At 37.6% G+C, this 103,258-nt stretch overlaps 1 protein-coding gene across 1 annotated transcript; it reads left to right on the forward strand.

Annotated features, from left to right (window-relative positions):
- The first annotated feature begins 8,682 nt into the window (after nt 1-8,682).
- Nucleotides 8,683-98,224, forward strand: LOC107186706 (collagen alpha chain CG42342). The gene is made up of 24 exons (XM_015574640.1): nt 8,683-9,007; nt 31,912-31,991; nt 33,826-33,861; nt 35,547-35,582; nt 44,607-44,678; nt 49,436-49,489; nt 53,331-53,510; nt 53,879-53,984; nt 57,807-57,895; nt 64,756-64,873; nt 66,020-66,108; nt 71,194-71,283; nt 71,382-71,426; nt 73,149-73,175; nt 73,289-73,324; nt 73,431-73,535; nt 75,472-75,516; nt 77,394-77,456; nt 87,246-87,272; nt 87,461-87,514; nt 88,155-88,181; nt 96,384-96,419; nt 97,508-97,642; nt 97,988-98,224. Exons 1-24 carry the CDS (start codon nt 8,683-8,685, stop codon nt 98,111-98,113), a joined length of 2,001 nt encoding a protein of 666 aa, XP_015430126.1. The 3' UTR covers nt 98,114-98,224.
- The last annotated feature ends 5,034 nt before the right edge of the window (nt 98,225-103,258 follow it).

Below are 103,258 nucleotides of genomic sequence, written 5' to 3' on the forward strand. Positions count from 1 at the left end.
CGCAGATCCCGTAAATACGTTGACGCACGCGCTCTAAAGCAATTTGGTCACGGAACTCAGGGGCGAAACCAGTAAATCGGCGCTGGGCGCCCGCGAACGTCGACAGGCTTATTTAAACTCTACATTCTTAAAACCTCGTCTTTTCACTACCTTTCAGACACTGATTTGAATATTACAACATATCGTATCATTTTATGGTACTCGTTTTTCACGTAAACAGATATAATACCTGGAAAACAACGTAATTAGTAGCCGTTATTTCCCATATTACTAAGGAAGAGACCCTCTATATAGGCAATCTTTGTACACATTATTGATTTTGAGAAATACAAAAAATCGAGGGGTGTTGTATCATTTTGTTGCGGAGTGTAGATGGATTTTATCTATACTATATGTATATGTATGTGTGTGGCCTTAGAAAACTACTCTCGCCGATTGCCGACGATTTGCGGTATTTACGTCGATTATCATCTTCCTGCGATTACAGTACAAAGACCTTGTCGCTACAATATCCGGACTCTCGTTGCACTCTTCAGGGAGGCTGGAACATTACGTTGTTCGTGATAACTTCATTTAATCTAATCAAACTGCTAGTATATAAAACGCGGTTGATTTTAACTTGTCAATACGCCGCAGCTTACTTGCCACTGAACACATACAAGGTGTGGCTATTTGAAAGCAAAGCTGGAGCGATGAATGCGATTTATTACAAATTGATATTTATCTGCCCCAGTGGTATGGTCATCTGTATTTTTGTGCGTTACACAGAAATTTGTCATTGGTCAAAACAATGTCACCAAATTATGGAAACTGGATAATCTTGTCAGATGGTCTGCTGCTTTCTATTTTATCATACTTTTTTTATTTTTTACGAATTGGAGGCACGTCACAGAATATTATCACCGTAATCGATCACTGTAAAGATCACAAATACGATTTACACGTTGCTCTATTTTTAAAATAAACATGCCTCCGATAAAACGACGCAGCAGCGTGTATATTAAACATTGTTTACACGTCTATGCACCCTAACTTTTATAAGAATGTGTCTATAGGTTGGAATCAAGTTAGTAAATGTATGCTCTTTGTCGAATCAATAACGATCACGAGACCCCTCAGTGCCTCTTTATCCAACCGATCGCACAGAAAAGGAAGTATCCACTTGTCTTGTCACCCCAACAATACCCTACACTTCACTATACAAATTGTTCGCACGAAAATAAACAATCGAACTGTTCGTTTTAGCATATAATATTCGTTGCCATACGATTTTTCGTTTTTATTTCGTTACGTTTACCGGTAACTATACATAAACTACCAGATTTACGAGTCCGTGAAAGTTGTGCTAACAAATACGTTATTCCGTTTACCTTGGACGAGTACTAATAAAATGCAATGAATTCGATTATGCGTGTTCGTCCATGACGATTTACTAATCAGTTTCGAAACTGTCATAAAAGTAAATGAAGCGTTCCGTGCTTAATTTCTTTACATCCCTGACCGGCCCTTTTTTTACCATCTGTGTACACTCGAAAAACGTCAAAAACTCCATTACAATGCAAATTAATACATGGTGTCGTATTAGTATGTTAGTGTCAACGTATTTAGAATGGAATCGAAGGCGGTTTGCATACTGTCATTTTACCATCGAAGGATTCATGATTCTAAACAGCCCTGATCCCACGCGTAGTGATGGGTAACCGTGCTGTTCAAACGTGTTTGAGTAGTAGGAGAAAATCACGAAGCTCGTTCGAGGTACTCGAACGAGCTCGGGTGACAGATTTATAATCTCAGGCGAGACCCGAGGCTCTGGCACTCGAAGCTCGAAGCTCGAAGCCTCGACGCGTAGAGATATCTGGCCGCCGTCAACCAACCTTCGGGCCCTCAGGTTACAATGTAACACACGGAATGAATCACCCATGAATCAAAATTTAAACTTTTACTCCTTTCAGTGTACTTTTTTAAAAATGTTATAAATAAATGTAGGAGGTTCTCTTGATGAAAATAATTCCAAACCCGACATAAATCGAACTATATTTAATAACATAGAATTCGTATCGCGACATAACGTATGAATAAAACGTATGAATAAAATATAACATAATATGAAGCAATGCAGTGCATTAATACATTGATCATTAAGATATAAACATAATACAATTATTTTAATTGAAACATATTCCAAAGATAATATAAGAAGCAAAGAGAAGAAATTAATTATGACAAAATATAGTATAGAAACAAATGTAGAGTAAAAAGCATAAAATAATATAATGGTATGTAACATTAAGACATAAACTGAATGCAATCATTTTAACTAATAAATACATTTGACCATGCTGACTTTGTTAGCCTGTTCGGAGGGTACGGTTTTATGGTCTTGTTGTTCGGCGCGTCGCGTCGGCGAGACCGGCTGCCGGCCAACATACGGAAACAGTTATAATATTCCGACTAGGTGGCTGATTAAGTGAGTGAAGAAATAGCAACGGTGAAGGAAAACGTTAACCCTCATCCGTCCCTCATTTTCCCAATTTAATATGCCCCTCGATGTCAAATTGACCCAGTGGTAAAAATTAATATAATGAAGTTCTAAATAGTTAAATGTGCAAATTCTTTTTTATTTTAAAGAATAACGTTATTTCTTAGGAGAAAACTGTGTCAAATTGACACAAGGTACGGATTAGGGTTACGGCAAGTGATATTTGTAGTACAACTGTACATGGATAAGTATTAACCCTTTGGCTCCGATGCACTTATCACAAAATATGCGCGACTGTCCACTTTTTGAGGGCATATACATATGTATATGCGTTCTTTGGAGCAAAACGTTTGATGACATTTTAATGATGACGTGACAGTTCATTAGTAACAATTTCGAGATTAAAAATTATACGCTTGAAAAAGAAAAGTTTATTGGTCGTAATATGAAATACTTCATTACCTAATAAATTGTTCATAATATTTCACGGGTGGAACATGTCAAGGAAACAGTGACTATGCTGTTATATAATGCTGCAAATATTCTTACAATTAAGACAGTGGCGCACCGTATTCTGTTTCGCTCACACATTGAACCTAACCGTCACAAATACTATTCCCCAAAATGTCGCCGCATATTCAAACATTATAAAAGAAGTTGTTAGGCAAAAGATAAATTACTGAAGATACACAAAGTGATCATCAAAAAACACAAATTAATTTAAAAAGCAGACATTCGTTGGATTCGTACTATGTTTCGCAGGTCACTACAGCAAAAAAAAGTTGTACTGCATACAGCATTGCAATTTTTTATGATATCTTTTAAACCTTTAACACCTGAGTGTTGGGATGATGACCGCATAATGTTTACCTGGAAATAATTAAAAACATGTGGCCAACTTTGGCTTGCCCGCGCCAAGGTTGCGATATTGTTCTTCGCCTCGGTGGTACTGCGCGAGCGGGACCGACTGCCGGCCAAATGTTGGAACCTTCGTCTATTGTATAATGGTGTCGAAAAGATTAAAAAGGTACACAATTGAAGTCAAACGGACAAGACATACGGGAAATTGAATGGCTAAATTGGAGTTTTGTTCGAAAGTAATAACCGCTGCTATGAAGTACTACGAATATTTGCAAGTTAGAATACTGCAAGAATATTAAGAATCTGTAAGCAACTGATGCGATATAAATATAATAAACAATTATTTTTACTTCATTGAAAAGGCAAAACTGATAAATTATCCCACCTTTCCCTTAATACGAATTCTATGATATTAAATATAGTCCGATTTATGTCGGGTTTGGACTTATTTTCATCAACAGTATCTCCTAGATTTATTCATACCATTTTTAAGAAAGTACACTGAAAGGAGTAAAAGTTTAAATTTTGATTCATGAGTGATTCATTCCGTGTGTTACATTGCAACCCGAGAGCCCAAGGGTCGGTTGCCGGCTGCCAGATAACATCTCTACGCGCCGAGGCTTCGAGCTTCGAGCTTCGAGTGCCAAAGCCTCGGGTCTCCCCTGAGATCACAAATCTGTCACCCGAGCTCGTTCGAGTAGCTCGAACAAGCTCGAACAGCAAAGCTCGGTTACCCATCACCAGTCCGCGACGGCAGAGGACCGGGTTGGGTCCTTAAATTGTCGGCCGTTGTGGGTTTGTTCATGAGAAACAGTCGAGGGAAAGTTAGAGATGGCAAACAGCCTGATGTTGCGTTGCCTTAAGAATATGGACATTGTTCCTGGAGGATCTTGCCACGGAGTTGGGAAAGCAGGGGTGCCTTCTGGTAAGAGAACTGCCCCAGAATCTCTGAGGAATACGGTTCGTATTAAAAATCGAAGCATCGGTAGAGAGTTTCTGAGAAGTACATATTTCTCAGGTAGAAGCAGCGGTCTGAATACAAAGGAATGCGGCAGATAAAGAAACGAAGACTAGGCTTAGTATGTGTCGGCGACTGTGATGACGAAAGCGAATTTCGTTGAGAGGGCCGGTAGGTATACCTACATTGTGATGGATGAATATTTTCTACCAAGCAGAATACAAACTGCGCATTGACCTGCAAGCACTCATAGAACCATTCGTCGGGGTGGTTTCGGATTTGTCCTCGAAATGAAAGTCTGCTTTAGTGTTTGAACGTGTCGGTGTCGGTCCTGCCTCCACTACCTCCGTCATTTCCTCTTACAGTTCCTCCACACATCCCTCCTTAGTACTCCGTTTCGTTATCGTTGTGTCGTTGTATTCTACTTCTACACGTTCTTATCGTGTATCTTCATTCACGTTCGCAGTGTCCACAAGGCAGATTCTCTTAGAGCGAACGTAAACGGGCTGCAGGCTGTTGTCCGGACTGCGCCTGCTTCCTGGCGGAAACGCGACATAATGCGCCGCATACCGTACCCCAGCGATGACCAACGTGCCGTGAAGAGGACATCGGCCGCAATGACTTCTTAATCACGAAGCACACTGGAAGTTCACCCTTCGAAGCGCGGTTTACCGTTCCCAGAGGTTCTCATCGTGGTCCATTATCAGTTTGATGTAGATCCCAAACGTGATATACACTCTTCACTGGAGTTCATTGTAAAGTGTCAGTCTATCAATATGTGTATTGCATTTATAGGAAGTTATTGATATAACGAGCGGTCAGTGAATAAATGGAAAAAGAAACAAGGCCTTTAAAAGAATGTTACTTTTGTTTTAACCCTTGTGTAGGCAACCGGGTATCCGGGTACCCATTTCTAAATTTCCTTTTACAATTTGTTATGTTTTTGTCTAAAACAGCACTTGATATATTATTGGAAAGGAAAATTAACAGTTTTGGAAAACTATGAAAGTAAAATTATCTATGTTTATCTAATCTGTCAGAATAGAAGTATTGCGATTGCTCAATAACTGTGAATATTTTGGTTGCCTATACTAGGGTTAATTGATCTGCTGTCAACATTTTAATCATTGTCAGACTTAGTTGAAGGTTACTGGGTTGAAAAAAAATTAAACAATTCCTGCCAAAATGTTTCGCTCAAGAACAGGACGCTCCAATGAAAAAGAGGAGCGCAAACCCAAGCCGAAGTGGACTGAGTAGCTGAGGCAAAGCCAAGAGGGAGGCGATTTTATAAAAATCAAATATTTGTATCGTTCTTACTGTAAATAATGTTGTACATCGTTATTGCAAATAAAACTATAATAAAATTAATACATCAAATGTTATGTTTCTTAAGGGGGAATTACATATACATAAAATGTTGAAAAGAAGCTGGTTTCTGTGAATTTATTACAAAAAAAAACTATTAAACGAATCATTATGAAAGTTTCAGTATTTCATATTTATCATTCAAAGTTACGAAAATTTTTTTTATTAGAAATGTCAGCTGTAAATGTCGTTACTAAAGGAAGTTACTGCAGCCTCGCCGGCGCGGGTGTAAATTGGTGAGTATTCAAGCTCCTTCAAATTTGCCTCAAATGAAAAATTCTAGGTTCTTGTATATGCCACCGTGGAACCAAAACGGATAGATTCCTACTATTATTCCAGAATTGGCCGCTTGGTGGAGCACACATACTCGGGGACAACGAATTCCCGGGCGTGAGCACTCTCATTTCCCCTCTGGCGGAAATAATGTTACTTGCCTAGGAAGGTTGTGCCACGAATTTTTAGAGCTGAAGTTGCATGCTAAGTTTGATCAAATATTTTCGACTTACTTTCAAACATTTAATTTTTTGCGACAAACATGAAAATGTATTAACTTATTTCTATCGCAAAATAGTACGGCAAATTGAATACATTTATGCCTTGAATTATGACCAAAGAATTCAATTTCCATGAATGTAACTAGTTCAATGTTAAATGTGCGAAATTTTCGCATGACGGTACCTTCGTGTTTGTGCTAGCAGGTTTAGCACGTTTTCTTTTAGTAAATTTGATTAGTATGTGCTATGGAATTGCATTAGTTAGTGAGATCTCTCATAGATTTATACGGTACCAGACATCATCGTTTCCTTCATTCTATTTTTTCTGGTTGTCCATCTGTGATTTATGGGTTGATAAGTTACGCGATTGGGAGGCTGCTGTAGCATTCGATTTAGTACACGTGTAGACAGCGAATACGCGGAACGTACGTTCCAGGATGTAGTCTATAATCGCTTCCTGTGCTAGAGATTGGGCGGCAGCAAGGGGTCGATTGTACGTATCCGTCACGTATATATGCACATGGGGGATGTATTTTAAGGGACACAATCGATTTGTCGATCGACATTTCCAAATATAACACGTTTTCAATCGCATTTAGAAACGAAACCATTTCGGAGCAAAACAGGTAAGAACTACGGACAAAGTTTATTTATAAATTATTGTTTTTCTTCTTGAAAATATATTTATACCATCGGTAAATTAAAAATTATTTCAAGTAAATAATTTCATTATTGTAATTTAAATTTACATAACTCGATGAGAGAAACGTAGGCATGTTGAAATCTCTTTTACATTTACTCAAGACGTAAATTCCAAAAGTGAAAGATCATGAACATGTAGTTAATGATAAAGATTCATACGATTGGGAGCTTCACTAATATCGGGTATAAGTGCATAAGTCTTTATTCGTGGCTTTGTTCTTTTTCTTTTGCCACGCTCATATATCCAATATTAGTTAATATTGCTTTAGATATCGCTTCTTATAAATAATGTGAAAAATTAATCTGTCCGGAAAGTTTTGCACATCACTCTATATATATTGAATTCAGATGATATGATTATGGTAAGATGTAAGTGTCACTGTCGATAATACTTGAGAAGTTACGAATTTACATTTAACTGTACACGCGAAGTAAATCGTATGTGGTTAACTAATTCTGTGCGTACTTACATTGAAAGAATGGAAACATGAATAGGTTGAACTGCAAAAATATTCGGGGTGTTCGGCTTGTTCCCCCATGAGCGTGTGACTCGGGTGTGAATAACGGTAAGAAGGAAAACTAAAACAAAAAAAGATAGATTCTTTACCGAAATCCGGTCGAGTGATGAAAGGACACGATGGTGAGGTAAATGGAATGGCAAGGGAAGCAGGGGCGAATCAGTGCGAATGGAAGTGGACGTTAGGTCGACCGATCGTCCTCCACGCGTCCGGCAGGCGGTGGGTGAGTCGCAGACACGAAGACAGCCGAAGCTTGACGAATATCACCGAGGCGACGTACCCTCCGCTCACAGCGGAGCGTTGCCCCACCACATCCAGTCGTACTGCGAATGCCACGCCGGGTGTTTCGTATTTGCGGTATTTCGGGAGTTTTCGGTCACCCAGTAAATTGAACGTCGTTGTCACGACAGTGCATCGGTTTTATCAAGAAAGCCAGGCTAAAAGGACCCCGTGTACTGAGATAAAGTTTCTGGCAATTGTGGTACGTTGTCGTTTCGGCGGTAGTTCTCACAGACAGCTGTCGCTCGTTTTCCCTGTTCTGTCTATCGTACCGTGCTCCGCGAAAGGAAAAGCTCCGAAAGGCAAGCATTTTGCTGGTTTGCCAATCTCGTGTTTAGGAGAGTGTTGAAAGTGCAGAAATCAGAGAAATCGCGATGCAACAGCGCCGGGCGATGCTCGATTTCCAGTGGCAGCGGCAACAGGAAGAACAAGACGTTCGTAGAACAAGATAGACGAAAATAGAAGGGGTGTAAAGGAACGATCCGTCGTCGGTTGCACAGTTGAATGAACAGGCACCGATTTCTTTCGAAGACGACCGGGTACTGACATTGTCGACGATCGTTTGAAAGGAGCGCGCGGTTTAACAAACACCCGTTAAACTGGTGATACTGTTGTTTACCAACGTCAGTGCGGACTCGGTATGTCCAGTATTTAAAGGAGCTGATGATAAAAAAGAAGCAAGAGTAATTTAGGCGGAAGTACACGAGGATGGGAGTATAGGAGCATACACGATCATAGCAGCATAGAATATAGAAAAACTCGTACTCACGAGGTGAAAAAGTGAAACAACGAACGGTCGGTTGGAAAGAGAGGTAAGCAGTAACGGCAAGTGGGCGCCCGAGATGCATTCCAGATGGACGATGACGCCACACAGTCTGTAAGGACTCGCGTGCTTTCTACACTGTATCACGGTTACTCGTCATTGTCGTATCAGGACGTGTCGACGATCGTCGGGTGGGTTATGACGCGCTCTTAACGCGTTCCGTGCACACGAGTAGAAACGAGCGTGTGTTCATCGTGTACAACATGGAGTCCGACACGGCGACCGACTGGTCGTCGGCGAAAAAGGGCTCCTCCGAGACGTCGATGCTGAAGAAATTTCATAATTGGGCATTGTGCGCCCTCTGTATTACCAGTTTGGTCGTGTCCGGCCTATTGATGTATAGGGAACTAGGATTGGAATCGAGGATCGCCAGTTTGGAAGCTCGTTTACAACGTCAAGAAATACCGGACGTCCTCATTCAGAGGCTGAAGAGGGAGATTCGAAATCAACTCGCGTTGCATCGGAAATCTCCAGAATCGAACGCCTTTCGGACCAAAAGAGATGTTCCCGAGTGTAACTGTCCACCAGGTAAGTCGTCTACGAACAGCTTTTTTTTTTAAAGCTCAATACCGATACACTGTCACCCATCCATTTTCCGGTTGATGTCTCTAGTACCATCGACTATTTCTGTCAACTGGACTGCTCGATTATTCGCTGTTGTTTTTATTTGCTCGATCTCTTCATTCCGAACATCTGTTCTCAGTGTTCGACGTGAGTAAAGCACACACATGGTACGTGAAAATATCATGGTGTCTTACCATAGCTCATTGATTTGTAATCGACTGCATGTGGACGTATGTACATGCAAAAGAAGGGAAAAATACCTCTATAGTATGCGTTTGAAGAGAGATCTTTGTCTTAGGTTGAAGTTGCTTCGGTCTCGGATAAAGAACTGATGACTTCTAGAATTTGATCTTACGAAATGCTCGAGAGAGTGTCTTTGTTTTCAACAACACCCTTTGTACCGTATATGGAGAGGATATTCTGGATGAAATCACGTTACAATTTAAACTTGCCAGATGGATAGATGTACCGCACGAAAGAACTGCGTTCCATAGACTGGTACTGAATCTGCCCCACCTATTGTATCAGCTTCTTTAAGAAAGGCCACGTGAGACATTTCATAGTCAACAATTCGGCCAATATTGTCACTGTCATCACGTTCTCATTGCAGTGCAAGTACAGAATGTTGATACAAGATGTGATTTGCATAATCTGGAATCCATTTTCAATTATGAAAATACATTTGTCGCAGTCTTTGTAGGATAAAACAAAACATTGTATCGTTTCACATTTTATTACCTGTATCGAGAAACATCTCCCATTAAACAAAATCGAAGCATTAAACTTTCATATCACCGGTTGAAACGTATGCGTGGTTGATGTTCCTGCATTTTCGCATATCAGTATTCTTCCGAGAACATCAAATCGCAGAGCTTTACAACGATGCGCCTCACGTTCGACAATCAGTTAATGAGCGTTATCAAGGATCAAGATATGCGCTCTGCATTCTCAATGAAAGGACTAGCAGCTTCTACTAATCGGCAAATCGTCACAATTTTTTAACATAAATGTTTCACATTAATATAGTTCAAAGTTTGGAGTACTTTTAGAATCCCATGAACTATGTTGTTTCTATTCGTTTAAATGCTTACAAGAAATTGTCTTTTACGAAGCAAAGCAATCATTAACTTTGCAATTCAAGTGCGATAGCCATACGCTTAGTACCTTTAGAAACACGGTATTTAGGAATGTCAGTTCATGGTACATTAATATTTTCATTTTCTTATAACACATTATTGAGTTGAACGGAAAGTTTTTTGCGTTTTATAGGGAGTGTTCTTCATAACATTCAATTACATAATTCATTAGTAGTGTTCATTTTATTTTCATCATATTGTCTAGTAGGTAGGTATTCTATCTCATACTTCCTTTATAATTGGGTTTCAAGCTCCTTGGCTCTTTTCTGATTAAAAAATCAACCAAAAGCGACAGGTAATATAATATGAATATTCATCGCGTATCCCTTTATGAATTTCGGAAATTATTATTGACCACAACTGCGGTCACATAAACAATAAAAAATATTTACGAAATATCTGGAGGAGATGTCAGAAAGGTTTGAAGCTGTCTAATATCGTTTCAGGAATTTTTATCATGGGAATTTAAGGATCTCTTATTCACGTGAATTTAAATACACGGGTACACGTGTATCAAAATATACCTGTGTATACACGTATATTAACATATTCATATTTGATGTCGTGTGATTATTAATATATAACAAAATACCTGAATATTTGAGTACATTTACGCAAGTCATTTCCGAAACAAATACATACCGGAAATATTGTTACGGCAAAATTGTCAACCAAAAAGTCAAATCCTGTGACGAGTGCCGCGATTTTGATCGCTAGCAAACCAAATTCACGATCAACAGATTTTGATTTGACCTGACGGAACGGCGTACTGTGAATTGAATGCTTTCATTGAATTACGTGTGAGCGATATTGATAGGTGCCTAATTTCACGTGATTTGACCGTATCGTGCTAGTGTGAATCTTAGACGTATCATACCTAAACCATGCATTTGACCGATAGGTCATCAAATATTAGAAAATGATAGCATGCTTTAGGTCACCATTCTGCCTTTGTCTGATATTCATTCAAAAGACAGGTTGGTAACCGTACAGCAGCTAACTCTTTCTAATTTTTGACACGGCCTGACTATGGGAGATATTCAGTAATAACACAAACAAGTGATACAATTAACACAAAATAAGGCTTCCGGTGAATAGTAACCCGAGTGGATTTTCAACTACGCGGGGTGTTGGGGTCCCAATTACTGCGTTGTTTAAGGGTCTACTGTATCCGTGTAAATAATGCATCTTACGATTCAATATCATATAAAAAGATTTTTCAATTTAATTATTAACATGAACACACGATTTGAAAACGTATTATCGTACAAATCGTGAAATACCTTGACGAAAGATTGAAATTTACTAACAATGCGAGTATTACAATACAATATAATAAAACGAATAGGAAAAGAAGTTAGGAATTATGTGTGGCATTTTGAGAACAGGAGCTAAAATACAGAATCATTTCTAGGTAAGATAAAATATGCTGAATTGAATACGTATTGTTGTATGCGACACAATTATCAATGAGGGCAGAGAGTAACATAATATCAACGATTGATATCAACTATAGAGTAGTGCTGGGCAACTGCGTTCCAAGAGCAGAATTACCCCATCCAACTTATCCCCACTATAGTCCTACGCTAGTTCACTCGAGCTGCGGCGGTAACACTATTGGTGGCGACACTCGAGCGAGTCACCGGAGAATCATAGTGAGGGTAACCTGGGAGGGGATATTGTGCCCTCGGAACAGCAGTTGTCCAGCTATTCTTTCGGAGATGGACAGGTTATCTAACATTTTTGTGAGAATCTAGTTCTGTTGTTAGTGAATGAAGGTGGTATGTGATATTCCTTTACATAGTACCTTATTTCACTTTGTATGTCGCAGAATAAAACATATGAAGGATGTATATTACATAGGCAAATACAGGAAGATTAACTTTTAAACTTAGTTTACTACAAGTTTCATATATGTAGCATAACATCTTCATCTTCTGAAAGCCTTCAATTGAAGACCTCCGCTGAAAGCGTCACAGACAATGGCGTGATGGACGAAAGAACAAAAAAATATCGTAGGTTTACGTTGGTTTTCCCTTCTCCTTGCCCCATCCGATCCTTATCTCTAATATTTTTTTCTTACCAACGGCTTCTCTCTTATCGCTTCGTCCATGATGGTCGTTTCTGACAGCAACAAAGGGAGCGCCATGACTCCTGACTTGCGGCATCCCGAAATTGAGATCTGAGAGCCGACGCACGAGCATCATAAATCTTTCCCTGGCTTGTACCCGGCATATCTATTCCCTCCCTCTTACACCCTCTCTTTTCCTATAATAACGTCCTTCCAGACAGTGTCTTCGACGCTATGTGGCGTTACGCTACGAGCTCCGCAGACAAACTTTTCGCGAGCCTTTGACAAACACTTACTGATTCCTGCTCCCCAACATCGAACCTTCCCAACATGTAGAATAAAAATAGGAACAGTAGAGACTGATACGTCGATAGAGAAAACTGCGTTTAAAGACTGACTGGTATCCACGTGTTGCGTATCCTCTTCTCGTATCATTCAGTGATACAACACGGCGCAACTGAATGCCGTCTCATTGCTTTGGATGGAACGGCAAAAAACCGACAAACCATCAATCGAGCCCGTTGCGTATCTTTGTATTAAAGGAAGATGGTAAAAATAGGGCAAATTTATGGTTCTTTCAACAGCAAATTATTTATGAGACATTATTTCATATGTTCCAAGGAATTGGGAATACATTAAATGTCATAACTTTTAAACGAATGCAGGAATTTTAATGATTTATTCACTATTTTGTAGATAAAAGTCTATATTTTAATCATATTTGAAAGGGCAATGCAAAGAACATAGATTAACTACCTTATATAGCGATGACGTTGACGGTACGGCGCAGCGTACAACCGTTATCATTCGTCTTAAAGAACTTTAAATGAAAAATGAAAAAATATAAAATAATATAGCGAACGAAAGCTGATATAGTACAAAAAAATACCAATTTAGTTGAAATGCAAAAAACCCTGTAATTAAAAATAAACGGAGTGAAGAACAATAGGGTGTTACTGTACGCAAATGGGAAATAAGGATTCGTACGAAAGAAAAGAGGGCACGTGTATAACATGGAAAATAAGAAGGAAGATATAGACAGCACAAAAGAAAGAGTTGCGGAAAGAGGAATAGGAAATAACGAATCGAAAAAACGTGATAGCAGAAAGGAAAAATGGGTAATAGGGTACACGTATGCGAGATAGTGAAGAAACAAGAAGGGTCAAGACCACTTTGCCGAAGCGATGGTAGTGGGAAACACTTGGCTCTGAAATGGTTGAATTTGCATGAATCGCGACCGATCGTTACGTTTCAGTGCGTACCCGCCTGCCCTCTGTTCACTGAAATGTCGTTTAATTAGTCGGAACGGCTTATTCGTGTGCATTTGCGACAACCAATCTGCGATGCCTGTCTTCATTTGTTGGATGCACAATTACCAAGGAAAGCAGTTCGTTTCTGTCAGAACGACGGTAATGCAACCGGATGGTCCATAATAAAAACCACAAATTGTCCCCGGAGTAAAGATGACATAATGCTTTATTCTGTTTCTCCTCTCAATTACGAAGTTAAAGCAGTACATTCGACCGATATATCATAGTTTGAGAAAAGAAGATTATTCCTTTCGTTATTGCGATAATATGAATCCCGCTCGCAGTACCGTCACGGATCCATTTCTTGATCAGCACCCAATTCCTGATCAGTTTAGTGTATAAATATCATATAATAAGTTTATTATAATTAACGTTTGTTTCCCAAAAGATTACTAAATAATTTGTAACAGTTTTGAAATTGATACGCACAATTTGATAGCTCAGAGTGAGATACGGATATATCATTTAGCTGATCAGAAATTGCTCTTAAGTGATCAGGAATTGGGTCCGTAACGGTATAGAACACACGCTGACCTACACACTATGACAGTGAATAATCTGCGATGTCCTTGCTGTGAATATAGTTTAAATTTTTGACTAAGCATATATAGACTAAGAATTTATATTACGGTATTCTCAATGCACTCTTTTCGGAAGGAAATATATGTTAATAAATGTCATAGAGCACACAAGAGGTATTTTATAGTTGCAGAGTGATAAAGTACATATGTACATAAGTAGGTACTCTGTATCTGGGCGGTTCTATTACCTAAATTCTTCGCATATCTTCATTTAAAATGCGGTTCGCATTTGAAATTACAGTCAGACACTGGGCATTGGCCACCCTTTGGGACCGGAATGCTTCAGGCGTTGGCCACGAACAGAAGAAATTTCCTACCAATTAGATTCAAGCACCATGAGCGTCTGTAGTTCATAGAGCTGCGAGGATGCCTTGAAGAGCGCCGTAAACTGTTTAAATCGTACTTCTACATTACATAGATTCACGGAACTATCTTAAAGTTATACAAACCGTGCAGTACATGTATGGCGATTTACATGTATATACAGGGTGAGGCAATAACTATGTCCACTTTGAATATTACCGTTATTTGTAATAATATGAAAAAAATGTTATATACAAAACTTACACGGTATAGAGGGGGGCATATTGTGACACAAACATTTTCTGCAGGGGTGAAGCCATAGAAGAGATTTCAAGGTCATCTCTATTTTTTTTAATGGAATGCTATGTTTTTTTTTATCGCGATGTAATAGCCGGTGTTGAAACGACCTCAGCCAGCTGTCATTGAAGGCCATGCAAGGTCAAATGTAGTAGTAAAATAAGCTTTCTTACATTACAGGAGATGTTCGAAGTGGTGACCGTTTGCGTCAATGCAAAGTTGCAATCTTCGTATCGCTGCATCATAATTGCAGTACGTGCTAGAATAAGTTCAGAAACGATAAGACATGCACGTGATGCAGCGATACGAAGATTGCAACTTTGCATTGACGCAAACAGTCTGCAACTGTAGTGTAAGAAAGTTTATTTTACTACCACATTTGACCTTGCATGACCTTCAATGATAGCTCGCTGAAGTCGTCTTAACATCGACTATCACATCGCGATAAAAAAAAACATAGCATTCCATTAAAACAAATAGAGATGACCTTGAAATCTCTTCTATGGCTTCACCCACGCAGAAAATGTTTGTGTCACAATATGCCCCCCCTCTATATCGTGTAAGTTTTGTATATAACATTTTTTTCATATTATTACAAATAACGATAATATTCAAAGTGGACATAGTTATTGCCCCACCCTGTATACCAGTGTTTGTGAGATTATGTGTGTTCATTTTATCCATTAGTTGTTACATTAAAAAAGGAGGTAATTAAAAATATTCTAATCTGTGTCGTAAACAAATTAGCCTACAAATATTTTGAAGAATTTATAATTCAAGTTTCTCGAAAACAATAAGAAAACGGCACCTTTTTTCCGCCGTGAGGGAATTCCCTGGTAACCCTGCTTACGACGGCCCTGACAAGAAGCTGGCCAACGCCTGAAACTGGCTAGTGGCCAACGCTGGGTTTTTGACAACGCCTGAACGGACAATGCCCGGCGTCGGACTGTACATTTGATATCGGCAGTCTTCGAGTTGGTCGACTGTTTCAAATATAGTAGGTACATTACGAACGGATTAGAAGATATGATTTGTTTGACAAGGACCCTCCCTGTCCAATCGATAAAAGTATGGATAGTGTTAATGAAAGTGCCATCGGTTGTGTTTGGTATAACTACGTCGCACGTATTTGAAAACGTTGCCCGAGGGGTTGGATAGCTGTCACAGTTCAAGCCAGGGAATATGTATCGGGTGACATGACCGACAATCATCGGAGTTATCGAATATGCACAGCACGTAAAATTCGAGCGTAGCAATGCAAGGGGTGCAGGAGAGGGTCTCGGAGTTATTTCCCGTCCGATTGGATTCGAATGCATCGGGATTCGTGTGCAGGGGTGCAGTGTACATATCTACATCGTGCTGGGTAATGTACCAAGCACGTGTATCCCGTGTACCTATATTGTCGAATGATTCACGTTCCGGCGTACAAGTACTCGCGATTCTCCGATAACGAATTTGAGACCAGTGCAAACTAATCCAAATGCATGATCAACGGTAGGGTGGTCCAAGTTGGTTGAGTAGCTCTCGTTGCGTAATCGAATGGGTAATAGGACGCTGTGTGATCGATGATTTTCTAATGAGAATTGCAAATGGATGATGTATTTTTAGTACCATAGATCGATAGAGTATCAAATTCTCAAATATAATTTTTAATACGTACCTATTTACTATCTGGAAGCAGTTTTTTTCATTTTAGTTTGTTTTTATGTTGCTTGGTTTCATTCACTCAGAAAAAAACACCAACCACCGGACCTAATCATCGCAGAACATACAGAAATTCATGCTGGCTTACTTACGTAAATAGTACTTACCGGACCAATTCCACTGTTGGGAATTGAAAAGGAAATTCTACATATAGCGCAACATGCACTATAATTGTCTTCATTATCGGACTCCCATTCTGTCTTGTATTTCTATAGCCTTTTAATTTTCCTTAGTTTTTTCTAAACTGCTTTATTGATGTAGTCCGCAATCATTTTAAAATTAACGTCCATCGATCAACCACGAATGATTATATCAGACATGCAAAGGAAAAGCTGAGTAACAACTGTGGTGTTTGGGCGAACAATCGACACCCGAAATATCAGGTGGAAATACCTTGGAATCTCTTTTTGTAATGCATTTGTATGGAAAAGTCGATATTATGTGGACTTTAACAGCCAGCTCGTCGAAACGATGGAATATTGGAAAATATATGAGCGCAGTGAGTGTTACTGAACTGTGAAGTTCATATTTACGAGATTTATGCATCGATTTCGTCGCCGGGGATGATTTACATCCCATGAATTTAATATATCGTAAAGAATAGGAGAAACATATGTTATCGTGATATACAAGGGTGTTAATAAAAATGTGATACCCTTTCACGGGGTGGATTCTACACATAAAACTAAATTGACTAAATTGCGTTCGAGGCCTCGTTTGCGACATTAACACCAAACTTACCACGATCGATCAAATGACCGATTTTGCCGTACTAATTCCTATGTCTCTGAAGGGTTCGGTAGGTTTAGTGTTAACTATTGAAAGTAGGGGTAAAATCCGCATGAAATACGTCTGGCACGATAAGTTATACTACTTCAACTGTCGATTCCCAGCTGATACACGGAATCAATCGATGACCTACTTAAATTTCATGAATGAAATGAAATGAATGAAACCAACTCGTGCAACGATCGAGGAGCACGGCTCTGAAGGAGAATAACCCGTCACGTTAGGCCAGTCTGGTCAGGGCTGTTTAATTGGCGGCTCATTCCACGACGTGCCTTTCTCGCTGAACTGATTCTAACGCTCTGCACTCTACAACAGACGCAAGCGAACTGGCGGCTAGTAAGCAGCATATACACCGACGAGCAAACTCGGCTTCCACTAGGGGAAAGAGCACCGCTTTTTCCCATAGTGGAAAATGTATGCCCTTATTCATTAGTTGCGTTTAATGTTTCTAATGTATATGAAAAAATAGAAGAAAATATTCATACAATTTTTTTTTATTAAACATCCTCCAAGTGTCCTTTATCCTGTTCTTCCAAATGGACAGAATGACATGTGTCGTGCACAGTGAGTCAGTGATCAAAATTTGTATTTTTCCCTAACTTTCTCTATACAGATTTTACTATTTGTAAATGTCTAAAACCACAATAGGTTCAAAGTTATAATCGACGCAATGCACGGTGTAACTGTAGTCGTACGACTTAAAACGACTGTGTATGGTGTTGTGGCTAAGCTGCTGTTGGTGGGGGAATCGGCCGAGTGGGAGTAGGGCTCGTACGGCTCCTGAACGTAGAAGAAGTTCATCAGTCCTACGTTAGGCTAGTGTAACTGCGTTACAGTGATGCCAGAATCGTGGGAAAATCGCGCGAGCGCTTACCTTCTTCATGTCTCCCTCCTCTCCTCCTGTGGGTACTCCACACAAGCATATTCTACCGTGTCCGTGGGCTCTACCCCACTATGCCCTACTCGGCGTTTCCCGACGCAAGCATCTTCTACCTCTGTCCGTGTACGCTGTGCTTCGGGTGTTATCGGCAAAAGTCCTACGTCACATGTTTACGGCCGAGTGGACCAAGCCAGGTTAAAAATCCCAAGCAACCTAAACGCCGAGAGCAGCATGATTTGTTCTGCTGAGTTCAATTTCTGCCGTATTTAGACTCATTTTCATCAGAGAAATCCCACTAATCCATTAAACGTATTTTTGTTGCCGACGAATACAAAGGCGAGCTGTCGAGGCTTAGCTCGAAATTTACGAGGAGTTGGAATTTCTCTTTCCATCCCAGTGTTTGGATGAAACAGGACTACGCACTTTACAATTCCGAAATCCGTGGCGAGTCAGTTTGTTCGGCCTGCCCGAATAGGGAAGAGATCAACACCTATTATTTTTAACGTTCGAATTTTTCCCCCACACCCTGTAATAGTTCCAATTAAAAAAAAATCTGTGTGAAGTTTGAGCTCGATTAGATGAGGGGAAAAGGAACTCCTGGACTTTTAAAATTTAAATTATTACTTAAACGTACACGAAGTCGGATTTTATTCGATTATCTTCTAAGTTATTGATTATATTAAAATCCATGTCAGACAGAAGTGTTTCATTCTGAAACCACTAGGTCAGAAAAGGTTTCAGAAGGAACTGAATATAGAATCACAAGAAGTACGAGCAATATCATATCGTTACTTCTTTAGTACCAGTTTTTAGTCATATAGCGTATAGTACAGAAATTCTCAAGTGTCATCTGTTTGAGGACAAAATTCCAGTTCGTCCGATGGCACCGTTAGCGTGACTAATTGGGCATGTGTAATCAATTACGGCCAGCAGCGGCGCCTTATTCGTTTCGAAACTATTTCGGCTAGATCGGTCACTGCTTTTTTACCGTTCTGAAAGACTGTGAAGAAATACACCAGTGAAAAGCAAAGGGAATGATTGTGTATCTAAAACGAAGAATGTCAAAAGTGACAGAGAAGAATTCCAAAAAATTGTGTAGGCCTTAGAGTAGAGGGATGTGGTCAAGCCATTAAAAAGTGAGCTGCATTCTTCGTTATCTTTCAATTAGTGGCGGTATTTGAGACTGTTCTGAAAAGGTCGGACTAGTGAATCGAATATTTCCGATCCTTATGAAGACAAAGTAACCGCATCGTTTTGCCGTTTCCTGTCGCCGTTCGAGTTGATCCGTTCAATTAACGATGAAGTCGGAATAAACGACCAAACCATAAGGGTTTGCTTTCGATTATACGCGAGAATAAATTGCGGGAAAGGGGAGCGACGTAGCGATGTGTGAACTCGAAGAGGTCGAAAGGCATCGAATGCGTTTCCGAGTGGTTGTCGACTAATATCTACACAAGTACATCAGCAGACTGCAGTCTTCGCATACGCTTATTCACTACGGTCGAACCTTTAAGCCGCGTACTCACCACGAGTGAATGGTCGCTGGTGTTCAACTGAAATGCTGGTCCTACGTCCACACTGGAACGAATTTATTTCTGTTCACAATTGATTCAAAGACTGACTGCGAGCAGATCGTGAAATAACGAATAGGATCCATTCCAGATGCTTTTTGACTGAGTTTTCGATGTCTTCTTCTGAACGATGCCAGAAGTGATTGCATTTTCATTTTTACTTCAAGTGAAGTAGACAGTCTTGGCCACGCATCTTATTTTTTACCTTCATTTTTCAAATACGAATCGCCAGAATCCCACAATTCCAAGTAGGCGCTATAGGCTTCTATGAGTTTAATTAATTTTTTATTGCACCCTTCCGTTTTTATTACACACGGAATACAACGTTTCCGGACAAGAGTAATAACTATAGAATACCTGCCAGGCAGTCGAATGCAACGAATCGAACACGAGCACATCTGATCTCGCTTGGTGAGTACGCGGCTTTATATACGTCCATTTGTGCTTTAAACGGTATCCAATTACTGTGAACCTCCAAAAAAGGACTCTGCGGGTACACGCGTAACAGCAAGCTGAAAAACGTCTACCGCATCGGACAGGGTTATTTTTAACCTTCGTCTACCCGCGGATTACCATGACGATGGAACGTATTAAAGTCTATCGAAGGAAAATAAGCAAATGGAAAGTGTTGTTATAAGCCGACAGATTATAAGCCGTATGACATTGTTCATTGAAGCGTAGAGGCGTATATGCATCCCACCCTTTAACATATTTTCCGCATGCTCTGTGTGTCAGATATTTGACGCTGGTGTTGTCACTTATCAAAAACCGTGAAATAACACTTAGATCTACAATACTTGGAAATCATTTTTGGTCATAACCTCAGGCGATTGCGCACATATTTTTCAATATTTACTGCATTATAAAATCTGCGAAACTTTTGATTAATAAAACCCCAAGTCTCGATTGATAGGCTCATTCCATCTTCGAAGCAATGTATTTTCTTTATTATTACGTTGACAATTCTTATGTATTCTGATCTCTCGAAGTAAGCCAACAGCGAATTTCATTGATTTTTGTTTACATTTATACATATTAATAATACCAACCAAATAGTGCATCGATTGTTAATAAACACTTAAAAACTCCATAAAAACGAACTGTTTTCTTGATTTTTGGAATACCGAGTACGTCACGAGCAAGGTGAAAAATTTTATAAACGCAATAAGTGGTAGAAAATAGAGAAAGAAAATCGTTTAAATGCTCTCCCCGAACAGAATAAAGAATCTGCAATGGGAGCAAAAAGGGAGGATTGGAAAGGAGGAAAAACAGAAAAGGCAGAGCAAGTACATCTACAAAGCATCGATTCCCCACAACAGCGGCGTCGACGCCCCGTTATTTCGTTCGTCTTTAACGAGCTCTCATTATCGCTAGATTATCGTACAAGAGGATTTGACGTCGTAATGGGCAGCAATGAATCCATTGACAACGTTGATGAACTAATGGTGCTCGTCATTCACCAACAATCGTCGTCGACATCGAAGTGCCGCATTGTTGCTTGTCTCGGGTCTTGATTTCACTTCCCATCGAGGGAGAGAGAGAGAGACCCCCCCCCAAACTATCTATGCTTTTATCCTCGGATGAGGTACTTTCGTTTCACTTTTTATTTCTATTGTAGACGTTTTTACTCCGTATCTTGCATATACTTATCCCTTTTTTTTCTTTTTATTCTCTTACATACACTCGTTTTCTCTTTTGTGCTTTTATAATTTGTTCCGTCTTATAAAATCCTTGCTGTTATTCGGCCTGTTCAGGGCCTTTCCTGGGTTGTTGGCCGCCCGGGTTCAAAAACAGTATCGCCGTCATTATTTACTTAATATTATTTAATTAAGAATGTGATATGCAGTGTTTATTTTTATATCTATATATGTATATGTGTACATAGCTTTTAACACTTATCATTCAAAAGCAATATTTTTTAGTTTTCATTTTCATAAAATGAAACAAAGATTCTTAAAAAATAAAGGTTTTATTTAATTTGAATATTTTATTCCACATACGAGCACAATAGGAAAACGCATCATGTTTGTAATAATGATGTTATGCCTGATAAATAGCGACTATTAATTACCTACACAAAATTTAACCCAATAAATATGGCTAAATATCACATGCTATCTTGGACTGTCCGTAAAGATAATTCATTCTTATATACGATTAGTGTTACAAAGATTACATATAAAACTAATTTCATAGAATTCTGTTTTTCTAAAATTTTCATAATCACAAAAAAAGGTTTGATTATTATTCTTACCACCAAAATTTCACATATAAGAAACGATCTGCTGCCGCCCAGGTGTGGGGGCACTTTTTGTACCCCTGCCAGGAACGGCACCAGGCCTGTTGGTACATTAAATTCGAAAAATCCGATTATTTTATAGCCGAAAACAAACGTATTGTTCTAGCGAAATGGTGAGTGAAGAGATATTAATACATACACCGGTTACAATGAACCGTTAAAGGCAGGTCCAGACACGTGCAACAGCGAGCACGAACACGCGCAGCCAAAATCCCGTGTAATTCGGGCCTTCCTTGCGCGTCAACCCATGAAAAATCGACCCTTTCAAGAGTGTTCTGCAATGCTCGTTGCTCGTGTGTGTCCTGACAGACCACGGTCGCGAACAACGCGCGTTAGAGAAGACTCTTGAGAGGGTCGATTTTAACCCTCCGAGCACGGAAGCATGGTCACCGGTCCCTATGTCATTTCTGACCCCACACCGATATTCTACTAATGCACATCGAGACCCTCATCGATATTGACCACCGTTACGGACCTAGTTCCTGATCAGAATCCAATGCCTGATCAGTTTAGTATACAGACACCATATGATAAGTTCACTATGTTAAAAATTTTTTTTTTCCAAAACTTTTTTTTCCAAAAAAATAATTATCAATTGTTTTGAAATTCGTATGTAAAATTTGATACCTCAAAGTAAGATACAGATACATGATTTAGGTGATCAGGAATTACTCCCTTACTAATACGTACTTTTTTAAATCGGCCCGTTTTCATATTTAGGGGTGAAATCTGACCTCAAAGTTTCGATCCGGAAGTACTGTGTATCTCGAAAACAAGAGGAGATACACGAAAACTTTCAATGGACGAGTTTCATGGTTTTATGTACAATAATATGGTGCTAACAAATTGCCAAGAATACAATTTATTTAGAACAACAAAAGTTTTGATAACTTATTAAAATCTGTATAATGACAAAAAGTGACGAGTATTTCATTCAAAATCCATTGGTATATAGTATATATTTTTTTTTAAATTGCCTCCTATTATTTATATCCCGTGTGCATGCCTGTTGTTTCAGCAGCCGACTGCTTTAGTTTTCGGAAAATACATTAATGGTCAATTTATAAAGATCAATTTTGATTTGTCACAAAACGTCTTTTTTGTTTGTATAATTTATTTTACTTTTTAGAATATTCGAAATGCTGCCAATAAAGCGTAAACTGACCTTTTTACCCGTGTGAGGATATTTAAGTTATCTACACTCAAAAATAGCAGTTATATAAAGCTACTCTAAAGCTACTCTCTGCAATGATTCTTCTGTTATTTCTTGCAGTCTCATCCCAATGCTTTGTTGGATGACTAACCTATTTACTCTGCTTCGTTTTATGAATAACTACGACCGCGCTGCTCTTGTCCAAACAAGTTTGTCACCCTTATTTTCTCCGAAGTCAGAACTCCTACCTACGCATCCTGTATGAAGTTCCACAAGCATCCCCTCCCTACCACAGAGCAATAGTATATATACATACATAAGGCCGTATGCAATTTCACAAACACCAACAAACACTTTAATTCATGTGACTTCAATGACCCTTATTGTTATTCCTCCGTTACGAATAAAAATCTCTCTTGTTAAACTTTTATTTTAAAAGTTTTGTTCACATTCCATCACCCGGTATCCAACAGCTTGACGTGTTCGCAGAATTGACTTTGTAACTACAGTTTTTGTGAGTGAAAATGATTATTAATCCGATGAACGCGAATTTGTTATTAGTAACATTTCAAACAATGTACTTGATGGAAACTCCTGTAACAAGGGAGGAAATACAATTGAAAGAATCTATACAAAAAATGTTGCTTGATAGCGTAATTGAATTTAACGAAGTCGAAGTTTCGGAAGAGTTATCATTGGACTTTCTGGATCAGTTTATGGAGTATGAAGTCGATGAAGATGATGAAAATGGAAATTGGTCTAAAGTCTAAAGAAACATATGCAGGAATTTGTTCACAGCGTGACGAAGATGTTGACATTGAGTATAAGCGGAGTGCAGTAGCATTTTGGAAAGACGGAGAAAAAAAAGAAAGCTTAATACAGTTCAACATAATTTTAAACTTACTTCTTCTAAACGACTATTACGACGATGGGCTCATCAAGTTGAAGCAGGAGGAATCAGACGAGAAAGATATGCACAAATTTCCGAGTATGTAATACAAAATTTGAGAAAAGCCCTTGATATAAGGAGCAGGGTAATGATAACACGGTATTTAAAGCTTCTAAAAAATGGTCAGATAATTTTTAAAAAGCTAATCGTATTGTTTCACGAAAAATAACCAAATTTGTTACAGGAAAAACAATGGAAGATGATGAAATGTTGAAAGTCAAAGCTACAAACTTTATTAATAAACTGAAGCCGTTGATTGCTGAATACGGACCTGAAAATATATATAATTTAGACCAGAGTGCATTTCAATTAGAAATACATTCTGGACGAACTTTAGGAGTAGAATGTCAAAAAAAGCAGAATGTATTGTACAATCTGTTCTTCAACGTCACATAGTTATATAATACAACCAACAGTAACTGCTAACGGAAGGTTGTTGTCGCCCCTGTTTCTGGCCTTGCAAGAAACAAATGGACAATTTGGACCAATAGTAGAAAAACATTATTAAAGTCGACGAACGTATACGTGGCTGCTTTCAAATCTGGAAAACTTATTTCTGGTAATGTATACTTTGAAATTATCTTAATTATAGAGTTTTTTGTTAATAATTAAAATTCACCTATGTGCTATTACGGATTTTATTTTAATAATGCAGCTAATTTCAAAACCTGGTTGGAAGAGGTCTTTTTTCCTAAAACCAAAACAACAAGTGTTACTAGATTCTTGGAGTGGACACTGCGAAGAAAATGCACATAATGCAAAACCAGTGGGCAACGAAATTATAATTAAGAGGATACCAACTGGTACAACTGGACGAATCCAGCCTCTAGGTGTTTATGGATTTAGAATGTGGAAGAATTACGTTAGGCGTTTTCCCGACCATGTTGCATGAATACGACGTTAATCTTCATTTAAGAAACAATATAATTAAATTACAATCACTTGTACATAATCAATTGTCTTCACCGAGATACAAAAATCTGAAACAGTATTCTTGATATAAAAGTGGATATACAGAAAAAAGGTTGGAGATTATTGAACTCCCGTAGATTTTGCTTTTGATCAGAATACAGAAATAAAATGTGCACTCTGTGATGAAACACCGACAGTTTGATGCTCTTTGTGTAAACAAGCATTTTGTTTGAAACATTTTTTTCATGAACATCACTTCTGTGACAAATATGAACCGTAAAACCTTCGGTAATATATTGCCCGAAAATCAAATCAATCGAAAGCTGCAACAGCAGGTGTACGCACGGAATATAAATAATAAAAAACTGCAAGACTGTAGAAGGCAATTTAACAAAAAAAATATACCAATGGATTTGGAATGAAATGTTCGTCACTTTTTGTCATCATGTAAATTTCAATAAGTTGTGCAATAAAGTTATTAAAAATTGTGGTATTATAAACAAGTTGTATTATTGAAAATTTGTCCGCACCATATTATTATACATAATAAACCATGAAACTCGCCCATAGAAAGTTTTTGTGTACCTATATATCTGGTTTTTGAAATAGTACTTCTGGGTCGAAACTTTGAGGGGTGGTTTCACCCCCTAAATATGAAAACGGAAGCAACCTGAGGCAGACACCGGGATACTCTCCTTGTTAGCTGAATATCTTGTGGAATTTTTGAAAGTTCATACCTGAATACCGCAGGATTCTGCTATTTATAAGTATAAGGGATTACAATTTACGGTTTTAAAAATTTGAACAGCTTTGGCTAGTTATTATATAAAGTGAACATCTAACGTAACAAAAATTTAAAATCAAGATAATGATCATGTTGCTAAAGACAAACAAGTGATGAATGCTACAGATTTGAAAAAGACGCAAGACTACTTTGCCGGTTACGAATGTGTTAACTATTCTTGCTTTAAAAATATCAAATTTCATGGTAACTTTCTAGCATTATTGATATGTCTTTCAAATCTACACATTCTTTGAGTTTACTATCTGTTACATCAAGTGTTAAGAAATCGTGAACCTTTCATTTACATTTTACCTCTAAGAGTGCTTTCGTATACCTGGAAATGTGAAAGTATTCAAAACCAGTATCTGTCCCCATCAGTGTAGAGAGATTCGTGGAAGGCATTTGTGTAATTTGTCTTAAAAATGCATTTAATTCTTTAGAATAGTCAATTAACTAACGACGTTTATCTATATATTTTCATATAACCTAACGCTTTCAGTTAATACATATATTAACACTATTTTATTGATTCTACCAGAAGGTTCAAATTCGCGTTGTTTTTTTACACAATACTGTGTCTTTATCAGTTACATGGTTATAGTAATCACGTTTTAAAACTATTCGAAGGAACAAATCTTTCCCTTATTTGAGACCAACAATGGGATAAAGATTGAACATTTCTACTAACCTATATTTCACTCAATATCATTGCGTATCAGTTTATCCCAAACACAATTAAAGGGGAGTTTCTGGCAGCTGTGAAATTATTGCGATTTGATCCGAAGCTAAAATGTGTACCTATAAGGTTTTTGAATTAATATAATATGTATGTATGTAACATTGACGTACTGTCTGGATGACGATTAGATTGTAGTTAAGATGTAAATAATTAACACGTAAATAAGTGAATAAAAGTTTGGATCACAATAATTAATCATTTTGCGTTTTTAATTACATCCAATAAAGTACTTAATTTAAAAATAAATTAATCATCTGTAAGAGATGTCAGGATAGTTATGATATGAATAACCTTTTAAAACGAGTAAAATATATACCGTAGACGCACGTTAAAGTAGCGGTGCGGGGCTTTCGACGCAGGTTTTACCTGGAAACGCTACTTTAACGTGAGCGTCAAGTGTTGACGTCAAAGCCCAACGACTATCCATCGGCATACAATGTAAGCAGGTAAGGAATCACGCATAAATGAAAATTTAAGCTTTTACATTTTTCAACATACTCTAATGAAAGTGTCACGAATGAATTGAAGAGATTCTCCCGATGAAAATGAGTCCAAATTCAAAAGTGTAACCGAACTATTTGTTGAACCTCCACTGCATTTTTCATGTGCCCAATCTTGACATATCAAACATAAAAACCAGTCTTCTGTCGACGGTTCGCAATATTTCTCGCTACAAAAAATACAAAAATATTATTTCCCGCTATTTTTTTTTGCATTATATTCAAAAGATTTTTTTCTTTTACTCCTTTTCTTTTTCTACCGATTTTGCGTTTGTTCTTTTCTATTACGACAAATGTTTCGTTATTTTATCATTTCATTCATAGCCTTTATTCTTTTCCTCCTAATGCAAGCTTTTCAGGCGTGCTTGTGAAAATAATTAAATGTTCCTTTCTTTTGTTTCGTTGATATTTAGGCGTAGGTACATTAACTATTTGTTTTAGTGGAACTGATTCATTTTGATCCTGAATTGTTTCGTTGAATTCGATGTCCGTACTTACCCGCATACACAATGTCCGCAAATACCCCGAATGAATTTGAAATCTTACAATTAAATAATAGTAAGTAAATATAGACATTCCCTTATTAAAAACTATTAGGTTATCATCCTTACGGTATACATTGAGATTAAATAAATTTACATATTAGTTGCTACTATTTAAATATACGTGACACCGTGAAAACTGTAGCACAAAAATTATAAGAAAGAAGTCGAAATATTTGATGATACTTACCTCTGTAAACATGCGTGACTTTCCGTTGAGACTGCTTGCTCGACACTGAGAATAATAACATTATCACTGCGTCCGAAATTACCCGGTGTCCGTATTTCCCCCATTATCCCCTACTCCATGTTTTTTGTATATGGAATACCCAGATTATATATTGTGTCATTTTTACAATTTGTTTCTTCAGAATACCATTTCAAGTATTTCGTATGTAATTTAATTGATTAAAAAAAAATGAGAACCATTCCATCGTTCTACTGATGGGCAGAATTGTAATAAGGGGGATATGTGGCAACAGCATAAGAAAACTCTCGATACATCGTTAGATGTCGCATCGTCAAGCCGTCCCAATTATCGATTATGTATTTTCGATAGCGCCCGTTTGTTTACATCTGCGCTTCGATCGATTTGGAGTTGGCCCCGAAGGAGTCTGCGCCCTTAAAGCGATCCCAAGTTTCAAACTCTTATGGAGCCTTTACTGTACATAATACCTAAGCGACGGACAAAATGCTTCACTATTGTTTTACAAATACCTACAGGTGAGGATACACTGTTGCAATCCAGTCAAAATATAAGTGGCATTAGTATGTATGTTTTTTCAGAAGATATACAAAAACTTGAATAATGAATAAAACAATAGTGAGGAATTTTATCAACCAGGACGCGTATTACCTAAGTTTATCATACTAACCGCTTTTAACTCTGGTGAATCAACTCTGATTACCAGTGAATGTCATGTAATACAAATTCAAATGTCAAATCATACAATCTGTGTAAACGGAAGGTCAGCCGAAATAGGCTCCCGGTGAACGTGTTAAATAAATTGTAGTAAGTAAGAAGTAAATAGAATTTGTCGGAATATGTGTTGTACAACAGAACGTTTGCAGGTGTTACATAAAAATAGAAGTGTTACCGAATGTTATACAACAAAATTCATTCACGTATAAAACGTAATTAAGTTATGGTACATTTTTCAAATTGTTTACCATAATGTAATATACCCCGTATAATTGTATAAAAAATTCGTAAAACAACACAAAGAAAGACTTTTTGTAAAAGGAATACTATGGCCTGAATTAATAACTTCAGTCTATTTATAGGACCCCGAAAATTGGAAATGTTTGCTATTCCTGTATCGACATTTCGATTCGTTCGAGTGCATAAAGCAGTATCGGGTATCTATCGTGATAGAACGGAAGCTGGCTGGGTCTTGTATACATCGCAGAAAGTCTGTATATTCCGTATCTCCTTGAAAGGTAGACATCGTGGTTGTTTCGAGTCTCGAACAGAAAAGAGGGGGGCGATAAGATTCCATTGGTGGCACATAAGAATTGGAACTGCCATTCCCTGTTCTTCTTTGCAACCCCGCCTCTTTATTTCTTCCTTCCTTTCTTCCTGTCTGGCAACGCATTTAGTTCCGTTGTAATATCTTCTGACGCTCGGCAGAGAGCGAGGCGCTATCGAAAGGACTGTAGGTGAATACGAAAACGTACATTTCGTTTGTTTGATCGCATTCGCTCGGCGGATGTCTCTGATGTGATGCTCAGGAATGGCAATATTCCGCATAGTTACGTCGACCTCTGTGAGTCTCTGGAATTCACTTAAATTAAATCTGTGCACGATACGGTGAACGGTGTATGTCGGGTGAAAAGGGCGAAATTAAAACACAGTCCAGAGAGTACCACAATAAAAAATACGACGACTAATTTTACGATCAGGGAAAACGAGCAGTAAACCACTATCAATTTCAACGAGTAAATCCAACAATTGAATCTCATCTCTGCCGGACTCGTTCGTTGGACGAAATCGATAGCAAGTAATGAAACTTTATAGTTCGAAATCTCTAACCTAAAATTCGTAAATCCAGCAATGCACAGCAACCGTGCGTTTTCGATACCGGTATATCCGGGTCCTTGTATACCCCATTTTATTTTTATAACTTTAGCCTTGTAAACAATTATGTACAGTCGACCCTTGAACAACGCGGTAATTGGGACGCCAACACCCAGCGTAGTTAAAAATCCGCGTAACATTTTTGATTCTCTAAAAATTTAACTGTAATAAGTTACTACTAACCGGAAGCCTTGTTTTGTATTACTTCCCCTTACTACCTTTAAGCGACTACAGATATAATGAGACTACGGATGCCATTATTATCGAGGTGTCATGGATTTTAGGTGCCTGAGGGTCCCAGAGTGAAGTTAGCTCTCTATCACCACAGATGAAATTCTCATCCGTGCTATCACATACATTCATATGTATCCTACATGTATGCTGCGGTGCGAATGTGTTTCATACTCTTATGGTAAGATAGAACAAATGGTGCTCGTTCTCAAGGCACAGATTCATGAACCCTCGACAACAGTAGCATTCGTAGTCTTATTATATCTCTAGTTACAGCTACCTTTCTTCTTTTCTACCTTACCTACCTGTCTTTTCACGACTACTTTCACTCATTCTAGATGTCACTCTGTATCATTCACTTTTCTCTCACCAACTCTTCCTTTGCCTAACCTCAAAATTCTGCTGTGTCTTTCTTTCCTCTAATATATTTTTTTAAACCTTTTTTTCCTTTCACCACTCTTTACTCTTTCTCGTACTTTGCTAACCCTTCCCTCCACTCTTTGCTCCCTATTCCTTCTAAGTTCTGCCTCAATCACTCGTTCTTACAATTTCTCGGCTTCTACACTCCTACCGGAAACGGAAAACCCGGTTTAAATTAACAGAAAAGTCTTAGATTTTGGCAATAGTTGATGGTTTTACCATGTTTTGCATCCTCGAACCTGTGCGAGATACCAAGACAAAGTGGGTTTTAAGAGCACTCGATCAATTATTTGCTGTGTTCGGTGCTCCATCGAGAATAATTAGCGATAGAAGTACTACTTTTATCTCTCATCGATTTGAAGCTTTTTGCAAGGAGTATGGCATTAAACATATATTAAATGCAGTGGAAACATCAAGGGCAAATGGACAGCGTGAACGAGTGAATCGTGTGGTGATAGGTTCACTAGCTGCAATATGTGCGGATGATTCTGAAAATGGGTGAGATCTCGTAGCCGTACAACACGACGAAACCCAGCGCAATTGCTTTTGGAGTATATACCTAGAAGCACTGCTGATGCTGTTTTGCTGGAGGTTATCCAAGAAGCTCTGGACGGGGTAGACTTGGCAAGGTAACGTAAGAAGGCTAAGAAGGCAACGGATGCTGAACAAGAAATCGAAAAGGCTCGCTTCGATGCTCGAAGGTTCAAGACGCCAGTCTATCAGACAGGAGACGTAGTCATGGCGGGTACAACTCTAGCAGCAACGGGACAAAGCCGGAAGCTGTTAGCCAAGGCAAAGGGACCATTTAAGTTGACTGCCGTACTACCAAATGACCGCTGCGAAGCAGAGAACCTTCGGGAAATGAAAAAGGCTCGAGGACAAGAAAGCATCGTAACGATGGACTTTATTCAATGGTGGATCACTTTTGATGCTATGGAATAGTACTATATATTATAGGTGAGTTGGTACTGTATTGGTTGATTGTTTGTTTCAGGCAGAATAACTAGTACAGGAGGTATGATTGTCATGAAACCATGTCTGAAACCCGGAAGCTAAGGGGCCCATTACAGCTGATGGATTGGTTATGGGAATTCAGGCCTCTATTATGAACGAATCAGAGGATGACAGGATGGGTCTGGACCTGTGATTTGAGAGATGCCAGCCAGACAATCAAAGGCTGATGATGGAGAACAGCCAGGAAGATCGATGACCGAGGATGTTGAGCATTTCTCTCTGTTCAGTCGCGTAGTCGCATATGGTCAGGCATAACCCTGATCAGAGTTACGTGGATGGAGATCTGACGGCAAGGCTGGGACCTCTGGGACGACTATTGTCATTCTTGAATTCTGCTGTAGTCCAGAGTGCTCTGGTACAGTTTTTGGTCAGGACTGTATGTCATTCTTGAATTCTGTATTTTTCTATATTGCTATTTCTTAATTCACGTCATGTACTGCCATGATTTTATATTATTTTTTAATTATTGTATTAGCTTATAAATTGTATGTATATAATAAATTGTGTTCATAATTATTGAAATTGATCTTCATCCAAATCAACCTTCCCTTGTCGTTTAGTTTTTTGTCCCAATACGTGTCAATTTATTGTTCGTTTTTGTTACAGGTCTTCCCGGGGAACGAGGTCCTGCTGGAAAAAGGGGAAAAAGGGGAAAGAAGGGCGACCGTGGCGAAGTAGGTCCTCAGGTGAGTACCGAAGTTTCTCCACCATTAAGCACTGTAATCCTCACTCCTGTAGCTCACCCAGTAAGCTTGCACGTACAGTTTTCGTATTTTAGAGTGCAATTGTAAGCATGTTGTATTTACTGACGGTGTATAAACTCATCTTCTCAAATTCGTAACCGACGGTAGGCACGCTATGTACGCGGCTGTTTCCGATCGAATGCGAATCCACAATGGAACAACAAAGGGATGCGAAATTCGTCGCATTTATATCGGATTTTCAGACGATACCAATAATCTCAGTCGTATATATATCGATCGATAAATGCAGATATATATAAACGAAAGGTTTAGTTTTTTTTTTCGGGCGTGTAAAAATGCTTTAAAAATTTTGGAACTATACTTTCGATAAAAGCAAATAGAATATCTTTTAATGATACTCTAATTACACATTTTCACACATATAAATTGTTATTTCATGTTAGAATGGAAATCCGAAAATCATTAAACGAGTTAACAAGAAAATATTTTCCGTCGTACTGATCTAAAACTTAAGAATGGGCGTAACGTTAGGAACCTACCGTTGGGAGCTCATAAGTTGCCGACGAATCAAATTTATTGGCGATGAACAGAACGAACAGAACACACGAGACCAGGTGAGATAGAGCGATAACAGAGTAATCACGTGGTAATGACGTAGTGATGACGCAGCGTCTTGGAGTGTTAATAATTCCATTGGCCGACGAGATAAGTACCCCCTTGTCACTGTGCCGTTCAGTTTGTAGGGATTCAACAACTTATCAGCTCTTAACTATACATGAGTGAATGGCACGTCATGTACATGTATACATATGTACATTTAGACGTACAATAGACTCACGTTAAAGTAGCGGTAGGAACGTCCTAGTTCACACGCATTACTCACATACGTGCGCACACCCCACTATCGGTCGCCTTCTGTAACCAAAGTTTTGATCCAATGGGTGGATCCACCGAACTGCCACGAGATCCTGCGTGACCATTGGCTCACGTTGAAGTAGCGTTTCCAGGAAAAACCCGCCTCGAGAGCCCCGCACCGCTACTTTAACGTGAGTCTACTATAATACAATTGTACGGTGGAGTTGATGCAGTCTCACGCGCGTATAAAATTTGGAATCACTTGTTTCACTTTTAATACAATAAAAAAAATGGAATTCTGCTTAATGCTCTTCTCTATGAAAATGAAGCTACGAATTGTACTATGAAATTGTGAATTTTCCGTAAACGTTTATGACCCAATAATACTGACAAGTAAGTGGAAAATAAAAATATGATGAATTATTTATGATGAATTTATTTTACACGAAGGATTCACAAACTATTAACATTATTACATGTTGCAATGTTTACGAACCTCATTTTATTCCACGTGTATATAAAAAGTGAAACAGCAACATTAATAAATACTTCTAATTAACGAGATACTTATAAGTTTATAATTTAAAATATTTGGAAAATGGTTAGAATTCGAGTGTTCTGCACATATAATAAAATTCCAAACAGTGTAAGTAAATTCTGCTGTCTAACAATGAGTTCTATCCATAAAAAAAAATAAATTCACTGTTTTCAATTGTGCCGTTTCGTTGTGGATGCAATTGATTTTGATGGAAATTGACACCGACAACCGTACATACATGTGCGTGTCTAGTTAACCGTCACGACAGTATCTAATTGGTTGCAACAATTATTAGTGTGATGCATTCGGGATAATGTTGCGAACGCAATTTGCTCGCGGAATAATTGCTTTTGCATGTATCCAAGTGTACCTAACCCGTCTCCATGTAAATGAGTATTTAATTTTGTATACTCCTTCTTACAGGGCGTGGCCGGGGCGCCGGGCAAGAACGGTTTTCCGGTATATTATTTTTTATTTTCGTTCCAGTCTTTTGTCTCTCTGACTGTCGACTATTCTCTGTTTCTCTTTTACAGGGTGTCCCAAAATAGCTTTGACTCCCGGAAATGAAGGGTTCCTCGGATGATTTGAAACAACTTTTTCCTCAGCAGAAATGTTATCCGAGGCTTTGTTAACAAGATATTAACGAAAAATACCGACCGATCAGAGCGCGAGTTTGCTGGCCGAGCTTCCGCGGTAGCATTGGCTACGCACTGCGATTGGTCGGGGTTTTTCGTTAATATCTCGTTAACATTTTTGCGGAGAAAAAAGTTGTTTCAAATAATCCGAGGAACCCCTCATTTCCGGGAGTCGAAGCTATTTTAGGACACCCTGTATACCGCTTTCTCAATGAACTACCCACTTAATGTCTCTCACATTCGTACATAGCATCTACTAAATCGTATTTTTTGTTAGCGCATATCACGTAGACTCTCTTTCTTGTTCTCTTTCTTTTCTGTGAATTTTACAGCTCCCCCGAACTGTGCTTTTCTCGCGGATTTTTATGTAGTATCTACTTTTTGTACTTGTTCTACATAGTATCATACATAGATGCACACATACACATGCACAAGCACTACAAGGAGATATACATATTCACATGTGCTTATCATGGAACTGAATTTCAATTTTTGTTGTTAAATATGTTTATAAAACTAGAACTGCAATCGTTGATTTCAATGTAATTCGATTGTAGGGATCGTTGTACCAAGTTATACATATGTTGTTTTGTACATGAATGCAGCGGTCAAATGCACAACGAATCACACAAAAATGTAACGTGCTCAATCATACAGAGTAATAATATTTTGCTATTGCTATTGTATCGATAATTCAGGGTCTGTGATATATTCGTGGAAAGAAATCATAAAAACGTAGTAACACATGATTTGTATGTGCAAACGGCGTACATAACGGCACTACGTTCACTTTCCGATAGAAAAAACAAGAATGGTCACAAACGAGTTTTAAAATTCCACACCGCGAAAGACCTATACCTTTCTTAGAGTCTTGCTGGCTCCTACACCTCACAAAAGGAACAACGCCAAGTCACGAGTGCATTGCTCTTACCAATACACGGGTAAATGCATCAAAGCTACCTACAGATACTATAGCAGATTTGCGACTATACATACAAGGTGAATCGTTTGCTGCTAAGGTCCAGAGGCAAGACGTCTGCTTTGTCGTTTAATTGTTGTGACCATAAACGTGTCAACGGTAGCTGTTCTGCTCAGTAGCCTATGTGTGTTACAGAGACAGAGCGAAAATCGACACTCCCTCTGTCTCCGTTACATACATAGACTGCTCAGCAGGAGTGCATAGCTAGCGATTCTTAAATGATAAAACAGGCGGCTTGCCTCTCGACCCTAGCAGCGAGCGATTCACCCTGTATGTATAGTCGCATCTGCAATTCGCCTCGTTTGTAATTGTGATTAATAAACGAAACACACTTCGAAGCACATTGAAGTAAACATATACTATGACACTTCATGACACACCTATCCATTACGTATGTTCACGCGCGCATACATATTACTTCAAAGGGAATGATTTTTCCAAAGGCTGCTTGTAGCCTTTTCAAGTTTTCGCTTTCTTTCGTCAACCATGCCGAGAATTGACCATCCAAACTTACCAATGTCTTCTTTCAGGGACCCATCGGGATGGATGGACCAAAAGGTGCACCGGTAAGTTAATATGTAGTTTATTTCGTGAGAACTTCCGATAATATCGTTGGTTTAACTGTGTACCTACAACAGAATACATATAGAACAATGGAATTGGATTTCTTACAAGAAATAACTTCCTTAACTCCTGTGTAACTTAAATTCGAAAGAACTGCAGCATACATGTGGAATACATATGAATGTATGTGATAGCACAGATGAGAATCTCGTCTGTGGTGACAGAGACCTACTTCACTCTGAGGTTCTCAGGCACCCAAAATCCATAACTCCTCGATAACAATGGCATCCGTAGTGTTATTATATCTGTAGTCACTGGCCAGAGGGAAATCACTACAGTGGCGCTTCGTCCCAAAAAACGCCTTAGCGGGCAGCCACTATAGTGGCGCTTAGTAGCCAAAGGGTTAAATAGAGGTTAAAGTGAGCGAATTGACTGATTGTGAGAGTCAGCGAATCGAAACGACGCGTGATCCTTGATTTCTCCGGTATTTCAAGCCATGTTATGTGTCGAATCGGTGAAAATTCACACATTACAGTTTTCATATTTTTTATTTTGCTGATGAGACTAAAGCGATTTGTATAAACAGCGTGATTACTGGCATGTGATTAGGAATAACGCGTTTATGTTGTTATAATTCATATAATTCATATATCCTGTTGTAATAAAATGGAAATTGCATATCAGATTTTTGAGATTTTTGTGATTAGTGTGTATCCAGTGATGTTATAAGTTTCATTTTAACAATATATTTTTTATTCATAATGCAAATAATTTGGGAACACTATTTCAACATTTTGTTTGTTAAAACTGCACGATTCAATAACATTTTCCTTTTTTCTTTGTAAAAAATTTTACAGAAACCCCGAGTGTTATAAGACCTAGTGTTATTATTTAAAACAATTACTGGGAGTAAAAGACTTGAATCGCGTTTCAGAAATTATTCAAATTAAGCTGAATCTAATTCATTTAGAAATATTAGAAAATTGTCACAGAGCAGTGACTTACAGGAGATTGATTTAAATCAAATCTAGACAGTAATAGTAAATGGTAATAGACGGAGTAACGTTTAATGTTTGCATCTAATATCTGGGGTTATCGTTTTATGTTTAAGTTAGAAACATCATTTTTCTTCGCTGTGCACTCTACATAGTTCTTTCGGAGTCGATCGATTGATTCAAATGCACAGCCCGAAGCAGCCCTTTCAAGAATCCATAAAATATTAGGTTAATGTTATTAGACGTTTCCGTTGTGCGTATTATAGAACTACGTTTCAATGTTTCAGTCTATAATACCAATAACGACTGATATTAAACTTTTGCGTTAAAAGTATCATTAATTAATAGACCAAATTTGTATGGATGAAATAACCATTTCGACAAGAATGTGTGTTTTCGAACAAGTTCTTTTTTCAATATGTTACATCAATTGAAATAGAGTTGTAAGTACAGTTGGTAGAGCCCATATAACGTGGTCATAAATTAAAGCGTTAAGCGGAGACACCCGTTGATGTAACCGCGCCCAGGTCTGTACGTGGCTGATAGAAATATGTTCCTTAACTCTTAGACTGTAGAAGCCATTTGTGAATTGATATTTAACCCGTGAAGCGTCACTTCCGTAGTATTAAGTTCGATAAAAATATGACCGTATTTCTTCTGTAGGTACAGGGTGTCAAGAAATTATGGATTCTACACATGCGGTTTGGTGGAGATTGAGGTAAGAACGTTGCCGTAAAATTGATCTTGAATTTAAAAGTCAATTTTTTTTATCATTTCATTATACAGGGTGTCTCAAAGGTGACTGTTTGCGCGTACGCGTGGCCAACCGCTCAGCTGATTGGAGTTCGTTTAACTGCTAATATCTTGGAAAAAGTGCTTTGGATTTATAAGACAGTAAAGGACTTTTCGATTTGTATTTGCATGAGGAATATGCATGTTGCGGATTGTGCCATCATTTTGGGACATACTGTATATTGAATCTCGTAGTCAGATATAACTCAAATATCATGGTATTGTCGAAGCAGTCGGAATTTTTCAATTTTAACATTATCGTTTATTCGAATAAAACTTCGAATAACTTTCGGCAGCGTGCTTATTCAAACCGTCGAACTCGAGCGTCAACGACCTAAGGTCGACACTGGGCATTTAAAGTGAAACAATTATGCGGACGACGCAGCGATGAAATTACTGTTTTTAAAAATTTGTTGTTTACATTTCATTTTTTCACTTCTTTAAATGCCCAGTGTCAAATAAACGCGCTGTCGAAAGTTATTCGAAGTTTTATTCGGAGCCTTCGAACAAAAGATAAAGTTGAAAATGAAAAATACCTGCTGTTTCATCAATAGCACGATATCGGCGTTATATCTGATTGCGAGATGTAAATTAATATTATAAATAAAGTCAATTTAAAAACGAATAAATCTTTAACATCATTTTTCAAGAGAACGGTTGAGTGCCGATCCACGGTTACTTTCAGACTTTTTGCATTCGCAATGAGTAGAATATAATGCAATCATAAAAAAATTTGACTTTAAAATTCAAGTCAAGATCAATTTTGCGGCACCGTTCTTATAGAATCCGGTTACGGTAGCCGCGACATGTAATTCCCGAGGACAGTCTGGCCTGCACAGGCCAGCTGCAGTGTGTGTTTACGAAAAATCATACGAAAAATCATTCCATGAGACTGAACCGGGTTGGGCTGTTCAGGCCAAACTGAGCGTGTTCAGCAACGTTCAGCCGACAGACCGCCGCGCCGCAGCAAAGAAAAAAAATGTTCCCGATTGATCGCTCCACACGTTAAGTTGGGAACGTGTGTAACTCTTTAAAAAAAATATTATTCAAATAGGCGAAACGTTCTAATGTAAAGGAAAGGAAAAATGAACTCAGTACGATAAATGTTTTCGAGATAAAAATTCATAAGTACCTACACCCCCGTTTCACGAAAGTATGCAAAAATTACAAATTTTGACGGCTTGTATTTTTTAAACGAATGCAATGAAGTGCAGACGTACCACAAATATTGGAAAAGCCAATCGACTGAACTGTACGGTAATACTGTGGCGACTGGCAAAAGCCGACACAGAGCCGTGCCGTACGGTAAATTCCGCCTCAATGGGGACGCGGCTTAAAGTAATAAGTATACAGAAATAATAAAGTCCTAAAATGAACATAATATTATAATATTGCAACACCACCTTTGAGTCATTTAAGCGTACCCTAATAGGGTAGAACTCATGATAGGTTCGTCTTAATTAAAAAAATCAAATTTATTCTTAAAATATATGCGGATCTTTATCGTCGTACCTCTCATTAATGCAAAAAATATTTGGCGATATTTGCCACGCGTTTAAACAGAATCTTGCAAAAGAATAGAATTTTTCATGCATAAGTTTGTTTATAAAAGAACGAGTGGAATAAGATGTCGCAAGAATTTTTGAAAGAGGTCGTTAACACTGTGTTCAACACGATTTCTGATTTGCAATATTCATTGGGAGATCCTCTTAGAGTTTTTCGTCCAGATTACGAATCCAGGAGCAGAATTTCTGCATCTTCCTCAGTCTCTTGAAAAACATGAGTTTTTGTCAAAACGCTAGAAAGTTCAATTTAGTCTTGAAAGATACGGGAGAGTTCGTTGAATATATCAATGCGTATATGTATTAAATTGTGTGATGTTTAATGGTTGTAATGGTCGTGTGCAAATTTCATAAAGAGCAGAGATGTGCGTCCTTTCTAGGCAATAGACTAACAGAATAGAACCCTTTCTAGGAATGGACCACGGACCCAACGGAAATATTGATCACGCTATTGTATTCGTACATAAAGTACACCAAACCTTAGGTCTGTGAAGTTAGCACCCCCAAATGCAAAATTTTATGAAAACCAAACAGTATTCGTTTGTCCACATTTGTCCAATCAAAATTTTCGTTTGTCCACCTTTAAAAAAAAGTTATAAACAAATTAAGAATATGATATCAATACTGCCACGAACATTTTTCCTTCATCTCTAACTGAGATATGATTGTCCACGTTTGTCCATCCCAAATTTTTGTTTGTCCACCCAGCAGAATCGAATTATTAAAAAAAAACAAAAACAATGAGATATGATCGCTCTGAATATTTCTTATTGCATTCTCTCTAAACTAAGCAATGGAATCGTTTGTCCACGATTGTCCACCAAAAATTTTTGTTTGTCGCCGTTAATATTAAATCTTATTTTTTTGTGCGTTTCTTTTGTTAATAACAATTCGATTCTGCTGGGTGGACAAACGAAAATTTTGGGTGGACAAACATGGGCAAATCTCGGGCAATCATATCCAACTGGAGAATTAAGGAAAAATGTTCATGGGGGTGCTGGTGACAAATTTCTTTATTTGTTTATAACTTTTTTTTGAAGGGTGGACAAACGAAAATTTTGGTTGGACAAATATGTACAAACGAATACTGCTTGTTCTTTATAAAATTTTGCATTTGGGGGTGCTAACTTCACAGAGCTCCAAACCTTCGGCTCCAACGGAAAGTTCTCACGCTATTGCACGCGCAGATGAAATAGGCTTGACTTTGAGCTAATTTCGGACATTAGGGACCTAGCATATGACATTATACGTTGCACGATTGCATTCGCCCATAAAACAGCCTAAACCTTCGGCTTCAGTAGAAAGTTCTGACGCTGTTGCACCCTAGATGAGGCAGACCCGACCTTGAGCTAATCATTTGGAAACTGCTGACCCACCATATGCGTCATATGATATTATGCACGCGTAAATGAGGTAAACTTAACCTTGAGCGAATGTTCTGCAAGGTTCTCGTGTTATTGCATGCGTAGATGAGACGCACGAAACCCTGAGCGAATGTGGAAATTGCTGATACAGCATATGATATTACATGTCACACTTTTCGTTATACTGTCTTGCATCCTCGTGCTCTTCGACGTGTAGATGAGCCAGACGTAACCTTGAACGGAATTCGAAATTGCTGACGCCACATACGATATTGCACCATTGGACGCGTAGATGAGGCATTCCTAACTTTGCGGTTTTTCTGGTTCTGTCGTGAAATTTAAGCCAATAGTTCGCAATCAAACTATTATGTTCAAAATATGTATTGTGCTGTAGGTCGCGTAATCCAACAACCATATACCGCCGCGTTGCGCGTGTGGCCAGACCATGGTGTATCTTGAAAAAATGCATGTCTCAGCAAAGACACAGTACATGTTTCTTAGAATGGATTGTAAGACGGTGGCGGGTGAGACAGATCATACGTTCCGAATTCTCGTTCTTATCTCAAGGTTACTAGAATGATGGTGTGTTGCGAGCGTCAAAACTAAGTCAGCAGTTTCATCATCTTGTAGTAGGTACTCGTGACGGGTCCGTTGCGGGTTTCCGAAAAAATTCATCTCTCAGCAAAGACAGAGCTTATATTATTAACGCATTTTGCCAGTTTTGTCATGTTCTGATCATTAAAAATCATTATGTTTAGTTTAACACGATCACATTTTTATTTCCCACTTGCTCTGTTTCAGATCGTTGAAATACCATGTCCAGAATGATTCCGACATTACAGAATCCCTGCCATACATCTATACATCGACACATCGCTATGTTGTACATTTGTATACCGATACATCTACAGTACATCGATACATTAGCATGCTATCTACTTGTATTGCATCTAACGGCTATACATCAATATGTTTATACGTCTATATGTATGTACGTCTATTAGTTGAACTACAGAAGGTGACGAAGAATGTGATAATGTAAAGATATTTATGTCTTCGAGATCGCAGGCATCACTCTCATATACATATGTAGTATGTGATACGGATCCCATTGAAATCATTGACAAAGATTCCACCGACACTGTGTTCATCGACAACAATTTACCGACGTTGGTATTAGCCGGTAACAACAACAATGATCGACACAAATTTTAACGAACCGTTTACAGTATTGCATCAGTCTGCGTTTTGCTTTCACATGTAATACTTTTACATCTACGATATCTGATTAGTTAGTTGATCTAAAGATGCGATCAGTCAATAAAAATGTCTTCAGCACATGTAGAAGACCGTGCAGTTGCAAAAGTTATACAATCAAACCCGAAGAAACCCAAGAGCCGCATTGATGGATATATTTTTACGAAATCTAGGAACAGAAATAATCTTTATTATTGGGTGACGAAAGAAACGGAACGAGATGTAATAAGTTACGAATGTAAAGCTGCAGACGCAGTTGGGGATGAATATGGCGATGTCAGCAGTTCTGCACATGCTCGTATGCTACCGGGATACGTATGGAGTGAGGAGAAATACGAGCATTATAAAACACCGTTCAGAACCAGAAGCTGACAATAGTCTTCTGCAACTTGTAATACAACCGAAGCATCAATATGATGGAGTACATATTATTATTATTAAGTCCATTAAATAATGGCCATCGTGTATTCAACGACGAAAGACGAAATCGGCCACGACCGTCACGAGGAATATTGATTGGTTGATAGGACCCTGCCGCAGCAGACTGGGTCCTGTACAGGAGACGGCGATACGATGGCAGCAGCCACCCTGTGGCGTACAACCCAGTCACACATAAGGTGCACTGCGGAAGTTGCGCCAAACGGAACAACCCGGAGGATTATGTTTCCGCAGTCGTGCATTACCTGGTCCTGGAAGATCGGACATTTCACATATCATTATGTGTGGAGTGTAGATCATTATGGTGCTAGATGTGCGGGACAATGTTAATTGTGCCGGGTGCCTCCACGCCATCTAGTGGTTCTCGCGTAGATACCTCCCCGCATTCCCCCTCATACGCGTTCAATCAATGGACATTTCGTGAGACGACGTAAGTAAACAACTTGACATATAATTTAATCTTCATTTCTTGCACTTCATAGTCACTACTTTTGCTATGTCTTCTAGGACTGAATCTTCTTAATTAACCTTCGGAGTACGGGCCAAGGTGTGCGGCACTTTACTCTTCCTGGTGTCACATGGGATGCGATGTTGAAGTATACTAACATAGAATTCGAACTGTCGACCGACGTTGAAATGTTACTATTCGTTGATGTATTTTTAATTACTACTACTGTGCTATTAATATTGTTTATACATTTCAGAATGTAATAATTAGTTTGTTAATTATTTGTAATAAATTTGTCTTTTTTTGCTTAGACAAACAAAAATTATGTACTTTAACTTTCATTTAATAAAAATTCCCCATAACAATCGCACCCCTCCCTGGATTCGTAGACCACCGCGTGGTTGATTTAAGTTGATGTTAAAAATAATAAAAAAATAAGACGTATTACATCGACAAATCGGTAAACGATTATTTTCAATCGAGTATAGCGTTTAGCTTACTCTCATATCGTATCGCAGTATTCGCTCATTAAACTGCCGTACAGCTTTGGCGCATTTCAAAGTAATCGATTTATTTATCGCGTCTTGAAACTCAATTATTCGATTGTGAACGATAACATTCACTTCGTTTCTTTATTTTCCTGTCACGTTTCTTCAAAATCTCATTGACATAGGCTATGGTTATAATGTCTCCTTTTCTCTAGGATTTGCAACACGTCTTATCATTATTCCTTCCGCGGCGAAAGCTAATTCGGTATCCCAGCACAAGCGTTATCATGTCTATAATTACGAAACAACGATGATGACGATGATGACGCGGCTAATTCACTCATCAGTATCTCACAGTATACCAAATTTATTAATCGACATTTCGTGAATCACTAATTCCAGAACTGCGAAAATGCGTAATTTATAATAAAAAAAAGTTCGTGAAGTTGATCATATGCTGTGTCAGCAATTTCCAAATTCGCTCAGGGTTCTGTCTGTCCCGTCTACGCGTAGAATAGCGCCAGAATTTTTACTGGAGCCAAAGGTTTGGTCTGCTTTATGTGCGAATGCAACTGTACAGCGTATAATGTCATATGTTGGATCATCAATGCCCAAAATATGTCCGAAATTAACTCACGGTCAGGCCTGTCTGATGTGCGCGTGAGAACTTTCTGTTGGAGCTGAAGCTTTGGTCTGCCTTATGTACGAATGCAATAGCGTAATCAAGATTTCCGTTGGATCCGTGGTCCAGAATCGGTCTTATATAACTACTTTCGTGCTAGATACAGAACTTTTCGAAAAAGCAAAAATAGTGCCTAGAAATGACGCACATCTGCTCTTTTTGAAACTTGCACGGCCATTCCAACCATTAACACTAGAACTACCGACGATAAACACATATTTGCTTCGATCGGTGGATAAACGTGAAAACCTTCTAGAAATTTAGAAATTTAGAAATTGACTAATTTCTTCACTTTCATATCCTAATAAAAGGTGGAAAAGATCTCAGAAAATGTATTGTTATAACATTTTAATCGTCGTTGTAAGAGTGTATTGACAAGTCATTTTGACTTGCTTGGTAGTTCTAGTGTTAAACATCATACAATTTAATAACTATACGCACTGATATATTCAGGAGGACTCTTCTGTATCTTTCAAGATTAAATTGAACTTTCTAGCGTTTTATAGTTTTCACGCCATACGCTCTAGTTTTTGAAAAACTGAGGAAAATGCAGAAATTCTGCTTCCGGATTCGTAATTTGGACGAAAAACTCTAAAAGGATCTCCCAATGGATATTGCAAAATTCTTGCGACATCTTATTCAAATTAAAGTCTCTAGCGCATCATCTATGGAGATTAATGTTGGATCACTCATTGTCTTTTATAAACAAATTTATGCGTGAAAAATTCCGTTCTTTTGCAACATTCTGTTTATACACGTGCCAAATATCGCCGACATTATTTTTGCGTTAGTAAGAGGTAAAATCCATTATAATAGCGATTTACTTGTGTAACCGAAGCTACGACGCATGGGAGAATAGTTTAAAGTCCATTTTCACGATTCTAATGTTTTACATGTAAATCGTTCCCAACACTATCAAAACACATAGTGCTTTTAATTCCGGTTTAACCACAGGGAACCGTTATTTTGCTATTAAATACAACGGTCTTTCGTTTTGCAGGGCCTACCCGGAGATAAAGGGCAGAAAGGTGAACTCGGAAGTCCAGGTTTCGACGTCTTTTCTGCAGTAAAGGTATTTAACTACGCTATCTAGCGAGAGCAATACGCGTGAGAGCGTATTTTCCCGCTACAGATCAGAGCACGTAACGTAAAAACGCATCGTTTTACCATTTTATGTTATGTAGAGTACTCGCTGCATAATATGTACTAGTTTCAAGGATACACGCTTACAGACGATTATAAAGTCGAAAACGACCGCAAAGAAAGATACGAAGATTGATCAGAAACTAAGATTCCCTGTTTTGTTAAGATTTTCATTTATAACTTGTGCGCAAATTAAATTATCATTGTGGAACTTTACACTGACGACTACTTTTCTATACGGGGTGTTAATGTGAATCTCGAACACTTTTAAAGGGTGGATTCTGTATGCCAAAGACAAAAATCAAGACTGAAGAAATTACGATTGCGGTTTTATTTTCGAGTTATTAATTTTTGAAAATGCAAGTGGAATAGTCGTAAAATACGTCTGACGCAATGGGTTATTCTACTTGAGAGGCATGCTGTTCAACTGTTTTCATGAGCTGGTTCCATTCACTGTATTTTATTTCATTCATTAGCTTCACTAGGTCAGGCTTGGGAATTAAGTGCTCTTTTCGGCCGATTTTTAGAAGCAACACACCCTCTTCCTCCTGTCGCTCCTCTCGGCCTCTGCGACGCCCACAATGCTCGATGCCCCTCAGGCTCGTACCATATGAACCGCGCGTGGCACATTGGGGGGAGTCTCGTCTCAATTGGTTTCCACACCACCCATGAAGTACTATTATCGATGAATTGTTTTTTCAGCAGTACCTCCTATAAGCCTATCCCACTGTTTCGCATGATAATTTTTTCTGCCGCATAATTTGTGATGATTCGCGGTAAAAAATAAATTTGAAAAAAGCTTTTAAATTTTACATGGTATGAACGCGTCTGAGGCGCATCGAGAGCATTGTGGGCGTGTCGGGGACCAAGCCGCGCGGCGGGAAGAAGTGGGCGTTGCTTCTGAAAGTCGGCCGAAAAGAGCAGTTAATTCCCAAGCCTACACTAGGTCATCGATCGACCCCGTGCGTCAGCTTGTAATCGGCTGTTTGAGTAGTATAAACTAGAGATCACAGTTTTCAACATGTATTAAAGATACACGTGTGCACGGATATATTAATTACTCGTGTATCTATGTAATACATTTTACACACGAAATGCCCATAATTCTGATCATCCTTCGTATAATGCAGTAAAAGTCATGAAAGAATCGATGAAGCGATGCATTTTCACGAATAAAGAATATACAGTTTATTCACGGTCCACGTTATTAATTATTTTACCAAAGAGACATATTTCAACCGAAAAATATCATTCGTGTTTTCACTGACACTTCAGAATAGACTATTACGATTGTTTTTTACATTAGTATTTTAAACGACATATTGTAATATACATGTACATTTCTACTATTTAGAACACGTTGCATATTATATAGCATTTTTTGGGAATTACTGTTACTGCGAACGCTAATATAGTAAAATATCTTGTTAATATTTTAAAAAAAGGCCCATTCACATAGTAATTTCAATATGCCTAATAGAAACCGAAAATATCCATGATAATCTGTGCGTGCATTCACTATCATTCTATGGTACAAACAATAGGTCGTATCGTTAAAAAAAATCAAGGTGACTTTGAAATTTCTGAAATGCCTCCACCCACAAAAAAAGCACGTACCTTATGAGGTGTGACCTGTGATACCATTTAAGTTCCAAGCCTCCACATTTTCATATAGTGTACCATTATGTCATTATTCGGGATGATCAAGTTAGCTGAGACACCCTGTATATACTCAGCTCGGTCTACCTGTGTAAGTCCGTCTACGACGCTACCGACATTATGTGTGGGCATGTGCGTATGCGTTGTGGTTTCAACGAGTAATGAAAGTAGGTGTGCCCTGTCTCTACGATTGTGTTAGGGAAGATGGGCACATGGGTACTTAACTAATCAGACCCGCATTCCTTTCGTTGGGCTTCTTTCTAACTTTGCATAAAGTACTATAACTTACAAATCAAGGCATTCGAAATGAATCGAAGATAATCCCTCTAACAATTAATCAACGTGTTCTAATACAAATTATTGTAGACAGTAAACTCATGTTTCTCGAAATTTTTCGTGCGAAATAATGTTTCAGTTGTGTGTGAACATATGCCAAGTATTTTCTGTAAATATTTACACGAAGATTTTTGCTGTTTCTCGTTAGCTCGCGAAACAATCGAGAACAATGGCTTCGTTCTTGACCGCAAATAGTGTTTGATATTATTTAACAATGCAAATGAAGGACAAGCATCTTGTCTATGTTACGTTAATTGTGGTTGACCGTTACCCCATAAATATGCATACGTGCGTTCAGGAAACCGAAGTCGCGTTCTCGACCTACATAGAGTACCGAACATGTCTCGTATATATTTACACGGATTATTTGCTACGTGTTAATTAAGAAAATCTATGAGATTAGCTCAGAGTTTTTGTTAATGCATGATGACTTCATTTATGACGTATGTAGGAATACAAATTATTATTGACTTATTGAATTCGTAATAATAAAAGTAACTCACCGACTTTTTTCATGGAAAAATGACACCCTTGTTATTGTTATTGAAACATAATGTGACTAAAAGTACAGCTTATAGATGTCACTAACAGATCGTACATATCGAGATTGTTGAGACTAGTAATGGGTAATCAAACTGTTTGAATATGTTCGAACACCTGACGATATGTTCAAATACTTCCAACAATGTTCGGTCGAATCAAACTTTTCAAACAGTTCAACTGTTGCCGAGCTGTCCGAGCTCCGTTATCGATACCTTCCTTGACCTTCAGGTAGGAAAAGGCCTCCGACGACCGAGCCTCGGACCATAATGTAAACAAAACAGAACGAATCACGCATGACTATAAAATTTAAACTTTTCCTCTTTTCAATGCATTTTCATACGAACGTAATCAACCAATTTTTACTGTCATGTTTGGACCATTCTCAGCAAGGGAATTCCCTCAATCTATTCATAACATTTTCATGAAAGTGCATTTAAAAAAGTAGAAGTCAAAACTGTTTAGTCATGCGTGATTCATTCTGTGTGTTTACATTGTGGCTCGAGAGTCGGTTGACGGCTGCCTTTGTGTCTGCACGACAAGGAGGGTAACGATAACAGAGTTCGAATGGCTTGGTCGACACTAACGGCTCGGCCGACTGAGTGCTTGAAACGACCGAACTCTATTTCGACACGTTTCTTCGATGTTAACGTTTCAAACGTTTTGTTCGAAGTATTGGAACATAATCTTTGTTGAAAAGGTCCAAACACGTTTGGTCTGTTTGTTCACGGATCCATCACTGGTTGAGACCATTCGCGAACGAGGTTACAAAACTTCATTAAGATCACATTCCTACAGAATAATATTTACGATTTTGTAAATTAAGGGCAGAGTGATGGCGTCAGAATCTTACGAAATTAAGCGGTGCAGTAACTTAATCAATGAATACGTTTACCAGCGTCAAGCGTCAGTAGTTAACAATGTTGATCCCTCGTAAGATGGATGAACGCCTTTGTACGGATTCTTGATAGGCACACGGCACAAGGTTTAATTTATTTTTGTCTCGACGAAATGTCGATTTTCGATGATGCAGACTAACAATATAAATCATCTTTTCGCCTACGGGTCAATGCACAGGGATTAGGGTTAAAGAGGTCGGTGACGACGCTCCGCGGCGGGACGCTCGGCTATGCGGAAATCGTCGCTCTGAAGGTAACCGGCCTCTTCGGAAGGCAACACGGCTCGTGTTGCGATTCAGAAATCTCTTCTCGTCGGCGTTGCTCCTGCTTCTTCTACCCCTTCGTTCTCTTTGTCATCCTCTGCCTCCTCATATTCTTATTCTTTCACTTCCTTTTTCCCCTCTTCCACCGCCACGTCGATTTCCTTTCCCCTTTTTAATCCCCATAACGAGTAGCATTCTGGCCAGCCCACATTTTGTTTCCTTGTTTGAAATCCATCTTCGCCGAGTTGCCTGTCCACACTCCTAGACGCAATCCTATTTCTAGTCGTTGCCTCGTACAGTGCTTTCGGTGTAGCGTTCTCGTTCGTTTAAAGTGCGACGACAATTTGCTTCAGGAAAGACGCTTCGTTATTTCCGTTTTTCAATTGGGTGTTTAGAACAAATGAAAAATTTGACTGAATCCAATTGTGATTTCATGTCACGCTGAAAAAAACATCTGAACATCTTATGTATGCGTAGTGTCATTTTACGACTATGTATCGTGTTAATAAATTGAACAGTTACGTCGATACTTGATATTGCGTGCAGTTAAAAGGGTAATCAGGATTTTAAATCAAAGTAATCGACAGGAAATATACGCGCAGAATTACATATATAGCACAATTACTGTAATTTCAGCGACAAACGAAAACCAAGTATGTAATTCAACAATACGTTATATTATTCCCGGCACATTTACTATGACAAATCCAGTCTCACTCTTTACACATGTACTGCATCGAAACGGTTATGTTTTGCTTCGAAGTGTTAGTCGTCGCACTTTGTTATCTTTGGTTTTTGGTTGGTAATGGTATTTATTTTAAGTTACAGTATTTAGGTATATCTCTGGGCATGTCTTGGATTCGGAAGAGGAATGAGAAACGAGATACCTTAAAAAATCCATTTTAGGTTTTCCTACCTACTACCCGTTACCCATATGTTTTCGTCTGGTAGCGTTTTGATTTTTACCCGTAGTGTTGACCTACTTCTAGGGACTTCAGGAGCAAGGGCATAATATCTCAGCGCAGACCATCATACAACTGAAAGTAAGTGCGCCTGCTCTTTTGGAGCCCCTCCTTTTTCCTTTTCCTTTCCTTCTCATCGATTCGCCAAGTATTCGATTTGATATTCTCTTCATAGAAGCAATATTTGTGTTAGATTTGCTTTACCGATTAATACCAATTTCATAGGACAATAAATGGAGGTCTAGCCGCGCGCAATACTGATACAGACACGATTTGCAATTTCCGGAATTTAAGATTTTCAGTCAGGAAAGTATTTTAAAATACTCTTCATTGTTTTACGTTCACATCTTATGATTCCAAGGAAGAGAAAAGACGATAAAACAATGTATTCTGATGTCGTTTATTTAGTGAATCGAGTAACGCCTGCGTAAAAAGAGTTTCGAGAGATATTTTGTAATGTCAAATTGAACGTATCGGAACTTCTCTTTATACGCATTAACCATAATAAAATACGCATGTACCGCATCTTGTTATTTTACTATATGTATTGCACCAAGTATCGTTCCGCTCTTTCTTATCTGTTTTTCCAGGGCCGTGCAGTAAATTCAAAGCAGTTTTTGTAACGTAGGTCCTCCTTCCTTTTAAAAATGATGATATAAACAAAAGAATGTGGGATGATCTTCTGAAAATCATTCATGATTCAAGACTAATTATGAATAACTAATTTATCTGATCCTTTAATTCGCTTGTTGTCGGTTAATGGAAACCAGGGGTTGCGAGGAAATTGTTTAAAATACATATATTAAGTCTCTTTCAAATTTCTGTTCAAGAAGGATACGTGTACTTTGGAAACGTCCCATGTTCAATGACGTTGTGTCACAGCAAAGTGTTCGCACTTTGTCACTTAAATCCCATTACTGCACTAAATCATATACCGCAGAGGCTTGATTGTTTCCACTACCATATCGTATTGCAGGGATCCCACGCAGTTGTTCAATACCTCTGCAAGTTATTACTACAGGTAATCGATCAATTTTCTCGTTACCCATTGAAGCTGGCAATAGTTTCCCACCCCAATGAAGTGTAAATACCACCAAGCTCACAGCCTGTGAACGCTAGCCGATATTTCTTTTGTCGCATTCATCGAGCAATCACTGTATAATGATTTGCAGACTATTTCTTTTCTTTTCGACTAGCTCTAACCTACTCATATCAGTAATACTGCATTGTGTCTATCGAGATATTTGCGAAAAACTGAAAAAAAAAATACTGTTCAAAGCATTATACTGATTTGAGTATTCTAAATCACTGACGTCGGTTAAGCATTTCTGAGTTCAGCCGTTGTTTGCCAGCTGTTGTGACGTGTTCATAGAAACAGTACGTAAGCAAGCGGTCGCCCCATGCTGATGCATATTTTGCCATGAACGTGCACGTCTAGACGAAATTTACTATACTAAGTAGGAGCAGTTTTTCGCGAATATCTCAGAAACTAAGGGAGATCGCCTATTATATGTATAGAGAAAAGTGGTTCAGAATGATGATCTAAATAACATATTTCAAGGTCATTGAAATCGGTGCTTAACACCATGTTCTCAATAATTACCCAAATTTGACCTCCAAATTCAAGGTCAAGGTCAATTTTACGGCAACGTCAGTACCTCAATCTCCATCAAACCGAAGGTGTAAAAACCGGCTATTGCATATAGTGCAATCATTTTCCCGGATACAAAAAATTCATATTGAAGGTGCGATTCTGTTATATTATTTTCTTCAAAGCGAATCATTGCAAAGTGATGTATAATTATCTAAATACTATAATACTTTATAGTTGCAAGCAAAGGTAAATTAATGTTCGAAGAAATAGCACGGCCCTGTTCTGTCTGCGTGTAAAGGAATGTACCCGCATGTGTATGTATTGTATGTCACTTTTTGTTATCTTTTTTGCAATTGTAATCCTCAGGGCCTGTTTGAATAGACGGATGTGCGACCAAAACATTTGCATAAACAAGCACAAGTATTCGCATGTTCGGTGTACGACGTGTTTATTTATATATACGCATTTTCACTTTCAATTCACGTGGTAATTTGCACAAGTGCAGTGCGAAGCGTTTAATACAATAACAGTTCTCTTGAAATTAAACCGAATTACGATTCTGTCATTTCATTGTCCTTCAAATATCAAAGGTTATTTATTATAATATTTTTAAAAACGACATTCTTTATTTTTGCATCGAGGAAGCAGATTTTGGAAATCTCTGCAATAAAAGTATTTTCTTAGGTTGTAACTTATTAAGTGGCTGTTTCGACATTCTGTGTCCTTAAACTCAGGTATCATGATTTGAGTATTGCAATATAAGTACTATAATGGCTTAACCCTACCTCCATTATAAAAAGTTATTTAAAATACTGAAAATACGTAATATTTCGATCTGTTAATCACTGTAGTATACCTCTGCAAATATAGAGTATGCATCTATAACTTTTTAAATTATAAGAAATGATATAAATAATATTTTTCCACTAAGTAAATTGAATTGATTTAATGAATACATGTGGATTCGTCATCAAATGGTTAATAATTTTAGCATGCGATCAAATGTAAAGAGTGTTCATAAACAAATTAACATTTATCAAATTGAAACATAAGGACACTTACACGTCTTGAAGTTTATATCACTTGATTTGTGCATGATCCGCTGAAAGTATAAAACTGTGCGTGGAAGTTATCTTCAAGCGGTTGGTTTTATTTCGTACATTATCGACTAACTTGGAGAACGAAGGGCGTTCGTTAGAATTTCCTTATTTAGAGACAAACTATTATACAATTAACATATTCTTCGAGGAACAGTCGTATAATATTAGAAAATATTATTACTTTAACGAAATACAAAACTGAAATGAACAAGATAAATATGTATAGGAATTTCATTCAACACTTAAATGACCTGGGTCGATCGTAAAAATAATATTTCAGACATAAAAAGGTTAAAAACTTACATTTACGTAAACTTCTCTATTCCTACACTTTTTAATATATTCCGTTGTACTATTTTTTTGGAATAAATAAAATTATTTGATTCACATGTATAATATCTACTTTTGTAGCCCTTGAAATGCTCTTTGATGTCGTATATTTCATTTGTCTCCCCGTCTTTGAACCTTCTGAACTTCTGCTCTGAACGAATTGAAATAACACATTCGTTTTCGACTTCGCATATTTTCTTCGATACTTCTACCGTTTTGAATTTCTGCCTCTAGTAGCGACGCAAAAATACACGAACTCCCAATTCTTCCATATCTTTCCTTCCTGAACAAATAATGTGACACAATACAATTAAATAATCAAATGAAATATACGACATCAAAGGGCCGCTTCAAGGGCTACAAAATTAAATTAATACAGATGTGAATCAAATAATTTTATTCCTCCCGAAAAAATAGTACAATGTAATATATCAGGAAAACGAACTTATAAACCAGCTTAGCATTCTTAGAGCTCCAATGACCATCTGATGACCGTTACAAACGAATGCATGGTATATAGGTTTTAATAATTTTTCATAATGAATGCTCCTCGGTATTAAACACTAGTTACGTAAACTTTAAAACAATATGGTATATGTAGTTATAAAATACGCTTTTGGTTCCACGCACAGTTTTTCCATGCGCCTTCTCTTTGCCACGCTCCGCAGTCTTCTCGACCTGCTCACCTTTCTTTCTTTGAATCCACCGTCTCCTCCTATCTTTCATTTCTCTGTCTTCTGTCTACCTTTTATTGTATTTGTCATCGGCAGTTTTCTCCACTGCTCCTTTCCTGTTCCTTTCATTTATGACACAATCCGACGAGTACCAAGAGACAGTCTTGTCGAGGGCTCTCGCCGGAAGAAAGCGGTACCGACGTAACACTCTTGGAACGTAACAGGGAGAACCAGGGGAACCTGGACCACCAGGGCAACCCGGTCCTTCGGGAGCCGAAGGGCTTCCTGGCCACGAAGGCAGACAAGGGGCTCCAGGCGATGTTGGGCCACCGGGTGAGAAAGGAGCACCAGGACCCATTGGGCCGATTGGTCCAGTTGGAACTCCGGGTCTTCAGGGTATCAAGGTAACGTTGAAAATTATTTTTCGCTGGCTTATATCACCACTGTCATTGTCCAATTCTACACCGTCTACCTTCTTCCTTAACCCTTGTGTAGGCAACCGGGTACCCAGGTACCCATTTCTAAATTTTCTTTCACAATTTTTTGTGTACTTGTCTATAACAGTACTTGGTATAATATAGGATGTGCAAACTAAGAGTTTCGGAAAAGTATGAAAGTAAAATTATCTATGTTTATCTAATCTTTCAGAATAGGAGTAGGTATTCCGATTTGTCAGTAACCGTGGAATATTTTAGTTGTCCACGTAAGGGTTAATACTAACCGCATTCGAAATTACGACATATCTTGATTATTGAAATTCCGTTATTCGCAGGGTGACAAGGGTGATAAAGGCGACCGAGGGTTGACAACATCCTTGAATGGCGAACCCTTTGCTACCGGAGTATTCGAAGGACCGCCCGGTCCACCAGGACCACCTGGTAAGCACATACGTGGTGTAATTTAAATACTTTAAAGACTGACAGCGACACGTGAATGAGGTGGCGGTATAAATTTTGATTTCTCAACTTCTTAGACCGACAAAGCCGAGTATAAATAAATTTATAAATTTGTCGTAACAAATTACCCGTACGTGATACATTTTCGATGAAGAATTCGAAACCTACTTCTCCTAGTACGGTGTTATTTATTGTCTGTTAACAATATGATAATAATTGTTCAACAAATTTTAACGTTTTTTAATCCACTCATATTCAATGGGCGTACTTCGTCGATTTTTATGCGCTGAATATGAATCGGCAATCCTTGTTTCGCACCTAACTCTAGTTTCTGGGACATTTTTTTTTTAAAATTCAGATTTTCAACTTTGAAGATGTTTTGTACTTAAACGAGAATAGTTATTCGATAGGCAGACATTTTTTCTAAAGAAAGCATGAAAGATAACTGTTACTATGCGTTTGTTTTCAATACAAAGACGAAATAATTTGGCAAAACGCGTAAAGCCAGCAGTGGTACTCAAGTATCGGTGGCTGCTGCCTCTCTTGTCGCTCACAAGCTTCTTGTCGCTTGTCAGCCTAAGGGTACATTTATGCTGGAGCTGCAATAACAGCGAAAAAAAAGAAATATTTGTTTCTCGTCGCTTTTTTTGCTCGCTGCTCCAATATAAACACTTTCCTTATAAAACAATAGCTTGTCTTTCGCAGCTCCAACATAAATGTACCCCAACAGAATTAATAAACGCGCCCATCAGTCACCTTTTATTGCAATATTGTATTTATTATTTATAACGTATTTAAGGTCATTATAAAGAATAACGGAGATACTTTCGATTTCAATGACCTTGAAATATGTTTTCAAGGTCATCAATCTGAACAACTGTTTCCTATACATGTTACCGTCACTCGGCTTTGGATTCCCAGATGTTCAATTAAAAATTTTCCAGGTTTTGATTGGTTGACTCAGCTATATTAGAAAGAGGTAGCAAGTCCTCCGAATGTAACCTGTCTCCTTCTGAAGTTGGGACACAGATCCAGCCCCCAGACTTGTATATACAACACTAGACTGCTAAAGCTGCGTCTACACTATATCTATAACATAATATGTCATATAGCAAAGTTATAAAATTTGTTAGAAAAACAGAAAGAAAAATGTTATATAACGTGATGTTACATAACATTTTTCGTGTTCTACAGCAAGTTACATATTATCCATCTAGTGTGACGCCATTATCAATAATGAGACGCGAAATGTTGTACAAACTTGTTACAGACTTGTCTGAAAAGTATAGTCTTGTAACAAGTTATAAAAACATGTTGTATAAGCAAGGTTACAGAACAATTTGTTGTATAACACTGTTTTGCTATATAGTGTAGACGCAGCTTAACAGCTGAAAGAAAAGTAATGCAAGTGGTGGGGGGAGTCTTATACATTGAATTCCTATACTCTTGCCTAGACTGCAAATAACGGACATACATTGCAGCAGGTGTGTCCGCCATTTACAGTGTAGGAAAGACTCGATCACTTCTTCCTGCGCCAAGCTATGAACGTTAGCGGTCTAATGTAGCGTATAGGGTGTCTGAAAATAGGTGTAAGTTGAAAAGGGTGTTTAAAACAACTTTTTCCTTAATGAAAAAGTTCTCCGAGGCTTTGTTAACGAGATATTAACGAAAAACCCCGACCAATCAGAGCACGAGTCTGCCGGCCAAGTTCCCGTGGTAGTATTGGCTACCAATCGCAGCGCGTGAAAATGCGGTGTCAATACAGTTGCAAGCAGTTCGAAAAGATATACACCCTCGGGAAGTTAAAATACAACTTGTGCCTACAATTGTCTATAAAGTGAGTTTGATATGGGTCAACTACGAACTGTTCAATGTTTCGTAAGCGAGTAAAGGTACGAAGCTTTAAAACGTTTTGAGCTACGTGTAAAAATCTATGCAATTTTATCATCAATTGAATAGTGTTCATTGCTAGGGCTAAATGGAAGGGAGGATGAGGTGGTGTCGTGACTCATACAATTTTCACAGTAGAATTGGTATTAGGTTAGCATTAGAACGGTTCAGGTTTAATTGAACGTTGGCAGAATACAGATATAGTCTAAATACTAAATATGATGATACCATATTTATAATTAATATAGTTAGAGCAGTCCCGGTCCTAGCGCCTGCGCAAGAGCTAGGCCGTGCTGGTGGGGACAGCGTATGCAATGCGGGGGAAAGCGAATTTATGTGCGGGGCAATGCCTCGCGTGGCAATATGTATATGAAGAGTCCATTGTAATTACAACAAATACGGTAATTCTGTGTATTGGGTGGGAAGGAAGGACGGTATATACTTCCTTGTGCTTTATTTTGTGGCATCGACAGAGAACCTTGTCGGGCCCAACGCACCATTGTAATGTCCCTCCGTGCACCAGAAAACTATTTTAAGAACAATTTCTTCATATCCTCACTCGCTTACGAAATATTTAACCGTTCTCAGTTTACTCATTGTCAGACACACTGTGACCACTGGTGTACATTACGACACGGTGACAGCCCTAGTAGCACAAAATATTGAATACATATTCATACAATATTTATACATACATATATATATATAGATTCAATCTCTTTTTAATATTTACATATACATACAATGTATACTTCATATTACGAAAAAAATATTTTTTCCCAATATAAAATAAATATTTATTTAATATTAGAAAGAAAATATGTTTTTCCAAATATAGAAGAAATATTCATTTAATATTGGAAACAAAATAGTTTTTTCCGAATATACAAGAAATATTTGTTTCCACTTACTTTTCAATATTGATCGTTGCTGATTTGATCTGGGAGGAAAGTGAGATATAATAATTTAACACATAAATGTGGATCGAGTGTGTGCACGTGCGGAAAACTTATTTATGGTAAGAATCACTGACGGTGAACTCAATCGGGACTGGTTGCGGTAGTTTGGCGATCATGTGGGTCAGCGGAGACGGTACACCTTTTAAAAGCTTTCCACCCGTTAAAAAAAAAAGATAGCAAAAAATAAGACTAATTTCGGATACAAAAAACGGCGTATGAAACTTATTTTAATGTTTTTTTAAACATTCTTTTCACACTTTTAGTGTTTATTTACTATTGTCTAAATATTCAACTCATATTTTTTAAATATTTCTTTTATATTCTATGAATATTTAGTTTGTATTTTTTAATCATTTATTTTATATTTCCTGTATATGTATACAATATTTGGATTCAATATTTATTTCATATTAAAAAATGTGGCTCAAAAAATATTATTTCAATATTTGAAAAACATATTTAACTAATATTTTTGTGCTACTAGAGAGATAATTCAACAGGTGCAACTATGTGTTACCTACGTTTCGAATTTTGTATTCACGAAAGATGTGCGATATGCATACATAAATCGGAAATATGCCTTAAACAGCAGAAAAATGAGTGAAATTAGCAAATATTTTGTTGTTGCAAAATTTTCTTTCGGGCACCACCATTCCGTAATATGATGATAAAAATAATAGCTTTATTATAAAGCATTATTATGCTTATAAATTTTATAAGTGAGAAATATAATTAATTTTTTGATCTGCATAGAAATATATCCACACGCACGCATTACTAATGCAGTATAAAATTGACTGAAACACAGTTGTGTATTTTGAGATGTGTGAAATGAGCTTTACGGCGAAATTACTTCATCATTTTATACACGTAATTTCACATAAAAGCGAGAGTGCGTGTGGAAAAGAACGAATGTATTGTTTTATTTTATGCACGTGATGTACACACCACGCAGGGCCCCAGGGCGAGAAGGGGGAGCTGGGTCCGACTGGACCACCCGGTCTGCCGGGAGAGAAGGGTCCCCGGGGAAAGCAAGGGAAGAGGGTAAGCTTCAACGAGGTCCTCCGGCAAACTACCACCGACCAAATCAACCGTACAAACCATTTCATCCTAAGTACCACCCGTACAAACGTCCAACTTCCATCAAAATTCAGAAAGACAAAATTACATCCAACGTATTTCGTGTACTTTGTTCCCCATCCCCATTCAGTCCATGTTTAACAACATTTCCCAGATATCCTTACCAGTTTACATACCTCTGTCGTACATATGTAACGCGAGCTGGGAACGTTTTAAAGCTTTTTCGGACGGACAAAGTGCATGCGCCTGCCTGAATATTTCATACTTTCTGTTCTCAAAGAAGACATCAATCGAGGTTGTTAAGATTTTTTTTTACATACGCCGCAGTTATTACTCTTCAATAAAACTTTGGTTCTTCTCCTGCCCATTCGATTTCTATTTATTCTTTACAAATACAGTAATGACCCATGAAATACTCAACAAAATTGGTGCCTTGAAAGTTTCTGTTTCATCCCCACGACCCGGTGGTTTCCCCTTGGAACCAGTAAGGCGATCAGTGTAACACATCGCGGCTTCCCTTTCATAAACCGACGGGTAAAAAATAAAAGTCAAAAAAAGACCATAAATCCGCGTATTGGCGAGATAACACAAATATAAGGGCAAAATTTTTAGTTTTGGGTCTTTGGTAATGAAAATTTTATTACTATGTTAATTTATTTTCATTCATTATCGCTTCGGATAAATCACAAATGATTAAGATGACATCATATTTGGTATCATATTAATCAGACAAACCTCACTAATATGCTAAACAAATTTTCATTAATAAAAAGCCAACAATGAAAAAGTTTCATCGTTGTATTATTGTTGTCTCGTTAATACGCGGGCATGGTAGAATATACTTCAATCACTTGAGTACTTAAATTTCTGTAGATATGTAAAACCGGACCTTTGCTTACATGAACTCTGTGGTTTAAGGGTACCCTCCGGTCAAAACGCTCGAAAAGTTCGTGATTTTCATGAATTTATAAAAAGACAATGGAATGACATATGGTAAAAAACTGGTTTGATCCTTGTTGCTACATATTTGAAGAATACAAAACAAATTTTATAATTTAAATTTTAACAATGTTTCCATAAAATATATAGCACTCAATGTACTACTGTACAAATTGGAGGTTTTGACGGGCGCCATCAGAACTCATGATAGGATCGTCTTAAGTCAAACAAACAAGAATATTCTTAAAATACATGTTAAAAAACAATCCGGCGATCTTTGGCACGTGTTTAAACAGAATGTTACAAAAAAGCGGACTTTTTCATGCATAAATTTGTCTATAAAAAAATGAGTGATCCCAGGTTAATCTTCGTAGGTAACGCGATAGCGACGTGAATTGTGAACAAAATGTCGCAAGAATTTTTAAAATCGACCTATAATTAAAATTTTACCGTGGCGTCCGTGGAAAAAAAACGCGTTCCGAGAAAAACGCATTTAAAGTTTCTTTGTTCATTCTCAAGTTAATTAAACGTACATAGCTCAATGTTAAAGGTTGTCACTTTTAATCAGATATTACTGCACTATACAACAACCCTTCCGTAACTTCATATTCCACTTCCAACTCGATTTTTTCTTTTTTTTTGAGCTACATTATCTTCTTTTGACGCGTTCGTACTACGACGGTTGGCTTCCGTGATGCGCCCTAGGTCTCTCTTAGCGGCAAAATTTTAATCGCGACGACTGATATTAATGCCTAATAAGTCCATAATTGTTAGTAAAGGTTCGCATCCTTCGTTAAATACGCATATCGAAACCCAGGCTGAAATTTCAAGAACGTTTCTTCCACAAAATGGGTTTCGGAGTTTCGGAGCGAGCTGCCATATACATTTATTGAATGCTTCGTTATTGTTCTGAGTATTTCTTCCTATACAACGTCTTACAAGTTCAAGCTTTTGTATACTGGTTTTACAATTTCTTGTATTTCTAGATCTAATGGAGGCTTGTGCGAGTATTTTTGGTTAGTCACTTTATGCTGTAAGTCAAATGACCGCGTTGTAAATAAATGTTTGTAGAATCTGTTGCGAATTTATTACTGAAACTTTAACAAAGCATTCTTGAGATACTATATGATGAAAATATGCAAAAGAAAAATCGATTTTTTTCAAAACTTTTAACCGGAGGGTACTCTTAAACTAATTTTAGCAATGGTCTGATATACGTGTTTGAACTTCTTATCGTACACAACTTTTTAGCCGCAACCACCGATGCGATGACATACGAATAACAAACGAATAAAGCTTTCCACTTGAAAAACAATTGGCCAAACGGGTCAACAAACAAATTTATTAGCACACCCAGTAGCATATACTAATTCCCTTTGCAACAAACAGTATTAGTTAGATAAAAAAATATTTAGAAAAAATGGGTTTATTCAAACTGCACTAGCGCTACCTATATTTCGATTTTCTGAAATTTTACCGACACCACATATTTCCGCATTGTATTACAAACAATTCTTTCATTAGTACAATTGAAAATTAACTTTGAGAACACTAAAATAATAGATGTATCTTTATATATATATATACTTGAACCAATTTTTGTATGAATAACCCACCCACACATTGCGATACAGTGCACGCTTTATGTGTTATAAATAAATAATTACCCCATTACCTGATCATTATCTCAGTTAATTTTCAATCGCGCAAGAAAGCCTTTTACATGTATTTCATTTGCGAATATTTAGGAGAATTTTACCGAAATTCATGAAAATCGAAGGGTGAACCTTTTCGGAATTGTCGCCTCATAATCTATTCTGTTTGAGTTGTTTGTTTTCACTTATTCATCGAATAGTTTATATTTCCCCGCGTGTACAAGCAATTGCTCATCTCTATTTTCATCAGTGCGTTTAAACACTACATCGAAGTCGAAATCGAAAAGCTATACCCTATTTCCTTAATGACTGAACAGGTAGGGGTGTTCGGGTACCTGGAATTATGGGCTCGGGGAGGGACGGAAAAATTCGGCTGGAATCAAGTGAGATCTCCATAGTTCTGTATTGCTCAGAATCCCTAGACTTGACTTGGGCTACAAACGTGAGCGGGCTGTAAGAAGAAAACAAAGAGTATAGAGAGTAGAGAAAAAAGAGGGGTAGAAAGATGTACAGTTGGGAACAAATGAAATTCGCAGCACCGCCTCTAATCACACGTATTGTAGTTATTAGCTGAATTAGTCACAACCATAAGTCTATTGCGTGACAGAAGTCGCCAAGGAGAAGCATCGAGAAAAAATGAGATAGAGTGACCAATCGATCGCATTGGGATAGACGTAGAATTGTAACACTGATTTTAGTGGCTTTTTAACCAGGTTAGCGCAGTGATATAGGTCTCATTTCTAGGTCTATGACTGAACCATAAGACCGTAGTGCTCTCGCTTCGTGGCAAAGTTCGAAAGTACACTTGGCGTCTTTGAGGGATCACCCCCACCATGGGAGTTTCTTAGTGGTAGGAGCGCACCAACTAAGCAGCTCCCAAGTATAGCTGGCTATTGAGTTCTCGAACCGATCGCGACCGATTCTTGCCAAGTCGATCCAAAGTCGGACTGACCGCTTATGCTTATATTCCGAGTCGAGTCTTGGGATCCCGTACAATACGGCGGTATGGAAATCCCGTCCAATCCCGTCTGATCCCGCTCGAATTTTTCCATTCCGGTTCGAACCTTGGATTCCCCACGGCTCGAGACGATCCGCACATCCCTACTGTACAGTTATTCATGCTTCGAAACGCCTGCGTAGAAATCACAACGATAGCACACGCATGATTACAACACGTAAGCATGCCAAGCATGCAGCACGCATGGCATACTGTTACCTGCTTCTTTTCATTTAGAGAACTAGAACAAAAAGCCCGTTAAATTGTACTGTCGTTTTGACGATAATGGATGGAAAATGTTCTTGCTGTGTTTCGGATCGTGGATTCAATCTGAAACTGTAGAGATTTTAGATTCTTATATTAAAGCGCGCACGAAATGGAAATATTGCCAGAAATTAGGCAAACGATTCGAGTTTTTGCTTCTGGTTCAGGAATTAAACGGAACGTTAGAATTTACGAGGGCGTGGATTAAAAATTATACCTTGTCTCAAAACAAAAAGAATCTTTTCTGAAATCCTGTCATCGTCATGTTTAGATCGACGCGTAGATGGAATAGATCACACGTACGATTTTCCGATTACCGATTGGTAAACGTTGGTGGCAGCAAATAACACGTACGCGAATCGATACTCGCTGTTTTATCCAATGTATTTATTTGTCGGGATATAACACCAGTCTTATATTACATGATGGACACACGAATAAAGTGTCTTTCGAAACAGATGTGAAAAGTGCTTCTTTTCTGACCGGATGCACTTAAACTACACGACTGTGTATTAAACCCCGTAACCGTCACAAAGTGATTTGACTCAGAACCGTTTAACCTATTTTACTTTAAGGTCTGATCGTAAGTATATTAGACGATCTAAAGAATGATCGGTTTTCAAAGGCACTTGCAAGCAGGGAGACTTCAATCATCATTTACCTAACTCATCGCGCCTAATAAAATACATACAATTAAGGTTCGAATTATCTGATAAATAAAGTAAAATCGAGAACATCGATTCAACGATCTTCAACACCGTCAACATTCAAAGGTGTTTTTAAGTTACTAAAAAAGAAAATTCCGCCCGGAAAGAAAAAGACTATTACTGATAGACGCGTTTGTTCGAATCTACTCGGATATTGGAATTCTTTCTGATTAGTTCTTGTGTTGCGACGTTGAAGTCATTCAGATAACTGTAAATATTCGAGTTTTAATAAACATTGTCGTATTTGTAAATAGAGTGAACGAGCGAAGGATTGAAACCGGGGAAAGGGGAAGTAAGAGGATCAAAGAGTGAGAGAGTGAAACCGACCGCTTATTTTAGTCAGTAGTATTTGGCGTAGTGTGCGTAGCTTGATAACTAATGTGTGTTTAATGTAGCAAGTAACATCACATTACTTCTTCCCTGTGTGTCGAATCAAATCATTAATAACTAATAACTACTACTCCTGGCTTTGAGGCTCTCACAACTTTATCCACCGATGATCGATGCAAGCCTGCAATTGTCGCGTAAGTATCAAACAGTCCCTCAGCAAGTATGTAGCTTTACTCTCAATTCATTAGTATACTATATCGTGTTGTACGCCACAAAGTCACACGTAATACTGAGTTCTTTTTTAATCAGTGTTTTAATCTCATTCTAATATGTTCCGTCTTCTCATTTTTTTTTCTTTCTCTTGATAGTTGTCTTTGAACGTTTTACCAAAATAACTCAGTGCCTACAAGTCGATTTCCATACTTTGACGCTATTATGGAATGTTCGATAGTTGAGCTAGAAGCAAGAGTATATCTCAAAGTATTCTATAATAACGTAATAATATAAAAATTGGAAAATTAATCGTCATGATTCTTATTGATGAACAATCACTGTAACAGAGGTAAAATGATTCGCAGAAAAATTAAGTCGTGGGAATATTCAATCGCGATTATGTACATTTATTAATACAGTAAAGGCTTCATGAGAGTTGGATAGGAAGTCCCTCGTGAAAGTTTCTATTTCATCTCCACCACTTGTGGGGAGCCGTGTACCTGTCAAACACATAATTTACCCCCCACCCTGCTTTTATTGCCCAGGCTCGGTTTCAGGTTAAAAATAAATTTGTGAGGTGTCGAAAAAATTTGCGGTGCACCGTGAAAGTTTTGAAACGGTCCCGAGTTTTAAACTCTCATGGAGTCTTTACTGTAGTAGCTGTTTCAGTTAATTAAAAACGTACAGGTGTAATGAGAATGTACTAATTGAAAATAGGATCTACGAAGACATATTAAGAGAAAAGAAGAGAGAGAAATTCTTACAGCTTTCAGTTCCTACTAACGAGGGAAACTCCCCAAGCGTAACCATCACTTTTTAATCAGTTTTTAGACTCTCGTAGTTTTGCGACACTCTTCTCAAAAGAAATTCCGTCAAAATTGTATTCCGTTCATTGCCAATATTGATCAGAACATGACCTATGGACGATCGACTCCCGAATCAAGATTCTCGTTCAAGTCAATAGCCCTACTTTCAACTATGTGCTTAGCGCAGCGGTTAAGTGTCCGATTGCGAGATGTATGCAAACATTTTAGACGTGCGTTCAAATACCGTCGTGATGCTTCGCTAGAGAACTTGTTAAAATCATTGCCGTATCGCCAGTAGTGAAGCATTATGTACATCACACAAGAATGAACATTAATTGTTAATATCTTGTAAACTAATGTCCGTCTACGCTCAAAAGGGGATATGGGCGTGTTCAGTTCGACGAGTACTACAAACTGGCAAAAGCTGATGAAAAAGTGAAGGTTACACTTGTGGTGTTCCCCTCGTAAATGTGATCCAACTAACAGATGCCCCCTTGTCGTGAATTTATTGCATGCGAGTCTAGTAGTACTACTTTTTTCGTGTTGTTGATTACGTATTAATCACTGTGTCTGTATTTCGTGTTTTTAATGTAGCGTAGTCGAATCGAGCGATTTTGGAGCGAATCAACGGTTTCGTTTCTTTTATATAAATTTGCGCATAAAAACCACACAGATCCCAACGTATGGTATCTTGTAATGTACCGCTGCCACATGGGAAAGTTAAAACCGTGCCAAAATCGGCCGTTACAGTAAAGATAGTATCCGATAAAACCAATCATCTCCTTTTGTCCATCTTTCCGAAGGGATAATAAGAGCAGATTAACGATTCGCCGTAAAAGGAAATATTGTTGAAAAAAGATTAAACATCGATGGAGGACCTGGTTGGATCTGACCTTACAGTGTTGCATTATAGGGTTTCAAGGGTGAAAGCAGTATGGCATTGATGAGAGGTCTACTCGGCTTACCGGGTCCGAAGGGTGAACCCGGTGAACGGGGTTACCGGGGCGAGAAAGGCATCATGGGAGACACAGGCTCACCAGGTAGATTTCCACGAGCCATTCTTCTATGGAATTCAAGAAAAAGATGAATGACGAAGAACGATCTCTTTTATCCTAACGCCATCCGACGCGACGTTTATAATCAACGATCGGAGACTTCAGTGTTTTTCTTAACCCGATTGTTTTTCTATTCTTTTACGTTAACATCAACGCGAGGGTGCTTTATTCTACCCTTTTCTTTCAAAAACTGCTGTCATTTCCCTGCTATGTGTAGGAATTTTAGTTTAATGTTTCTTATATGATCAAGTGCTTCTGCAAGTTTTTATCTATTTTCTATATCATTTTGGATAATTTCAGAACTCGTTCAAAAATATTGCAAGTAATGTATAGCACAAACGAGGACGATAGAAGATAGCAAAATTTATGGTTATTGTGATACATAAAACATTAACGAGACATTAAGTTGTCAGTTCTAAGGAATTAGGAATGCATTATTATTTACCGTCAATTCAACGGGATGATTGTAAAACAAGAAGATAAAGAGGGAAGTGCATAAAGTGGCAAATTAGGAGTTGTTGACTTTAAAAATAATAATGACTTCTCATAGATCGCAAGCGATGCAAACATTGGGACGCCATTTTGTGGATTCAAGTCTACATTTTTATCGCAAAATACAGTTCAAATTTTTGTGTTTCATACATTCGTTTAGAAGTTATGATTCTTTAAAGTCAGTAGCTCTCAATTTTCCTCTCTATGCACCATTCTATTCAATTGTCTTTTTCAATCCTTCCCGTCGTATTGACGATACATAATTATGCATTCCTAATTTTTTGGAACTAACAATTTAATGTCTCGTTAATGTTTTAGGTATTGGAAAAACCATAAATTTGTCCATTTTCTATCATCTCGTTTCGCTAACACTATTACAAAGTGTATCCACTCTTGGTCTCTTCATATTCTCACCACCATGCTTGCAATAACAATGACAAGCGTTTTGACACGAATGAGTATGGATATGAATGAATGGACGAAACTGCAAAGAAGATCAGGAGATGGACGGATATATTAAGCACAACCGCGTGCTTGTCTGTGCATCGGTAGAAAATACCTATTGCGTGGACCAGTTGAGCTTTTGCATACAGTATATCTACTTTGAACAGCAGAAATTCCTGCTTTCAGGATCAAAAGGAGAGCAAGGACTTCCCGGCTTACCTGGTCTTAACGGCACAGATGGAGAAGTTGGTATCCAAGGTCCACCAGGCTTGCCAGTAAGTAAAATGTAAACAATCTTAACGAAATAACATCCACTGCTCTTGGTTAACACTATGGTATGTTATAAACACTAAGATTACAACTAAGAAGGGTTGAATAAAGGATCAGGTTAATCAGTTGTCTATACATGTGCGATTAGAGACCTTGTCGCGCCCGTACTGCCCCCCCTGCCGCGTGCTGCGTGGCGTCGCTTCAGTCACCACCGGCGATGGTGGCTCCCTCTGGAGAGACACCGAATATACCATAATCGTTAACTACTGAATATTTGAATGCACTTTCCATCGCATTCTCTTTTAAGTGTTTTATTCACATTGTCGCACATACGAAATAACTATAGATTCACAATGCGCAGGTGTACGTAGAAGAGCTTCTTTTACATAATTCCGCATTTATAGGTATTGTTCAGCATCTACATATGTATAAATACAGGGTGTCTCAAAATTGCTGGGATGATTTGAAACCACTTTTTCCTTAGCGAAAATGTTATCTGCGGCTTCGTTAACGAAATATTAACGAAAAACCCGGACCAATCAGAGCGCGAGTTTGCCAGCCGAGTTCCCGCGCAAGCGATGGCTACGCTTGTACTATGAAGCTCCGAACAAGCAAGTCGGCATGTATCCTAGGAAACCGCGTATAATAGCAAATAAGAAAAACACAACAAACCGAACTTTTTATCATCTTTCGTTTGTCACTTAAAGTGATGAATGGATGAAACTAAATGTAAGAAAATCATATGTAACGTAAAAAGACGAATACACAATAATTTTTTTAAACAGAATCCTTAAGAAGCCCGAAGCAAAATGTAGGTACGGAAACTTGCAGAATTATTGCTGGGAAAAAGTCATATATATCTTGCGTTAAATTAAAGAAATAATAATCAACAATAAATTGAATAGACTCACCCTTTCGGAAAATCACCTGCAGCTTGCAGACCCGTGTCATTAGGTCACTGTACCGATCCTGGTCATCGACGACTGAAACGGTTTATGGCAGGGTATCGCCCAGTCCGCAGGTGACCGCAGGTATACCTCAACAGCCGAAGTTAAGGGTTGCAACGTCAAGTGCGTCCGGGTTATTCCACCGAATACGTATTCACTTCACTGCACGACCATTAACACTGATCATCCGACACGATCACTCAATGTATTTTTAATCGAACGTATTGTTCTTACGTTAGGAAAATTCGTGGCCCCGAAACGGGCCGATTGTTTTCAATTTAACACATTGTTAGGTCGTGCAATGTTCGCACTTAATTGCCGAACCGTTACACGATCTTTAGAATTTCGAAACCGAAAATAAAGCACACTTAGATTGTTTCGTAATGACTGTATTTACAAGTTGTGTGTTTGTGTGCGTGTCTGTGTGTGTGTGTGTGATGTTCACCGGGTGAGTTCTGGTTTGAGTCTGATTTTCGTGTGTCGTCGCTTCCTCCAAATTCGCTGAAGGCGTTACCAAACCTTGCTTCCTTATTGGTTATGCCCTGAAGGGGAAGGCAAATTTCTAGGTTTTTCCAAGTGACGTGGAGGTGGAAAACCTCTTCTTCAGGGTGAAGCGGACGTCGGTAAAATATCGCGCACGTGGTCACGGTGCGAGTTGACCGCGACGAAGCTTCGAGTCTCTCAACGGTAGAGTTTACAGCCGTATTGTCTGCGAGTCAGCGCGCCCCGGTAACGCCCGGCGCGGATGGGTCCCAGGTTACCGAGCGCATGTGGCGGACTGCAGACCAAATGTTCGCTCCTTTTGTCTATTACTCTCTTTGTGTCAACGAAATTGACATTGCTTGAACGAAGGAAATAAAATAATAAAAGATAACGGTAATGTCAGATTCTAAAGCCGTCGTTTCGGGTCTACGACGGAACACACATGTTTTACGTAGCCAAACGCTTGTACAGCAGCAGCCGCATATCCGTTATTCTGTGCGTACCACCAGAACATCGCCCGATTGCTAACCGACTGACAGAATTTTTCTGAAAGGGCTTCCTCTACCCCCAAGTAGTTTCTCATCGTTACATTGTGAGTTCACTCCCACTGTGGCAATAAGATTTAAGTAAAAAGAAACCAGGGTTCAAGGAAAACACATGCTTTGCAGAAGTACAACGAACGAACCGTCGTGCAGTTTCACTGAAGCCGGAGCTCCATTAATTTATTGACAGGGTACCCATTGCTTCGATATAGGAAGCAAAAACTACGTTTTCCTCGAGGAGCAGGACAAAAATTTTCACGGACACATGTTGAGTTGACGCTGCTTGGCCCTGTCCGAGCACCTTAGCAGAGGCCGGAGAGCACGTTTCGCTACAGGACGCAGGGAACTTTTATACCTGCAGACTGAATTTCAACCATTTGAGGAATCAACCAGCATCGCATACCGTAACAGAAATATCTAGACATCGTGAAAGTGCACTATCTGTTTAATTATACGTGTTGAAGTATTACATTTTATACAAAATACGAAGAAACCGCTCCAGATTATTTCAATGAGGTGAAAAACAATATCGATAGGAAATCATAAAAGTAAACAATCATAAAATAACATAAATATAAAAAACAAAAAAAGTATAAATATTTAATTATTTAATTATCAATTATATTATAAATTGTAATTATATTATAATTTTTTTATATTTGTGTAAATTATAAATTATCATTGACACTCTGATATTGTTTTTTTAACCTCATTGAAATAATCTGGATTGGTAGCGGTACGGTAATCGACCGTAATAGCGGAGCGCCAGGTTTTTTTACAACTTAGGGCTGTTTTCACTCCTTCAACGTGGATGAGAGCAGCTAAAAAAAACGTATCAAATATTTTTATGAGAACTACAATCTCACAAACTCGAAGCAATTAGGTCGTAAATAATCAAAACGTTCGCTCCAGCCTCTGCTAAGGTCCTCGGACAGGGCCAAGCAGTGTCAACTCAACATGTGTCCGTGAAATTTTTTTTCCTGCTCCTCGAGGAAAACGTAGTTTCTGCTTTCTATCTCGAAGCAATGGGTATCCAGGCAGTAAATTAACGGAGCCCCCGCTTCAGTGAAACTGCTCGACGGTTCGTTCGTTGCACTTCTGCAAAGCACGTGTTTTCCTAGAACGTTGGTTTCTTTTGCAACCCTTAATTTCGGCTGGTGAGGTATACCTGAGGTCACCTGCGGACTGGGCGATACCCTGCCATAAACCGTTTCAGTCATCGATGACCAGGATCGGTACAGTGACCTACTGACACGGGTCTGCAAGCTCCAGGTGAATTTCTGAAAGGGTGAGTTCTATTCAATTTATTGTTGATTATTATTTTTTTAATTTAACGAAAGCTACGTATGACTTTTTCCCGGCAATAATTGTGCAAGTTTCCGTACCTACACCATCACTTTAAATGACAAACGAGAGATGATAAAAAGTTCGGTTTGTTGTGTTTTTCTTATTTGCCATTATACGCGGTTTCCTAGGATACATGCCGACTTGCTTGTTCGGAGCTTCATAGTACAAGCGTAGCGCGTAGCCACCGCTAGCGCGGGAACTCGGCTGGCAAACTCGCGCTCTGACTGGTCGGGGTTTTTCGTTAATATCTCGTTAACAAAGCCGCAGATAACATTTTCGCTAAGGAAAAAGTGGTTTCAAATCATCCCAGCAACCCCTCATTTCCCGGAAGAAAGACATTTTTGAGACACCCTGTATAAGTTTCGTAGACGTGTAACACAATGCTAAAGATTTTCTTGTAATTGAAAATAATTACCAGTTTCAGCCGTGATTTATTTCTTGTTACTGTAATGTAGAGATATAATTTAATGTATAATGAAAATGCTCATTACAATTAAAATTACATAGTCTATTTACATACTGTTTTAGGTATATAGGGTGTAACCAAAATGTTGCAAATCCCTAAAATGGGTCATTCGTGACGCGATTTGGAACAAGTTTTTCCGTAGCAAAAATGTTGTCCAAAGCTTTGTTAACGAGATATTAACGAAAAATCCCCACCAATTAGATCACGAATCTGCCGGTCGAGCTTTCGCCTTTCAGAAGTACAACGAACGAACCGTCGCGCAGTTTCACCGAAGCGCGTGCCCTGTTAATTTACTGCGAGGCCATTGTTTCGAGATTGAAAACAGACATCACGTGTATCGGTTTGAAAGAGTCCAAAGAGAAGAGGACCACCGACGTACCCATTGCTTCGAGATAGAAAGCAGAAACTAAACAGTGTATTCAGACACAAAAAACCCAGCATAATAGAGATACTTAAAATCCCATAGAACTCTCATACTCTACTTGAACGACAACGACAACAATTACATCATTACAGAGCAATAGATAAATTAAATATAATTGCACTGTTCATCAAATTTTAACTATTTTTTTTACGACTTATGAGATTCAATAGCCGTTTTTTAAATAGTTTTTTGTGCCCTGAATACGAATCTGCAAACGGGTTTTCATCAGTATCCTCAGTTTTCAAGAAATTTGAAAAAAAAGTGCAAATTTTCAACTATGAACATTTCTTGTGTTCAAACAGTAATAGTTATTCGGTTGATGGTTGCGTCAAATTATTCTATAAACTCTCCCGAATAAAATGGTATATGTTGTTATTACATGATGAACATTTAAACATGTTGCAATAACGTTCATAGGGAAAAGGACCCCGAAAATGCACCAATTTTTGGTTTTGTTCGCTTGCACCAATTTCTGGTAATTGATCGTTATTTAACCTTCTAGCGATATTACAGTAGATTTCACAGCACATATTGACCATTTTGTGTTGTATAAAGCCGACAACAATCGAGAAACAGGTTAGTTGCTGTTATCTTGCTCCTTTCGAAAACAAAAAGGCGTACACCTACATTATGCGCAATGTATTTTTCATGAGCGGCTAGGCCGGACGTTAAAGGCAGTACCTACTAATATCAGAACAATATAATACATATTTATATAACCCAGTGCAGTACAATAAATGAAGTCGCGATTACTGCGATCAGCAGAGGTGGCATCGAATGTATTAAACATGATCATGTCTGAAATCAGTAGAATAAAATTAGTTTCAACCGGTTCTAAATTTCTTATGTCTTATGTACATATGTCGTTAACACTTGCACAGGGTATCGCTGGACCTAAAGGTGAAAAAGGCGAATACGGTGATATTGGACCTCCAGGCCTCATGGGTCCACCAGGCTTACCTGGTCCTCCGGTAGGTAACTCAATTTACGGACTATTCATTCGTTCGATATGTATATGCGGATTTGATTCGAATCAGTATATTATTTCACTGATGTTCTTGATAAACAGGGTTATCCAGGTCTGAAAGGTGAAAAAGGAGAGAAGGGCGAATCGGTGAGTTGATCTCTGAGTAATACTTTGCAATCAGTAGGCAGAATATTAAACCCCATCGTATCGAATCCCTTCCTCTTTTATTTCCATTCAATGGCACAACAAAGATAAAGGGTGTCCCAACAAGAGCGGAAAATTTAAATTTGGCGCCATTTCTGCTGCTGTGCTTTGACAGTCAAACCATTATGACAGTTCAATGCTAGACAGTCCGCCACTATTAAAAATGGATTGCTATTCGACACAACAACGCATTCTTATTGTTAAACATTATTTCAAAAATGGCGAAAGTTTGACTGCCACAATTCGCAAATTGTATCCAATTTTTGGTAGACAAAATGTTCCAAGTGCATTAACTGTGAAGAGAATAATCGAAAAATTCGAGGAGACTGGATCGATTATTGATGTCAAATCATCGACACGTGTTCGTCCAGGTTGTTCAACAGAAAATATCACAGCTGTTCGCCAGAATGCAGGGAATGCACAAACAGTCAATGGTGAGCGGTCTCAGGGCATGATGACCTAGTTTTTTGTTCCTCAAATGGATGGTATGGATCTCGAAGACATGTGGTTTTAACAGGACGGTGCCACTTGTCACACATCACATGAAACAATGGCATTATTGCACGAGACATTCCCTGATAGTATAATCTCCCGTTTGGGCGACCAGAATTGGCCGCCTAGATCGTGCGATTTAACGCCTTTGGATTTATTTCTCTGGGGTTTTTTGAAGTCAAAAGTTTAAAAAGTCAATAAGCCCACGACCACCCAAGCCTGGAAGGAGGAGATTAGACGCTGTATCACTGAGAGCCAGCCACAATTATGCCAAACCATGAATGAAAATTTCGTCAAAAGACCGCAAATGTGCCAGCAAAGCCAAGGAGGCCATTTACCAGATGTGTTGTTCCATACATAATTCCCAGATGCCTACTTTATGATTAAGTAAAAATTTCGGTATTAAATAAAAAAAACTGTATTTTATTTGGAATTTCAATTTTCCGCTCTTGTTGGGACACCCTTTATAATCGATTATACTGTCCAACAAAATAAACTTTTTTTCTGATCTGCAATATCCATTGAGAGATCTTTACAGACTTCCTCGTCCAGATCACGAATCCGGAAGCAGAATTTCTCCATCTACCTCGGTTTTTGATCAGCATTTTCATTTTCATGAAAACGCAAAAATAGCGGATAGAAAGTACGCACATCGGCTCTTTTTTAAACTTTCACGGCAATTTACAACCATTAAAAATATTACAATTTCATAACGATGTACACTGCTATATTCAGGGAACTCTCCTGTGTCTTTCGAGATTAAATTGAACTTTCTAGCGTTTTCAAAATCGGGTGTTTTTACAAGACTTCATGTTTTTCAAAAACTGAGGCAGGTGGAGAAATTCTGCTTTCGGATTTGTAATCTGGACGAGAAACTCTATAAGGGTCTCCCAATGGATATCGCAGATCAAAAATCGTGTTGAAAAGTGTTAATGCATTACACCAATTATTGAATATACATCCATTTTTCATGTGAATGATTCTGAACCCTGGTTTCAATGCGTAATAAGTATATCATATTTGTCGTGTCAATTACGTTGAAATACAGAGTTATACGGGATACGCTGTATTTATACGGGTCCTTACAAGCGAAATTGTTCAATGTCGTTACTCTACGATTTCATGATAACATCTATTTCTTTTCATGACACGCCATTGGGGTTCCTTCAACAGAAATACAAAAAGCTTAGGCGAAGACAGGTGCGTACCCTTCATCTACAATCCTTTATAGTATGCTCGTTATTGGGAACGTTTTAAACTTGGTTTGGAGATAATTGACAGAGATACGTATTATAATGTACATTTCATTGCAGGGAGACGGTACATTTGAAGTAAATGCCGGTGAAGTGGTGAGTAGAATAATCTCTTGAAATTTTCATTTCCTGATATATCATTCAGCAGTCATTTTGAAAAACTTCTGTAAACATTTTATTATACGTAATCAATGATTTACAGATAATGGGACCGCCAGGACCACCCGGCCCAGCTGGTACTCCCGGACTTCAAGGTCCACCTGGTATCAAAGGCGATCGAGGACATGACGGCGCTAAAGGCGATCCTGTCAGTAATCATCATTTATTACCAAAATGATGGGACAAGTCGCAACATGCATACTCCGCATGTAAATACAAATCGAAAAGTCCTTTACCGTTTTATAATCTGACGCTTCATTTCCGAGATATTAGCAGTTGGACGAACTCCATTCAACTGAGCGATCGTCCTAGACGTACGCGCAGATAGAGTGGACTCTAACTATATTGCCACTAAACATATTACCACGCCAGGTACTTCCCCTTCACACGTACGTAGTATGGTGAGGGCTCTGAACTCATTGCAATTTTACTACGCTACAGCCCCGACCATGGCAATATAGTTAGAGCCCACAGTCAAGAAGCAGATTAGGGTAGTGAGCTGGGTTGCACGCTTCTTAACTGTGTCTGCGCGTACGTGTGGCCGACCGCTCAGCTGATTGGAGTTTGTTCAACTGCTAACATCTCGAAATGGAGCTTCAGATTACAAAACGGTAAAGGACTTTTCGATTTATATTTGCATGAGGAATATACATATTGCGGTGTGTCCTATCATTTTGGAACGCCCTTATGTATATATATTTTCATTTCTTGTAAATATTTATATACTTTTTCATTTGTTAGAAATTAAGTTGTAATTAAACGTGATGAAGGAGTCTGATTTGATTTTTAATACAGTCCTCGTCAAGATTTAGCGTGGTCGTAAATCATCGTATTCAGCGGCGATTCTTATGTATTACATTGTTCAACGCATAAAATGCCTCATAACCGTTAATTGACGTTTTTGATAGATCTTTATGGCCTAAATACCAGTTATTTAGGTAATAGTCCAGTTTTTTTGAAAAAAGCAATTTCTTTTAAATTGAAAATTTTTACTTTGTAGGTGACTTGTTCTTTTGCAGTAATAGTTATTCGGTTATTTTTCACACGAAATAATTCTCTGGACTCTCCTCAAGAAAATGATGTATATTGTTATTATATTATAGATATCTAAATATGTTTACATAATGATCAAAGTGAAAAAGACATCGAAAACACACCAACTTTTGCTGATATTCTTCAATTTATTTGAAACACTGAGGGACATCATCCGGATCAGAAAGGTCTGTTCTATCGCATGCTAAGGTTAGTTTTCTTCCTAGACCCCTAGTTTTTTAAATAAATTGAAGAATATCAGCAAAAATTGGTGCGTCTTCGATGTCCTTTCCACTTTGGTCATTTTGTAAACGTATTTAGATTACTATAATATAATAACAATTTACATAATTTTGTTCGAGACAGTCCAAAAAATTATTTCGTGTCAAAAACAACTGAATAACTATTACTGTAAAAGCACAACACACCTTCGAAGTTGAAAATTTGCAATTTTTTAAATTTGATTCTTCCAAAAACTGGACGTGCTGGAAAAAACCAGTTTGCAGATTCGTATTCAGCTCATAAAGATTTATCAGAATCGTCTATTAACGGTTATGAGGTAGGAAAAAAGTTAAGTTGAACAGTATTATTGATGTCGCCGTACACAGCATTGAGTGCGGCGTGCAGCTATTGGGTTCCCTGGAATTTATAAAACGGAAAACACTGTCATCTAACTGTTGTTAATTTACTACGAACGAAACTGTACATTTCGTAGAATATTTGGAATATTTGAAAGAACCGATTTATATATGGATTAACATTGTGCGGCACTGAACGTTATTCGAGCTCCTCATCTCACCTTTGATTTCTTAAGTGGATGTTCCGACGCTTGAAACGTGTGTTCTTTTCTGCTTAACCGGTCTTATGGCCACGTTATATCATGGCGAAGACTATACCAACAGGTAAAACGGCTTTTTACCTTTGCCTTTGTTAAACTTCATCAAACGTTATTTTTTTGACGTATAATCTTAACAAGAGTAACAAAATAACACGTAACAACGTGTAGTAGGTACTTATATCTTTCATACGTATTTTTCGTATTCACATTGCAGGGTGAGAAGGGCGCCAAAGGAGATCCTGGTCCAATGGGACTGCCCGTACGTATTTTCCACCGTAGTTTAGGTTTGTAGGTTAGGTAGGTTATAAGGGGCGGCGAAAATCAAGGGACTTGGAGCAGTTGAATAAGTAAAAGAGAAAATAATTTAGAATTTAATCCATTCACTTACTCCGAATGTTTCTTCGATTCTTAAAACCGATACTATTCAAAACATGCAGGACGTATTTTGCGACATTATCATCAATTGAACTTTCTGATAAAAATAAAAGTACTGATGTAACAAGAAAGAGGAAGACTTATCCATGTACAGAGGTATGTTCAGCGACACAAAATAGTACATTTTAAGAATGACTACAGCGTCTGGCTGAATAAGGTCGTCAAGAGTGCCCTTAGACCGAATTGGGCTTGTGGTGGACCATTCGATAGCTTACCCAGAGAAAAAACTTTGTACCAATTTGCAACCCTCTATCTCGACGAAGGGTAGTAACAGGGAAAAACTAGATTATCCGTTTTACCTCTATTTGTAAAATATTCTATACAAAATCTGACATATCGTAGTTACCCCGGGGCATGTGTTAGGGAATTTTTTTCAATTGTTTGGTTGAAGACCGTAGTTGTAAAAATTAAATACGCCCCGTAGACTTTGTCAAAAAAATGAAAAATATAAACAAATTAATTGTAAATTAAGTACGTGTGTAGGGTAACCGTACGTGCCATGGAACACCCGATTTTAAAAGCTTGCCAAAAATAGAGAATTGTTTTTCCAAATGAAAGTAACGTCAAACCACGACATGATTAGATACAATGAATAGATATTCATATGTAGGGTGTAACAAACGTGTTGCAGGTCCTTAAAATGGGTCACTCGTAAGGTGATTTGGAACAAGTTTTTCCTTAGCAAAAATGTTATCCGAGGCTTTGTTAACGAGATATTAACGAAAAATCCCGACCAATCAGAGCGCGAGTCTGCCGGCTGAGCTCCCGTAGTAGCGTTGGCTACGTGCTGCGCTTCTATAATACTACGAAGCTACGAACAAGCAAGTCGGCATGCATTGAAGGGAACTGCGTATAATAGCAAATGAAAAAGGCATAACAAATAAAATCGAACTGTTTGTCATTTAAAGTGAATAATGAATAACGGTAAATGGAGGAAAATCATGTGTAACGTAAAAAGATGATTACATTTTTTAAAAGCAAAATCGAAAGTAATAATTATTTGAAGTGAAAGGCTAAAGAATTCGTAAATTTCCTTTTCAAATAACGCATGAACGAAAAGGTAATGTAACAGAAAATGAACGATATGTGATAGTAGTTCGTTATTGAGATAAAAATCCGTTATTTAATTATGGCCAACAATGTTGCTGATAATGAATAAGTTTGTTTAAAGAAAGTTTTCCACTTTAAAATTTATATTACATCCACAACGCTCGAGAATTGCTGGAAGCTTAATTAATGATATGTTAATAATACGTTTATGTTATAGTAAAAATGATGAATATTGAAAGTGAGCGTTAATTACAATGTTGTTATTATTACTTTTCGGTAACATTTGTTTTTCATAATTTTATTATGTGTATGTTTATTTGTAAAATACTTAATTGACACCTATGAAACAAATAAAAAACCGATTCGAAACTAAAATATAGCAAATATAAAAATGGTAACCGAAAGCAGTACAAAACCGAAATAAAACCGATATGAGAACCGCAGAAGTAACAGTTCTAAAACCGATATAGGGATCTTAAAACCGAAATAGATATGGACGGAAATTTCGGTTTTATATAACTGTTATAGAAAAATAACGGTTCTTTGAAACCGTTTCAAGATCGAAAATCGATATTATAACAATTTTCAACTCCTGCGTGAAAGTCAACAGTTGGAGTGAGATCACTTAATCGAGGTATTTGTTTTTTACAGGGCCCCATGGGACTGAGAGGAGAATCTGGCAAACCCGGGGATACCGGGAAACCTGGTGCTATGGTAAGAACGCGGACCTCTCGCTCCTAACGTCATCGTTATTTGGCCTCGTTGCTGAATCATTGATAGCCATTCACTAACGTCCAGTGTAATGGATTGTCGCTTTTTCGACAAGGCTTCGTACTTCTTCGTAAACCCAGCGAGATCCTTTATTGCCTCTCAAATATGTTCTGTCGTATAAGTTACCGTGTGTGAACGATCATCGTCTGGTAATCATCGAGCAGCACACATATTGAGATCGTAGAAGACGACTCGAGAGACAACGTGCAAGTATTGCAAATACCTCGAAGGGATGTCCGATCATGTTGAAAACTTATCGAAAGTTTTCAACATTCTATGTATAACATTCAAGATTCAGTCATATCGTTAGCGTTTATTCAATAAGACGTAAGTTGCGTAAGGTCTGGTCGCAGACTGTTCGAGTATCAGCTGAATAGATTCGACAGCTTGAGTGTCGTTTATTATTGATCGAGAACTATTACAATACTTCAAGGATAAACGACGATAGAGAGTCGAGTAACCGTCCGTTACGAAGATAACAGTCACAGTTGTGATACTACTCGCATGCGATACCTGCTACTAAAGGACAATTTTCATTGTTGGAGAAGTTACACCGTTGCGCACACGAAACAGATGAACAAACAAATCACGACTTACATGTATCGATTTTAAATAATTAAGATGATTGTACTTACACTATAGCAGGTACATTCGCGCGTGCTAACTATCGTAAACGGAAAACAGTGATTGTTTTGATTCGTGATTTTGATGCATGGGTACTGTGTTGATGTGTGACGAGGGTGATGTTTCGGGAGAAACAAGTGTCTTCCATAAATACTTAATGTGTACAAGTAAACCGTTCGATGTTTCTTTTTGTCAATATTGAATCGCAGATACATATCGTATCGGTGTTGTATACTTATTTATCCAACATAATAATTAGCTGATGATCGCACTACCATCCGTCCTGTTAACATACTCTATATGTCGGTCTGCGTAGCAACACACCTGGTGTACACTGAGGACAAATGTTAATTTAAATAGCGAATTATAGTTAGCGTTGTAAATTGCAATATGGTGCAACCATTAAACAGTAATTTACACCTTCAAACAATCTTCAGTTAATTTGTGAAATGATAAAACGGAAGTTTTAACTGAATTTCTAAACGGCAGTAATGTTTCTACGCGATAAGGTAGAGTCCCTTGATTCGTGTTTCTCAGGGTTTCTGCGATACGTGGTGATGTACCAGAAATTGCTATGCGTGGCCCCATTATTATTTAATTATAAACAGTATAACATTTCTGGTTCCGTCGAGAACATTTTTTCTCAGTGTATTTTATCAGTTCCGTTTATCGGTATATGAACATAATTTTGATTAAGTACATCTCAACCTCGTTCTTTGTTTCTCTTGACATTTTTGTGCATTTGTCTTTAAATTCTTCTTCTCTTGTTTGACTCCATTTTGAGTACTATTTTTATCCTAAGTACAGGGGCGCTAAAAGAACCACGCTATTGAAGCCGCGTCGGCGCGTGTAAATGTGTCAACAGGCCCTCGCTGTCGATGGCGCAGGGGTAGTGATTCCACTGATACCGAATTGATATTATCAATACTCTTCACCAAGTTTCAATACGGTATTGATACATATCAAAGACATAGGTCGAGGTAACTCGAAGGTATCAATACTTTTCGGGAGCACGTTTATTTTTCCAAGTATTAAAAATACAATAAAATGTTTTATGTGGAAGTTGTTTGATTTCATGGAGCAAACTTAATAGAATGTTTGAATTATTTTTAATTGTTATTTACAGAGATTTTAATAACAATGTAATTTTTTTAAATGGCAGTACATATTTTTAACATTGCTGTGTTAATAAATATTTCACAACGAATTCAACGACATCCTTGATAGTTCTGTTTGAATAATAATTTCTTGGATAACTGTAAAAATATTATTGGCAAAGGGTAATTTTTGTTAGCGTTTTTTACCCACAACGTGTGATCCACGGTACAAAAAACAATGAAATTGTCACCAATATTCATATACAGTTATCCGAGAAATTATTGTTGAAACAAAACTTTTAAATATGTCGTTGAGTTTGACTTGAAATGGTTAATAACACGACCATAATGAATATATGTAGCGCCATTTAAAAAAAATTGCATCGTTATTAACATTTCTGTAAATAACCATTAAGAAAGAATTCAATTCTTCTATTGAATTTGCTTCACAAAAATATAAAGAAGAAATATAAGAAAGAATTGGTGGATCGATCGAACTGTCACGAGATCCTGCGTGCCCATTGGCTCACGTTGAAGTAGTGTTTCCAGAAAAAACCCGCCTCGGCAGACCCGCACCGCTATTTTAACGTGAGTCTACTCTAGCTTGGTGCCATAGGGAAGCTTGATCGTGTCAGGCAGGCTGCCCGGGTCAGATTGGAAAAAGTCGGCCGCGCTCGGACGAGTTCTTCCGATACTCGAGATTCGATCTGTATCACGTTCATAATGCGATCCTTGATATATGTATGTACTTTTTTTTTTAGACAATTAATTACTCTGCAAGTATATGCAAAATCTTTATAATTTTCACAGCACAAAATAATATTAGTAACACATTTATTTATTCAGATGAAACTCGATATAATTTTCATTTTATATGGAATACATATGATTTCAACTCTTTACTTTACCAGAATTTGAAAATACTTCCTATTAATAGATTAATACTTTTCCTTTTTTAATATCGCAGTACTAATTACTAATTACTAAAGGAAAAATATTAATCTATTAATAAGAAGTATTTTCAAATTCAGGCAAAGTAAAGAGTTGAAAAGTATATATGTTCCATATAAAATGAAGATTACATCGAGGGAAGTTCAATCTGAATAAATAAATGTGTTACAAATATTATTTTGTCTTGTGTAAATGATAAAGATTGTGCATATGCTTGCCAAGTAATTGAAATCTAAAAAGAAAAAATGAAAAGTACATACATATAGGTATAAAGTATCGCATTATGAACGTGATGCAGAAGGAAATCTCGAGTAACGGAAGAACTCGTCCGAGCCCGGTCGACTTTTCCCGATCTGATCAGAATCCGAAATATCGGGTCGAAACTTTCGAATCCCTTCGAATCTGACTCTTGAAAGTCTTGATAAGCCTTGGAAGTCTTGGGAGTTTTTAGCGTTTTCAAAGTCTTCTTGGAAGTGTTGAGCATTTCGATAGGTATGAAATCTTGATGAATATTCTATATGTTCCCAGCTCTTTGATTACTTTTGTTCAAATTTTTTTCATCATAAATATAATTTTGTTTCTATTTATTTATTTATTTATTTATTAATTTTTTTTGGGAATAGGAGGAAGATTATTATTGCTAAGCCACTCCCCATTACATTGTACACTTGGCTGGTTCCAAGGAAGCCCCCCCCCCCTCAGTAGTGGGGATGTACAACGGGTGCTTACGCCTAGATATTTTGGGGTTCAGTTGAAAATTCTACTGTACTTTTGTGAAGTCTCAAACCCAGATAGCACATGATGCCTAATGACGCTTTGAAGACAGCTTAAAGGCGCTTTAGACCTAAAACAGCCGTAAAATGGGCGTCTTCAAGGCGTCATGTGCTATCTGGGAATGGGTTTCGATTCAGTGCCGTATTGGTTTGGTTTCAATTCAAGAAATGTCGGTATTGATACTTGATAGTAAGTACCTAAAATTTTAATACGTATGGATACTTCCCACTGAGCACTTTGGTATTGAATTAATTGAATATCATCAATAGTATCGATCCCATCACTACGCAGGGGCGATACCGTCGTAGCGGAGCCACCAACAGTGAGGGTGTGTTGACACTGTTGACAGCTTGCACAGCCCGGTAGTACGGCTGTTAATAGCGTGGCTGTTTAGAGTGGCAGCGCCATTGGTTTGCGCAGCAAGAGAGTTACCCTATATGATACATCCTCTTTGTTACAATTCACTGTTTCGTACTTACCATAAGTACCACTCATATGTAGTATCTCCTTGCACGTAGTAGTAATCCGACCATTTGTCACTTTTGTTTTTGGGTCAATTCTCGTTTCGCCCGTTTTTATACGATATTCCGCGTACACGTTGGGGAATATGAAAAGATTCCCTACGAACCAAATCACGGAGTGAAAAGTAGCTATGAAAAAGTTGCATTAGCGACGTTCCAAGCAGTTGTCTGTAACCACCTGAAATTACCAACTGCACATGGCAATGCAATTATCATCGTAAATTAATCTGCTCAGATATAGTGTCATTCTGAAAATTTTTATTCAGATGGTAATGGGAATAAGTATGTCCTCTGTCTACAGGATAATTCGAAATTGTATCAATCTATGTAACGGAAAAGCCGTAATGAAAAAAAATTTTCAGATTTTGTTTTACAATTAGTAAATAGTGGAGATCACATTATTCTTCCACACCTATCATTTTTGTTGTTCGTAAACCAATCAGAATTTTGGTTAATTGTTTGTGTATAATTGAGAAGATCCTATAAGGCAACGATATTTTTATGTACTTCATAAAAATAACCTCAACGGAGGTTGTTGTCCCAAATAAAGTTAAAATATTTCAGATGGTGGTAGGAGAGCTCAAACGAGAAGAAACGATCCTGTAAAACGTTCATTTTGCAAGAATAATATTCTGAAGTTCTAAAATGTTTTCAACTATTCACACTTTACTTGATGGCACACGGTGTTGTAACTTTGCAGGTTTATTAGATAGCGATAACGGAATAAACAAATCTTAATAGATCTTGACAAAAACAAGATGTTCGTAGAAAAAGATCTGGTTTACTCACATAAATACTGCATAACGTATTTCCGCTTAGAACACATGGTTATCACAAGATTTCGACAAATTTTCGAAAAATTCACATGCTGTCATAGAACGTGTTTGTTCCATTTGAGATCTCTTGTTCCGTCCGAAAATATTGTAATTAATATCTGGAGCAACCTTTGTACGTGTTGTCAGTTCATTTTAGCTACCGTCGTGGGGATTGAAAAATCGATGAATCTAATACTGTTCATGTTAGTACATTACAGTTGATGAATAGCATTTTGAACATGTAATCAGAGAAAATATTATTTCAACAGTAAATAATGGGGAAACAATTACACAGAATAATGCTTATTAAAACATTCAAGGCGGCCTTAAAAACACGCAAAAGGGGCGCATAGAAATTTCATTTTCTCTCAAGAAACATTCTTCTCACTTATGTTATTCCACATGCGAATTTTCTTTCCTTACATCGTGGAGTGTTCGCAATAATGCAACCGAAAAACCGTTGATTATACGTATACAAAGAAATCGAAAATATAGAAAGTAAAAGTATGTTTCGTGATGGTTATATTGCGTAAGTTCAAGACACGCACATATTATTTGAATACCGATAAATAGTCCTGAAATTAATATCAGTTCCAATATGTACAGCGGACACATGATCGTTGCAGAAAAGTGAACTTAAAAATGCGTTCAAGTATCAAGGTTCATACACTATAAAAATTACGAATGAATCGCACGAGACCTCTGCTCCTCTTCGCCACAACGAAATCGTGTCACAGAAATTGCTTGGAGACTGAAGGTAGCCGTCCATTTGAGAGTAAAACTGTTACGAGTTGCTCTCGAGAGTATTTCTCACGAGTGGATACGCGTCAGAGAGTGACTGTCCCAGAGCATCGCTCAACTGTATGTCAACTGTGTGTGTTTATTGTATGTCGTGACAGTACTGTCGAGCGTAACTCGCACGAGATACCCTAAAATGGACGGCTACCTTAACCCTTGTGTAGGCAACCTGGTACCTGGGTACCCAGGTACCCATTTTTAAATTTCCTTTTACAATTTTTTATGTTCCTGTCTAGAACAACGCTTGGCATATTATAGGAAGGGAAAACTAAGAATTTCGTAGTATGAAAGTAAAATTATCTATGTACGCCTAATCTGTCGGAATAGGGGTATTCCGATTGCTCAATAACCGTTAATATTTTGGTTTCCCATATAAGTGCTAAGATTATGTTCTTCCCTTTAAAGGGAAGACATTAATGTCAATTTAACTTACTTCATGGAATGCAACGGGATTCGTTCACAACTATCACAAATGCAAATAACAACGTTCACGTGATGAGTCAAGTCGCCATTGTTGTTTTAATGAGATGAACGATACATATGTACCCACGTATATAATAGCCGTCACGACATAGCGACGTGATGAAGTCGGTGAACTGTTAAAGTAAACACGTTTCGGCTATCGGCATAAGCGAATTGACAGTAATATGAGAAGATAAAGACCTGAAGGCCAAATGTACTTTCCCCAATGTCATTATTTCACTGTGCATAATTCTACAATAGCAATATATGGCCCTAAAAGTCATCAGTAAGTGCCCCTGCTTTAATGCTTTCATTTACGAACTAGCTATATCATGGCCGCTACTATACAAAATGTACAACTACCTTGGTATCCTTAACTGTTTCCGATACTACTGGACAAGTTGAAATTATTTTTTATTTCATTCTTCCAAAACTGCACTAGTAGTGCCGGAAACAATTAAGGTGATGAATGTATGTTCTCTAACTCGCATGTTTGTGAGTTGTTTCTCTGGACTTTATTTACAAGCTTTTATGGTATAAATAATGACTATAAGCCTGAAACAAATTCAGTTCTCCTTGCGTTTTCGGTACAGAAACATCTCTTCTTCGATTGTACCATATATTGCAAAACGCTGTGCCGTATGCTTTCGGCAATATTCAGTTAAGGTCGAATGATTTTTCATGATACTTAAATGTGTTCACATTCATAAGTATTATTATGTACACTCGCGAGCAAACTCGGTCTCCACTAGGGGAAAAAGTGGCGTAGAAGAAAAGTCTCTTGCCACTTAGTAAATTTATTTCAAGTACTGAAATAAATGTTAAACCGAATGTTAATTTGACATAAATTTCAGAAACTTCCGAATTCAAATGGTAGAAGGCCCTTTCTCCACGCCACTTTTTCCTCTAGCGAAAGCCGAGTTTGCTCGCAAGGGTACGCAAGTGCTTTGACATTGCTTTTTTTGTAACTAGAGCCCAAGCTATTTATTTTTACGATTTATCAAGGATTCTTGTGTTCGAACATTTTCATTATCATGCTTTGGTTAATATTATAATTCGTATTGTTCACAATTAATTTATGAATATTTATTTTTCTAAATAATGGTCAACGCTCTTTTGGAGAAAGGAATTTCATTTGAATGGAATAATTTAAAAATAAAATAAGTCTATCGATTATATTTTTGAAATTCTTAATCAGGACCAGAATCTTAAAAGAAAATTGAGCGATAGTATAATATGCCATGACTTGTATCGAGATTAGTTGATCTGAATACTTTTAAACATTTTAATATTTACTGGAGTATTGGCGTATTTTCTAGTTAAATTAGCATTTCTAAATCTTGTTATATACGTACTATTCATCAAAAATATTGCCCTGTAATTTTTCCAGGTGTTTTCGTGAAACGTATATGACATAATGCAGAATGAACTTGTTAGAAAGCCAGCTGATATCACATTACTTAGGGAAAGGAAGGTTGATTATGAGTTTATTATTATTACGAGCCTCCCTCCTCCCAGCTGATGGTTATTACTGATCGAATTTAAGAAATATTTTTTAACAATACAAAAGCTACTAAGTAGTCTGATACACGTAATTTTATACAATATTTAAGTCTTTGATTAATGAAACATTTAATTTGATATTTTCAGAGATCGTCTATATATTTTCTATTACGCAAGTTTTTATTAAGTACTCGGCAACAGTATTGCTCAAAAGCCAAGTAAAGGAAAAATTAGAAAGAAAGGAAGATCCGAGGCTGTTGTTCGTGTCATTTGACGTGCGTGGTTGAAAGTTAAATGCTAGTATTACGAAACCAATTTAGGTTTAAATACGATCATGTTACTTGCAGTAACAGATATGTTGACTGACATATGATACGTGTAACTGTCTGTAAACGCAAGTATACGAATATCCGTGTTTGCAATCTTAGTCACTAGTAGTATGCAAACTATCGTTCATCTCCGTATGATCAAGTACGAAGAATACGAAATTGTACAGTGTAGAATAATATCGGCGTCGTAAAAGCGACGCAAACAATGTTTTATTTGCCTCGAACGAAAAGTTCTCCTTCCTCTGTTTATACTCTAATTTAAGAATGTAGGCTAATGCGAACAGTTTCAATAGGATAACAAAATAAGCGAAATTGGGAAGCTCTCGTAACCGTTATAGCTTTTTAATGGCAACGTTCATGCGAGTAAAGCATACATTATACATGGTGTAACAAAAATGTTGCAGGTCCCTGGAATGGGACATTCGCGAGGCGATTTGAAACAAGTTTTTCCTTAGCAAAAATCTTATCCGAGGCTTTGTTAATGAGATATTAACGAAAACCCCCGACCAATCAGAGTTTTTCGTTAATATCTCGTTAACAAAACCTCGAATAAGATTTTTGCTAAGAAAAAACTTGTTCTAAATCGCCTCTCGAGTGTCCTATTCCAGGGACCTGCAACATTTTTGTTACACTCTATATTTGTGTAAAAACTAGCATAAACAATTAGTGGATACATATGTCCGTATATAATTTGTGTATATGTATGTGCGTATATGCGTATATTCATATATGCATACGTGGTTGACATCCACACACATACATATGCGCGCCCGCACGCATGCACACATACACACACCCGCGCGCGCGCGCGCACGCACGCACGCACGCATATACAGATATGTGCATGATTTAAACGAGCATAAAGGTATATAAACAGCATATGTTTTATTTTGTTAAGTTGATTGATTGTAAAACGGCGCGTCTTGGTAATGTTCGAGAGAAAACTGCAGAGAAGAATACGACGACGTAATTGTGTTTATGAATACTTTGACTTTAACAATTTTTTTTTACATTATCCTAATTAATAAACAGAATGTGCATGTGTCTGTCTCCTTGCTTCTATACAATGTACTTCGAAACTCAGCGCTTCATATATCTCGTAGTGGACATACCGCTTTGCATTTTGCCTCAGGCTGCGATCCAATGATCATTTGCTAACCACTATTACAATCATTTGTACTTCTTCTTCTTTTTCTTCGTTCTAACTGCGTGTCTGCTCGTTCCGCGGAGAATAGAATTATAACACGATCATAAAAGTATTAACACTTGTTAATTTACTGCAACCACAACGACAACATAGTTGTTGGATCGTTGTGCCATTGTTTTTTTCTTGAACTCAATTAAGCTCCCTCTCTTTGTTTTCTTCTTCCTTGTCTAACGCCCGTCAGTTGTATTTCTGCCTCGCTCATGAATTTTGAATTGCATCAAAACATTTGATACGTATTACTGAACATCAGCTGAAAATTTTGGTAGAATGAGAAATGAAAAGATAAACCGAAATCTGTCATTTTCACCTTGCTTAGTTTCAATTAGTGATACCGATTTATCTTAATACAAGTAGAGTGCATATGTCGCGAATATTTTCAAAAGACCAGAAAAAGTTATATATCTATGTTTCATCTGACTTATATATTATACAATTTCTGGTAAGAAAATGCTTATTTCATACATAAAAACATTTTCAGAATGATAAAATTTTCATAGAACTTGGCAAAATGCAACAATGCTGTGAATGACAATACAAAGGGCGTGTAACGAAATTCCTTAGTAAATAAATGACATTTAAATCGGCCTACTCGATACTAATTATTCGTCAGGTGAGCTCAACGAATCTGACACGGTTTCCTCTACCTTTCAGGGGCCACCAGGATTAGACGGCATGAAGGTGAGCATTCGTCGGGGTGACCCGTTTAACCATATATTATATTTATGATTTTCGGATCTGCAATTTCTATGCTCCATACCTCGATTTCATCATTCGAGCGTAGATTAAGCTGCTTACAAATTTAACGGTATTGTTCGAATGAGTGTTGCATTGAGCATAGTGTTCGTTATGTTCCTTCGTGCTTGCAGGGCGCACAAGGAGAACCGGGCACGAAGGGCGAGAGGGGGGACCCCGGACTACCTGTAAGTGTTTAATCCTATGCGAAAAATATTCTACCAATGCTGCAATGTATTTAGTAATACAGGGTGTTCCCAAAATCATGGAGCAACCGGCTGGGTGGTGATTTTACACACAAAGATAAGTCGTAAAAAAGAATAAAACTATTTCTAGCGATGCTTCGTTTTCGAAATAATCGGATTTAAAGATTTGTTGAATACACGAACAATAGAATAGGACTAACGCGTGTAATTCATTGAAGGCCGCTTTGACTTATTGCCAGCACAAATACACGTGATTTAGATGAACTTCTAAACTTATTTTTTTTAAAATGAAGCCTTAAATAAGAAAATATTATTTTTCTTCGACTTATACTTGCATCACCATCCAGACGGTTGTACCACGATTTTGAGGACACCTTGTATAAATTATAAATATAGAGAAATAATGTATAATTGTCGAAAACGAAATGACAATGACTCATGGAATAGAACATTTACTTACTTTCGAGATCTAACGATAATATTTTTTATATTTTCTTGAGTTAATCGTGGAACTACGATCTCCTTGATCGTTAAGGATTTTCGTGTAAAACAATATTTCATGCGAATGGAAGTCAATTATAATTTTGTCGAGACACCAACAATGCATTCTGTTTCTCTCCAGGGTACTGATGGAATTCCTGGCGCGGAGGTATAGTGGCATTCAATTATCGCCGATCCCTCGGTGTGACTGCGACACAGTCAATCTAACCAACCCGGGGTAACGACGATACATCTGCCTGATCTACCCCGGGGACTGCTCCAAAAATTATTTCTTTACTTCTTTTTGAGGAAAAGGAGGGGTGAAATTGTATTCTGCGCCTTTCTCCCTCTTTATACCAACGATAGTTATAAAATATTTTTATCTAATTTAATATCCACACAGAGAAAGTACTTAAAAAAAGGTTTCAAGAGGTTAATGTTGAAACACAATAATTTTGGAGATCTTACTATTAAAATACGAACATATTCAATTTACTCTAATACGTACTGTCATTTTTGCAGTAGGTATCCTTAGGGCAGTTACATTTAGTATCTGAAAAGTGTATTACTTCAAGCAATTATCCTCAGGACTTGTTAAGTTTTTTACCGTTTAAGATTGTTACCATTTTAAAATTAAGATTTTTTGGGTTCTCTTAATACATTTGACTTAAATGTATTACAGTATCCTATTGTTCCGTTTTGTAGAATATTAATGGAAAGAATTGTTTGCTTTACAGTTCCATAGTTTTTATCAACAGAATTAGAGAACAGAACTCTTTAAGATTGCAATTTCAAGTACTTTACCTCTGAAGTTCTGAACTTTAAGACTATACTTGGATGTTATACCAGGGGTTTAAAGAATTATTGATGGTATGTACGAGTATTCTGTGCGTTATGGTAATAGCTCTGCGTGTATAATAAATAGGAAGTTCCGTAATTGTAGTCCAATCCTTTAACACGTTTGCTGCCACTATGAATAGGGTTAACTACACGCATTCTATAAATAGCTGTATAAAAGAAGTCGGTGTGCGTAATTACAAGACTTTTTTTTTACTAATATGCCTACGCAATAAAAAACTGTACAATCGAAACATCTGAAACCGTGTGAAACAAGTTAGAACCTTTTCTTTTCTCGTTGAATAGAATGCGTTGATCTAAAAACAGAATTTTTAATTAATTTCCAATCTCATAAACAATTTGGTCGCACGTTTTCTTTACAAATGTCCACCAAACCAGAGGTGTAGTTTCACTTCGCAAAGCAACGACCCTTACTTTTATTATACCCTGTACATAACGAAGACTAGTTTCACTAACAAACAATTATTTTATGTAACCGTTGTTTTATCTTTGATATTTCAGTATTTATGCAAATTAGAGGAGAAAGAACTGATCAAGGTTGTACACATTTTCTTCAACGTTATTACATATATTTTTCAACATCAGCCACATAACAAACGTTTTGGTTGTTGACTAGTTTTATGGCAAGCTGTCACTGTTCCTCATTTTTTAAAATCCAAATTTTAATTAAATTGTCTATAATTAGGTCTTGATATGATCTTGTTAATCGGTATTCTGAAAGAAGACTACATATAATAGTAACCCAAAAGGTATAACAGAATTATGGAGTCAAAAGTGCCCTTAGGCCGATTTGAACTTGTGATATATGTATAATTCCGTAGCGTGGCAAGAAAAAACAGTCTGTGTCAAGTTTCAACACTCTATTTCGTTCAGGAGGGTAATAATAGGGAAAATGCGGATTGTCGGTTTTTCCTCTATTTTCCCTGTTTAATAACGTGCAAACATTCTAATAGATACTGTTTACCTGGGCACATGTTAGAAAATTCTTTGCGATTTTCAGTTGAGTATCTTAATTGTGAAAAATCAGAAACGCCAAAAAATAATGAAAAATATTTTTTTCTTATTGAAGTTTTAACAGCACCACATTTATCCTTTCATAGTATCAACATATTATCGTAAGTAGTGTCCACAATTTTTAGGAGATTTTTTGGTAAGGTGCGCCGTAGTTCAAAAAATTGAAAACCGATTTTTTCAAAATTTATGTCGCGAAAAAGTAAGTTGTACATTGAATTCTTGTATTTCCTTTATTAAATAATTATATGATTCTACGTGTTTCTACATTCAGCATAATAATATAGGTATAAACTAAAGAAATTAAATAACACAACTGCTTGATAGTATACTAAGTCCCTCATGTACGAAAATATTTAAATCGATATTAACAGCCACCGTTGCCGTTTGATTTTTTGTCCGTAAGTTCGAGCGCAACCAGTACTAACATTTTTTGACCTTAATTATATTTTCTTCTAAAATTCCTAACTACCAAGGAAGGTTTCCCAGTCCGCAGGTCCCGATTTTCATGAAACTTTGTGGTATTGTGGAGGGCATCGAGTTATATAAGGAACAATTCTTTTTGTCGGCAGACTCTTGCGTTAAAGGAGGAAATCATCCCTCAAATTTTTCCGAAGTTTTCGTTTTTTTTCAATATATTCTGTTAATCGTAAAATATGGAAAACATCTTTTAATGGGAAAACTGAATGATATAAAAAGAGCTATCAAACTGCAAAAGAAAAAAATATATACACGGTGTCCCAAAATAGTTATAAGTCCTTGAGAGGGGTGGTTCCTGGGGTGATTTGAAACTACTTTTTCCTTAGCGAAAAAGATTGTAGAGGCATTGTTAACGAGATATTAATGAAAAATCCCGACCAATCAGAGCGCGAGGCTGCCTCCTCGTGAGCCACGGTGTTGCTTAGTGTTGTGAGTAAGCTAGCGAGCGAGCGAGAGAGCCAAGGGCTGCGAAGGGGCACCGGGATACAGCGATAGCGGTAAGCCATCCACTTTTATCTCGGGTGAATTCTGTATTTTGATTGCAAGAAAGTCATAGCGGACGAACATCGAACAGCTTCCCACCTTCTGTGAGAGGCTGCGGATTCGCGAGCTCGCGTAGTTTCTCGGAGTTCTTCGAATCGTAGCGTACCGCGCATACCATCTAGCGGAGGCGCCGTAATCGAATCGCTTGTTAACTAATTGTATTACGATGAAAGCCGAGCTTCGGACGAATTTGTTATCGGATTTGTCATCGTGTGTCATATTATAACGCTGCCCTCGAGGGTAGACGTATGACGTTAATAAATATCTTAATTAACGTAAAACGACCTCAGATTCATTATCAAATTCTGTGTAACAATATCAATGGATTTAGAATGAAAAGGTCGTCACTTTTTGTCATTATGTAAATTTGAGCAATTGTTATAAAGAAATTGTGTTTTTGACAGTTTGTTAGCACTATATTATTGTACATAAAAAGCCATGATACTCGCTATTTAAAAGTTTCTTCCTATCTTTTACGGTTAACAAGATATACTGAAAAACGACAAATTGAGCAAAATTTGAGGGGTGATTTCACCCCTTTAACGCGAGAGTCGGCCGATAAAAAAATTGTTCCTTATATAACTCGATGCCATCTACAATACCACAAAGTTTCATGAAAATCGGGACCTGCGGACTGGGAAACCTTCCTTGTTAGTTAGGAATTATAGAAAAAAATATAATTAAGGTCAAAAAATGTTAGTACAGGCTGCGCTCGAACTTATGGACAAAAAATCAACCGGCAACGGTGGCTGTTGATATCTATTTAAATATTTTCGTACATGAGGGACTTAGTATACTATCAAGCAGTTGTGTTATTTAATTTCTTTAGTTTATACCTATATTATTATGCTGAATGTAGAAACACGTAGAATCATATAATTATTTAATAAAGGAAATACAAGAATTCAATGTACAACTTACTTTTTCGCGACATACATTTTGAAAAAATCGGTTTTCAAGTTTTTGAACTACAGCACACCTTACCAAAAAATCTCCCAAAAATTGTGGACACTACTTATGATATGTTGATACTATGAAAGGATAAATGTGGTGCTGTTAAAACTTCAATAAGAAAAAAATATTTTTCATTATTTTTTGGCGTTTCTGATTTTTCACAATTAAGATACTCAACTAAAAATCGCAAAGAATTTTCTAACATGTACTCAAGTAAACAGCATCTATTAGATTTTTTACAGAATTTTTGCACACCATTAAACAGGGAACATAGAGGAAAAATCGACAATTCGAATTATCTGTATTATTACCCTCCTGAACGAGATAGAGGATTGAAACTTGACACAGACTGTTGTTTCTTGCCACGCTACGGAATTATACATATATCACAAATTCAAATCGGCATAAGGGCACTTTTGACCCCCTTATTCTGCCATACCCTTTGGGTTACTATTATATGGATCACTCATAGACAGTGGTCTTCCTTCAGAATACCGATTAACAAGACCATATCAACGAGCAGTAACAGTTTGCTATAAACTGTTATCAAGCATTGTAGGACTTAATTTACTTTTTCACACAACATTCAATGGAATAGTTATTCTTACTTATTTTTCAAGGAAGATTGCAAAAATGAAATCTGGTTCCACTTTACTAAAACTAGTCAATAATCAAAACGTTTGTTATGTGGATGTAGTTAAGAAATATATGTAATAACGTTGGAGAATATGTGTACAATCTTGATCGGTTCTTCCTCCTATAATTTGCATAACTACTGAAATATCAAAGATGAAACAACGTTTACATAATATAATTGTTTGTTAGTGAAACTGTAGTTTTCGTTATGTACAGTGTATAATAAAAGTAACGATCGTTGCTTTCCAGAGTGAAACTACACCTCTGGTTTGGTGGACATTTGTAAAGAAAGCGTGCGGCCAAATTGTTTATAAGACTGCAAATTAATTAAAAATTCTGTTTTTATATCAACGCGTTTTATTCAGCGAGAAGTGAAAAAGTTTCAAAGGGGCCGTTAGTTTCAAAACACCTTTTCAAATGTTTCGATTGTACAGATCTTTATTGTGTGGGCATATCAGTAGAAAAAAAGTCTTGTAATTACACACACCGACTTCCTTTACACAACTATTTATAGAAGTCGTGTAGTCAGCCCTATTCATACTGGTAGCAAATGTGTTAAAGGATTGGAAAATGGTCCAAGGTGTATTGTTAGCAAACAAGCTTGAACCAATGCCGCGAATGTTAACCCTTTTTCCCTACCGAACCAAATTGTAAATTTGTGGTGTAGAAATATAAAATGAATAAATTTCAGTCCGCGACAAACCAGTAAGATCTAACTCAATTGTAAAAAGCGCGAAGAAAGTTATACAGATTACTAAATTGTGTGTATAATGGTGATTACACAATTGCAATTAAAATTCATTCAATGAATGTATGACGGTTTATTTTATATTCTGATACTACAAATTGAAAGTTGATTAGGTAGGGAGAAAATATCGATTGATTCAGGCTTGTCTACTACTGTGCATCATTTTCTGTTCCTTTAAACACCGTTTGTGTAGGGACATGCTACTATACGTACGACTCCAGACAATTAAATCGTTGTGAAACATTTAACACATCATTACATCGAAAGGATGCATTTATGACACATTCTTCCGTTTGAGCTTCTTCTTTTCTGGTTCAATACTTTCCTTGATTTAACAACAGCATTTCACATTAATTTTCAACGTTATAAACAATTTTTAAGCAGGTTTTTTTTCACAAATGTCCACTGATCTGAAGGTATAAAGCAGGGGCGGCTAACTGGGCTGTGGTGAGCAAGAGCGCTCACGATTGCCCACGGGAAAAGCCACGGGCGACGTCGCGAGCAGTTCCCCCACCCTATGACCACTAGCTGCCGTAGTCTCCGTGTCTGGTAAGGCGAGACGGCAGACAGGCAAAATTCTGCCCGACAGGCAACGAGTTGGCAGCCCCTGGTGTAAAGTCATCTTTGCAAGCAGTGATTGTTAGTTTCGTTACACCCAGTACATCAAAAGCTCTCTCCTTGTATGAAGTAATACACTCACTCTACTTTTTCAAAAGACGCCGAGTCACTTTCTAGTCGCTTATTCGTAATTGCCGAGTCATCGCCACAGCAATATATGTAGTATACATCATTGTCTGATTGTCTCGAAAATCTCGAAGAGTTCTGTTCAGGACAATCAAGAATTTCGAGGCTCGAATCTCATTCTAACAATTTTTTTTCTATTGCTTTAACAAGCCTCGCCATGCATCTGCGTGGACTGTCTCACTCTAAGAGAGTGAGATACAGTGTTAGCGAAGGAGCGTGGACGATACCCTAGACTTCAAAGTGCTACCGGACAGTGTACGTATGCGTGTGTTCAGCTATAAACATAATATAAACATTCCGTTACTTTCCAACTGTAGTAAATTCTTGATAAATGCACACAAAGAGCTCCAGGTTAAATATGGGTCATCCCCACTACTGAGAAAAAACACACTACGAAAGAACGGAAAAACTTTAAGGGCTGATTTCACCCCTTCAGAGTGAAAATGGGCACGAAAGAAAAGTTGCTCCAAGCATAGTTCTATATGCTCTTCATTCATGCGAAATTTCATTAGAATCAGAATTTTCGGGTTCGGAACCTTCCCTTTTTAGTAACAGATAATACACATATTCTTGAAGAACGTTATCAAACGTTCACTGGTTCCTCAACAAGGGCGTTTGAACAATCATTTATAATTTACCAGAAATGATAATGAAAGAGAATGAGTTATTAACACTTACAAAATTATGTTGTGTTTGGTTTCATCTTAATTACAAAAATGTAAAACTTTAATTTTTTATTATTAATGTATTTTTTCGTAGTGCACGATTTGCTGTTTCGACTCCCCCCCTCCTCTTCTGTTTTATTCGGTGACAGTCTGTACATTCATCGGTAGACAGAAAAATACAAAGGCGAGCTGCCGAGGCTCGACCCGAAATTTATGAAGGGCAGATCTCAAATCCGTTCGGTTTATTACTTGCATGCGGTTTTAAATTTTGGTCGTTTAGGAAGATTTTACTGTATATTTATATGAAACTTTCACCATAGAATTAATAAGGTGTTCTTGATGAAAATGAGGCTAAAAATTGAATTACTTTAAAATGATTACATTCCACGTTAAATCGCACGGGGAATTGTGGTTATAGTCACCGATTATTTTCAAATTTATAACATTTGTTGATAGCCACAAAGAAATGAACTTTGTAAAACTTTAGCTTTCAATTTTGAACCATTGCCGAGATATTTCAGTACCCACTTTATCCTTCATTTCTTCGTGGTTATAAATAAATGCTGTAAGTTTGAAAAAATCGATGACCATGACCACAATTCTGTATGAAATCGTATTCAGACAACTCATTCTTTAAGAACAGAATGTTTATAACGAAAAATCCATTTTTGAAATTAAGGCCCACGTTCGACTTTTATCAGATCGTTTCGTTACAATATGCTGCTTAGAAAGAATAATTAACCTTATGCTTTGGTCTCATTGTTGAGAGGGAAACGTCATTAATCTATTGGTCAAAGTCTCATTTGGAAGTATAATAAATGAAAATAACTTTTGTATTATATTAATCGTCACACGAATACAAAGCGTGGTAATGCTTCGAAGTTGTAAATGCCAAGTATATTTGCACAACGAGGAATCACTAATCTAGCGATTTTGAAAATCGGAGGGAATAAAAATTCGAAATTTTCGAGGCAATAGTGAATCGTGTTTTTTATTAAAATGACTTTGAGTATTTTAGCTTGTACGCCTATTAAACTACTGTAGCTATACAATTCGTTTCGTATGACACACGTATCAAGGGTGGAAAACATAACATAATTGATATTGTTGGTCCAGTTGCAGTACTTTTATTAGAAAATAATTAGAATTATGGAAACTTGTTATATCTAGATTCTTTCCATATACACATAACCTGACATTACAGAATTAAAAAATTTTAATAATCCTACGGTAAGAAATAATTACCATCCCCGTCCCCAAATAATTTTTCACAATCTGTCTACCATACAACATAATTCATGAGGAAATAGTCCTGCAACTTACACAAAAACCACTGTGTAGAGAATACAGTATTTTAATTTAGAAGAGAGGGAGAAGCGCATAATCCTCTCCATTTCTATTTTTAAGGTTTAAAAGAATTCTTATTCGAAACACTGATATATCGACCATAATTATCCAAATTGATCTAACCATAAAAAATCACGAGGAGTAGGCATTTACGCACCTTACGTTACTTAGTTCAGAATAATTAATCTATTTATGATTAATTTTCTTTTGTCCTCAATGCATCCATAATCGTAGTCGCATATGTATGCATTTAAAAAGAAGTTCCGATAAAATTATACGATCAGAAATTGTTTCGGAAATACGTATCGTGCATGTAGAAAAGAAACAAGGAGAGACAGACATGGTCGTTACTTAACGAATAAATTCTTTGGCGTACCAATTCCAGGGACCGAAGGGAGAGCAAGGTGCAAAAGGCGAATCCGTGAGTATTGATGTAATTCGACTATTAGTTTTAACTAATTGGGCAACAAAAGTGTAATTTAACGGGGCAGATTGGCTCAAACATATTTCGCGATGAAATCTATGGTACGCGAAAGTATCGTATACCGAGCATAAAACGATTAGTTCGAAATTCATTCATTGTTGATATCTACATTGCATTTTATTCATCACCATCGGTATCCTTCTTATTTTCTGTTACTGTTACCGCTGCTTACTACCATCATTACTAATATTTATATTATCGTTACGGTCTTTAATACTATCATGCTATCACACCGATAGGCATCTTAGCAAATGAATCGTCACAGGGTAAACGTAGCGAAATCAATTTAATACCCAACTGTTAATTTTGCCAAACAACTGCTTAAGTAGGTTTTGTGATCCGTGAGTAACAATGCAAAATGAAAATCGAACAGAAGCATAGTCTAACTAAAGCAGGGGCTACACGTGCATCGCGAACGTCGTTGTGTTGACAGGGTTTCAGGCTTTGGTCCGAACGAACGATATGTTCGCGATGATGGATGATGTCTGGATCCTGCTTAATATATTATGCGCATTTGTGCATTACACACGGAAATCACCCCATACCTGCGTTTCTATAATCTCAAATAGCTACCTTCTGCATTTTTCCACGTCGATTTCCTCACTACTCTTGCAAAATGTCAGTTAAATCAATCAATTTTATAACGTAATTTTACATGGCAAATTAACCGTGTGCTGCCACCAGCGTATAATGTACACTCGCTATTTATATGTACACAACAAATTCTTACCACGGTTTTGTTACCGTTTCTTTAATAATACGTTAGTAAGTTTTTCAGTTCATTGCATTTTATAACAAGTATTTGGTCAAATTTCTACAACTGTTTTATAAATATTTGTATCGTAAAGCAAAAAATTGAGTACCGCCTTTCTTGAAAGTTTATGCTCAATTGCGTATTCTGCACAATTGAATATTATAGTGCATATAGAGAATCTTTCTTGTGCCTGGCCTTTTTTGCACGTTAACGCAAACATTTGCCATGTATGCTATTTACATTAAGAAGTTTTTTTCGTGTATGAATACAGGGACCGACAGGAAAACGCGGTAGAAAAGGTGACAAGGGCAACACAGGAGATCAGGGAGTACCAGGTCTCGATGCACCTTGTCCATTGGGTGTCGATGGACTACCACTAGCAGGATGTGGATGGAGACCACCTCAGGTAATTCAGTCTTTTCATATCCATTCAGATTAACTTGTCGAGAGTCGAACTGTTTCCTCTTTCTCTGCATCACTTTTAAAATTACTATTACGTATTCATCAATGTTGCCCATGTTATCGCTTTATAAACTCAAAAACTATGTAGCACGGATGATTAGATGTTATTTTGCTACAATACTTGCATAATTATAGTGGTTATCTTAAAAGATTTATTAATCTTACTTTCGAACATGGTCGAGTGACATCAGTAGATGTCTTCATTAATAATCATAAACACTAACAAGTCCAGAGTTGTAATAACTATATAGGTGCAACGAATGCTTCGATTTTCGCATATGCTTACCAGGATATCACTAGTACCTCAATACCAGCAGTTGAAGGTCCAGAACCAGCAGAAACGGATTATGAAGAGCAAGAAGAGGAATACGAAGAATATGCGGATCCAAACAACGGAAATCTAGCTGAGCAATAAATGCTCATTGTGCGCTGCCCTAAACACCACCAACAACTACTATCACCACTACCACTACTACCACCACTCAACCACCACCGCCATCGCCCCACATCACTCGTCTCACCTTGCTCTCCCAAACTAACGTGGTCCTGGTAATTGCAATTCCCGTAGTTATACTAACGTCGTTGCATGTACATTCAACAAAACAACTTGCCTTTATCAGTGAACATATTGAAAGGAAGTGCTTCGTGGTTGCATACCTTCCTCGTTTCTCAGCGCCATTACTTTGTTTATTGCATGTTAAGTTACGTAAATAAAATTACGCATAATGAATGGTAATTCTGTCCGAAACTTGAAATTTTGAAACATAAAATTATAGTACATGTATCAGATTTTGACCGGGTGTCTTGGCCAGTCATTTTGCGAATTAACTTGTTAAGGCTCGTCGCTAATACGGATTTATACTAAGATCAAGTCTTCCCTCCGAGAATGAATGAAAGTGATCTGTTGAACAGAGAGCACCTTAAAAGAGGGAGAAAGAAAATGTGAAATGGGTTGACTGGAGAGAACGTTCGAAGAAAGAGAAAAAGGAGTGTCTAGTAGATAAAGTAGACAGCTTCATTTTTTCATCTATCGGGACAGCCAGCAGTCACCGTTGCCCTGACAATTACCGTTGTGGCATCTTGGAGCGCCCCGAGCGCTCAGGACATCATTTGGATAGGTCCAGCCTATATCAATCATTTCACATACAGTAGCGTTCTACCTATTACCTCTAACCTCCTGAGTTTATCTGTCAACGAGTCCGATAACTGACTTGGAATAGAACCGAGTTGACACACTAAACATCCCAAGACGGTTTCATCGAATCAAAACAAAAATTGTTTACATAAGATAAAAACACCATATAGTGTAACAATCGTAGGTCAACTGAATAATACCTTTAAATTGATTCGTATTTTCCAAATTTGGTCATAAAATGCTTATTAAATCGCATATAAAAAATGGTACTGTTTAACGAGTGACAAATTTGTAAAATGTCTATATTTCCAAGAAATAATGTCTATTAAAGTATTCCAAATAGAACACTTCCACTTCAAAAACGCTATTAACCATAAATGCATGAATTCTTGATTACATATCCGCTTGCTTGCTTATTCGCACCGCAATATAACTTTCGCAATAAGACTACTCAATAAACGATTAAGTGCATACACAAAAGTAATTTTTTAAAAAAGGAGTAGCACTTTGTATGGAATAGTATTATACCTGGATATTTCGACATGTTTCTTTCATCTCTGTGCATACAGAAATCTTTTAGGCTTGCTTCAGAATTGAAAAGTCACACTTGTCAAAATTAGTTGAAATACGATTACTTCATCATGCTTTCAGGGAAAAACGGATATTCTTGATGAATGGCTGGAAGAGGAAGCAAAGGTCAAGAAGAAGGGCAGTGTTACAATTTAAGAAGATAGCGCATATTTTCATGGACCTTCGCGTATATTCAATGGTGAAAAAGCGACTCCCAATTTGACGTAAACCATTAAGTGTAAATACGTGTACTTACAGTGTTTAGCGTCCGCAAATAGTGCGTGTACATAAATATTTAGAGCTTATTACCACAAAATTGTGGTTAGAACAATATCAATATAATTTTTTTAACAATTACTTCATTCCAAGAAAAATCAAAACGATGTCCGAATTAACGAACCATCAACCGCATAACATGTTATGTTTTAACCCTCCGTGGACGGTGCCGGAGTCACGCGTCACGCAGAAGTACTGACTTACGTCTACGGCTCATTCTATTTCCTTTTTTACTCGTTGTCCTTTCTTCTAGTCGACAAAACTTCTACAATGTCGGTAAGGGCCTCAAGCTCAAGCCACCGTAACTTTGTGTTAGTAACCTATCGATGTGAGTCAGAAATAATGCGGACACCCCGGGACTCGGAGGGTTAAAAATACGTGAAAAATTATTTATTGATCTATCAACATTACCGAATAAACAACCACCTAATGTTTTATCGAAGTGCCATCGAGTGCAACTTACATATATAAAAATAATTGTCGATCGTCTTAGGCTCGGTGCATACGAGCGGCACACGTCATTTTGCAGTTGCATCAATTTGACGTCGCGATTTGGCAGTAAAATTAATTTATAGGAAGCAATTCACTCGTGACACAGGTTTCGTTGGCAACTTTGCGTCCACTTTGCATTTTCTTTCCTTTTGCGTCACGTGTGAATTGCTTCATATATGTATATTAATGTACTGTCAAAACGTGGAGTTAAATCGACTTGGCTGCAAAATAACGCGTGCCGCTCGTGTGCACCGGGACTTAATGTCCTGATAACATGTTTATGTAGTATAACTATGTTTCACGAAAGCACACGATAGAATAACTTTACGAATGAGAATGTGGGTGCGTAAGCAGACGTTAAGTAACATTGAAATGTCTGTCATTGTAATATAGCTTTCTTAAAATATCAACCGCCGTACTATATCGTTTTTGAAATAACAGCCATCATAATACATTTTCTTAGCTATCGTTAAATTCGTAAAAAAGAGAAATACAGTAATCCCGCGTTGAACGCAACAAACTCGGCTCCGCTTCGCTGCACTCACCACGACGTGGAAACGTTTTCAGCACCTTACAATGTAATTTTTTGCTCGAAACTCGAGCCTGGACAGCTTGCCTTTGTACAGTTCCGAACATAGAAAAGGACAAGTGATTGAAAAACAGAGAGAAAACTCAGGTTCCACTCGACTCAACTGCGTGGTTCGCCTGTGATACTCTCGCCGGCCAATGACTATATTGTGGCCGCCTGTGGCTCGCGTTATCTTACTCGGTCTCGGTATGTCTTGTACGCTCTTTGTCGTATCGTTTCGACCAATCGAGGTGATCCTTTTAATTTGATTCGTCGACAGCTCTCTGGTTCCTAAGCATAGCCTCGTACCCTTGTCGCATCCACCGTGTTGCATCGACTTGTAACAGTCGATCGCGGTGAGCCAGAATACGGGATACGAAGGACAGCGAATGCAAAACAAAGAGAGGTCAGAGTCAAGGTAACCGAGTATATTGGTCTCACCGACACGTAGACCTCTCTTTCTTTTCCATTCGCAGTTCTTCGTATCTCGTATTCTGGCTCAACTGCGAGCGACGACTTGATTAATGCACAGGCTGGCTATAGCGCTATAGCACACGGGGAAACACGACACACAGTTCGTTTCTTAAAACTCCGAGTCGCACTGAGTCTCACTCGGAATAAACAGTTCGATAACTTGACGCTCTGCCCCAGTATGACACGGGATAAACTGTTACAGATCGAATACTTTTGTGAGCAACTGTATATGTATGCCTACGTACGCGTTTATTTTTTTTCCTTCCGACATTCAATATTGTACCATTTTAAATCTTTCTGACACCTTTGTACACAAGAAACAAAGGCTCCAACATTTTTTTACGTTTGTACTTTATCAGATGCAATCATAAAAGAATATGAATTTTTAACATCTTCTACATAAGTAAATATGTTTTAAATTATACCGTGTTTGGTATCGATTAAATCAGAATAATCTCACCAATATGTTAATGAAAGTTTCATTAACAAAGAACCAAAAATAAAAAAGTTTCATCGTAACATTAGTGTCGTACTACCCGATTCCCGGGTATGTAATCTTTTCTTGATCTTCTCTCGTTCAGCCCTCGGCTCGTGAAACGGAAGCCGCTGCGGCACGTCGGGCAAAAAATGAAGCGCTTGACAAGTTCCACGGCCCCCTTCCCCAGTGGTGGGGATGACGATGTAGGATTCATCGATTCGTTATTGTGTTGCTTTCAACGCGGGGTTACTGTACTTATGAAAAGGGACAGTTGCAATAACGCAGCACTTTCAGAAAGGATGATATTACTTGCAAAAATTCGTTGATCTAAGCGTTATTTAATAAAATATCCATGCTTATATCATATACATATGTACTGAGGTAAATTTTAATCATCATTACGTTACTTCGTTAATTTATTTTTTATTAACATGCAACCGCACGAGTTTAGGTGTAAATGATATTACTTATTTGTACATGCTCATATTAATTATTGATCTGTTCACATATCACTGTCTTTTTAAAAATTTCAAGGGATATAGCCGAATAAGAGGGTCAAAAGTCCCCTTAGACCGAATTGTACTTGTGATGGAGCATTCAATAGCTTACTAAGGCGAAACAGTTTGTATCAATTTCAACACTTTTTCTCATAATCTCCAATTTACCAAGAAATCTCCCAAAAATTTACGACAATACTTGTGATAATATATTGTTATTGTAAATAGATATATCTAGCGTCTTTAACCCTCACTTGTGAGATTGTTACACCTCCTCAGAGTCACATTCTTGTCACATCAGGTATGATATATTAGGGTGGCCCTTCCAAGATACCCAAGAACTTTCTTGTACAAATAGTAAGTTTTTTAATTAATTTCTATTTTAAAGAAAAGAATGTAAGAGGAACAATAAACCATATTTTACACAGCTGTATTTACATTAGCCTTAACAAATAACTGGGTATGCCATATTCAGTGTGACAAGTGAGGGTTAAAACTTTAATAAGAAAGCTGCACTGTTCAGCATTTTTTAGCGTTTGTAATTTTTCATAACAAACTCAATCAAGAAATGGAAAAACTGAGTTTCAAGCATTACACACCGCTTTTTCTTTGTAAGCTATAAAGTAGTACAATACATGTCCAATTCAGTCTAAAGCCACTTTTGATAGGTATCTAGAGCAACAAAAAAACACTTGAAACTTGTTTTCCTAATGCGTATTATTCTGTAAACAATGTATTTTCACGTACCTGTGTAATTTTGTTGCCTTTCGAATGTTGAATAAAATGCACACTTTTGCATGGTCGCAGAGGACAATTTTTATATGACAGTTAATGAAGCATATCATTACATAAGTTTCATTTAGATTAGTATTAGCTGTAAAGCAAAATAATAATGTGTACACATTGTCAATATTACCAGGTATTGTAAAATAAAATATAAGTCTATATATATATATATCTGGAATGTATTGTCGTTTTCCATAGTTAATGCACAATAAAACTCATTTTGAAGCGTTTCATTCTTTATGTAAACAACAGAAATTTAAAGTGAGAAAAGAATGATTTTTTGT

The sequence above is a fragment of the Dufourea novaeangliae genome, unplaced genomic scaffold, assembly GCF_001272555.1.
Source record: "Dufourea novaeangliae isolate 0120121106 unplaced genomic scaffold, ASM127255v1 scaffold87, whole genome shotgun sequence".
Classification (NCBI taxonomy): Eukaryota; Metazoa; Arthropoda; class Insecta; order Hymenoptera; family Halictidae; genus Dufourea; species Dufourea novaeangliae.

Excerpts from the sequence above, each read along its gene's own strand:
- LOC107186706 (XM_015574640.1), top strand. The coding sequence starts at position 8,683 with ATGGAGTCCGACACGGCGACCGACTGGTCGTCGGCGAAAAAGGGCTCC. Across the intron at positions 71,284-71,381 it reads CAGGCTTACCTGGTCCTCCG|GGTTATCCAGGTCTGAAAGG; the intron begins GTAGGTAACTCA and ends CTTGATAAACAG. Across the intron at positions 73,176-73,288 it reads AAAAGCTTAGGCGAAGACAG|GGAGACGGTACATTTGAAGT; the intron begins GTGCGTACCCTT and ends ATTTCATTGCAG.